The sequence below is a fragment of the Falco biarmicus genome, chromosome 8 (assembly GCF_023638135.1).
Source record: "Falco biarmicus isolate bFalBia1 chromosome 8, bFalBia1.pri, whole genome shotgun sequence".
In the NCBI taxonomy this organism is placed as follows: domain Eukaryota; kingdom Metazoa; phylum Chordata; class Aves; order Falconiformes; family Falconidae; genus Falco; species Falco biarmicus.
Window position 1 is genome coordinate 20,091,307 of NC_079295.1, and position 121,896 is coordinate 20,213,202.

Below are 121,896 nucleotides of genomic sequence, written 5' to 3' on the forward strand. Positions count from 1 at the left end.
CTGAATTTTGCTGCGATGAACTGTTGAACAGGCTGCTATATGCTCATAGCAGCAGTATTTATGACAATCTAATGAAAAAACACCCTCATAACATTGTGTGTATTTGCATACAGGCCAAATTAAATTCAATTACATTTATTGAAGGTGTTTTGACTTTCTGTAAGAGTTAGCTGTACTCCAGTCTCTTTTAAGAAAAAAGTTAATAGTTCACTTCTCAGTCTCCTGTTTTGCTGCAAATTAAGGGAAAATCCTCTTGCTTGGTTTTAGTCTGACGTGGAGAGGCTTGCAGATGTTCAACAAGCTACCTATATATCACCCCTGGATGTGCCCAGTAGAACTTCACTGCACCTCTGGGTAAGGTACACTGTACCCTGAAAAGATTCAGAGTAGAAATGTCACCTTTTACAACACAGCTTGTACAAGCTGAAATTAAAATGAACCGGTGCAAAGTATAATATTCACAAGCAAATATTTTGAAATTATTATTTCATCATAATCAAAGTGCAACAGCTCTGTTCCTGAACGGGAGTTATTTTTTTGTACTGCAATCTGTATTAAGGGTTTATCCAAAAATAACACAGGAAATACTGCGTACAGTTATTAGAGCAAGGCATTTCTGGCAGATTTCCATGGCATGCTCAAAGTCTGTGAACTGGCCTACATTTGTCTTTCATTTAAAAATGTGGAAAAGATTCTTGGTAAGTGCTGGCTACAAAAGCTCAAAGCTCTACCTACTGAGCAGAGGGCTGAAGAGTCACAAGCTACAGTTAAACAAAGGATATTTATAAATTTGCAAGTAAAAGTGTCCTGTGTTAGTGATGTCTTGCTTATACAAGACAATAGATAATAAATTATTAACCGAATGAGGTAATTCCATTTCCTACTGTTTCCTGCTGTCTGTAACAAGTAATTCGAAACCTGGGAATTTCTAATTTCTCAGGAACAAAATGCCATCTAGTGGTAACTGCTGAATATTTTGAGGAAATACTTTTTATATTGACATAAAGTTTTCATATATTTCTTCCTGATAGTCTACATTTTACAGCACATTAAGCTCTTGAGAGAACGAGATAGAGAGGCTGCGGAGAAGTACAGCATCCCCAAGCCTGCGCCTGGGGAACTCCCTCCCTTCCTCTGCTGCCAGTCTTGGTGGTGGAGCTTTCCCCTGCTAAGGGTTCAATAAACTTCCATACATAGTTGGCAGGCTGCGCCTTGGTGTTACTTGATAATAAAATACAAAAATGTTGATTTGATCCAGTGCTGTATGGAAAGAGCTGAAAGCCACCTCTGCTTCACTGACTGTTCATCTCTCCCTCTTCTGGTGGGGGGCTTTTCCCTCTGGGTCATCATTCTCCAAGTTGCTCAGGGGAAGCCAGTCCCTCTGCTCTTCTAATGAGCTACCAGGGAATGGTATAAGCCTCTTCACAGCATAATTTGCCTACTTGACTCCTTAGAGAAAAAAAATATCAAAACTAAAATTTGGCCTTTAGAATAGGCTCCTGAAAAAGTAACTGCCATGACCTGTGTTCTGGAGTTGAATAATAGACTTTGCTTGTACAGCAAGAACAAATAATAAAACGCCCATAATTTTATTTGAATCTATTCATCAGCGTAAACTGGGGATAGGAGTCAGCAGTAACACCCTGCATGTGATTTGGGCCTACTGGTGGAGATACTCCGGCTTTATAAACAGAGCTGACGGAGGAGAGCTCTGCAGCCTCTCATCTTTCAACAGTTTTGCACTTCATTGTGCTGGGCGTGGTGTTGGTGGTGTTTACAGGTCTGCTTTTTCTGTGCACTATTTGCATTTCTCCATCTACCAGTCTGTTACCCTGTTCCATTGCAAGATGCCCGCAGCAGCACTCACCACAGCTGTAATTAGACTGAAGCTGTAATTAGACTGAGGGTCTCTGAGACGTATCCTGCAGGCTGGTGCAGAAATCTAATTTGTCCTGCTGACATTATTATAGAAATCGGTGAAGACGGTTTGATGGGCTGTGAAGGAGTTTGCGGATGGATAAAGAAATCCTTCATTTTGATTCTTGTTCTGTATGCTACTTGGAGTAAACTGCAGCAGACCAAGAGTCTGATTAACAAGGGCACTCACAGCACAGCTCACCAAGAGGGTAATTTGAGAGTTGGTGCTGCTGCAGGCTCGCTGCCCCTGCTGTGATGCCAGCACTGGCACTTGTGCACTCATCTGGCCCTCTGGGATGCTGCTGCTTATCTCCCTAGGCCACGGCATCAGGCAACGGCCAGTGCAGCTGCAAAGAAAGAGGAGAAAGCAGAAACAGGACTAGAGCAGCACGGGTTTAGGTGGGAGTGAATTGTCGTGGAAGCACGTTTAGGTAAGCAGAAGGGGAGGAGTTTGGGGAGCGTTGGCAAATGCAGTCTAAAAAATCTTCAAATCTGTCTTGTTTGTCCTAGCTAAAAATACACGAGGAAAACCCTAGATCTGGGACAACTGCTTAAAGCCAGAATAGTGGCTTCTCTGAGTAACAGCTGCGGTCTTGCAGGTGGTGTGGCTGCATCTGCCCTTCACTCTCAAGTTTTCAGAGCAGCAGGATGCTTTGTAGAGGATACAGTTCTCCACAGGCAGAAAGAAGGTGTTCTGTTGTGCGCACAGGAAATAAAGGAAATCTTCAGAGCAAATGGCCATGCAATCTAATCTTGAAATAAAGGGGAAAGAATAGTGAAAACAATCTAATTAGTAATAATCCATCTGAACTTTGCATCCACGTTTTCTGAAACTATCAAGCTAAATACAAATGTAAGTGAATGGGTATATAGTGCCTACAGAATGTTTTTCATTCCTTCAAAGAACTGGACAGAGCACAGGCAATGTTACTTCTAATGTTTGGGTTGTTTTTTTTTTTTTAATCTGTGTATGGGTAATGATTATATGCTATAGAGGAAATTAATTTTAATGTTGTATAACATGATAATCTGGATGCTTTTGATTTTGACACTCTCAGAGAATAAACCAACTGCATTTCTTTGTCCCATGTTCCCTTAAAGCACATTCTTAAAAATATGTCCATCTGGGAGCAGAAAGGAGAGCAGTTTTCCCTTGGTGGACCAAAGAAGCTGTTTTCTAAGAACAAGCAGCAAATTGTCAGCTGAAACTTTGCTGCAACCCACAGTGAAATGGTGAGGGCCTGGCTCCCCCTGCTCCTGCATACTGTAAGGTGTTTGCCCAAGAGCTTTGCTTAGTTGCATCTTTTCAACACATATTTCCTTGACTTACTGGAGTTTAAGAAAAAAAAAAAAAAAAGGCAAAAAAAAAAAAAGCAGCTCTTTGGAAACTGCTTCCCTTATCGGTGACTTGCTGCTGCAGATAAACTGAATTCTGAAGTCATTGTATTTGCACAGGCTGAAAGCATTGGTATCATATCTCTACTGCATGTAGAAAACCACGAGGAACTGAATTTTGGAAGGATTAAACCAGGAATTAGTTTAATATATATCTATTTGATTGGGGTTTACAATTGAACTTGTGAGGCTGAATTCCAGACCTGAGGTTGGTGCGGTGATGTGCAAGTCAGATTGCAAGATCAGCTGTGTGATCTCTGCTTTTGTTTAAAATAAAGCTGCTGCGTGCACAGCTGGAAAGTCACCCAGTCTTAGTAATTGTCTCTGGCATTGCCAATTTAGGACCTGGATATCTGCTAATTTAGTTTTGCTCTGTTGAGGGGCTTTCCACGTGTCTTGGTTAACAATAAGCAAAATGTGCAGAACCAGGGGATGTAATTGTTTTATTAATAAAGAAAGTTTTATTAATAAAGAAAATAGTTTTTTCTCCTTTCCCCCCCTCCCCTCCTCCCTCAAAAAACCCAGTGACATCAGGTACAGAAAAGAGAATTTTCTCTCTGTGGGACACTTAATAAATTATGCTTTTTGGCACAGATAAAAGGCTCAGAAGGAATCAGGTAATTTTGTCCTTTGATAAGGAATCTTACTGTTGTAAACTTACAGTTCACTAAAATTATTGTGAGGCTGGCAGATCAATTAATGAATAGTGAAAATCTCAAATCCTAATTAAATCTCACTGTCACTTCCAGGATTGGTTTATCTGCTCTCCAGAAATACTTGGTTTGAATAGCTTGGTTAACAGGAAAAGCTATTGATCTCTTCAATAACACTTTAGAATCATTAAGAAGAAAAACTTTAATCTTCTTCAGCTTTCGAAATTGCTTTGGTTAATGTCATCTGTCTGTGACCCTAAAGAGCTAATGCTGGTCTTGAAAGATATTTCCAGTGTTATTCTGTGCTGCTTTTTGCACCCTGCTGCTGTTACCTGCATACTTGCAGAGTTAGCTGTTGTGAAGGAGAAAGGTACCACTAGTGCATGTGCTTCCTTGCTTGATTTGGAGGCGTTCGTATTCCCCTTCAAAAGACTTCCTGGTGGAAGAAAACACACCTCTCTTAGAGATTTATTGAACTACAAGTTAGTTAGCTAATGCTTCGGCTACCTCAACACTTTGAGACTTGGACTTAAAAGCATCTTCAGGTCATTAAAGTTAATTCTACAAAGGTACTTAATAACTGGATTGCATATGTCTGTACAGCAGGAAATTCTCAGAACATTTCCAAAGTTCACTTCTTATTCATACAGTCCATTTTCTAAACTATCACATGAAATGCAGCTTCAAATCTGCTGCAATTTGCCTTACTAGGGCCCATAGTTCCTATGGGCACCCTTGTTCATGTAAAGCACGTTACTGAGCTTTAAAATACCCTTACGCATTTAATGTGCTCTAAAACTTAGACATTCTTTCAAAGAACCCTAGGTATCCTACAGGATGCAACTCTGAGAAGTAAGTTGCATGGGATAAGTAATACCCTCATTAAAAACGTAATTTTTGACTGGCTTCAGTAACACATACATTGGCTTCTCTAAGAATGTAGAAATCGCTGTGAGGGCTCTGGTACTAGAAAGTACTAGAAAGTCAAATAATTGCACTAGGAGCATGCAGGTTCTATATAGCACTTCAGAACTGCAGGTTTGGGTTGCTTATGAGAAGGTTTAATTTCTTTATCTTCAAAGCCATCCAGTGGATCTGGAAGTGGATTCAGTAGATCTAAAGGCTCAAATGATTGCATGAAAACCATTGCCAGTTCTGTGGCATAGCTTATGGCTTCAGGTAGGAGCTCATCTTCTCGGGGTTAAAGACATTTTGAAAGTCAGGGCTAGAAGTATCTTGCAGATATTTTTACTTTTTTTTTTGTTTTGATGGCTAGCTTGTTCTTATTTTTTAGTGTTTATAGATGAAATTTTACTCAGTTTATTTCTAAGACTATTTTGCCAATGGCTTGCCTTCTGCTTTTTAACTTGCAATTATCAATTTTTTTCAAATACATACAAGCACTACTTCAACTAATGCCTTGATATGTATTTCTAAGCATGGTATAAAAAGGAAATATTATGAAAGTTAAATAGAAGCTATAAGCTGCATTTTACAGCCAGTATAAACACACTTGGGTGTTTTATAGCCATTCATATTATCTCCTTTGACACTTGAGGCTTGTCCCTAGGAGACAGAAAGCAGAAACTTCCTGGAATTTCTGTAATTAGCTTGTTCATTTCACTTAATAAAACAAGCAATCAAAACCATACTGTGTTTCATACACAGGGCTCTTAAAAATGTAACTTAGAGTACATAGCTTTTACATCTGCGCAGAAGTGCAAGCAAGTTTGAAATGTCCTAGTATTTTAATAATATTATTAATAACTGATTTGCATTAGAAGTCTATGCTGATGAGATATGCTAGTAAGTATGCACACAAGCAATAAGAAAGCTCATAAAAAGGTGGGTGTTAAGGTATATTCAGACCAGCTGCAAATAAAAACACCTTTTTGCAGTTATAGTTTAGTCACTTGCCTGTTTTGATACTGCTCACTCTAAACATCACCTGGAACTTGTTGCAAGAGGAAAGCTCCAAGTGTCAATGTAAACCCCAACAGGCTGAGGAGCCACAATTCACAGCGAGCGTGAGGGTGACCAGCACCTTCTTCGTGTGCTTGCACTCTCAGGAAGCTCACACCCTAACGGAAGGTAAGTCTCAGTTTGGCCAAACCTAATAATCTATATGACAGTGATTATAAAAGAAATTTGGGTAGCTGTGGGGTTTCCCTTTCCACATAGCACACTTCATTTTCTAATCCTTTCCCAGCCTCCGTCCTCAGACATGCGGGAGACAGGAAGGCCAGTCCTTCCTCCGTACAGCTGTAATGTTGCAAGTCCCTGTAAGTTTGTGTTTGAAAGTATTAGAGTTTGTCAATGTTTATTAAATTAATAATAAGGTAAAGGTGAAAGCTTGGAAGAAAATAGGAATGAGGTGGTTCTTGTCATGAAAGGCAGGGCAGGATACCTGTCAGGGAACCTAAGCCACCTAATTCAGAGGAAAAGAAGGTCTACTTCAGCAGTACCTAGCCCAGCATTTTCCATTCTCCAGCCTGCTTAGGTCAGCAGTGTCAGAGCAGAGATGTTTATGAGGGGGGCAAAGGTGGATGTTCTTGGAAAATGCTGCTGGTTTTATCTGTTGAATGGGGAAAGCTGGCTATGAAGAGCAATTTAGGTGGAGGTTTTCTTTTTAATGGAAATTACATCAAAGATTAAGATCATACAATTTTGCCAAGATACATAGATAGCATCTACTACATCCTACCCATAGTACCTGTTCATGTAATTCTCATCACATTTATGCGCGTCTCAGAAATCCAATTAAGGGGGAATCATAATGTAAAAAAAGTCCTTAAGAAGTATTTTAGAAAGGACTTTGCTCTGCAAACATAGGCGATTGAGGGCTTTTTTCCTTTGATGCAGTTCCATTTAAAAATGGCATAATCTCGTAACATCAGTCTAAGCACAGCAAACTGTTTAGACATAAGCATATAGCTTGAGCTTAGTTTTAAAATTAAGATTGTGCTCCTGTGTTGCTTCCTCGTAGACCTTGTGGCGTTCACTTCTAGAGGACCCAGAAAAAAAATCTAGCTTTTAAGGTTGTCACCTATGTCTGTTAAACACTTTTCATGACCCAGAGAGCCAAAGCAGGCATGTTAAGCCCATTTTTCATTTCACTGATGTACATCACCTACTGTGTACCTAATTGCTCCAAGTGGTTATGGGATATAGTGCAATTCCTATTAATCAGGGTAGGATGCCAAATGTGAGTGTCTAATGTGGTAGCTGTGATTTAAAACAGAAGCTATGGTGGATATCTTACACATATCTCACTTTCTTTGGCAATGATTATAAAATTCAACACACAAGTTCCTCCTAGTAACTGTTACTTTGCCACTCTGTACCCTGTCGATAGAAGGGAAAAAAAATTAATTACACCAAAGCCTACAGACTAGCATAGATCCCAGTAAAACACTGATCATGTCTGGTTTGCAAAGGTTGCTCCTAGCAGCTGTACTTGGTGCAGGGATTCTGTCTCCCTCTATGTTTGTACAGTTTTGGGTAATATTGTGTTTAAATGACATTGCCATTAATAATGAAGATCAACAGCATCCAAAAGATAAGCTCAAATGCCAGTTCTCTCATCAAAGGGAGAAAGATTATCCAAAAGACTGGTAATGTGCAATGACAATTCTGGGCTTGGTGACAGGCTTGATGTCATTTTCAAATAACTGTCATCTATATAAACATTAATTTTAACTAGCAAGCTTTGGTAGCCAGTCTTCAGACTTTTTATTGATGACTTTTAAATTAGCTAGAATAATTGAATTTATCTTACTGAACAAGTGGTAAAAATCCGCCTTGCCGTTTTCCAAGGAGTTTTGTTGCAAATACTGTGAACTCTGAACCTGCCCAGTAAAGCAGCCCTTGGCCGCCTCCCCACCTGACCCACAAACTCCCAGCAGTTACACATTAGAAGCTAAATTAAATTCTGCACGTGACAAGGCTTCCATGGTGCTGTTTTCCTGCTGTCAAGGGGATCTGTCGCAGGAAGACACTAACTGTCATAAGATGCTACCCCTATTCATCAGTAACATCTCACTGCGTCTTCAACTTTACTGTTTCCCATTAGTACAGGACAGCCTTAATTTATGGGGTTTTTTTCTTCACACAACATTTTATTTACTAGCTGGGAAGCTTTCTTTACAGTTGTGTATAAATCTTTAAAAATGTCAGTGATTAATTTTAAAATCTCATTTATCACTATATGATTAGTGAATTAGTTTAGGTTTGAAGAATAAATGTCAGGTAATTAGAAGCAATTTTGTACCAGACCCTCAGACAAGGTGGAAAGGCCACTGTGGAAAACAGGCCACTGAGGAAAATGAGCCACTGCTGCTGCGGTGCTCAGCACCCAGAGTGAGGGGGCAAAAGGAAAGGCCCAAAATAAAAAAATCTCAACCACTGGAAACCAAACCAAATCCCAGTAATGAAATTTTACATGAAGAATGAAGCAGCAGTAACTGACTACAGTATTTAAAGAGCCTTGAGGCTTGGGAGACAAGGCAAGAAACCTACTGAGGGACAATGTGCAGGCCAGAAAATAGCATGTTATGTGTATATTTCTTTTCTGGAGACTTCATTCTTGAGGTACACTGTAAATACACCCCCAAATATTCCTACCAGGTGGCAAGTATAATGGTGCTTTTCCTGTAGAATGTAGTGCTAGCAAACCAATTTTGAAAAGGGCTTTTCAAGGGCTTAAGATCCAGAGGAACAAGACACCAAGCTCATCCTCGCTGACATTTAAATCAAGGTCTTGCAAAACAATGTCCTCTTTTGTGCTCTCTCCTGCAAAAGAGCCAATGTGTGAGCTGGGGTCTCTCTGAATGAACAGCTGCTCTGGCTGAAGAGGGCCAGGCTGGGGCTTTGCTTGGTAAGCTTCAGCTCTCTTCTAATGAAATTCCCAGAGTTGCAGTTAAATCATTGTTATTGCTGGTGCACTGAGATGTTCTGGCTTGATAAGGCATTATGTAGTTTTAAGATAATGTTGTTGTTAAACAGAAATTTCCATGAGGATTTCAGGTCCATTCAATAAGCAGGGTGTGGGGGAAGGGACCTTTGCCTAGTGAACTTCAGGCTAATTTGTTTTCTGATTTGCACCTTTGATTTCTTCCTGCTGTGTTAAGGCTATCAGCCTTTGTAAAAGCCAGAGTCACCATCAGGTAAAATACTACGTAACGTGTACGGCCACTCTCCTTGCTACCCCCAGCACCTTTCTTGTGCCAGCACCCGGGAGGGCTGGTAGAGAGCTCTGGGTGTGAGCCTACTAGCGAGGCCATTCCAAAAGCTGCTGCTGTTCTCTGCAGGCTGCTGGAGCCGAGGCCAAAACAACCTCCCAAACCAAGCAAATCATCTAATCAGAAATAATGATTGAGCAAAATTTGTTTTGAAAACTCAGGTCAGCTGCAGAACTCTTCCTGGCACAGTAAAATATGACTCTAGTAACTAGCTGCAAAATGACGAACATGCTTCCCTAGGTTTTAGCCATAACTGCATTAATAGCAAAGGCACTCTTAGACAATTGGAGTGACTAAACTAATTACTCAGACTGATCTTAACAATTCTAGTATTGATAATGCCTATTATGAAAAACAGCATTAGTCTCTCTAGACAGAAAAACATTTCTAATGTAAATATGCAATTCAGTAGATAGCAATAAAGGTTTTGGAGCAGTGGAAAAGTAAAAGCTGCTGTTTAATTGAAGGAAGTTGGAGTGAAAGCTTGGAATTTAATTCCAGGAAATGTAGGAGGCAAAAAACCCCATCTGTATGAAGATCCAACTTATTACCAAAAAGCAAAGCAAAACACACTGTGCACACAAAGGTCAAATCATGTAGGCAGAATGGCAAATATTTTTTGTGTTGCTTTTTTCAAAACCCTTTTTCATCTGTTTTCAACTCTTTTAGCTGTGCAATTAAAATATTGTTTCTCAGTAGCCAGCCGCTCAATAGACTTTTGCACTTTATACATGCAAAATGAAAATGTTTTGTGAAATCAGGCCCATCATGCTAGCATTCATTTGGGAAGGAACAAAATGAAGGAAACGATCACTCTGGGATAAAATGTTTATTTTTTTCAACTTTGCACACTAAGCAAATATATCAACATAAAACCCCATGTTTTGAAATATTTGACAGTCATAACAAAACCCCATGTTTTTCCTGTTGTATTAAGTAAGATTTAAAGATATTAAAAACTCTCTCACACAATCTCTCCCTTTTGTTCTCTACAAAAACATTAGGCTGAATTCAGAGTATGAAAACCCATGTGCCGCCAACTATATAAACCACCCATTTTTCAGACAGACCTTTATGTTTTAGCTGCCTTGTTAAAAGAAAACATATTTTATGTACTCTGTGACCCTGAGTCGCATTCCCACAACTGGAACCATTAATTGCAGTGGCTGTAGATGCAGCCTCCACACATGCCCTTGCTCTTTCAGACTGTCCTATGGCAAAAACCTTGACGCTTGCCTCCCAGAGCACACCCGCTGTGGGAGCCACCACAGGACCCCAGGCAAGGGCGGGACAGGCTGTATGATGTTCATCAAAGCACCTGCACAATCTGCCTGCCCTGGCTGACATCTCTGAAGCCTCTGCTGAAGTTTGTGGATTTGCGCAGCTGCAATGGATTAAATTTGAGTAAATAATTTGTGTGAAATGTGCTCAGGCTGGATTTGAATTCTCAGCACACACAGCTTGCAACTGAGAGACGAAGTAATACTTGAAAGTAAGAAACTACTGTTTCACTAAATGAGAAAGGTCTGGTTGTCTTGCGCATCCTGGGGAAGGTCTGCCGTGCACTAGTTAGCGTCCGTTTTAAATATCTGGTTTCAGGTTAAAAATGCAAACTATAAAGGCACGATGCTGACTTTTCAATTAAATGCTTTTTGATCTAAATGTACAGTCCTGGACAGCAAAAATGCCGGCAGCCGGGCTGGCTGACATTTCTCGCACCAGAACATCTTGAGAATTCCACAGTTTTGCTCTCTTCACGCTCGCTGGCGTTTTAGCGGAAATTTTCATCTTGCTTTAAAAACGCCGATGTTTCTCACAAGACCGTTGGTTCTTCCCGCGCAGCAGGTAGGCACAGCCCCGCCGAGGCTGAGGAGGCGCAGGCCGGCCCTGCTGGGCCCTCCCCAGGCACAGCCCGCTCGGCGCCGGGGCAGCCCGGTACCCTGGGGCCGCTTTCCCCGCAGGGTCTCCTCAGCGGAGGGCAGTCGTGCGGGACGGCCCCGGCGGGTGACCGAGGGACGAACCGTGTGAGGGAGGGGACCAGGGCCGCGGCCGAGGGGGCGCCGCCGGCCGCCCCGCCTGAGGGGACGGCGCTTCCCTTTGTGCCCCGGCGGGCGGCGGGCCGGCCGCGTTGCCATGGGAACCGTCCCGGCGGCTGCGGCGGGAGGAAGGCGGGTCGTGTGGCGGCGCAAGATGGCTCCCCGAGGCGGCGGGCCGCAGCGTGAGCGCGGGCGGAGGGGGCGGGAGGGGGGAGCTCCCCGCCGCTGCCGCGCGTCCCCGTCCGCCGTCCTCTGTTCCCCCCCCCGCGCCCTGCCCTCCCCTCCCCTCCGCCCCGGGCCGCGGCCGCCCCGCTCCGCCCCGCGGCAGCAAGTGGCAGCGGCCGCCGGTGCCGCGGGGCGCCCTGACAGCCCCGCGCCCAACTTGTGTTGCAGGCGCGCCCCGCCGCTGATGCGAGAGCTGCCGCGCCAATGCCAGCCCCGCGCCGCCCGGCCAGCCCCCGCCGCCCCCCGGGCCCGCCCCGCCGCCGCCGCGATGGCTCTGACCTTGTTCGGTGAGTAACCGCCGCCTCAGCCCGGCGGGCGCGGGGCTGCCGGCCCCCATTGTCTGCGCACGGCAGCGCCTGGGCGTGGGCGCCGGCCCGGAGGGCTGCCGCAGGCCGGGGCCCGCCGCCCCGCGCCCCGGGCGGCTGAGGAGCGCAGGGTGCCCCGCGGGCAGCCCCCGGTGCCGGGCGCGGAGCGGAGCCGGCTGCCGGCCGGCCGCGGCGGGCGGGGGCCGACAAAAGTTGCGGCGCCTCAGCCAGCCCCGCGGTCGCCCGAGGAGCTGCGCGGCCAAGGCGCGGGCGGGCGGACGGGGACCCCGCGCCCCTGGGTGCGCCGGGTGCCGGCTGCGGTGGCCGCGACCGTCTGTCGCGTTCCCGCGGCGGTGTTTAACGGCACGGGCTGGTGGAAGGACGGCTTGGGAGGTCGGGAGCGGGCTGTGCCCGGCCTGAGACAGCGCGGGGAGCCGGTGTGTGGAAACTCGAGTTTTAACTGTTGAACATGCGGGGCCTCTTAAGTGAGGGTAAAGCTTGCTTATGCTTAATATGCTTAATTTTACAGTGGGGGGCGAGGAGGGGGGGAAGCAACAGACTGCTTCTAGTAAAGGTAGGTAAATGCAACAACTCGAAAGAAAGCAGAAATTAGCATGGCTAACATCGGTACAGAATAAACAGGATAGCCGGGGTATTCCTTCTGGTAAGAGGCTTGTGCACCAGAAGTGGTTTCTAGCGAATAGGTTTAAGTGATGATTTGGAGTCTATTCATAGTGTTCAGACTGTGGATTTTACTTCCCATGTAAACAAATTGCTCTCTTTCATTCACCTCGTGATTCTTGGGCTGGTACAATTTATTATAAGAATAAACATGGTTTTACAGCTTTTCTTAAAATTTGACACCTGCTATATTATTATGGCATATTAAGCCCCATCTAAAAACGAGTTTAGCACGTGTTGCAAGATAGTTCTCCGTCGATAACATCTATGCGGTATTTGATTTAGCTACGGTGCTGTCCCTTGAATTTGTATTTCCTGACTGAGTTTTTCAGGATGCGAAAGGTAGTAAATTGTAATTCACATTGCAGTAAACTGTCTCAGTCATTATAGGCCTGATCTTGTTATTGAGTTCATGTAAGCCCCCAGACTTCTGGAGGAGTCGGTGCAGGTAGGGGGGCCCTGCACGTTGACAGTGGCAGGGCTGGCATCCAGTTCTTCACCTTAGACCTGCAAGTCAACATGGGGTGCTCAAATGGCAGATTGTCTTTGTGAAATAGCTTCCTGTGCATATTACATTGTATATCTTTGTAATTTCAGCTTGTTAGGAAAAGGCATAGGTGGTTACCCAGGCGCTCAAGGACCACTTAACCAAAAATCAAAGTTTTAAGCTATTAAAAATACACACTTTTCTCATGGTGAGTAGTTAATGTGTCATTACAATCTTTGGCTCCAAAAATTAAGAATGTTTTAATTTCAGCTTTTAAATAAAGTGGTACTCCAAAGTCAGGAACCTGGGGTTTTTTTAAGCTTATGTGATTCTTTTTTCATTCACATGTATTTTATCTACTTAATGACATTTTCTGTTAATATAAATCTGCATTACGAAGTAAATTGAATTAGGTGGTTTTGTGTGCAATCACACCTGTTGTTAGAGGAAATGACATTGATACATGTAAAAGATAATGAGCAGAGACGATAGAGTGGGGTACCCTGCTGTGCATAGGTTTTTAAACAGTATCTTGCCAAGGGTAAAACCTAAAGATTTCGTCCTTTTAAGAAAGCACAAAGTGACGATAAAACAATGCAACATATAAGGCTAATGTGTGTCAACAAATGAATGTGGTGCCTTTCATAAATATAAAATCTTTACAGTATGTCTTAAACTACGAACGCAAGAGTATAAGTGGGAGTTCTGTAAATGCAGAAAATGTGCAATATGTTTGCAGATAAGATTGTGATTAACGTACGGTTGAGTTAGCACAGCTTACTGTATTGCCATGTGTCCTCTGAGCTGAGGTAGCTTGCCGCACTTTGTCTCTTAGTATATAACAAAGACGGACTACAATATGCTTGCTTTGAACCTGAGGAGTGTTCAGGCTTTATCCTGAATTTTGGCTGCCTTTGGATAGTCGCATATTGAGTTACTGCACCAAAGCTGACCCATAGTAACTCATTAAAAATATAACTCACAAAAGAGCATTTTTAAATTTGTTTCAATGTAAGCCCCTACCAAAGCAACACCAGCAAATCTGGAGAAAGGCAGAATTAGTCTGTCTGAATAAATGTATCTGTTTTGAGGGATTAAGCAGCTATAATTGTACTAATTTAAATTTACACTTATCTTGTACCAGTAAAACTGTTCTGAGCAAACTGATCCTGAGGGAGGTGTTTGCTTTGCTTCTGCTCATTCACATAATTTCTAGGCTGAATATTGCATATTTTTTTTCCTAACCCATAATGGTATATCACAGTGAACCAAATTTCACACATTTTAGGGCTGCTTCTAATAGGATGTGCTACAAAGTGTATAAAACTTGAGATAAATTGCCATTTCAGCTTGAGGGGGGAAATCTGCCAAGTTTGCTGGGTCCTTTTCAATTAATGTGTGTATGGATGTGAGCACAGCAAGAGAGAGGAGAGGGATGGGAAGTGTCATAACATGCTTTCTCCATGCTCTTGATACTGTTTTATGGCTATTTTGGTGCATAGTCCAAAGATTGTACTGAAAGGCGGCGGAGTGACGTGGATTCTGGAATAAAATGGACTTGTAGTTATCAGGTAGTTGAGAGGTCAAGGATGCCTTATTTTTTCTACTTGGCAGAGTGGTTGGGTTTTTCCTGTTCCTGTTGGAGGTTGCGCTTTGCTGCTGTCCTCAGAGCAGCACCATGTAGCTGCTGGAGCACTAAATGCAGTTTGCACCTTTGAGGTGGCACCTTGAGACTCTTTGGAAAGTTGGTTGGGAAAAAAAAAACAACAAACTTCTGGTGTATCAGCATCATTTTGATGCAAAAAAAAAGGCCGTTACCCTTGGACTATATGTGTCTCCTGACTTCTTACTCATTTTCAGTTACATCTTATTGTTCAGATTATGATGCAACATCAAAGCACAAAGGAGGGAAATGTTAACACTCTTCGCTTTCTCAGCCTTAGTTATTTCAAAATTTTTCTCTTCATCTTGTCATATGCTCCTAATCAGGACCTTCCAAAGTGTCCTATGCTGACTGTTGGCTGTATGGAAGGTGACAGGGAGCTGCCCATATTCTCACAACACAGTTGTACATCTGATGAGTCTGTGTGTGGTGTGGGTTATGGGGGAGAGGAGGTGGTCAGCTCCACAGAGATGGAGAGGGGGAGCTGCCCCTGTTGGAAGCAATCAGAGATGGGAAAGCATGGAAGTTTTAGCTGTTACCGATCAACCATGTTGGCTACTTCAGGCAGAAGTGTTGCCCCAACAGGGTTCATAACAAAGTTACGGTGGCAGAAATGGCCTGTTGTGACCATAGGTGGTCACCCACATGTGACACAGATTTTTGTGGTACCAGTAGAAGTAGGGTTTCGGCAGTATGTTGAGTTTGTGTTCTAGTGGCCAAGCACTTCGATCTTGTACTAGGACTGCATCAGCAGAAGGCTGAAAGACAGTTAGTATTGAAAAAGTGATCCGAGAAGTGTGTATGCGGGGGGAAGCCGCCTGATCCTGTTGTTTGTTGCAAATAATAGATGTGATAAATTTTATATTGGTGAATTGCCTACCAAGAGTTGATGGGGATTTTGAAAGCGTCTTTGTTCACAAAACAGTGCCAACTTTCACACCCAGTGTGTGTAAATGTCTGGAACTTGAGCAGACATCCAATTCTAGTGCTGTTTTTTGTCCTATAGCAGATTCACATTCCCTTACAAAAGCTTATGGTGATTACAGATGTAGCCTCCTTTTTCTTTCTAACCATTTCTTCCTGCTTTCTGCAGCAGCTGGAATGGCATATTAACCACTGTCCTCTGCCATTTCAGCACAAAGTCCAGTGGCTTCATACCCAGCCTTTGTGGAACTGGGCTGACACCACTTGCCTTTTAGCAGGGAAGGAGCTGAAGGATACCCACAGGTTCTGCTCCGCTGAATCCCTGTGAGGCGTAGCAGCTTCAGAGAGACAGGAAGAGCAATCAGTAACGTTTCTATGGCTAGACTTCCTAGAACCCATCTGTTAATACCCTAAGCTGTGAGATCTTTCGGTGACATGGCTGAGGTGTGTGCTGTAATTCCACTTGGATGACTCAAGTATGGGAAAGATAACAAACAATGCAGAGGAAAAAGGAAGTGTTAAGTTATCCCATCGCTACTGCTGTTTGCTTGTGTCTTTGAATGTCCTGAGACATGTTTAAAGAAAGTCAGCTTTGTACTTTGAAAGAAAAATAGTTTTATGTTACATTTTAGTGCCTGTGAGTTGTCTTTAAGTTTTATGAATTCCCTTTCTGTTCATTTGTTTGCTTATCAACTCTCTGGTGTGAACAAAGGAAGACTTTTCAAAACGGCCAGGAGAGATCTTCATGGACATATTTGTCATTAGTTATTCATGCTCTTGCTTTCTTGCCTAGAGCCTGCCAATGGATAAGAACTCACCCTCCTGAATATTGGTTAAGAGATGAGAAGTGAAGCAATTCTCTTTTAATCTTTGAAGTGCTTGCACTCTGATGAGTGGGTACAGATGAATGGGATTAGAGACAGAGCTATAGTCAGCATGACAGATAGGGTTATTTAAGGAGATGATGAACAAGGGCAGTTTTAAAAGAAATTTATAGGGAAAATATCAGATGGAAAGAAACAAGCAATACACTGCTACAGGCAGGAAGGGTAGGGACAAAGAAACCAATTATACTTCCATTTCAGGTGTCCATATATTGAAAGTGCATGCAAATATTAATTTGCCCACTTAACAGAATTCATTTCCACAGCTGTGAGCTCTGGTGTCATACTGTACAGAAGTAATTTTCTATGAATCTATTTACTACTATCGGTATGAAGCAAACCTTTTGAAGTAAGTTCTTCCATACTTGAAATGCTAATTAACAAATTACTATTTTAAGTCCTATGCATCTGTGATTACTGTGCTCCATGCAAACTGTACTTACTGTCTCATGGCTGCTTTGAAAGGTAGGATATGCTAATGTTGGTACAAGCACATATTTTCTAATGTGACAGCCTTAGAAAGAAATTAAATTAATTAATTGTTCTCTAAATAAATGTTTTGCTTGCTTAGGGAAGGCTTTTAAATTTTTGAGTGCTTGGTTAGCTTAGTCACAGGTATATAGAAAGTAAATGTTCCTTTAAAAATGGCTTTCAACAGGTAATGCCCGTGGATTCTCTGCAAGATAGGAAATACTTAGAAATTATTCAGCTTATTTCTTGTGTGATGTGCAGAGCCTCCTAAGAAGACAAAGTAAGCAGATCACCTACAATTCAAGTTGTTCTGTGTGTCTTTATATGTGGCCCTGAACTATGCTTAAAACTTGTGGCTAGCTGTGACAGTAAAAGTTTACTGGCAGAGCCCTTGTAACCCTGTAAGAGTCAGTCTGTGCCAGAAGGGTGTTCTTTGAATCTATTCCTTAACTGAAGTAGGTAATGGAAGTGTTCATGGAATTGGAGCATTTATAGTAGGGCTTTTGTTGCTACAGGGAACATAAATGTGGAGTGCTGTAGGAATGGTACCCACCACTGATGCTTCTAGGCCAAAAAAAAAAAAAAAAAAAAGGCGTAAAGAATTTAATTGCTCATCTTACGCTCTTGAAGCTATTTTAATAGTGAATACATACCCCACATTGCACTGCCTATGCTAGATCTTTTTCAACAGTAAAGCAGTGAATTCAGAGTGATCTTTTCCAACCCAGTTGCAGTAGGTATTCTTGAAGTGCTTAGCCCTTCCTTAAAATACTTGGGTTTCATTCAGTACTGAGTGATACAGGCTAATTTTCAAGGAGATTTAAGCATTCAACATCTACCCACAATAGGAACTTCAAATAGTCTAATTACACAAAATAATTTAGGGACATTAGTACAATGTTTGAGGGTTTTTTTAGCAAGATGTAAAAATGAAGGTGATTTCTTAAAAATGGAAGCCATGTGAGAGAGAAACTAGATCTTCCGTCTTCCATTCATGTGTCTGGGAGGCAAAGTGTCCAGGTGCTGAGAATCATAAGATTATTTTCTTCCAGGTGCTATGCTAACCTTACCTAATTTGTAGAACCTAATGAAGCAAATAAAGAGAGCAACTGTGAAAAGGTTTTGCTGGCAGTCCAATCTCAAGAAAAAGAAAGAAAAAAAAAAAAACCAAACAGAAGGAAAACCTGTATAGGATCTGGGAAAAGAAGATGCATCTATTAACTAGTCAATTGCTATTAACTGATCACAACACCAGGGAAGTGATTTGAAAACTTAGAAATGAGGATGAAATAACTTCAGCCATGGCTTCTCAACTTAGCATTTAGAAGTCTGCTTCATGCAGTGGCTGGCACGAAATTGTGTTTTCTATTAATTTTGAATATTGTATAAGAGTCTTAAGAAATCTGAGGTTTGACGATTGTTGCTGAAGATGGAAAGGCCAGGTCCAATTGTTTGTACAAGTAATGAATTAAGATAAGGTTTTGGAATTTTCGCCAAGAAGTTCCTCTCACGAGATCATCAGCTCAGGCACACCATTGAAAAAATGCATCCCTTTCCTCCTTGGCATCGAGTGACCCACTATGAAGTGGAGTCAGTCTGCGTAGTACAGGATCTCATCCAATGGAATGTGAAGTGAAATACACTCTGGATCTGAGGATCCAGGAAGAGTTCTCAAGCTTTGGTGCTGCACGTTTCACATCAGCTAAGGACTGATGTTTCAGGCCTAAATCTGGGTTTTCTTCTATTTGTTTTTGACTCATCTGATCCTTTCTGCCTTGTTGGGTTTGGGGACTTTATTCTGTTACTAGCTCTCCCCAAGAGTTCTTAACTGTTTTTTTTAGATGTACTAGAAGATTTCCATATGATAGAAAGCATGTCTTAGTGTCAAGAATGTGTTTATATACAGTGGCAGCACTGTAGTTATGAGTTAGATACTACTTTAATCAGTAAACTCAAGGCATAAACCTAGTACAAGCCTTTTGGAAGACTGTTATTTTTGCCAAATGAAAGCACGTTAATCGGGATGCTTCAAGAGTGCAGGCAGGCATAGGTGACTTCTCTTGCAGTGTAACAGTCAGCCAGCAACGCATTGTTAGACAAGGCTTCTGCGTTTTCTGAAACTGGGTCTTAGGAGCTGCATCTCAGGCTATTTAGCTGCTCCACCTTGTGGACAGAGATCGTTCGGTTCTGCAGCAACGTGTCTTCAGACAGAATGGAATAAAACAGAGCCAGGACCTGCCTCAGGGGCTCTTTTGTAGTTATTAACAGAAAATGAGATGCTTCCTGCTTCCTTGTGAAAAACATAAAGTGTCCTAGTTGTCATTTCAGTGGGGTGGATTGTATCTGCCTTGTATGTCTTCATAAATGATGGCAGAAAATAAAAAACCCTCTATATTTTGCTTTTTTTTGATTCTGTCTTGAAACAAGGAAAAGTGTAATTTAAAATCACTGAGATATTTGGTCTTCTGAAGCATTTAACAATACAGCTAGGACTTCATAATTTCATGGCATCTGGGCCTCAAGCACCCTCGCTAGCCAGACCCAAGAAGATGCTGAGAAGAGTTCCTGCAGTTCTTCACGGGTTTAGCTGTATGGTGGGTTAGTGGGTCAATGTCCTGGTTCTAGTCAGGGGGAAGGGCATTGATCACACCCAGCTGGGAAGCCAGCAGTATCTACTGCGTGTGCAACAGCCCTGTGAATGTGAGAGAGCTGATTGGCATATGACATTTCCAGCACTCAAAATATTCATCTTCTGTCTGAACGAAAAACGTGATGTTCCTGAAGTGATTTCAGTTACTGGAAAATGTGTTCATAAAATCCTGTTTATTCTTGTGGGAGTCTGATTTCCATGGTATATTTTGATACATTTGTCCCCAGATATTTATTTTTTTTTTGTGACTTTGTTAGCAGTTCTGTGATAAGCATCATAGAGAAACTGTCAGGGGTGGTTGGCTTTTGGTTAAAAATTTTGTTTATTGCTGATAGAATGTGGTCTGTTTTTTCACATGACTAAATCTTAGTCTCCTGGAAGAATGTATTAGGAAAACTGTATCCCCAGGTTGCGGACCACTGTTGTAGTTACAAGCTGGACCTTGCTGCACTTTTGGTCTTGGTCATCTCTGTGAAGAAGCCCAGTCACATCCATTTTTGGTGCAGATGACAGGATCTGACACTGTTGAATACATCACGTGGTTGGGGCTGGATGTTCCTGATGCTGATGGGAAGTGGTAGTTCCCTCTCTGCTGCACTCCTCCTCTCCATCTCCTTCCTGCTTCCTTTGTTGCAAGAGCAGCTGCTTATAGGTAGCCTTGCCATTTAAGAAGCTGAAATAAAAACATTGTTTCTGACCTTGATCAGAAACTGAATGTCCTGGAACAGCTTGCTTGTGGGAAATTCCTACTCCAGAAGTAAAGGTAAAACAATATTTCCTAAATACTGGAATTTTGTTGCCCACTGCATGGTGGTCTGCTACCATGGCTAGCAGAGCCACAACTGCAACCATTTAAATTATATAGCAAGCATGATAGAGCAGCATGTAGTAAAGCCTTTGAGTACTGCTGCAGCAGTAGAGAAGAAGGTATGGAATTATTCCTCATGCAGAATAAATGGGGGACTGTGAAAAATGGAGTAATAGTACAGTTCTGAAAAGCAAACCCAGTGCTTTAGTGTAGTACCTTGCTGCCACATTGGCCGGGTACAAGTCAGTCTCCTCAATACTGAATTAGTATCTGATACATATACAATCCAGAGCAGACTATAAAAGTTGCTGATAATTATTTGGTAGGGCGAGTCTTCCATACTTTTTTATTTGCACTTTATGGTTTCCATATGAATCTGGACACAATGCTTCAGTGCAGTCTTGGATCATTTTTCATTAAAACACAAAACAACAAAAAACCCAAACCAACAGAAACACACACGCCACCCCCCAAAAAAAAACCCAAACCAAAACCAATAACAAACCCCAGAAAAACCCCAAACAGGATATAGTTCTTTCTCACCTCTGCCTTACTGGCTAAACATGCACACACAGGTGTATCGTCCAATAAAGAAAGCATGATTTTGACACAGCAGTTAATTGTACTGATTTCCTTTTCAGGTTTTTTCAAACAGTATATTTATAAGTGGGACTTGACAGTGTTGAAAAAATCTTCACTGGTTTAATAGAAGCAGAGAAGTATTTAAAAATAAAATAGTGATCCTTCTGGTGAGAAAACGTTCAGAAACTTTGGCATATTATTTCAATATCAGAGTTTACATGGTAAAGGTATTACGTCAGGTACTTTTTTATTGAGTTTGTACATAACAAAGTAAATATTTGCAAGTATGTGAAGGAAAATTACCATCCTAAAAACAGAAGAGGAGGAGGTAACATCACAGAGTGTTTCCAACGGTGAGTTCATATGCGTATGGCTGTGCTATTTGCTTTATTGTGGTTTTGGGGGAGCTTCTGGCTGCACTGCATATCTGCCCATTCCACATCATGTCAAAGCAAGCTGTGGTCACAGCATCCCTGTCTGCCCCTCCTCAATGGCAGACCGGCAGGTTCATCAGTAACTGAGTGGAGCATCTCTTACTCCTTAGCTTTTATTGAAAGTGCACTGTGTTAAGAAGATATCCTTGACTCCCAGATGCACCTCCAACCATATCAGACCAAAGCAAGATGATAATTTTGTCCTAACTAGCTCTTCTGCAGGTTCAGAGTTTGCAGGAGGTGAAATGTAGCCCCTGTGTCACTGCTGTCCTGAAGCATGGTGAGCCCTGGGGTGGGACAGATTATGCTGTGCTCCTGGGATGGTAACTCGCAGGGATGCCTCCAAAAAGCCTCTGAGATGAGTGAGTCTAAGGGAGAGCTCACACTGGCTAACTCAGCTGCTAAGCTTGTTGGCATTTTTTTCCACTTAGTAGAAAGGTCTGTGAGAAGCAGGAAGAGCTTTTTTCTGCTTCTTAAATGCTTTGTTGATGGGGTAGCTCTTCTGTTAGTCATGACTCTTAAATATAAAGACTCTGCCTTTTTTGGAAGGCATCTTTCTTCTCCCGTTGCTGTGCAAGAGCAGCCATGGAAGACACAGACAGGGCTTGCTGTGTCTCAAAGCTGTATTAGCATTTGCCCTTATTTCTGTACGTAAATCCTTTGTATTTCTCAATTGTCTCAGACAATTGCTAGCAGCATTCTGGGAGTGTCTGTATTTGTTTTCCCATGCTGCCAATTGCCATGATAGGGTTCTTTTTATAAAGCCAAAGTGGAGCTAAAGACACCAAAAGAGCTGTTACCTAGAGAGGCAATGCTGGCTGGGGGTTTATTGAGTTAGGGAGACTTGGGAATAGAGATACTGATCTTTGAGCTGTAGGGTGATCTCATCTACCTGGACTTCCGCTTCTTTCACCAGCAACTGTTCCTATTTTCTGTTGAGGCATCTTGTTCTTTAGGACAAAGTCTGTTTTTCACTTGTGGACAGTCCCATGGGATCTCAGTTTCAGTAAGGATGCATCAATATTCCAGAAATGCAGCTGATAATTGTTGAAAACCTCCTGTTTAACATGGTGCCACGATAAAGTGAGAGGTAATAAACCCACATTTCCATTATTTGCAGAGCTATTTGTCTTTCTTCTAATTAGTGGAAAAAAGGAGGAAGAACTTCAAAACAGAGACAAGAAAACCATCTGAATTAATTTTCTTGAGGGGGAAAGAAACGTATGGAGTTGCCCAGAAAAGGACTTGGAGGTTATCTCTGAGCATTGATCATATTGAGCTTTCCAGACAGCTCTCCTGTTCCCTCTGGGCGGCGATAAACCTTTGAGCTCAGCTCTCCTTTCAGCAGCCTGTTCCCAGCTCCACTGCTCTGCTTTCATCCACCCAAACGCAGAGGAAACAGGACAAACTGGGGGCCCATGCAGAAAACCTGTGCTTGCAGAGCTGCTAAACCACATTCAAGATGATTGTTTGGCTGCTGTTCCAGCCCCACTTTGCACTGGGTGGTGCAAAAGAGGACCCAGAGCACAACTTCTCCACGGACTGGACCTCACACCTGCTCGTTCTCCTTTTCCTTGTTCCTGCCTAGTGCAGCAGGTGAACTTGCTGAGGAGGAAGAGAGTTATGAAAAAGATGGATTTAATGCTGTAAACTGGGTGAGGCTGATTGGTAAATACCTTTTGCTGTAGTTATCTGACTGCACTTGTAATATTGAGCCATGGAATTGCCAAAAAGGAATGTGAAGTTTTCTGCTTTTCTACCTGGAACATCCTACCTTGGGCCATTGGAGGCCTCTTGGATGTTTTGTAGGAGAACAGGAAGAGGTAAGGAATGACACTTGCAGCTTTCAGACTGGGGAAAAGCTCGCAGCAACTGCAAAATTACTTTTGGTGTAAAATCTTAATTCCAATTCAAGAAAAGGCATCCCACCATGTTGTGTTCATTTCCCTTTCCCTGACACTGCCAATAATGTTTTTAGGAGTTTCCTTCGTGACACTGTACAACGATCATGGTTCCTGGCAAGGGTACTTGGTAGTCTGTCCTCCTTCCAGCCATGAGCGTTGATGTATATTGCATCTGTTCTGGAAATATGGACGTAAATACAAGCCATATTTTTGCATGAGCAATGGTGTGTATTATTGACGACTGTTTAAGAAAATGAAAAATCTGTTTGTAATAAGTATCGTAATAGGTTTGTTATAACTCTGATGGTCTGAGAATTTAAATTGGTCAAGTTTGGGGGAAGGAAAGGCAACAGCTTCTATTAGACCATCTGACACAGAGGGAGATGTGCTTTGGAACATGTGAGTCCATCTTGAGGCCAGTTATAACAGCAGTCAGAAATCAGATCTGCTCTTAATTTTCTCCAGGTGACTCTGTTTTTTGCCTGAGCTGCTCATGGGTGGGTTTGTTTTGTTTTGTTTTTCCTTCAGAAGGCTAATGAGTGCACAGCAGCTATCTTGGTCTAAAATGCAAGGGAGGACAAGTTCTCAGCAGATTTTTACCGATGTGTAAGGAGGAAGGGTAAATGTTGTGCTCTTTCGTGGTTCAGCTTTTGGTAAAACCACAATGCTCTATTTAAAAGTGGATTTTAATGACAGAAAGTGAACATAAGTTCATTATCTCAGTGCTGTGTGTGGAAAAAAAAAATAAAAGCAACCAAGTGAATGGTGATAAAACACGCCTCCCCGTTCAGCAATTTAGGGCATTATGCAATGGACAGAGGGGCTGCATTTCAAACATGCCTGAAAACTCATCCTTTATTTAGGGTCTCTTCTGCTCAACCTTGACTAGACAGACTTCTTATTCAGGGAAAGGGATTAATTTACAGCTAGAAGACACCTTTATGCCATATGATACTGTTCTTTTTTGTTATTAGGGTGACTGCTCAGAACATTTGTGTAATCCAGTTCCAATCAATATTCCCTGTTGGATACATTAGAGGAGTCAAGACAAAAATGTATTTTTGTGAATGCCTTGCGGCTGTGGCTATAACAGTTGTCACTGGCTTAAAGTTACATTAAAACTGATGTGCCCTTGTTGGTATTATTAATTTGGAAGAAGTAAAACAAGTGATGGGAAATGAGCTCAGTCTTTGTGCAGGCAGACTTTTAAAACAGAAGACAAAGAAGGATTTGTGGAAAGAAAAAATAGGAAAGGAAACATCGAGGGGTAAATGTTTTCTCCTATATTATCCCTCGCCATGGTTGAAATGAGAGCAGTGTAAGAGCGATAGCCTTGGCAGGTATTTCTCCTGGCTGCCAAGCAGATTTCACTGACCGTGATCAAAATATTTTCTCCAATAAAAACCGGTCTGCATTTAAATCAGGGAAGTTTGATTACAGTGTTCAGGCTTGTGTTGCCTGATGTTATTCTGAATTCCTCCAAGGCTTTACTGTACTGATATAGAAGATACTTGGACAAATCATCTGTCAAATATAAAAGATGTGATTCATCCAATAAAGGCATATTTCTATCAGTTTTGAACTTGCAAAATTAGTTTGCAGAAGACCTTTCAAATAGCCCTTAGGGGGAGAATACAATACTGCCTAACTCATTGATCTAGCACTTTGGGGCCTCAGCCAGCCAGTCAGTTTTGCCACAGTGAGTTTAAAAAAAAAAATAATTGACAGGCTGGTTTTCTTTGAAATAGATAAATTAAAGAGGCATTTTTGATTTTTGACATTTTCAGTTGGAAGTTGTTTACTGTGTAAACCAGACATTCCAGGATACCTGTAAGTCTGTAGAGCTACCATAACTCCTGTAGCAATGTAAATCAGAGGGCTACAGATAGCTGGTGGCCTGACTCTGTTGTACCTACAGCTAGCCTGCAGAGCCGTGTCAGGCAGCAGTTCCCATCGTGTCTGTCTTTTCTCAAGATGAAGAGATGGTGTCCCTAGAAATGCTGAAAATTGGCTGCAGCCTGTTGTCTGGAGGCTGAGGTACCCTGGCTGGAAATGGGAAGTAGCATTAAATTCTGTCTTTGTTCAATGCCCACAAGGTGGCACTTGTCATCTTTTTACCTCTCTGAGGTTAAATTTTTATGCTTGTAGCAACGGTAAGAAATAATTTTAGAGGTTTTGAAACTTTTCTTGAACAGTGAGCTAACTGTGCTTTCATGGGAGGGGTATTTCCTACCCCTTCATTAAACTACAGGCAAGAGAAAAAGGACAACAGCTGTGTTTTGCTTGTTATCATCGCATATATGAAAATTCCAGCTTAAAATGAAAAAATGCATTTTAATTTTTTTGTAATGGAGGATTTAAAAAATATTTATTTGTCATCACTCATATAGTCATATGCCACTGCTTATCTGGTGAAGAGGAGGAAAAATGAGTACTTGCTTCCCTTGCATTGGTTAAAGGAAAATCTAGAAACAGAACATTTGCAAACTGGTCTAATCACTTACAAGATGAGTTCATTTAAAGGCAGCAGTGCCTGTGATAGGCCAAATATTACTCATTAAGATTTTCCCATCATTCATAAAGAGGCAGTAATAACAGACCTGCTAATAAAAGGCATTGAACTCTAGCTGGTTTCAGTGGGGGTGTCATTCAACCCCATTAGAAGCATTCCCACAGAATTTATTGCTGCCAGGTCAGACATTTATAGAAACCAGGACGGTAGTGTGATCTTTTTTCCCCCCTCAAGATGCAATTATTCAGAGCATGCCCTTCTTTAAACCCCTTCACTTTTGCTGAGAGTGCTTCTGTGTCTCTCACTTGGTCACGTCACAGAAATGGCAGTAGCCCTTGTAGCTTTCTGTAGCATCATTCACACTAGCTTTCTCTTAATCATTTTTACTCCGGTATTAATTAGAAACCTAATTGTACTTGTCTGGAGTGGTAAAGGCAAAATGTGAGGATGAAAGAGCAGAGAAAAATAAGTTTTGTCCCTTTAAAAAGTTCCTGGGGCACGGTGTGTGTGATGTAGTGCCATCTTGCAGCCAAAGGGATGCTTTTGTTATTGATGCCTGTTTTCACTCATTTGTCTCTTTCCCTTAGATTGTATTGTACTCTTGTTCTCCTCCCAGGTGGGAATGACTTTTGAAAATATGAAGAAAGTACACTCAGCTGTTGTCTTGCTTAAATAACGCAAACAGTTTAATTTTAAAAGTCCAAAGCTGACCACGTGCATGGGATTTTATGGGCTTTAAGAGTATAGCTACTTGTGCCAAAGGTCAAGGCAAAGGAATAAAACTTTGCATAAGGAGAGTTGTCACTGGTGACTGTCCCTTCTGCCCATGGGCCTGGGGACATCCCTGTGGATGGATGGCCTCAGTGGTGAAACGACTTCCTCCTGTGCCAGCTTCACCAGGGCTAACCTGAAAACACTTGGGTGTGGTTGAGCAGGGTGCCTGCAAGTTGCCATCCCCTGGCAGGAGGCAACCATGTAAGCTGGTGATAGCTCCTTTCTGAACCTAGAGGCCATTTGTTTCTGTGATCGGACTGGGCTTTAGTTTAACACTTAACAGCTCCCCCACTCCAGATCCCCACCAGGGTGGGTTGTGTTGGTAGCACAGTGGGCTCAGAGCAGGGGATCCTCCGTGGGGAGGGTTAGCTGTCCACACGCAGCCAGGACACGTGCCAAGCTCTTACATCTGCCTGCATGCTAAAGCAGGTGCCTGTCTGGCATCTTTTCTCCACCTGGAGAAGGTGGAGAAAATAGATGGTGGTTTATCTGGAAGCTTTTGCACTGAAGCTCTTTACAGTAATGGTGTCTGCCTGCCTGAGGAAGAGCCTTAACATGTCTAAAAGTTTACTTTTTTTTCTTAATTCAAAGGAAATCACATGCCAAGGATAACATTAAAGTAGCATCAAAGATGGAATAGCAGCCTAGAAATATCAGTCGTTGTTGCTGAGTGTCATACAGTATATTTTATATTCAGGAATTGGGAGAAAATGTGGTGCTCACTGCCTGGAGTGTTCTTAGCCCTGCAGAGATCTTCCCATAAACAAGGGAAGTTTTGTGATGCCCTAGTTGTGAAAACTACACGTTTTCCGTATGGGCCCAGGACATGTGTGCATCAAGTTCTTGTCATTAATTTCTTTGTTTTTAGGGACTAGTAGAGCAACATTACTTTTGGATTATTTATTCAGTCATTTTTAAACCTCAACATTTTCTGCAAATTAATAATAGTTTTTATTTAAGAGAAAGGGACCATAGCAAAAAGTTGCCTAACGTCTCTTAAAAGTGTGCTGTAAGCCCATGTGAGAAATAATTTGTTACCCCTGTGCTATGGAAGGGCGAAGAGAATCGTTTCCATTTTTATGTTCATGTGCAGGACCCAAATACTGAAGAAGTGTTTGTTCCTAAGAAAACATTTCATGCAAGGCAATAAAGGTTGACCGCAGCTTTCCCTCTTGTTTACCGAGCACGTCTGAGATGAACTTCGCTGCAGGCTTTGGCAGCAGTGTCGGTGGTACCCTGCTTGCCAGGGTAGGGATGGGTTGGTTTCCACAGAACCCCATGTGACAGGCAGGTAGCCATGCCCAGCACTTGCTCTTTGCACCAAGACTCTGCCTGCCACCCCATTACAGACCATCGTTGAACTTACCAGGTGCTGATAGCAAAGGTGTAGCAGAGGGATTGAAAGAGGCTTTGTGGGGAAAAAAGGTGGATCCCAAGGTCTCATCTAGGAATGCTAAAGGACCTTTGGTGTGTGCCTTTCCTTCTTGAGTACACACAGAATATACAGGGATATGCTGTCTGTTCTCTGCATTCTCGGCCCTGCTGCTCCCTCTCCAGAAGATGCCTGCTATCGCCTTCCCCTGCTCTTGCTGCCGGCTGTGCACGGGCTTCTGCAAAACGCTTCCAGTGCTGCTGGGTGCTGCCACAGCCGGCGATCAGCTTCTCGTATTTACCTTGAAACCATGGTGTTGTAGCCCATCTGCTTTACTGCTGCTGCCTAGGGCAGTGGCTGCATTCATCCTTTAATTACCTTAATGCTGTTTGAGTTTTATTTTGGTTGGAGTGCATAAAAGCCCTAACTGCTAGGGCCTGCTTGGCTGCTACTTAAGACATTTTGTGCTAGCTTGAGCTTAGTTACTGAAATGCTGATGGCGCTTGTACTCTGAAAAACAGAGATGAAATGTCATTTTCTGTTGTGATGGTTTTGTGGTTTGAGAATCTCACCAGCAAATAAATTATAGCTTTGTTTCTGTAAGTTGAGAGATTTTTTTATATGCATCCTTTGGGCTTAGAGAAGGTGCTAATAAGAAAGATTCTGAGGCTGAGGAGGAATTTTCTGGAGGTTGTTTTTTGGGCACAAAAAGGAGTCTGTTGTATGGGTCAGCAAACGGCCACGTCTGCTTGTCATGTGTCTCTCCATGAGTTAAATTTTGACACATGCTGCTGCCAAACAAAGCAAGATTAGTCTCTTAAACCACATGCTAATGCTTACTGGTTAGTGCCTAGGCCGTGGCTTACAGAAGAATGTTTTATACTTCATTGCATCTTTTCATATTTATGACACACACCATTTTTTGGTCCTAGATCCGTTCAAAACCCATGAAATTAGATTTTCTTCTCCTGGTTATGTTGATGCTTGGTCCACATGGTTAAGAACTGGCCACTTGCACAAGGTTCACTACCTGAGGCCTCACCTGTATTCAATAGGGATATTGCCAAATAAAATCAAAGTCTGGGGCAAGATGTGCTGTGTCCACTCCATTATTTCCTCCCAGACAGTACTAAACTTATCTCCAGCATGATGTTACAGATCATCATGCTGCAGGGAATGACGTACAGTAAAAGAAAAATAAAACTGAATTCTCTACAGGAAACCTCACAGTATGCCCTAATTTGCTCTATGGGGTTACCATACGTAGTTACGCTGCTGCTGCTGTACCATAGAGCTGGCTGATCTTCAGTGGGGAGAAAGAAAGAACCATTCCAAGCAGAGGTAAATATTTCTATTCTTTCTGTAAAAGGAATACGCGGAGCCAAGCAGTCTAAACAGTTTGAGGCAATAGTAACAGTTTAAATCTGCAGTTAAAATGTACGCTCTGAAAGTACTACAGTTGTCCAGATTTATATAAGGGATAAAATGGAAGTGGGTAAGAAAGAAGGAAAATAACCAAGTAAAATGCTACATTGTATTGTCATAATTAGTCACATTTGTGTTTATGGAAAAATCTGAGATGCTGTCCCAGCATTTCTGTCTGTATATGAACTTCTAAATGGCTGTGTGATTGTCTGTTGGCAGAAGCTCTTTTCTGTGCAAGGGTGTATTTCTGACAATCACTCAGTGCTTTTCACTTCTTAATTGCACATGTTTCATGCCCAAGATGCATAGTTTCCTTTCTCTGCCCCCCCCCCCCCCCCCCATTAGTGTGCTTAAAGGAGGGCACACTGAGCCAAGAAAGCAGCGCTCCTGCCCCACTGTGACATTTCTGCCTGTAAAGGGGCTGTTGCCAGAAGCTGCCTGTTGTGCTGTTCTGGGCATTGCTGCCTCTGTTTTCTCTGTGTTTAGGCAGATTTCAAGGAAGCCTTGAGTAGAGATGAGATGGCTTGAGAATAAGAAGCTGAACAGATAGAGTGGGCTGGGTAGGTGGGTCCTAGCAGGACAGCAGTGGGGAGCAAACCAAAGTATTGCTCAAGATGAGGGGGGAGGTCTTGTGTGCAGATGAAGATTGCTAAGGCTGGGGGAAGGCAAAGTCCTGGAAAAGAGAGGAGCAGAGTGTGTTTGGGAGGAAAGAAGATAGTGGCAGGAAAGTGCTGAGAATTCTTTAATAGTTAGGGATCATCCCTGTCCTTGTCCACTGGGGAGAGAGAGGGAGATGGGCTGGCAAACCTGTCACATAGGGTATGTAAAGATACGTAGGTCCATGCCTGAACTAGAGGTGCTAGCTGTTACAGGTCTGTGATAAGAGCTTGCTTCAAAGACAAGTTTGATTTTGCTATGGGTTCAAGAGCAAAAACTGATTCTGTGGGGTAAAGGACTGTAAATGTGTATTTTCATGTGTCCTGCAGCATTGTTTCCCCCATCCCCTAACTTTGCATATAGCTTTGAGTCCCAGTGGGATTTCAAGTGATGTATCACTTTAAGATATTCTTACTCTTTCCACATACGTATTTATACTATGACAGGTCTATTTAGAAGCTTGAAAGTACAGATTTTGGGCAGACAGCCGTTTCTTTTCTGACCTATTCCAGGCTGGAAAATTATTAGATATCAGTATGGATTCAGGGTAGAGAATTTTAAGTCGTCCCGTTATATTATGTAAAAACAAAATCTTATACATATATCCTTCTAATCAGAACAAAAATCTGAAGAATTAAAAAAAATCACCACCTGTCATTACTTGGGATAATGGGAAATGATCAAATGTTTTCACTTTTAAAGGTTAGGAAGACTATTCGGCACCAGTATCTGTCAGCTTGAAACTGGTCTCAGTTTGAAATTGCAATTTATGTATGTGGACAGTGTGTCTGATCTAAAATGTCCTTGCTGATGAATGTGCCCTCATGCTGACAAAAGTCTTACTAGTGCTGGCAGGATCACATCTGGGCAGAGCTGGTAGCATCAGTTTATGCATTCATGTTTTCTGCTGTAGACCTTTGGAGAGGAGCAGCTTTAAGCTGAATTGCATCTCACTTAAGGCAGAAAATACAGTTAAGATAAAACACGATGCACAGCTTGTAGAAAACGATTTTATTTTATCATGGAAACATTTAGCAGAGCTGAGATACTGTGCTGATGGGAGCTATAGAAAAATCTGAGAACTGACAGCGTAGAGTTTATGGCGTTAATTAGAAAGTGGTGCAGCGTTAGTGAGAAAATGTATGCATTTTCTCTGGGTTTTTTTATCATGCCTTAAAGTGCTTTTCGGGTGCTTTGGATGCCTAATTGGAGATGCTGTTCATGAAAGCTTGCACTATCTGAAAATCAAGCCCTTTTCCTAATAACACATTTCAAAAAACTGACGATGTGTTAAATGGGACCACATCAATTAATCTTTAAAAACAGGTAACTAACAGACCGGCCTGATGTCTGTGTTGATTCTGGTTTTTTCCTTTGTTCAGTGGGGTGGTTTAGTAATAGAAACATTCTTGCACAGAAACAAACACTGTAGACCTTCTGCTTCATCGTTACTGTGCTGTACTTGCTGCTACAATATTTTATATCAGATAACTTTTTTTTTTAAATTACAATAGAAATGACCTTTTGTTTTTTCATTACCGCATGTGGGATGGCCGGAGGGTATTCTCACACTGTAAAGGCAATAAAGCTCACCGACAGGTTTTCTAACAAAATCCTTGTGCACAGCTGCATAACATAAATCATTCCTTCCAATTTCTGAATGTTAAATGTTTGTTGTATGAAAGTTACTGCTGTTCTTGCCTGACTTTAACAAGGTTTGGGGTTTTTTGTTTGGCACAAGTATTGTTGCTTTTCAGTTTTATAATCATGCTGCCCTTAGTTGTAACAATTATATGGCTTGAGTGTGAGCAAGTATAGCTTAGACTGCCAAGATACTTGTATTTTCATAACAGTCAGCTCGTATTTTACAAATATAGTGTGTTGTCCTTTACTTAAATTATTTATTTGTAAATTCAACTGGTGGATATATTGCCAACAAACAGACTATAGCAAAAGAAAATTCCGCTAGTGGGCTAAGAGTTGCCTTCTGGGACTAAACCCATTATTTTTACTTGCAAGTTTTGCCCCTTTTCCATGCGACATTGCAGTGCAAAGGGATCATGTTACAATGCTTCTGGAATGAATCGACTTGCACTGCCTTAATTAAATGTATCAAAGTAGGAACAAATAACTATGGCTGCATCTGTTGCTGCTGATTTTCTTTCCCTGCTGTAGTACAGTGCGGGCCACTGAAGGTCTCTGTGTAGGTTCGAGGTGCTCTGGCTGATCCCTAGGATGTGGTAGCACATCTGCAGGACCTTGCAAAGATCGAAATCCATCATATTCTGGGGGATGGCAGTTTGACCAAGTGCCGCCTTAATAATAAAATCATAATAAATTGTATGTATAAACCCCACTGCCACCAAAGTAGTCTGTAAGGACTGCACCCTCTTCCTGTGTAGCACTAAAGTGCAGGGTTAAAAATTGAGCAAAATGATAGCTCAGGCAGGGCAGAGAGTATGCTGGGTGGGTCTGGGGAGGGTCTGGGCCAATTAAACTGGAAAATATCTTACTCCACTAAGCTCTAATTTAGAGATATTTTGACATGACTGTAGGTGGGAGAGATGAACTATAGCAAATATCTGAAGAAAGCAGATTGCTTTTCCTAAGGGGAGGCAAAGCAAAATCCTTTCCCAGCTTCAGGTGCAGTTTTGGAGGCCTTAAGGACTCTCAGGTGGAGATACCACTCAGGCCAAAATTCAAGCAACAAGTTCCCAGGTTGCTTGATCTTTACGTAACCTATAATAAAACCTAGAAATTAAGGGTTTGTTGAACGCAGCAGGTAGTTCCACTGAGCAGACAATTGCAAACGGAGCTCAGAAATGAATGCTGCAGTGAGAAGAGGCTTCAAACAGTAAGGCTGGCTGCCTGGCTGAATGGTTGTCTCAATTTGTGACCCTGTGGTGTAATGAGCACTGAGCAACTCCCACCAGCTCCAAGGCAGATAAGCACAGCATCTTGCAGAAAACCTCAGTAACCTGTAGCACCAATGCTAAAGCTGGTCAGAGTGGTAAAAACAGTGGATCAGAGACGAAGTTTGCAACAGAGCCCTGAGCTCAGGTTGTCAGGTCAGTTGTCAGCAAATCATAAGGGTGACAGAACTTAGAAAACATTGAGCTTTTTTTCTTTTTAGTGTTATTTGAGAATTAAAAGTTGGAATTGGAAGTATGCTGGTACTTTTAATACATACTGACAGCTTCCGAGTAGAGCTTGACTCAGTATGAAAGAAAACCTCCTTTTTTTCAAAATATTTCATAGTACTTACATGCTCTGATTTTATTTTAGGAGTTGTTAATTTCCCTCCAGAAGAGGAAAAAGCTAATGGCAGGAATAAATTGGATAAAAACTGATTTATGGGAATACAAATTGAGATTAAAAAGTATTTCTGGTAGAATTTAAAAGGCTACTTATGGATATATCCATAGTAAATAATATGCACACCCCCACCAGTATTTCAGCTTCTGATCTGCATGTTTGCCATTTTGCAAATGTATTTCTATAGTTTTTATTCTAGCTAGATAAAGACAATACCTTTTCATATTTTCAGTTTAAGTAAAAAGGGGGAACTTTTAACAGGTTCTTCTATATATTCTGTACTCTGAGAGTAAAAAATAATTTTAGAACATAGGTGCAATATTTATCTCAATAAATCTGCAAGTGCTTCTGCAGGGTTATATCTACATGCAATATTTATCTCAATAAGTCTGCAAGTGCTTCTGCAGGGTTATATCTACATTAAAACATTCCTACACAACATTAAGATTTGTCATTTTTCTTTCAGATACTGATGAATACAGACCACCTGTTTGGAAATCTTACTGTAAGTATCTCAATGGATTTGTTTGGGGGTTTTTTCCAAGTCAGAGCTGAAAAAGTTTCAGCTGGGTGCTTTAAGAGACTCGGGGGTTTTTTGATGAAAATGTGAGTTTAAGAAGCATCAAGGGTTTTATTTAGAGATAGGTGCAATTGTTTATCTTCAAGGACAAGTGGATGCTGATTATTTGGAGGAGTACATTTCTGCACCTTACTAACATAAGTGGTCCCGCTTCTGTGTGGGTCTGGCTTATATTGCTTTGCCTGCCTAGACCAGGGCTTATATAAACCCCATTCATACCTTAAAGTTGGTATCCTTACAAACTTTTAGGGCTCCTCTGCTCTAGTACCTTGTATCACTAGAGCTGAGACATGAGATGGTTTGAAAAACTCAAAATAAATAGTTTTTCCCCCAGAATTTGCTGATGTAGTAAAATGAGAACATTTGTTTGGCCTGGCGTGACAAATTTTTGGAGCCCTGACTAGAAGGGCCCAGTTTCCTACCAGCTGCTCGCCTGGGCTCTGCAGCTCTTCCACATGTGTGCCCTAGCTGAGAGGAAGCTGGCCTTGCAGGCTGCCTTAGCCAGGTGCACAGGGCAGTAGGCTGGATGTGTTGCCCACAGATTAGAGTGCCACTCCCTTGGGAACTTTGCAGCTTGCTGGTTTTCATTCCTAATTAACAAAACAAAACAAATCCATGTAAAGGGGTGGCCTGTTGTTTGGTAGTGCTGCTGGAGGTTCAGGGAGATTGAAGAGAACAGAAGGCAAATGGCACTGTAGCAAAGCATTATAGCTCCCACAGTGTTTCACCTCTAAATTCTCGTTCTTTGTAGACAGAAAGGTTAAGGTGCAAGATATTTTGAGACTTGAGGAGGCACAGCAAGAAAGAAGAGTCTTCTCTTAAAAGCAGATTTTGAAAGCAGAATGTTTGTGTGTTTAACACACTTAACAGTTTAGAGACATCAGACTTAATATTTGCATTTTCTTTTGTATATATTCCCAAACTTGGTGTCTTCAGGCTGGCTAAAGGGATTTGCTCAACCAACATATCACATGATGAAAATGTTCTCTAAAGACTGGGGAGATGTAGCACCTGAGAAAATGTAGTTATTTCAAAAAGGTTTAAATCCTGCAGTGGGAGATTCTTTTCAGTCTTTTGGGAGATTTTGGGTTGGTCTTAAAGGCTTAGTGAAAAGCAGGGTTAGAAAGAGAGTAAATTTAAGAAAACAGAACAAAGTATTTTTGTCAGCTAAAATATATGTAGTAGAATTAAACAAGCATTACAAAACCACCTCTTCTGTCACCTGAGCCAGTCTTCTGTTAATGGCTCACAGAGGTCAGTTGTTTCTGTTCTGTCCCTGCCATTGCCAACCTGATGCATTCAAAAATCACAGTTAGGCCTTAAAACTCATAAATCAGCCTTCTTGTTTGGGTTTGGTTTCCAGCTTTTGAGTTGTTAAAGTGATCAGATCTTCTGTCCAAGATGAACATCAGGTGACTTCTGTAAATGAGAACATGTCTCATCAGACATTTCAAACTGCTTAGGCTGAAAGAAAATAGTCAGATGCTGTGAAAATCATAGTAAAAATTACAGGTGTTGGCAAAACTGTGTACGCCTTAACAGTTTAGGAATGTCAGGGTCTCTTAAAATACATTTATGTTAATTAAAGAAAATAGAAAGACAATGTCTAAAAAAAGACTGAAGACTTGTAATCTGTCCAGCTTGAGTGTTTTCATCAGATAGATGACTTTGAACAGTTTTTAATAATTGCCAACATATGCAATTGCTGTCCTGTAACTGAGACAGCTGAGACCTTGGTCTGTTTGTGAACCTGGTGGCAAAGCCTGTCAGCGTCTTTTGAATCATCATTTGTTATACCAGTAGTTTGTCATATGCCAAGTCAGCCGCTTAATATTAGAGAATTTGCACACAGGATGATTTGAACAAGTGTTTTTCTTGCAGCAGAGGGCTGAAAGATAAAACTGAGACAGTTTGCTCCTTGGTGTTAACATCAGTAGTCATCACTGCAATACATTTTTGTTACTGATATCTGTGTATTTTGCTTCCTGTTGTAAGCATTAACAATGAATCACAGCTCTGTACCTTCTGAGAACTTGGGGAACTCTTCCTCTTTGTTTGGTTTATTCCGTGCCATAATTTATAACAGGGAGTTCCACTCCTCTAATACCAAATCTTTTGGCAGCTTGCCAGGAGCTGAAGGCTTGGGCAAGTCTGAATGTGTATGCACTCTCCTATGCCATCATGGTTTGCCATGGTGAACTCTTCCCATGGTTCAGAACTAAGTGCAGAGTCAAGGGGTTTGATTATGTTTCTGTCTCATGATGGATGAAAAGGAATGTCTTGTTTGACTTCCCTGGCAATAATTACAGCATGTAAACTGGTATTGAACAGTTTGAATTGCATACATCAGTTAGAGGAGGAGGAATAGGCATTCTGTTTTATAAATTAACTGGTCTACCTGCTATGTTTCTGACTGGAAGTGGAGAAAGGTACTGCCTTTTGAGAAGAAGAATTTCCTTCCAGAAAATCTTTTCAGCCTGGCTTGAAGTAAGGTGGGAAAGAGTTCTCAGTTTTTAGCTGATTTCTGCGGAGCATACTGACTGTGAGTCTCCACTGCTTTTCTGTGAAATTCAGAGAAATCCGTATTTGCTCTGTGAGTTTTATTTTTTTTCCTTTGAACTTCACTCTACAGTTCCCCGAATTAGGTATGGTCAAGGCCCAGTGCCATCAAGTATGACTTTTACAACAGAAGCTAGGAAACCTGTGTGCTAGAAAAATAAATGGCCATGCTATGCTTGAAACGAAAATTAGTGTTTTATATACTAGTGTGCTGTTCTTCATTACTTGCAAAAGTTGGGGTTTTTACAATACAGGATGGTAAGGACTGATTTTAGTAATGTCATGAAAAAAACATTGGGTTTTTTCATTTGGAACAAAGGGAGTGCATTTTTCCAGTTTATCTTATGATTGCTGTATCATTGGGCATCTTGCCATTTTCTCCATTCGCATGTAACTTCACACATAAGTACAGCATTTGTCAGTGGAAAACACAATCAAATGAGAAGTGTAATGAAGTCAAATCCTATTGGTTAAATCAATGCATGGTCTTATTGCCTAAGAAGGTGACTGACAGCACATGTTATTAGACCTTGGTGTTAGTACTAATGATTGAAACATAATTGAATTTTAAAAGATTACCATTCCAAATGTCTGTTTGATCAGCTCTACAGTACTGTTCAAGTACTAACTTAGCGTTGACAGCCTCATTTTGAAGGTGACTTGCCAAACCAAACTCTTACTGGGATAGAAGTCGAAAGTCACTCCTTTTGGTATTATATTAGAAAGCCTGTGCATTAGTACCATTAAATTTACAACTGGCTCCTAAGATTTATTCTGGCTTGATGAGGCTTATTTTTAAAAAAAGAAAAAAAGGGGGAGGGAAGATACTAGTAAGTGTATATCATTATTTGGGCTTTAACTGTTTTACTCTGCTACTCATCTCCCTGATGTCTTTAGATCTGCAAATGCAAAGGACATTTCGCTCTTTGTTAAGAAGGGTCATCACTGAGCAGTGTCAAAAACAGAGGGTTTGATTCTGCAAAGTTCTGAATGGTTCTTGTAAAGTCTTGGCATATTTCAGGTGACTGAGTGTGGATCCAGCATAATAGGATGGGACTCTATCTGCTTACTGAAGAAAGTGTGACAGCAGCCTGATTTGACATATAATAACATTTAATTTGCATTTATTATGATTCCTTTTCTGATCTGCTTGATAGAAACTTGACTGGTCTCACCTAGTTACTCCATAGTACATGATCAATTAATTGTAAAGACAAAAAATAATCCTAATTTGGGTAGCAACATTCTTTTTTCTGACTTGTAAGTAATTTTTGAGACCTTGATATATGTATACTTGAACTAAATCTTGCAGAAAGTCTTCTTTATTTAAACAGCAATATTAATGTTAAAATGCCTGACTTATACAATGCTTCTGTATTAATCAGAATTTAACTTCTGCCTTCTCCCAGTGTATCAATTGCAACAGGAAGCTCCCCATCCTAGAAGGATAACCTGCACTCGTGAGGTGGGTATTGTAAAGATTCAGTTCTATAGAGTCCAGTAATTCCAAGTCTATACTGTGTGGTGTCCAACCCAAGCATTTCATGCTGTGATTAGAGTAAGTAGCCTTGGGGGCACTGGTATCTGGAAATCTATTTGATCTAAAAATAGAGTTAAAAAGAATTTTGAGTATGGTGTGTATACATGAGAATAGTTTACTGGGGTTTGATTCTTAGATATATGGAAATATGCCTTTTCTCCCCCTTTTAGGGTCAGAAATCCACAGAAGCAAGAGCAGAGCTGAACAGTGGAGCTATGCACCCGTTTGTACATGCATCGCTGCTAAATGTGTGCAATAAATCAAGGGAGGGAAGACTGAAATGTCCCCTGGTGCTATTATTTGAGCTGTAGTACTTTAAGACTCATTAATACTAGTAGCTAAGCTATGCAGAGCCACAGATTTTAAGGATCCAAACAGTATCAATGGGATCCCATTGATATGCAGTGATACAGAAACGCCTGCTGGTGGGGTCAGTAGTTGAGGCAGACCCCAAATTGTTAGTGTGCCCTTAGCTGCCATCCAGCAGAGCAGCACCTCTCTGGAGCTGTGTTGCTGGAGGGTTTAACTGATACCAAACATCCATGCCAGCAAGATTTCACTTACAACTGCATCTCCCTTGCAGCTTCAGTTAGGAACCTGAAAACATTAATTTCAGTTTCAAAAATGCTAAAATGTTAGGCTTGACTTGTTAAGCAGTATTACAAAACACAGCTTTTACTGAATAACCACTGAAAGTTATTACATTGCTGCAATAAAACTTAAGCATTTTTATCATGTGCCAAGAGAAAGAAAATTAATCTTCGAAATGTATTAGTCACTTTGGCGTAGTATTGGATACAGAGGGACATAGCACTGTCAGGAACATTGCTAGCTTACAGCCTAGACCACAAGCAGTATTACTTACAGAATTAAACAGCCGTTTCCCTGTCATCATGTCAAATGCCCAATTGTGATTCTATGAAGTAGTCTCAGTTTTTAAAATAAAAAGTAGAGATTTAACAGAAGTGAAATACTGCATTTAGTGGAAGAACTCTTGTTTTCCTCTGTTAATTTGATAGATTTGTATTTTTATAAAAGGTATAGCTATGGCTGATCGCACTTAAGCAAGACATCATTATAGGAAAGAGCAATACATTAATTTTTCAAGAAGCATTGTAGCAAAAAGTTTTGTTTTAACCAGTGTTTCTACTCTTAATGAGGGTCCAGGCTGGAGTATTCTTGTTAAGGTTGCTGGGCAGATATCTTCTGTACATCAGGTAAGTTAAGGTGGACATTTGGAGGGAAGATCTAAGCTGTGAAAGAATTGGAGGCCATTTTCCAGGTTTTTGTTCCCATTGCAACATTATTAGGAAGGTTCCTTTCTATTTTGTGAATTTTCTATGATAGGGGTTTTCATTATATTAATATACAAAATATCTGAAGTCTTGTAGGAGCTTAGTCTTATAATACAGGTTTGTGATTGTACAGAGTGCTCACCTGGATAGGATGAAGTATTTTACTCCCTGCTTCCAATGGGTTGTGTTTATTGTTGTTAGGTACTGTTGAACAGTTGCTTTTTCCTTACTCTCCTCAAAAATATTTCACTGGCGGAAGAAGTGCTAGTATGTGTGTAAATATATTATACATATACGTACTGTAAAGCGTATGAGGGATATTTGGTAGGCTTCTGACACTGTTCATTGAGGTGCTGACATTATGCCTGTAAAATCATTGTAGGTTTTGTTGGCAGAGTCTTATCTCAGAGCCCTGCTATTGTTTACTCATATAGTGACAGACTTACAGTGTTGCTCATAAAGTTGCATAGCTCTTGTGATCAGTGACAATTCTTCAGTTTCTTTAATTAGATACTTTGAGAGCCTCAGGTGTGAATGTTTTAATTCTTAGAGAATTAGAATCTTCATTTATCTATATGCCTTTTGGCTTCTTTAAAAAAACAAACAGCAACCAACCAACCAAAAAAAAATAATCAGAAATGTAAGTAGTAGGAAAGTAGTAGCAGTTAAGGAAATCTTACAGCAGATAACAATTGTAATTGGTTTTTTTGTGAACTGCACAGTGCACACATACCCTGTAGTCAGGGAGAAACTATAAACTGATAAAGGGGTCTGGTAAATTCAGTAAAATCTGTTGGCATTATATCCCATGCTAGTTTGACAGCAAAGAAGAGCTTTGGGGTCTTTTTGCCCTAGGTGATTAGAAGCCACAAGCAAATTTTATACCAAGTTCTCCTTCATAGTATTTCTTAGAATACTATTAGCCTATCCAGTCAAATAAGCAGAGATATAAATTTAATGTGTATTCAGTATCTGAAAATAAAAATTGTGTTCTGCCTCTGGAGTGCTGGAAATCCTTCAACTATTGATGAGATCCAGATTGCCGCCTTTTCAGAATCAAACAAGAGACATGCTCTTGCCAGACAAATATAAAAGCATCTGTGTAAAGCTTCTTCAAATATGAATTACACTGACCACTGTAATTTTCTCATCCTTGTTATCACTGAATTTTAATTCTGTTAATTATAAATTTTGTTAGTTATTATACAGGTGGCAAATTGAAATGTTGGATTGTTATAGGGAGGAAAAATTGCTGTGGATGCGTGGTGTCCTGCATGAACCTTTCATCCAAGCTCTTTGGAGAGCATCTGAGCTTACTGCATCCCTACATAGAGGTCCTCCTGGTCTAATTCTACAAACAGGTAGTCTGTTAGAGTCAATGGGGGATTGGCAAAAATACCACAAGCAATCAAAACACTCTGCAACTGAAGAAAGAAATGCACTACATTAGTGTCTATAATGTTGTATTTCTATGAATTTATTCCAAAACAGGATTATAATATATGACAAACTTTGAATAAGTGTAAAACTTTCCCTGTGCTAGAGTGAATGGAAAAAAGAAAAGAAGATATATTCTGTGTTTTTAAAATAGTTTCTTGAATTCTGCAGACTAAACCTTTGTCTGCACCATGAACGTTACTGTAGAAACTGAGAAATAAAAGCTGCAAGTTTTAGAAATTAGTGAGAATTGAGCTAAATAAAATAGAGCTACAAAAGAATCAGTCAGTGGCAGGTATTTAGCTGCAGAACAGAGCATATTAAATACTACATGTCTCATTAAAGAATTCATTTATATTAAAACAACCCACCTATTTGAAGCTTTTTTTACCTAAAAAAGGTAAAATTGAAATAGTACATTATCCGTGTGCATTTTCCTACTTCTGCATTAATTTGTTATAATGCAGATAATTGTTTTTTTGTTATAAGTATTGCGCAATTTATGCAGCTGAGCCAGATTTGAAGTGAAAATATATTCAGCAAGCAGTAACATATTTAACCTTTCTCTCTGGTCTCAGCCTCTTCTGCTAGTGTTGAGCTTTGTGATCTGCTCTTTCTCAGCTGGGTTTCTATTAGCAGCCATGCATGAGTCAGTGGGAAGCAGAATCTTCTCCTAAGTGGTTGAATTATTCAGCTGTATAAACAAATTCATAAATATTAGGAAAATAATTTTGGTCCAGAGAACATCAAAGAGGTCAGCGGGAGGGAACAACATGTAATTTGGTAAGGTATTAGCATGTAAATTGCTCCTCTTGCCTTATGGTATTCCACTTGATGACGTAAGCAAGAGTGATGATTAGGGAAAAAGCACTCGTTAAAGAATAATTGGAAATTACACTATAAAAACTGCAACCTTTTATTTAAGGTACAAAAGCACATGTTGTACAAGTGCTGATACTGAGAGGTGTATTCAACAGAATGACCTACTTAAAATGAAATGCTTTTCAAATACGGAGAATTAGAGTTTCTATTCTGTTACATCAGTTTCATATCAGAGCAACACACGGATCAGTGAAGTTACGCTGACGTAAAAAGCATTCATTTGGGATTTTTTATTGTGAAGATGTGGCAGAGCCAAAGCTTTTAACACTGTGTGAGGTTAATTTGTAAAGTTGGTGATTCCTTAACATTCTAAGGATGCTTGACTTCTACATGAGGCTTACATCTGAATTGTAATTTGTCCAATTAATATTGTATTACCTTCATGGAATTTGTATTTGTTGTACATATAATCTTTTATATACACACGTGTGCATGTGCAAGCATATTTAGGGCATCCTTGACTGCTGTATGAATGGACTCCATGATAAATTTTAAATAACTATGTATGAGAAAATATCAAACAGACAAATGATGGAGATAATTAAAATCACTGGCCTTTTCCATCCTATTATGAGACTTCATCCTAATTCAGAGCTAGTAGTTAACAAGCCTGTTGAACAGCATCTCTGTGTAGTCTTGTGAAAATGGCCTCTACGGGCAGTCAAGAAACATAGCATAGATGAGCATATATAATGCACACCCTTGTTAGACCTGTTCTCAAAGATTGCTTTATCTGTATGACACTCAACCAGAATGACTTCCCAGCTTTGACGGTAACTAAGCTCTTTTCCAAAGGACTGGCTACTGTAAGGCACTTGCCAAGTCTGCCCCTTTTATTTGTTCGTAAACTTGGATTCATTTGCTTCATACCTCGGTTTGAAAAAATCAGAATGAAACAGTAGTGGATATCTCATTGACCTTTATGGTTTTTGCAAGTATTATAGTGAGACCTGAATCTTTTCTGTGGCCTCTGCATCAGTGCTATACAAATAAGCACATTGAAATCAACTATCTCACAGTTTGTTGGGTTTTTACCCCCTTAAGTTAGAAGCCTTTTTTTAAAACTGTGCCAGACACAGGCCAAACAAACAGCAGTAGGAAATTTTTCTCATAAATAAAAAGCCCTGAGAAGTCAAAAGGCTTAGCATTCAGTTGATCTTTGCTGGATACAGAGAAAATGAAGTAGCTAAGGCTGCCTTCACTCATGTTCAACGCTACTTTGGTCCAAAAATACTGCCAAATTAGAAAGAAAGCCTGCAGAGGACAACTGCACTGTATTTTCAGCTAACAGCTTTAGTTAAAATGACCATTTTCTTGCTACTGCTTTCATTTTATTTAAAAACGTATTTCCTTTCTTAGGTGGGTTTTAGTTCCAATCTGGATGGATGTTTTGGTTTTGTCTCCGTGATTTAAGGCTGACCAAGCATGAAAGTTAGGCTACTGAGGCTTCTAAGCTGAAGTGTTTTGGCTTTCAGCTCTGAAATGCAGCTGGAAGATATGTGGGTGCCTGCAACTGTAATTTGTAGAAATACAGTCTGGCAGGAACTTTTTGAAGTCCAGGCAGACTCAAAAGACCAAGAAAGCTGCATGTTGCTTCTAGTTCTGGTGCAGTTAGGGATACCTGAAGTAAGAACAAATGTCACACTGCCTCTTATGCCTAAGTTGTTATGAGTAAAGCTGGTGTAACGATACTTGTAGGAAGCATTATAGGAAGCTGGAGAACAGTATTTACTGTCTTAAATGGTAAATTTGGCTTACAAGAAATCTGTGTTTTTGTAAGTTCACGTGGACTGCACTAAGTGTGTGTGTAGCCCAGCTAATTCTGAGTGAATTAGAATGCCCCTGCTGAGTTCTGTTGGAGTTGCCTTAGAGTCTAAATGTATACATTCAATCTAGATGTCAAAAGCCCCAAATATCATAAATTTAAAAAAACAAAACACCAAAAAACAGGCAATAAAACTCAGTGAATTGGTGTTCCAGTTGCACTGAGTCTTACACAAGCAAACAGTGTTACACATCAACATTTATACTGAGTTTGTGAGTTGGTAAAACTGATCAGTAGAGACTCAGTGTTCACAGAGGTGCTTATTTTCCTTTTTAACTCATCATCCACCAAGATGAACTGCAAACCCAGCTACAACTGCCTGAAGTCCAGCAGTTTTTGTCCAGTCATCCACCAGTTTACATTTTCAAATGTTTGCACACAGAGTATAATATTATAATTTGTCTTAGTTTTTGCAAGTACTCTGAAGATGTCCTGTCACTTTACTAATCCATTTCTGAAATGGAATCCTTTTGCCTATATAAGTTTTCCAGTTCTGTCATGTAAATTCACTGTATTCACAGAGATAAATATAAAATCTCAATAGACAGGCAACAAAATCTTACCATAACAGGATTCTTTTTTTAACAACTGCCTGAGACTAATGTCTTATCTTGGGGGTTTTAGTTAACGAATTGTTGCAAGTTTCTGTAATAACAACAATAAAATGTTTGCATTTTTTTGCCATTCATGTTGCTGTCTTCCTATTGAAGAAATAGCCTACATTTAACAAAAACTATGTAAGACTTTTCTTCTTTTCTGAAATGATCCAATCTCTTCAGGCCGAGTTATCACACTGGTCAACTCTTGTTTGCTGTTATGTAGGAAAAGGAAATCTTTTAGAACATTTTACATCTTTCCAGTGATTAAATGATTTTTAAAAGTGATGAACTATCACAATAGCTTTTTATTTGGGGGGAATGTGGAAGAGTTGTTATTAGGCTGTACACCAGGATGTATTTTTTGTTGTTGTTTTGGACATCTGAAATCTTTATTTATACTCCGCTAAGATAACTGGAGAGAAGTGCCAGTTTTAGTAGGCTTTTTCCTGAAAAGATGGAAAAAAAGAAACTAAAGTGTACTGTGAGTATTTTGTGGTTTATTATAGCTGGATCATTTTGTACTCCTGTAGTTCCAGTTGTATAAATGTTGAAGTTTACTCTCCAAAGCGTTTCTTCCTTTAAATGTAGCAAGGAGGGATATTTATTAAGCTGATTTCTGTGAGGTCTGTAGTTCCTCACTTGTCTCTCAACTTCCTGGACAACTGCAGATTAGTTACTTCATCTGAAATACTGGGCAGGCAGATTGTGTTCTGACACCCTTGCGTGTTTTCTGCATTTACACTGTATGCTCTCTAGAGCATGGAAGAGCTAGTGTTACACAGCATAACACGTGCATACCTGTTGTTGAGGTCTTTTAGGTGATACTACTGATTGCACAGTTTAATGAAGTCAAGAAGTGCAAGACTTAGGCACTTGCTTGTTGAATCTACCACTCGCCCTCACTCTGAGGGGATATGGTGGTGGCTTAATTTCTCACAGCAGTGGCACCGACAGCTCTATGATGGATGATAACTTTTAAACTTAAGAGTTTTATAGATGTTACACTGTATTAGTGCATTTAACAATATAGTGCACTTACACCCCTGAAATGAATCTTTTGTTTCCCCTTTTTGGCCGTGTGTACAAGCAATACTTAATGCCATCAGTTTGTACCAGTGGAGCGCTGAGGATGATGTGATCCAAGTGGCTCATTCTTGCTCAGTCAGTTCTAAGCCGTTCAGAGTGCGATGTTTCCCAGAGGTCTACCTTTGGTTTCCCTGTATTCCACTCACAGGGAAGATCCTGGGATAGCAGATGACTTTTGTCTGTACTTTCACTTTATATCCCTTTCTGTTTTTAATACTATATTATGGACAGTATGCTTACTGTATAGGTTCACTTGTTATGAAACATTACAATTTCTGTTGTTTCTTCTAGGTAGAGAACAGACCCAAATATTATGGAAGAGAGTAAGTAACATACATCTCTGAAAGTGGTTTATCTTGACTGTGTTGGTTGATATTATTACAGAAGAGGTTGCAAGTGTTTGTTCTGAGGCCTTTGCTGCTGCTGTGTGTTTTACAGCAGTGTGTCCTGTTCACCATTACATTATTATTGCAGTACCATCACTTTTGTCTGCCTAAAATATACAGCTGCGTTTTCTGATGGATATGGATATCATTGAGTGCTACCTTAAGTCAGAAAAACATGTTTCTGTACTTTCAGAGGGTTGTCTCTTTCTACCCCCACCTCCAGTTGGCTTTTGCAGAAGGTGTTTGTGTGCAGGAAAATAAGAGATTTGGATCACAAATGCAATACAAGTGTACAGTATATGTGTGTCTTCTGTTTCAGACTGCTAAGGCAAAGATGGTTAGATTTTAGTGTGGGGAAACAAAGTAGATCTTACTTGGGGGTTTTTTTGGTAAAAGATGTGTAGTATTGCTGGGATATTACACCAGTAATTACTGAGATTATATGTCATCCCCAAGTTTTTAGCAAATTGCCATTAAGTCCCTGAATGCTGCAAAATGTTGTATTGCATGCCACTGGCACAAAACATGTGAAGCCAGCAGGAGAAAATGGATTTATTTCTACATATTAAATTGATAGATGCAGATTTTAAAAGCAATATACTAATTTCATAGATATTGTTTCATAGAAGCCTTTCTAAACCATTTAAAGTGACTTCAAATGCAGGCAGAAAGGGAGATTAGTTTAAGATGTAGATTCCTAAAAATCAGTCACTTTTATGTTTGTGTCTTTTTTTAATTACTGTGGTTGGTGGTTTTTAAAAGAAGAACAGGTGATTTAAAAGTGAAAACGTGTGTTTCAGAAGGGATTTTTTTCCTTAGATTCCATGGGATGATCTCAAGGGAGGAAGCTGACCAATTATTAAGCGTTGCAGAGGGAAGCTACCTCATTCGTGAAAGCCAACGGCAACCTGGAACCTACACTTTGGCATTAAGGTTCGTAATTAATACTTCATTTTTAAATTTATAAAATATTCAAAAGATTGTACTGTGTTGTTGACCTTAGTGCTTGAACTTCCTTGTGATTTTCTTAATTTTATTTTTTTAAAAATCATGGTGGTACTTTTACTTCAGTTACAGATTTGGTATCTTTAACCTTTCCTAACCCTTTCTGAAGTGCTAACATTCCTTATTACTTGCACCATCAGGATAATAGCAATTATGTTTTTGCTGGTAGTGCTTCATTTTGCCCTTTTCCCACTACGTTACAGATGTGACCCCATTTAGACGTTTGAGAACATTTGTCTCTGTGTATGTTTGTTGCCTGACTTGTCTGTCTTTGACAGTCTATCAGTTGTGATTAGGACAAATTGAAAACTAGCTATGAAGTGCGATTGCATCATAAGATCCCAGTTCTTTGAGACCTAAAAGTCTTGTGGAGGCATTGGGTAGGATCAGCTGCTGTTGAAACTGAGATAGGGTTGTTCCCTGGCTGAGGGGCAGGCACTTCAGACAGCTCAGCACACCTAGATCTGGCAGATGTCTTCTTGTGTTTGTGCCAGCATGCCTGGGAATCCTGAAAAACCCAGTGCATCCAGTCGTGAAGAGCAGTTTAATGAAACAGGATCATAACCCCTTCTGTGGCAAGGTATGCTGTCTCTGCAATGAAATATATCCACTCTTCATTTCTGCAGTGCAAAAACCCAAGCTTCTCATGCTTTGTCCTGGGGACCCAAACCAGGCAACTCCTCAAATCATCATGGAAAAATTTGAATTCTACATTTAATTCCGCCAACTGTTTTAGCTGATGTCTACAATCTTGATGGTATCCTCACACAAGCCAGTGGTGAAGTTGTTTTTAATTTAGTTCCAGTTGTAGTTCCGTGTTGTCTAATGTTTTCCTTTGTGTTACTAAATTAAGTGAAGGCACTGTGTCCTCTGCATCCTCGGAATTCAAAAAGGAAGATATCCTGGTGTTTGTTGTTTGATTGATTTAGTTTATATTACAGTTTGTTTAATCAACTTTAACATCAGTTATCTCCTGTGTTTGTAAAGTTTCTAACCTAGTTAAATTGAAAGTTAGAAAAAACACTAACAAAACTCCTTTGGCCACAAAGCAAGCTAGCTGAGACCTAAGGGTAGAATTAAGAATCCTTATTATGACTGCCTAAATGTATTTCTGAATACATCATCCTCAATGCTGCAGCTCTGATAGAGATTAATGAAACCTAGCTCAACTTTGTTAAGTAAGTATCTTTTTCTAAAATTATTAAAGATCACCTTACAGGGGGCTGTATTATAGGGGAAAAACAATGATATTCTCTTCTGTCTCTATCCTCATCGCTCATTCCATTCTAGACTGTACCTATAGCAGGCTTCTTCCAGAGATGCTTAGATTGTCTTTGCTCTGCACTGAAGATTTCCACTGTTACACAACTTAATCTTTCTAGAAGATAAAGAACAAACTGTTAACACCACAAATCATAACTACTTTGTAGTCAGACAGAATTCACAGTTATAAAAACATGTTTTTGTGAAATCTGGAACAGATTGGCTAATCACACTAAGCTACAGCCTTTAGCTACATCCAAAATGCACAGAATGCAAATGCAGTTGGTGCATGAAGGTTCTTTTATGGACCATTCTACTCCTAACGTGGTTCTTCCGCATCTCACTTCTTCTTAAGTTACTCTAAGGGATGCTTTAAGCCATCATAAAATGGATAGAGTTGGGGAGAGATCTGGGTAATAGTTTGCAAAGAGTTTCTCCTGAGTTATATATCTGTTACGTATTAGCAAGTTCCCTGACTAGGTCAGATCAAAGGACCAGTTCATAGTCCAATCCAGTATCCACTCTTTGCTAGCTATTAATAGCAAACGTTGAAAGACAAGTGTCAGAACAAGATGAACATGTAGTAGTAGTTCTGATGTGCTCTCCCAGCCTCTGAAAATTTGCTGTTCAGGGACTTCTGAGCCAAATTGTTATCTTCGCTATTTCTTCAGGCCTTTGATGGAGAGATTTTTGTCTAGTGGCTTTCTGAGCCCATTTTTTAACCTTGGTAGACTTTGCTGTCTGCAACTGTAGCATGAGTTCCATGCCTTAACTAGGTGTTATGGGAAGCAGCATCCCTTTTTTGAAGATTCCACCTTGCAATTTTATTGGATGCTCCCTAGTTTCTGTATTATGAGAAACAGTGAACAACTGATCTCCATTTACCTTTTCGATGCCACTCACATGCCCCTTATTGTTCTCTTTACAGGTCAAGGAGTCCTAAACTATACATTCAGGTTTTGTAGTGAAGCTGTTCCATACCCCTCATCATCTCTGTCATCTTTCTCTGCGCCTTTCTCTTACTCTGTGATGATCTTTTGGAGGTGAGGGGACCAGGACTGCACATCCTGTTCAAGATGAAGTGGGCCATGGAGTTTTCTTTCTTTGTTCTCTAAATCTTTTTAAATGAGTTTTTGACTGCTGTGGAGCATTAGGCTCTGATGCTTTTATAGAACAAGCTTTAGCAGATCTAAAGATCTTGTTCCTGAGCTGCAATAGCTACAGACATAGCCTAGCACCGATTAAATGACCAAATATAGGACAGGGCAAATAATAGCTTTTTCAGGCTTAACCGAGGCAGTCAAATATTTTTAGTGCAATGCTGTGGAATAGTTAACTGAGTTCAAAGTGAAGATTTTGAGTATTTCTTCTTCTTTAATAAGGTAGAAAAAGTGATTCTTACACAAAATACCTTTTCAGTTATTAAAGTTGCTGGTGAATTACTGTAAAATCTGCTTTCCACTTATATGAGAAGCTGCATTTTGATCACCTTCTGATGAGCTGTTTTTGTCTACCTTCATCCATTATTGTGCAATTAATTTGCATAATTTCTTTTTTTTTTTTAAGAGACTACCTTTTAAATCTAAATTCAAAAAAAGAGGGTTTTTTTTCAGAAAACAAATTTCCCAGAATTTGTAACTGAGGTAGAAGTACGTTCTTAGGGAAAAAGAAAACTATAATTTAAATTTTGGGTTAAGTGTGTGTTTGGCTAAATATTCAGACCTGTCCTGCAAAGAAAACTGATGTTCAGAGCCTAAGAAAGCCTGGGAAATTCTATCAGTTCAGACATCAGATGTAAGAGAATGAAGCATAAACACAAATAAGAGTAGAAAGCAGCACCCTACTATATTTAATGCCTGTACTTAATCATGAATGTGGCTTCTCATAGCTTATTTAAAAAAAAAAAAGAAAAATCATAGCAGAATTCACTGATTCACTAATTAATTAACCAAAGAATGCCACTGAAAATTTTTTGCAACCCTGAGGTTTAAAAAAAATTACTAACATGAGAAAATTATTGTAGGTATATATGTGTGTCCATACATATCAGCAAGTCTCTGTGACAATAAAAAAATATAAAATACATTGTAACATTAATTAGATGTTCCAAACTGATTAAAAGAACTGAAAATTCCTAATTAGTTCCTGGAGGTATTAGATCTGCTTTTAAATTTGGCAAAAGTGTAGTACAGTGCTTAATGCCAGGACCTATAGCAAATGACAGTAACAATAAGACAATGTAGCCTTTTGTGGTTGAGAGCTTGTTTAATAATTAGGATGAGGATAAGGAGGAAATGGGTAGAGATTGTACTAGTGGTAGGCGTTGAAGTGTGATGGTACTGCATGTTCTTTTGAGCAGATATCTGCTGTAGCACGTTCAGTTGGTTACCATGGTTTCCCTTCCTGCAATTCCTATTGTTGTGATACTGAGAATGAATGGAAATAAGGTTTTGCAGCATGATTTTTAAAAAAAAGGTAATGATGTTAGCTGTGATTATGAGTAGTTTGCTTTATGTTTGAGGGTTAGGGCACATTGAAGATTATGTGGCATCAGGAGAGAATTCTTGAGGCAAAATAAATGTCAAGAATTAGTAATCCTTAGTTTAGTCAACCTACTACACGTACTGTGCAAGAAATTGATACACATGTTCTGCCTCCCTAAATTATGAAATTGCATTAAGAAACTAGCCACAGATATTTTAAAAGGCTATTTTAGTAGGCTATTGAAGCATAACACTGCAAATGAACCTTTTTAATTTCAGGACAATTGCTTCGGTAGCCAAATGCTGTTCATTTTCAGCGGGCTCTTTCGGGACACACGTGTAGCGCTCTTCCAGAACATGTGTTGATTGCCATGGGATTACTTACATGTGTAAAATTCAACAACTGCAAGAGGCTTCTTGAATTCAGAGGTTAAAATTGTGCATCTGCATTCTTCTGGAAAGCCTCATTGTACAGACTGAGACATGGAAGGATTGGGGAAAGAAAAATCATTGGAAAAAACTTTCAATGTGTTAATAACTAAATTATGGTCTTTAAAATTATGAATGTATCAAAATTTGGTCATAGTTCATCCTGAATCCACAGCTGATCTATAAGTAATCAGAAGGAGCCCCGCAAAATACTATCTGACTCCATCCCCTCACTTCACCGTGGTAACAGTATTCTGACATTATAGTAGTTGGTAGGAAAAAATTATAAAGACCATTTTAAAGACTATACTTTGCATATCTTTATGTGTTTTTTTTTTTACCTGATTTGTAAATGCAGTGATTGGCAGTAGCAAGGACTGAATTCAGTGTCTAAAAACCTTTCTAAAATATTAATACAATATTCCTTTAGTTACTAGCTGAAATACCTGGGAAACTATATACACATAGGTGTGTACAGATATACATGCACACACCAACTTTAAAGCTTAGCTGGGATAGGTTTGATCGTATTTTGGAGCAATTCTATCTGTGGGATAAATATGTTTCAGCCTGACCCACTTTGACCAGTTTTCTTTATTCTGCATGAAATGGCAAAAGAGTGCTCCTTCCTCTGTGGCCAGCTGAAGCTCTTGGGGAGGGACTGTTCCTTCTCCCCCAGGCTTAGCCTGTCACACTTCCATAGGTGCAGAATTCAGGCGCATTTCAAAAGTTGGCCACTCTGGTATCTGTGGCTTCTTTTAGATGAAAGAGACAGTTCATGTTAAAGCTGTTTTATTAGGCTAACACAACAGGTATGCCAGCTAATATGATGGGCTGCTTCCCCCCCACCCCCCTTGTGAAGAGCCAAATATTTCATGAAAGCTTAAAATTTTGCTGTAACTAAAGCTGTCATTCTGTTGGCTGAGTAAATCATACAAGCTAGTGCTAGCCCCAGAGGAAGGTGTGCTGCTAAATTTTGGAGCTTGCTTTTCTGCTCTGAAGTAAAACAATTGGACCTCTAATTAAATAATCTTCCATGTAAAAGAAGTTTCTATTCCTATATAAAATTTCATACTAAATAATACACTGTTACTTTGTCAGTGGCGTGGAAGGTTCAGCCACCAGTAAACAACAATAGGTGTCCTGAATGTCATCTGCCTTATGTTAGCGCACCTGGGCACTACTGAGGTGGCTTCGCTTAAGTATGTAGAATAATAATAGCTACTAACCTTAATGAGTAATTAACTGGCTACCTAGGTCCTCCCACAGACTAGAATGCTTTTTTCCTTATGGTTCATGTCTTCTTGCTGTGTTCCTGTTCTCCTTCCCTCCTCTTCCCATCTGTTGTTGTTGTCAGCTCTGTTTTCTTTTGGCTAGAGTGTCTAATTTATCTTTGGCAATTCAGTTTGCTGCAGTCTTTCTCCTGCTCGTGTAAGTTCAGCGCTTCTCAGAGGAACATTCTCTGCTTTGGTGCTGTTGTGAAGTTTTTGGTAACTTGTCCAAGAGCTGTCTGCTCAGTGTGTGTAGCTCGTTCATTTTGTGCTGTGTCCTTCACCTCTGCCTGTAGCTCCTGCTGCACCGCAGAGATCTACTGTAAGCTGGTGTGCGGTGGAGGCATTGGGCTTGTGCTGAGGCGCTGTGGCGAGCTCAGAAGACCTGGGCTCACTTTTTGGCTTCACATCTGACTTGGCTTGAGGCTTTTAAGTTTCCCCTGCCTCATTTCTTCATTAGAGAAGATTTTTTCTTTCCCATACTGTCTCACATGCCTTTTCAGTACAGAAGTCTAGGATCTCTTAAAAATGGCCCAGACAAAGTTGTACCCCATCTCCCAGACTGCCCCCAGTCACAGCTCCTCACAGCAGGAATCTGTGCTGTACTGTGCTGTTTTTATGGTGGTTAATATCTGCCTGGTTTTAAGCTTCTAGACACTGTTAGAGTTGAAGCAGTAACAAGTCAAATTATAATGCAATCAGATGATAACTAAATTGTGTGTATGTGTTCTCCTATTCTACCCTGCTCCTTCCCCCGTGAAAAAGATACATAAATTTTCTGTCCTATGCAGTTTCTACTGGAATGCCTTTTTTGCTCTCTTGCTTTTAGAAAATGCCACTTAGAAATACATCTTCGAGTTAGTCCTTTTGGTCGGCCTCTTCTTTTGCATGCTTTTGCAATACATATTTATGAATTTTTGTGTTTGGAGAAACAACTTTTTTCCTGTGCTTCACCAATAAGCAAAAGGTCCTTCAGCTGTAGATACTATGGATGCTTTATAAATATGTTTTTAAAGTAACACACAATAGCCTCGTATCATTGTTTAATCTCATAATTGTTTTCATCAAAACATTTATGAATTATTCAAATGCTAAAACCTCTGACAGCAATAAATGTTACCTGGCCTAGTTTTCCTCTTCCTTTCCTTCTTTTATATTTGAAATCGATCAGCTGAGTTAAGTGTAAGTTCCTCCTCATTTGATGGGTGCTAGGAAGAGAATGAGGTTACTTTTTTTTTCTTTTATAACTTGAGATGAATAAATGAACTCGTAACAGTTTCAGTAATAAATTGATGTCTGCCCCACCTACTGCTGTGCTTGCACTAAGAAAGAAACTGTATTTAGAAAAAACAGAATATAATAATATAAAAGCTATCGATCTTTATTGATGAGCTGTTAGTAGCCCCAAAAATTCTAACAGTGTACATTGTATATGCAGGAACCATTGCATTTTGCATTATTATGCTTTTGTTTATTGTTAAGGAATGCAGCCTTGAGGAAAAACCATTTCAGAGGGCAGGATGATTATGTTGGTCAATCTCACTGTTCACAAAAACGTGATTACTAGAAGATTAGAGGTAGAATACACTGAGAAAACAACTTAAGTAGCAAATTGTGTAATAGCTTTAAGTAAACATGCATTGTAAGGTTGGGATTAATAGTGGCTTAAGGCAAAATTTGAACAGAAATCTTACTGTAGTTATTTTTAATCTAAGGGAAATAGAATATTTTTTTTAATATAAACTTTGAGACCTTGAACAATAGCCTATAGAGTGTATATTAAAAAAAGAAACCAAAACAGGAACAAAACCAATGTTTCTCCACTCTGCTCTCCAAAAACCGTTCGTGCATTTGCAAAGCTATTTTGTAATAATGACATTTTTGGGGGGTTTTCACTTGATGTCTTCTGCTCAGGTTTCCTCGATATACTGAAATAAAATATGCATATTGTCTTAAGGTAAGTTAAGAGCAAGTTGCTTTTAGTGTGAGAAAACCTGTAGAAGCAAAAAAGAAGTGTGACAGTCATGAGGAACTTTTAAAATAAACAGGGTAGATTTAGACTAGATGTAAGGAAGAATTTTTTTACAATGAAGATGGTGAAACACTGGAACAGGTTGCCCAGAGGGGTGGTATATTCCCCATCCCCAGAAACATTGAAGGTCAGGTTGAACAGGGCTCTGAGCAACCTGATCTAGCTGAGGATGTCCCTGCTCATTGCAGGGGGTTTGGACTAGATCACCTTCAAAGATCCTTTCCAACCCAAACTATTCTATGAACTTAAACCCTTGTAGGGAAAGCTGCTGTAGGCGAAACAAAAGTTAACATGTTTGAGCATTATGCTATGGCAGCTGTCTCTCCATACTACGTCTGATTGTAGTGGAGTTGCCATTACAGATCTGATGTTGTTCTACTTCTAAATTGACCAGAAAAACAATGTCATGTATGACCTGAAATGAAAATGTTATACATAGGTAGAGTAAAATTTAAATGCACGTTTTGAGGTTTGCTGAGCAGACACTGGTAAGGGTTGACAGCTTGGAAGAATTAAGACACAGTTCTGCTTTGAGGTAATATGAAAGCTCTCAGTAGCATGAAGTCATACTGTAAAATTAACTCTCAGAGAACAGTTCTTCAGAATTTTTGGTAAAGAAACGTAACTATTTGCTTAATACGAAACTGTGAAAATTACTAGCATTCCTGCTAGTAACATTTCCAGTAAGTGTTTATTCCAGGCATGTTGGCATAGGTTTTGCAAATACTGCTTTCATTTAAAGAGAAGGTATCAGGCTTTTACTACTTTCCCATGTGCATATAGATTTCAAATGTGTCTTAATCACTAACCACAGCGAGTCTTTTCCCAGGAATCATGGAGGTTTCATCAGGTAGAAAAAGCAGTAAAACATTGCCCAAAACATTGGTATTGATTCTGATTCAATCATCAAATCCATTCCAGGGACTTGTATCAAGTTTAAATGGAATAGGGCATGAAAACACAGTACTAAGAAGAGGTAATACATCTGTAAAAGAGCTTCTTTTGAATACCAGACATTATTTTCAAATGATCTAGCACTGATCAAGAACATTAATTTACTACTATAGTACTATTACACTATAAAAAACTACTGCATATTAATAGCATGCATGGTCCTTGATCAGCTGACATTTGTTCAGAGTTTGAGATGGTGAAAATTAGCTGTTAAAAGCTCTTTAAAGTAAAATAAGACATTGAGACAAGAGAAGAGGTTTTTTTATTATTTTGTTAGATTTAGTTGTGAAACACACCATTACAGGCAGGTACCAAGGGTTGATACCACTTTCTGTCTTTATTGTTTTCAGCAGCTGTTACCTACTGCCAATGCCCTAGAGCAGGGGTCCTCAAACTACAGCCCGCGGGCTGGATACGGCCCCCCAGGGTCCTCAATCCGGCCCGTGGTGTTTACAGACACACACCCCCTCCCGCCGGGGGTTGGGGGGGAAACCAAGCAGCCGCAGATGGCTGCCTACCACTGCATCCGCGTGCCGGCCCCCTGTTTAAAAAGTTTGAGGACCCCTACTCTAAAGCAATTGTCTGTCTCTCACTTGTGCTGTCCCTGACAGTGCTCATGAGCCACAGGAAGGTGCGTTGCTCTGGTCCTCACTGCCTGCTGTTTGCAGCATGCTGTTTGCGCAATATTGTTTCCCTTTTGGACAAGGAAGTTTGGGCAGTGATGCAGGTAAACAGTCTTCAGTCTCAGTTGAGGGAGACCGCTGGGAAGCTGTTGTTAGTGATACAGCACCAGCTCTGAATTTTTTTACTTGATCCTGACTAGACAGTGATTGAAGGTTGTATCTACACTGGCATGGGGTAGACACGTTGCAGTTCCAGCTCTGGGATTTGGCTTCTGTTCTGAAGGATGCCCTGTTTTTTTCATGTCAAACTAAACTACCATGCATTCAGCCAGTGCACAGGTCTGATTGGGTTTTAGAGATAACTTTATACCTAATTAACATTCATCAAGCAACAGTCAGCCAGCCAGGCAATTCTGACTTTCCAAATGGCGCAGGAAAACTATCTATAGTAACTGTACTTTGCCACCTTTCCTAGCCATATCAGACAATGGGGATTTTTTGTCTCCACTTGTATAAAATGCACCTTTACTTTCAATCCCTAATGTATTTGATTTCATTTATGCCTATTGTGTTCTTGTAAACTACTGCTAAGGTTTTGGAGATGATACTATTTGTCACGCAAGTTCTACAAGTCCTTGGCCATCCTCAGAAATGTTGCTAATAAATAATTTTTTAAAAAAATCACAAAAATGAGCTGTTCTCAGGAGTTGGAGACCTTTGGGGATAACTGCGTAGAAGAGGTTTTGACTGCATGCAAGACTTGTGTTTCTTTGATAAGGAAATGGGCCAAAAGGGCATATGTGGAATAATCTTGTTTTCTTTCACATGAACACAGCGTGATTAGGAGACATTCCTAATTGCAAGATTTCTTACATTTCTGTGGGTTTTTATGGAGTGTCAAGACTGTAGTCTCAAGTGTCATTTTAGTTTTCAGAAGTTGGAGCTGAAATTCTGGCATCTAATTTTAAATGAGACTTTTCTACCTTCTGGCCGCAAAGCATGTTAAGACACTTTTTCTCCAAGGGAAGATTAAGTCCAAGTGACCTTCAGGCACATATACAGAACTTAAGATTTCCCAGCTCAGTGTATGAAGTTGCTTGAAACTAATGAGGACACGAGTAGCCCCAAGGGGCATTAACTTTGTGGTCTGGTTGCAGCTACACATTTTAAATAATGCCTTTGTTCAGATACTCTTCTCATCATAAAACAGCCTGTGAAAGAGGTGAATAGCTACTGTACAATTCTGTATGTGAACTGTAAAATCCATCTTAGATGGTAAGAAAGTGTGGATGGGCTCTCGGTCCTTCACTTTTTCTTTTTGTTTCATCAGTGAATGCTGCATACAGAGTAGGTGGCTGAGTCTGAAGCCTGTCTCTCTCAAGCTATGATACCTAATTCAACTCTGCAGTCCTTTATTACTAGCCACATTTGCTCTACCATTTAATACATTTTCCCACGTTGTTATCCACTCTGCCCCACTGGCAACCAAAGGGACTAGACAGAGTGATTGCTTTTCAGACAACTTAGAATAAAAAAAGTCTTTTATCTGTAGTCCTGCTGCTTGCAAACAAATGCACAGTGGACACAATGAGACTGTTTGACATTTCAGAGGTCTATTTCTTTTTCTTGGAAAAACATCTAATGTTCCCCTGTTTAAACCAAAAGAGAACATACATTATCTGTGTCCTGCTTTCTATTTCTTAAACAAAAAACAGCTGGTACTAGTGCTTGCCTTTAGGAAGAGATCATCAGGAAGTTGAAATATCAGGTCTTGGCTCTTTTTAGTTGCCACAGCAATGTATAATTAACTAGGCTGCAGTAATGTTATAGAAAGTAAACATAAGGAAATATTTTTGCTAATGGAAAAATGTAAACCATAGTTTTAAGTAAGAAGGAAGGGACTGAAGATTAAATTTTAATGGATCATTTGCAACTGGACATGTATGTTTGTATCAATATTGTATTTTGATCACAATAGTATCATTGTGTTGTCAGAAAGCAATTTAAATGAGTCTGAAAGAAAGAAAACAGGAGACGTTTTTGATGGTACAGTCTTTTTGTAAAAGACTGGTGTTTCATTGATTTTGGGGGGTTTGGTTGGGGTTTTTTTCCTCCTTGTTGCTAATAGGATTCTATTTGAAAAACAATACATTTTCCTATAACATATCCAAAAATAAATGAACAGAAAAATGTTTGATTTGGAACAAATGGGAAATCAGTTAAAGGCAAGCCATTTTCATGTTCACCTTTTGCAGCAATATGCATGCAAGCACCTTTTCCAAATGATTATGACACTGATGCAGAGTAATTTGTTTGTCTAACTACCTTAACTACCTTTCTTGAAGTGGTAATAGTTAAATTATTTCAATTAATTTTAAAACAAGAAAGTTGAATGTACCTTTGGAAGGCCACACGTGCTAAAAGAAATTGGTGTGCAGTTCCCCAGATCCATACAGGAGGAAGTGTTTCAGTCTGTGAGGCTTACAAGAGAGATGAGTTTAGTCACGGGATGCTGTTAAAGAATTAAAACAGTGGAACGTTGTCTATGAGATACTCGTTTGCTGAAATGCAGGTGAGGAGCAGTGGGATAACGTACTTTTGGAAATCCTGTTCCTTGTAGTATCTCTCAGACACGCTTTATGTGCAGCAATCTGAACAGATGTACAGCGCAGGGGCTGCTCAGTAAAGCATGGCTGAGGTAGAACCACGCACCTGCTGACCCTGTCAGGAAGAGGACTAATCCTTTAAGAATGTTCTCTGTATTTGGCCATTTTGTTCTTCAGAACTTTGTTTTAGACTCTGAAGGATGTTAATAAAATCAAGGCACCATGTGAACTTAGTAACAGGCCCCGAGAAGCTTCCCTATGCCTTATCTTCTCTTGATAAGATTAGTGCAATTCTTTTTCTTCTGGAAAGCTAAGAGAAGTAAATGACCTTTGGCTTATTTAAAACTCTGCTATAAGTACTGTCAGAGCATATGTTACTGATCAGAGCAGCAGTTCACCTGCTACATCTCCTAATGAAAAGAATTCTGTTGCATATTGTCATTATTCTTCACCTTCAAACTTACTCCATTCTCCTGTCAAATTTTAACATCACAATGTTTGTATGTGCTCCATGTGCGTTATTCCCACTGACTTGAGCAGAAGACGGTGAAGGTTGTTTGCTTTGGCACGGCAAAGTGCTGAGCACTCTTGGCTCACATTGACTTCTCTGACAGTGGAGGGTATGCAAGGAGTATGTCTCGTCGTCAAAGCTTGCTTGCCACACGCTATGTTGAATAGAAAGATGCTCTGAAGGATAAGCCTGAACATGTTCCTGCCCCTTCTGCTGTAACTTAGGATGTTATCTTTCAACTTTATGAATGACTTGTATTCACTCAGAATTGCATCTTGTGACAAAACTAGCATTGGTTAAAAATGTGTTTCTTTCTGTCATTTTGTGATTTTTTGCTTTTAGTTTGCGTGGCATAAAAACGTGCATAGAAGTACTGATTCATTTCCAGTAAAAAGCCCAGGTAGTTCCTATGCATCTTGGCCTCTTTTCTTACTGAGCAGGATGCAGATTCCAGAGGGCCCCCTCGCCTTTGAGCGTTAGGTAAAAACAGCAGCTCCTGAAGTCACAGTCACTGTCAGATTGTTGATAGGGAGAAGGGAAGGTTTGGCGTTTTGATTCAGAACACAAGAAAAAAATGCATGTCACAGAATAAGTGTTTTTGCCCATATTTGCAAGAGTACAATATTTCACCAGGGGCAAGGTCTAAAATTATGGTTTCCCCTGTTTGGCAAGGCCCCATTGAAAAGGAGCCACTTCAGCAAAGCACCAGTGTTTACTTTGTCCTTTAACATCTCCTATGAAGCATTCTATTGTAAAATGAAAGCAATTCATCCTTTCAAATTTAGTTTTTAATACTTATTTGGCTGATCTGACCTCACAAGGGGGCCCAGTACGGCCACACTTGCTGCTGTCTGACCAAGGAATAACACTGGAGTGAGCTGTGAAAGCAGCTTCTTGCCTTCATCTTCCCTGCAGGAAATGCGTTGCCTGTTGCCAAGTGCAAACACTGGTGTGTTTTCAGACATTTAGATCGCTTTTAGGCAGAACATTGTTGCAGATTCTAAGTACAGTTTCTGAAAATATGTGAATATTCAGGTAAAATTGGCATTCTCATGGTTGCTGAGAGCCTGTATCGAAATCCTATTCCACCCCAACTGCAGAATGGCTAGTGTCAGATAGCTTTCGCGTTATATATCCTGTATATTACAAAGATTTGCTTGAAGCTCAGGACTTAACAAGCATAACACAGAAGGACTTTTGTACAAAGCTCGAAGAGTTAGTCCTTGGCCTTTGGCCAGGAATAAAGAATGCTTGCCCTTGTGCCATTTTGTCCTGTGCCGCTCCAGTTCTGGCAGCGGTTCTGCTTCAGTGTAATTGTTGGCACTGAAGCTCAGCTGAACCCTGAATGGCCTCTTCCTGCAAGCAAGCAGGGGTGCAGAGGTCTGAGACAGCATCAAAACTCCGTATTGATCAACTGTAATAGAGGACTCTATTATGAGAACTCTTCATATCAGAGCCAAGCAAATTGACTACAGCGATGCAGTAGTAAAGTACTTAAAAAAAAAAAAAAAAAAAAAAGGCCAGAAAGAGTGTGAAGTAATTTTCAGTTTTTCCATGGGATAATGGAGGGGCTAAAAGAATAAGAGAACAAACAGCTCCTTCTGGGACCGTCGCTGTTTTGGCTGTCTATTTGCAGTTGTTGTTCATCTCTCTTTCCTATCTGTGCTAAGTAGTAGTTGAGTTTTTCATTCTCTTCTGGACCAGACACAGAGCATAGTCACAGCTTTAAGTGATAAAGTGTTTTTTATTGTTTGCAAAGGCTTGCTTACTCTTCTTTATTCTGCTTACTGTTCTTTAAAAAAAAACTTTCCCATTTCATTGAGGCAGATTTGGAAGTCAAACCAGAAACTTCAGACTCTACTACGATGGAAAGCACTTTGTTGGGGAGAAACGTTTTGAGTCCATCCATGACCTGGTGACAGATGGATTGATTACTCTTTATATTGAAACGAAGGCAGCTGAATACATTGCCAAGATGACAATAAATCCAATTTATGAACACATAGGATATACAACTTTAAACAGAGAGCCAGCACACAAAAAACATATGCCAGCCCTGAGAGATGAACATGATGGCAAAGAGTCTACAGGACAGGATGAGGTAGCAGAAAAGAGGGTAAGCAATTGTTAACCCACACTCATTTTTCTGTTAGACTTTTTGTTGTGTACTTTTAACCCTCCCCCTCTACTATAAAGTGCTAAAGGTATCTGAAGATATTTAGTCCACATTTATTTCCAGTATTGCATTAATAGTAATATTTAAACTGGTTATAGGGGGTTTTAATGGTAATTTTTGCATATTGCAAATTTCTATGATTTGGAGGTTAGTTATTTATCATTATGAGGTTCCTTTCTTCAGGTATTTTCATGCTATAGACGTTCCATTAAGGCACTTCTTTATTTCAAACAGGCTAAGAATATTTAATCTTAACATCGTTTACAGTGTATAAGACAACTGTCCTTTGGTCAAAAACTATATTCTTAATATATTTAGTATTCCCCAAACAAATGCATTCCATAATCTATTCAGCAGTCTGCATACAATGACAGTAAAGTTGTCCACATTATAAATAAGCCTGTTCATTAAGTTGATAAAATGTTAAAACATTTCACTTGGCTAAGTTCAGCCTGTCAGAAGCTGACAAAGCTATTTTTGGCCTCAGCCAGACTTATGAAGAACGATTGCTCTCTTCAGAGAGTTGCAGTATCAGCTGAGAACTGTGTCCTGGATTATAAAAGAAAAAACGAACAACAAAGAAATCTTAGAACCGGTGAACACAGAAATATTAAAGGAGGTTGGGAATGTATCAGGCAGACATTCCTGTCTTGTGACAGAGACTAAGCTTAAAAAGAAAATATAATGTAAGTTTCATCATGTTAAACTAAATACTTTGTTTATTGAAAAGCTGACATATGAAAGTCTTTTTAAAGTGTATTTTTACATATGTGTAGGTGTTAATGCATGTATAATAGTCTGATATGCTCCCTCATTTCACAAACTTCAGAATGATGTTAGGAATACCTAAAATGCTTATAGTGCTTAGAAGAAATGCTAGCCTTACTTAGGATCATCTGTTTGTCTTTCCAATCAGAAATATGTCTGCGATTTCAGTTTTTCTTGAGGTGGAGGAAAGGTCTTACTGACAATTTCCAGCATACATGACTATTACTGCGAAACTAAGCTCCATACAGAGTCCACAGAGAGAGAGGAGGCTCATAGCTTTGGTCCTTCAAATCCTTCTCCAGCAGAGTCTGTCACCCTGCACTGAATCTGCTGAGAGATGAAGCACCCAACTTAGCTTAAAGTATGAATCTTCACTGTTGCCGGATCATTTTGCAAAAGAAATAGTGGTGCAGATATTGAAGCTAGCTGACCACGTTAAATATCCAATTTCTTGCTTGTTAGGTACCAGTAGTAGAAAGGTGAGTTATCAGTTACAGTTCCTGACAGCCACTGACTTGCAGCATGCTGTTTCAAAAGAATTTTTTTGCATGTTATCATAGAGAGTTCATTATAATGCAAAGCCTGTGTAAAAATCTTCTGTAAGAGTTCTACAAGTCACCGCTTTGGGTTTCTGTGGTAAAATTAACTCTTCCTGCATTTAGCAACTTTCAAGTGACAACAGAACTCTATGCTGTCACAACATTTTTAGACTGATGAGAAAGTTTTCATAGTAAAGGAATTTCAATTATTATTATTGAAGAATGTTGTTTTTTCCATAATCACATGGCATTTTGTCAGACTCATCAACAATGTATACATATTGTTTTGAAACATTTTAATGAAATAGCTCAAGAACTATTAAATATTTCTCATGGATTTAAATTTTAGGTGAAAAACCTTTAGACTGGTTAGTCACGTAATTGCAACATCGCACCTGTGTGTCTGGAAGTTATAGGCAACTAAAGTGGCTTCATCTGCAACACAGTTCAACAGCAGTGGTGTTTCCTGGCCTGGAGCCCAGCTTTTGAGCCTTTTCTCTTTACTTGTCTTGGAACCATGTCGTTGTGAACACAAGGAGGCACACAGACATTGCAGTATAGTTAAATGTGGAAATTTCAGTTTAATTTTCAAGTCATTATCCAGTTGGGATTACTACCCGTGGCTGCACAGGGAAGGCACAGTGTGATCCTTTTTACTGTGGAGTGGTGCGTAGGTGACATCTTTGCTGCTTTTATACTTCTCAGGGTCGTTGCTGGAAGATGACACAGTACCAAGTGTCACTTCACCCAGCAAATCTCCAATGAGAATAAGGCATTCAACCCCATGGCCAACACCCGATCCTGGTAGCAACCTCAGCATTTGGAACAAGCCCCAGCATCCAGCTAAGGCTTGCCAAATCCTTTCTCCTTCCTCTGTAAGCCACAGGATGTGGGGAGCATGGGAAGGGGAGGGGTACAGTGGTGGCCTCACCGAATGTCTCATGGGGAGTGGTGGCTATGTGCAGGGTGGGAGTGGTGGGGAGAGGAGGCCTCAGAGGGCTTTCCCAAGTGTCTTCCGTCACTGTCTGGGGGACTTGACTACTTGCATGCCCACTAAAGCTGTCACCTTGACAGCCTGGAAGAACTCAGGTTCCATGGGGTGAATATAACCAACTGGAGGACTGTACAGGCAGGTGACTGAATCACATCTGGTGGTTAATTTTATATTAAAAATTGAAATAATGACATATATACTTGTTTGATAAATAATTTGCATTTAAAGCACGAGTAGTGGATGACAGGAAGTATTTCTCTAGCCTACCTACTGTAAAATGTTAACATGCTAGCAGTGAGGAACGCAGGAGAGATTACATCTCCACTTAAACAAAATACTCAATCTCTGCTAGTTTATAAGCTTTGTTAAAATAATAATAATGACATAAGAAGAATATACATATCCTCTACTAAATTACTCAGAAAGTAATTTTACCCTTTTTGTTCAGGCTTCTGCTTCTTATTGCTATTTACTTGAAAACTTCAATTAAGTATTTCCCTTATTATGACTCATTTAACCATGATGTAAGGAAGCTTTCTTATAGGACATTTATAAATAGGTCAAGTAGTCTTTCTCTTTGGTGGGAGGGATGGCAGAGTGATTCCTGTTGTCCGATATAAAGAGAATATCACTGAATTGATACCGACAATTCTAACAAAGAACACGAAGAAATCTCTTCAAAATCCAATGAGAAAAAACCATTGTCTTATGATGCAAACAGTAAAATCTGTGTGCTACAACGTTAGCCCATAAGCCTCACGGTAAGGATGAAAAATTCTGCAGGGTACAGTATTTGGCAATTAACGAGTCTTTACCTGTTTTATACTGTGGCCACACAGCTTAATCCTACACTGTACGCTTCCTTCTCCATAAAGAGAGGAAGAAACCTGGGTCCTGAGCGTTGGTCATCCTGAGCCAAAACACGTTCCCAGATTTGCAGACTGAGGCTGTTCAGGTAGGAATCTAAACTTTGTGCCTGCAGCTGTTGCCCAGTCCTGTGTGGGTGGTGTATGAAAGACGAACCATTCGAAAGAAGGCAAGGAGCAGCACGCAGGCTTTGATGGGGGGACAGCTGGGGTGAATGTAGTTTTGCTTTCTGCTGTAAAATGAGGTGGAGGAAACTGGGCAGCCAGAGAACACACCCCAAACTTCAGAGTGAAGTATGAAAGAGCACTTCACCTAGCCTTGAATTTGATGTGTGGCAGTAGCGGGGAATGCCACAGATTTGTGTTAAGATGCCTTGCAGCGTGCACTAATAGTACTCTGTTTGTTTCCCGCTCTTTTCAGCTATTATAGTAGAAGAATTCAGCATGTGTTGAGTGACTTGTCAGATGCAATACATTAAAAATGAGCCTTAGTAAAGGAGAAGGATTTAAAGACCATAGAAGAAGAAAAGACAAAAATCATGCAGTCATTAGATGAGGATTGTAGGACACAAATCACAATACTCCTAAGTACTGAGTCCTGCAAGAGACCATATTGTGGTGTGATTTAAGATGCAGTGTCTAATAGGAAAAGCATGAGAATATAATCCACTGCGCAGCATGTGCTTCACTGATTATGAGAAGGAATATGACTGCTTACTGTGTACAAGTATATATTAGAAATTAAAATTTCTGGTTAATGATTTATGGTTTTCATAACCTATGACAGAATTAATAAATAGGGATAACTGGAGGAGTGGAGATTGAAAACAGGAGAGTGCTTGTCGTGCCTGAATGCCCTGAATAGATATTTTAGCTGCCCTACTAGAAAAGGTGAAGCTGGTTCCCAAAACAGTCTGTGGATTGTTCAGAACTCAATTGTGCAGCCGTCATGGTCTGTGTGTTAAGAGAGGACTAAGATTCATTTGAAAGAGGGCTTCCCATGTGGATTCAGTTTGTATGGCCTAGCGTGGAAGTGGAAATAATACCCACTATCACAAGATTTATTATTCCTCCAGTGCCTTGAATACTGATGGATCTCTGAACATTCTCCACTCTCAAAGGTAATTATGGCCTTGGAGCAGATGACTTGATTCTGTTAAATACCTTATAAAAAAGGTAGCTCTCAGATATTAGTAAGTACCTAGATACAGATATTACAGTCCTTCTTGAAAGCCCTGCAAAACATGATTTTTTTTCCATTTTGACATGCTTTTGAGATATTAATGTAAGAAGTTGTACTAGTGATTTATTCAAGATTTAATATTTTTTTACACGAAAACGAATAATTAGTTACGAGTTATCCCATCTTTCACACGAAAATGCTGAGGTTAACATTAGGATAGCAACTGAATTACATTTATTCATGTTTACTTTGGTGATAAGTGCCATTTCATCAAGAAACTTAGTGGCTGCAAATCAGTTAAAGATTTGCTTTCCAGCAAAGCATTTGCTTTCTAGCAAAGATACCTTTCTAGACAGTACTACATTCAGTTCAGTTTTGACAGGTGGAAAGAATTGAGAAAAGGTTTGTGGCAGCAGTCACCCAACAAAAGCACCCTTTTGTTCTGTTTTTAATGACCTTAATGGTCATTTAGTCTTCCACAGTGATGAAGGCTGATTGTCTGCAACCCTGTGCAAGGAGATCTGGAAATGTAAATCTGTGTAATTTTAGTAGGAAATATGCTTTTAAGCCTGCCTCCAAAGATAATCCAGAATGTAAATCTGTGTAATTTTAGCAGGAAACATGCTTTTAAGCCTGCCTCCAAAGATAATCCAGATCACAAAGTTAATTGCAATCTCTGTGTACATTTCTAATGGATTCATAACTGCCCCCACATACAAAATGAAGAATCTTACTTATAGGTGTTTGCAGAGGGACCAGTTTCACTTTCCAACCTTGAATGGAGACTGACATTTTCATTAATGACACTACTACTTGTTTCAGTATATCTCACAGAGAAGGGACCTGAGCTTAATTTAAAACAAAAATTAAAAAAAAAAAAAAAAAAAGTTTTAGTGTAATTAAAAATTTTGAGAATTTGAGAGATCCTAAAAATGCTCACTGTTCTAGTTTTGTTTGTGGAAGCGCTTTTTGGGAAAACAAGGCAAAGGTAAAATGAGAATAAAATATAGCATTCAAAAAAAGCAAAGCAGAAAGCAAAAACTCTTACTTCTGTATTGCTACTGAGGAACCGATTTCATGATGACTCCTACTCCACCCCTGACTTGCAGTTTGGGGTTCAAGTGGCTCACAGTCTGTGATTTAATATTTTTCTTGTAGGAGAAACCAAGGAAAAGCTGAAAGGTGGAAACCAGAAATCTGGTACTGAGAAAAATATTTAAGTGGCATTTCATTACAGTTCGTCTCGATGATCTTAAAGATCTTTTCCAACCGAAATGATTCTTCTGTGATTCTGCTTTTCTACTTTTGCTGTCAGTCAAATCTGTTAGTAAGATCAGCTTAAAAGCTTCCTTCACCAAGTTTTGTCTTCAGTGAAAGGACATCAGAAAACGTAGCCAAGGAAGTTATACTAGGCTGTCATAGAAGCATAAGCCCCCTTAGCAAGGTCTGTGGTGGAGGAGGACAGCTTTGAACAACACTGGTGCCCAGGAATGCCACTGCTGGGACTGGTAGGAACTAAAAAGAAGGTGTGGGCTTAATAATCAGGGAGGAAAGTGGCTTCGAGAGTGAAACAATCTCGCTGCTGGAAGTTGTTTGAAATATTTCCATTTACTTGAATTAACTTAATTTTATGAGAAAAAATGGGGGTGTAACATATAAAACTCTAGACAAGCCATAGCTGTAACAAGGATAGTGACAAAGCAATAATGTTTTTAAAAGTACAACTAATGAATGTTTACCTTAAAGTACATTTAAAGATGCAGGAGACTGAGCACTGAAGAATCCCATGGGTTAACTTGAGAAGATTGTCAACTGTTTTCTCACAAACGTTCCTTTCCCATCCCTGCGCGGGTGTCCATGACAATCACTCTGTAAGTTTAATGTAATTTATAAATAAAACATAACACTGCGGAAGGCAAAAACTTCTATTTATTTCTTCTAGGTTTAGCCCATCTTTCAGCAGAGACTTGAAAGCACATATGATTTTGTCAATACCAAGAAAGTTCTTAGCAGGATAAAGGACAGGACTACTTTTTAGGTAGCTGCTCCAGCATATCGGCAGCATTGTACTTTGCAGAGATTGCCCCAGCATCAGTCTTCCTCATCTTCCCTTTCTGTGCATTAGCATTTATGGCGGTAAGGATCTAGTGCCATATATGCAATTATATATGGCACATACAGTTCAAACTAAAACTGCAAACAGTTATGATGTCTTTTTATAAGCATATATGTTTTTAACTTAACTATATGTTTATTAAGACCTGAGAAAGGAGAGCTAATAGCACACGCTGTCCAGTGTGCAGGTTATCAACACAGACAATTCTTTTCTCTAAACTGCAGGGTGCTTTTTTTACTCGTAATCACCAAGAGTAACCTAAGCCCTTATTTATGTTCAGTGTGACAGTAAAATTGATACACTAAAAAGATTATATAAACTGATCTTGTTTTAAGATTCAGAGCTTCCAAATGAAACATAAGCTTTGCTAATTTAATCCCCAGGTCACAAAATATCTAGTCTTTCTCTTGTCAGTATCTCATGCTTATAAAGCATAAATTAGCAAGCCAGAATTGTTTTTTAAGGCTCTCTAACTGGACCTGTAGCTCAGTTCCAGTGCTAAACATGGTCCTATAGCTCTCCTGTTTTCCCCGGGTCAAATTCTTTCTTCTTTCCTTGCCAGCTCTGGTCAGTGCTCAGCTGTGCTCTAATAGCTCCTGCAGGTTACAAATGGCATCCCAGCTGATTCCAGTTAGCCTCGCAGGACCTTGCCTGCCTGTGCCTCCAAAGCACATTAATGTGTGGGATTAATGTGAAGTGAAAGTTCTGTGCTTGTGTTGGTAGCCTGCTTGTGTGTTGCTGGTCTAGTATTACAAGGTTCAAAACAAATAATGCTCCACAAACCTCAGGCAGTGAAGAAGAGGCTTAGGTCAGGCTGCATTTCAAATGCACAGCATGCCTCCTGTCACGATGCTGCTCCTGCAGGGAGGTTTCCTCTGTTTTGTAGGTAAGCACAGCTGAGGATCAGCATCCCACTTCAGCCTTTTGTCATGGGTACAAGTCACTTGACTGCTTGCTGAGATGACTTTTCACATTACTTTCTGCTTTTTCACATTACTTTCTGCTTTTTCACGTTATTGTGGCCCTTTATGATCTGGCATGTGAGATGTGTGCACAAAGATGAAGTCTTCAGAAAGTCCAGTGGCTGGTTGCACTGAGACAGGCAGCTGCCGTGTGAATACAGGGGGTCTGGCCTCTCAGGCTCACAGACCAGACCCTCAGCAAAAGTTTGGGGAGTACCTGCCCTCAGTGTATGCCCTGAGCCTGATCTAGCCTTTGTAAAATGAGTAGTGTACATAACTGTTAAAAAGGCTGTAAGTCGGTACAGTTGCTGTGCCATTAAATGTGAAGAATACTGGTTGTGTTCTTCCTGATAAAATGAAACCATTAGCAATGAATAAGCTATTATTCTTTTCCTGTGTTTCCAGTGTTGTGAGGTAAGTCAGTGTGAAGCCCTCACCAGCATTTTTTTCCAGGGTGTCTAATGCATGGTGGTTCGGGTCTGGTTACGTTTTTAAGACCCTTCAAAAAGGACCATGTAGCTTTAGCTTCTCTTATGTGTCCTGGTTGAAGTTTTGTTATCCCTTAACTGGGATAGGCTAGCACTAGAAGGATCACAGGGAGGGAGGAAGGAATCTCCCTTAGCTCTCGAAGAGCCAAAGAGGATAACTTTCTTTGGGTGCTCTTCAGGGTGAGAGAGTTTTCCCATCCTGGCCTTAGTAGACAGGACACAGAAATACAGAGGTCCAGCTCAATTCCTGGTGAGCAATGGAGAGCTGTCATGGCTTCAGCCCTAACATGCTGTAGGAGTCTGCTGCTTACCTTCCCTATGGGCCTTATGCTTGAGGTTTCCAAAAAGGCTGCCTAGATGTGTAATGGGGAAGCCTCATAGGCATGTATAAGGAAATTAGAATAATCTTTTTTTAAAAAACAACAATAAACCCCTTGTGGTTTCCCTTGACTTTTTATGCCTTCTCACAACTGAATAATCCATGCAGTGGCTGCAGAAAGGAGAAGGTGAGTCTCTTTCAGAGCAGCCTCTAAAGCAGGCATGTGGTTGTCATTTTTTGCTTATGCAAAGAGCTTCCTGGACGGTGAGGGACTGCCGTGGGCCGCTCGCTGGCAGCTCCCTCGTTTGTTGTTCTCCTTTCTTAGCTATGTGAGTTTTGAGTCGTCTCTTTTTTTTTTTTTTTTAACTCTTCCTCCCATCTGGCATCTCCTAATTATTTTCTATTACTAATCACTTCTACAGGAAACAGACTGGACTGTTGAATTAAGAGCCCTATAAAAGGATAATTTTGTTATTTACAAGGTTCTTACCTCACTTAGACTTTATAACGTGACACTGTATAGCTGGTGATAATCACCTTGGGCTACGATCGTGTCTAATCTCATAAACTAGGCAGGGTCAGGTCTGGTCACTATCTAAACATGAGAGGCCTAAGGAAGAGCCGAGGCTGCGGGAATTTGGGCTGGTAGCACCTTTGGCTGTGAACTAATATCCAGTGTGTCTTGTGTTTTGTACCCTCTGCAATTCCGTGTAGCCTGCGTTGAATCTGTGCTGAGTCTGACTACCAGGCATTTTCTCCACTTACCTTAGATAAGCTCCTTTTTCCCTCTTAGGGTTTGCAGGGGAGTGTGTGTTTTATTTATTTGGAAGGGGAGAAAGCATTTTACATCGGTCACTGTTTACATGCTCACAAGTACAAATACGTGTCACTTGCCTTCTGTACAAAGATGGAAAGGACATGGAGCTGTGGCTGTTGTGTTGCCTCCCATTCAACTAGGGCACATCTGCTCCACCAATAATTGCCCATTCATAAGTGGTTACCAAACCCTTAAGACCTATGAAGAATGAAATGAAGCATTTTAGAAGTGGTAGCAGAAAGAGAAGTAGTTAGAGGTGCTTAAATGAAGTATTAGACTGTGAAATAAAAAAAAGAACAACCATTTACCCTACGGTTAATGCCTCAGAAGCTGATCTGCTCTTGTTTCTTTCCTTTTGATCTTTCACAAGAAAAAAGATGTTTTCAGATAAACTTCTCATGCTTAGTTTTAGTCTCTAGCTCAATGTTTTTCTTTTCAGAATGTGAACAAAGTAAGGAGAGCAGTTTTGTTACTAAGCTCAATAAACTGCTTGCTCTTATTACTTCAAACTTGTCACACTCCTCATCATCAGTGAAGACAGCAACTCTTGCCAGTTTTTCAAAGTCCTCCTTTGTTCATCAACTTTGAGAACGTTAAACTTTTCCATATTTAACCTTTTTTCTGCATGGTATCAGCAGTTAGAAACAGTGTTGCTTCTGGTATTCACTGTTCCTACAGTCCTAATGTTTATGCAAGTTAAAAATCATCACACTGAAAAATCTGATTCTCAGTTGATGAACTGAGAATTAGTTGCTCTAATTCTTATCATCTTAGTACTGATATTCCTTCCTATCCATACAACTTCCAAGATAACCACAGGATTATGTGTTTCTAATAGTGATGTTCATATTATAATGCACTTGGACTATATTGCTTTTTAGTGGGAATTATTATTGCATTTGGTTAGAGCTAAAGCAGTCTGAAATTGTTTGCCTAAGGAGTATTAGAGCTAGTATCACAAAGTATAATGTTCTCTATTAAACCTTAGTCATGTGTGTAAGTATGATTTAGTAAATTTTATATATTAAAATATCTATGATTTAGTAAATTTTATTTCCAATTTGTGAATTAGATTAGTAGCACTTATTGGCAAGCAGCTTTTCCCCTTCCTGAGAGAAGAGTGGAGGAATATTGTGGAAATATGTATGTATTACATTTTGCATGTGATGGTGAAATATTTTAAAAGCTGCATGCTTTATATCATGTTTCAGATAATTTGTTGGAGAAGTCTTGAAGCATTTTCCAGTTAGTATGATAGTGAATTACATTTGCATTCAGGCATTTTGGTGAATTAGCTGATGATGAAAGCAACGATGTGTTTAATATAAATGTACAAAAATTGCAAAAAGTATCATGCGTTGCTATCTTTCACAGATTTGAAGTGGTCCATCTCTTTAAGTGACAGCTTCTCATTCACTCCAGCCTGCAAATCCTTGCTAGCATTTGTTCCAGCGCTGCAGCCTGGTGCCTGAAAAATGCCCATCACCTATGTCACACACTGAAGTTCTCAGGGCAGACTCACTGTTCAGCAAGTTGATAATGCTGAGAGCTTACTGGATTGGGGTTTTTTTTTATGGGCCTTATGGGTTAATTCTCTTGAGCTATTTTTATTGTTGAAAAATCAAACAAAAATCTTATGAGCAGTGCTAGTTGATGGTGGCAGTACAAATAAAAAATTGCCCTGTAAGATGGGATGAAAAACATGACTAAGAAAGCAGTTGTGCTATAAACATTTTGTTCATTGTCAATAATTCTGTTCATTGACAATGAATTTAAGAAATGGAACTATACCCCAGACTAAGTCTTTTACTTTTGATGTGCCCTATACTCAAAATAAGATCTTCTGTCCAGAGATTATGTGCCTCTGAAATCCCAAATGTCAGAACTTTGAGTTGCTGATTGGGACTAGTGGATTTCCACTGAAAATAGGCATCAACTAAACAGCAAGAAACCATTGGGAAACCATGGGGAAAAAAAAAACCAAAAAAAAACCCCAAAAAAACCCACCAAAACCAACCCAAACAAAAAAAAAAAAAAACCAACAAAACCCAACCCAAAATAAAAAAAATCCCAAAGTCCTTCCTACATAACAGAAGTTGTATAACCTGTCCACATGCCGACGCCTGCTTCTCCCCCAAAAGGTAAATAATTTTTGTAGCCCAGTTTTTGATGGGGAGTTGCATTGCCAGCCCTGTTTGGAATCATTCAAACTTACTCTGTTTTCAAGTCAAGACATTATTTAAATTTATTTCGATGATGCTGGGGTTGACCATTTGAGATGATGGTTTCTTGAGTGCTTTCTCAAGTAAGGATTTTTCATAGTTATAGCTTCCTCTAGGGAAATGCAATGCTTCCTGCCCTTATATGAAAATTTTCATGACACAGGCATTTTAAAATGTTAATTAGGAAACTGAGAGGGAATACATAGGAAAGATGAACCATATGTGGAAAAGGAGGAATGAGAAAATTGGAATGCTAGTCAACAATGTAAAATGAGTCTTTTCTAAGAATGTGATCAGGGATTGGAAGATTTTATGGGTGGCAATAAACTGATAATTTGATAATAACTGATAATTTCACTCGGGGAGCAGAGTGTAATTCCACTGCCAATTCCACTCTGGTTTCATTCATTGCAGGTTTCAAATCAGTCTTGATTTAAATAGAGATTTATGCAAGGATAGTGGGAGCCCACATGAGGGACTCATTTGAAGGATGATCAGCCTACCTCATTTTCTGAATCTGCCTAATTGCATTGTATAAAATGAATGTAGACCCTGGCCCACTGCGCTGTTGCAGCTATGCCCATGGACACGCATGCACCTAGAAGACTGGTAATCAGGGTCTGCAAGGAGTGCTGATGGACACTGAGGGTTATCCCGTTTTGTAATTTTTCTGCAGTGAGGTGGTCATTAAGTAGATTTTCACCATTATAAATTTTGCAATAATGTTGTATGTCCATATCACAACTCTAGTATTCCTTCAGGTTAAAAATTGTGTTCACTTTGATTCATGGGGTTGAATCAAGTGATAATTAAGGAAGGATTAGGAGACTTTGCACTCTTAGTCTTATGTATGCTAATTAAGTATGATTATGGACTGAAAGTATGTTGAAGAAAGAAACTGTGACAGCACATGTATCATAGCAACATCGCTTATTCAGGAAGAAGTGGATGGATTCAAAATAGAGGATGTGCCAAAGGAGCAGGTGTAGTCTGAAATACAAATAGTGTTTAGAAATTAATGAGCTGCAGTTCTCAATTATAATATAATTGAATTACTCTAAATTGAATTACTGTGTAGAACAAAAAAGGCTAATATTAGATGCATTAGACTAACAAAAAAAGCTAATGTGAAATGAGTATTATACATCAGGTAAGAAAATATTAATGAGACATAAAAAGCAATTTCCATACCACCTGCCCATGTTATACCAGTAGCCAAAGCTCCTATTCCATGAAGAATAGATGAAAAAAACCCTAATATATGTATTAATAGAAAGACCTTGTGGATTACATGATTATCATTATCCCTGTGTATACATTTTGAGTTACAAAAAAGATAAAGAGGTCTATTGTAAAAACTGCTTTTATCAATATGATTCTTAAATGGATATCTTAAAGGAAGTGTTGTAAATTATTTATTTCATGAAGTTTGGCCACTGTCAACATTTCCTTGCTAGAAGGCAGGTGAGGTTCCTCATCAAAGGGTATGGTTAAGCTTTTTGATGTGCCTTTTCTTTTATGTATTTTATTTTATTTTTATTTGAGGAAATCCTTATAACAGTGTGGGTCAGATGAGAAATAAACCATCATCAGTCTCTTTTGGTTTCAGAAGATTAGTCTAACAGCCTATTTTCTCTTATGATACTTAAATTTAGTATTTAGTAACAAAAAGCATTTGCCAAAAGGGTAGTATTCATGAAGCTGCCACTTCACATTACACTTTGACCATTATCACTCCTAGACAGCATTTAGTCTTGTGGCACTTATCAATTACTTTGAAGGTCTTTTTGGAATACAGTCTGCTTTGACATGTCACAAGTCAAGAGGCTTTTGCTGGAGTGGCCCCTCCCTGCAATGAACGTCAGTCATGCCTTGGTCACAACAGCACAGCTCCCTGCAGGCCAGCAAGGCGACACGCCATGGACAAAGGGAAGGAAAGAAAATGCAATGCTATTACCTGAAACAGAATATGCTGACTAAATGGGAGCGAGATGGAGAAGCTGTTGAGGAGCAGCCTCTGAGGGTTGCTTCCTTAGGCAGAGCTCCTTGCTCCATCAACTCATCCTTCCGTAGGTCTCATAGCTTCACGACAGACCTCTCTAGCCCCAATTTAGCAATGTGTGACAGTGTAACAGTTGACTTAAACTACGTGAGTAGTCCTTGCAGTCTCTCTGCTTCTGCCTTTCCCGGGGAGAGGGGCGCCTGGCACAGGCGGCTGCTTTAACTGGCTGCTTAGCTTACCACCTCCATGGCCCAGGCTCCTGGCAGGAGGAGAGGAAGATAGGGTGGACTGAAACCAAAGCTATGAAGGATGGAAGGGTGGATGGAAAGAACTGAAAGCAGAACTGTAAAGGATAGGCTTTGTCTGAAGGATTTACTGGAGGCAAATTTTGGTGTTTTGTAATGCTTCTCTCCTTGCTCATGAACTGTCCTGCCTGCTTTGCCTGGGGAACAGTGAGGCTGCCAGCCCTCTGAGGTGGGGAGGCATATCTTCTGTGCTCTGCCAGCTCTCAGTCCCCTCCTGTACTTAACAAGTTTGGCTGGAGCTGGCCCCTTTTTAATGCAGCTTGTTTTCCCAAAGAGAGAATGGGGTTGTGGTAACGAGCTGCTGCAAAGCAGCAGAGAGAATTGCTGAGGCTGATACACCAGCTTGAACTCATGGTCATGGGGAACTGCTTTCCTCACCACAGACTCAGGAGTGAAAAGACCTTGTTTCTTAGCTTCCTGGGTAGCTATTTTCATGGTGTTTGATTGGCATATCCTGCCTCAGCATCACACAGCTTGGCAGCAGCTCTGCTTTTGTCAAGCAGTCATATCTTGCCCCTTGTGAGCAAGGTGGTAGACCCTGTCTTTAAGGAAAGGGCTGGAGCAGTGGGTTATTGTAACAGAGGCAGCTGGGCCTGTGGGGATGCTCTTCATGGGTGTCTGTAGGGAAGAGCCCTGGGGTGCTGACTGGCTCAGGAACAGAGGAAGACAAGGCCGGTGCCCTGGGAGCGGTACAGGACTGTGCTGTCTCGCCCAGAACATAACCCTGTGATGAAGCATATTATTATTTACACAGTACAAATGAAGTCATAGCCATTGCTTGTAACACCCAGCTTAGCACCATTGCTGATTGCAACCTCCACATCCCTGCCTCCGTGCATTCACAAGTGCCCACATACACCCCTGTAGTGGCATTTGTACCTATGGAGTGTGCAGGCATCCCCAGAGTGAGCCCCCTTCTTCAGCGGGCACAGCAGGCCAGCTGCTGACCTCGCTAAAAGCTAAGTCACTGGATGTTAGCAAAGTCCTCCAGAACCACACCATAAGCTGAACTTGTTACTGGAGGTACTGTGAAATTTTTATTTTATTTTTGCCATGGCTAGATCCATGGCTATATACCAAAATAGTGCCCTCCAGAAGGAAAGAAATGTGTTGTGTTTGCCACTAGAAAAGTGCCCTGGTTTTGTGCCGCTATCCAAAACAGCAAATGCTGATTGTTTTTGTCTCGTCAGCTATTGAAAGAGAGCAATAGTCACAGTGGATGTTTTTTGCCAGTGTGTGGTTTCAAATTGTCATTTCCAAAGGCCCACGTCGGTAACTGCCGGGAGCAAATCTGCAACCCATCATGCCACTAGGAACAAAATACGCTGGCTGACCTAGATCCAAATCAGCTGCAGTGACGGTAGGTTATATGAGTAAAGCTACAGATAAACAGCTTTTCTGTTGGCTTCCCCTAAGGTGTCTCTGCTTTTTTGTGAGTATGCTCCCTTGGTGTGAAAACCTGGGTACTTCAGGTAAGCACATCAGTGCAAACATGAAATCTTCCCAAATAATGCTAATGGACTCTAATTGTATTGCACAATACAGTACCAAATAAACTCTCTTTTTGTGCAGTAATTTCTAGCAGCAATATTGGGCAATATTTTTTCCATAATATAAACTTTGGTTTAGATTATTATTTTTTAAATTTAACAATCGTACTTGAAACCAAGCCAACACTTTGGCTGAATTTGTTTAATTAAAGTTTTAATTAAAACATTTTAAAAAACCTTCTAAAATTCTAGATATAAAAATGTTCATTACTTGCTGTGGAAATGGCATACACTTTTATCAGAAATAAAAATTTAAAAATTTAAATAGCCATTTCTTTAGATTTTTCCACAAGTATTTCACTGGGGGAGGTGATTTGATTTAATTAGAACTCAGCCCATTTGGAAAGTTTTGTTATAAAACCCAGAACTTTCCTAGCAGTAAGTTTTCATCATTCAACCACGTCTTAAACCCCAACTCCCCTGTAGGAAACTGAGGACTCAAAGCAGAGTTGTGTGTTGTTGGCTGAGGATCCCAGTATACTTTGGGCACTGCTGTCTGTGTGCCCGTTAAGTGTGGCTGTGTTGGAATGGCAGCCAGAGAAGTCTTGCTCTGGTGGCTGAGACTGCATGATAGTCCTTCCCCTCCTCCCCATCCAGCTTCTGAGATGTCAGCTTTCAGGTTGAACTTTTAATAGCATTCCTACCCTCCACTCACACCATGTATCTGTGGGCAGAGGCTATGCCTGGCATTAGCATTTCTGCAAGTGAAGAAAATGAAAACAGCTTTTCACCACTTTTAAATAAAAAGTAAAACTTTGGGCTCCCCTTCCCCCTCTGGAACAATTTTGTGAAAGATACGACTGGGAAAATTATATTTAGCATGGAACAAGCCTCCACCAGGAACAGCGTTGAGGAAATTGGGCTCAGTTTCACAATCTGACTGATTAGCTTTTGAAAATTGTGTACTGAGCCCATAAAATATGCTTATAAAGTGTTCAGGCAAGGAAGGGTTTTCTAAGCATACACATTTGGCTATGTTAGCTATACAGTGAAACAGAACACAACAAAATATACAGCAGCTAACTGCATAACAAACCAAATATCTTGTTTCTTGAGATAGTTAACAGTGGGCCATCATCTTTGATTTTTAGAAAAATGCATGCAATATAACTGTTGGTTAATATTATTATTAAAATACGTTCCTTAGAGGGAAGGGATCGTTTTATATATAAAGTCTGAAACAATAATGGCATATTTAGCCATAACAACATGAAAATACCATATGAGAATGAAAAACCTGCAGTGTACTACACATGCATTCCTGAGACCGAAGAAAACACGATACTGTGTTTGAGAGAGGAGCCAGGTGGTCATGAAACTAAACACTCCGTTGTATTGGAAATGCATGTGGGCTTCAGGAGGTCTGATGAAGTCAAACCTGGGCATTTTAGGACTTGTGAGCTTAACGTGACTTCAATTTTTCTGTTTTTTTCTGGAGTAGTTTTAGTTTATTACTCAACAAATGGGAATTCATTTATCTGCTTTTTTAGAAAGATAATTTGTCCAATGTTGACTGGATGAAACGTACGTAATGTGTCTTCCAGAGAGTGACTAAATTGAATTTACTGCAAGCCATGGATGACTTTAAAATCAGTTCTGTGGAGTCTTCATAATAAGACTTACTGATTGTGAGATTAGTACCAGCAAATACGCATACATTATCCAGCTAATGCTGAGAACAGATAGTTCTTAAGAAAACAGCTGTTTCTCCTGCACCCTGAAGGACTACTCCATGATGGAGTAAGGAAAGCGGAGTCCCAGTAGGACCTAGACTGAGCCACTTTCATGGTTGAGGTTTTAGGACAAAGAAGAACATTTGAAATAGCAGGTTACAGTCTTTATATTCCTTTCCCCTCTCCCTTTAGTCCACATACAATGTAGAATCTCTAAACAGATGTCTTGGTTTAAAGGTTGTTGTGTTGCTGGGTTTGTTTTTTTAGTGTTTAAGTCACTAAAATGTACAGGACTGAGAGAATGCTCTGGTTGCATGCTCTGCTCAGATGTTGCTCAGCTGTTACTTCCAGTTGTTCCATTTTCAGTTCACCTCAATCCTGTGAAATTACATCCTTAAACTAAATTTTAAAAAGACAGCCCTGCAGTTTCCTTCCTTCTAGAGTCTGTGCAGCATATTGCTCCCTGTAAGTGCAATGATTGCAAATGTCTGTCACAAACAATTAATAAAAAAATAAAATCAAGATTATACTTGGAAAAATGGAAGGTCTTCTGACCTTCCTCCCCAGATTTCTACCTCTTTTTCATCCAGTATGTAGCAGACAGTATCTAATAATTGTCCCCGTTAGAGTAAGTTATAAAAACACAGGCAGACTTCAGACAGAGTAAGTTATAAAGATAACTGTTGGAAAATGAAAGGGCTACGGAGAGGAGACTTTGCTGGCCGGTAGGAGCGCCGGAGCCACTGGTGGAAGGCAGGTATTGAATCAAGAGCCAGCCAAGGGTGTAAAAAGACACACAGGACCTGCAGGCTTTCAGGCTGGGAATAGAGAAAGCATAGAGCACCTGGAGCAGGAGAGCCCATCCTCGGGAGAGAACAGCTTCCTGCAGGATTTGAGTTGAACCCCCAGGTCCGTGACTTTGTTTGCTCTCAGGGATGTTGGCTCACCCCTGCCATGACTAGGGCTACCCAAGGACAGCAGCTCGCTCTCTCTTACTTCATTATCTCACGTGCTGGTAAGCTAACAATCTGGACCTGCCCAATGTCCCACACCGTGCTCAGGAAGGTGTGTACAACAGAAATGTCATTCTTCATATTGATTGTCAAATGAAAAGAAACGGGCTGTGTTAAGAGCACTAGCTTGCAACACCAGATTACCAAATAGGCAGTGGCAGGAGAATGAGCATCTATATTGTAGAATGTCATCTGAATGCAGTTGTATGAGGTTTAATTACAACACTACTTTATGTTGGGGCAATATATTAAGAAATAGATACTTGTTATCTATTTTTCATAATTTTTCGGTTGCTAGCCTTATGGCTTGCTTTCACTCTAGGTTTCTGGTGTGCACAAGCATTGTGCATATAGCATGTGTGAAGGGCTGTAAGTGTAGGTGAGCCTGCTGTTTTCCTGTATTTGTAAACAGCAGAAAATGCTTTACACTGAACAATGGGAAGCTGATTTATGTAAAACCAACAAGCGGTCTGAGATTACTGTAACAAAATAACGTTAGAATTAAAATTCATAATCTTATAACTGCTTTACAGATTATAATGCTTTTTCATAATTACAGCGATGAGATAGGACCTTTCCCTGTTGGGTAGTTTGGCTTACCTTTTCATTGGCATTTTTAAGATTTAATTTTCTGGGATCCAGAGATCAGTTTCTACTAATGTGACTCTAAAGTGCCATTGAAAATAAATCAGTTCTTCAGAATTAGGAAAAAGAGAAGCTAACAATTAAGGGATAAGTAAGTCAAAAGCCAAATAGGTGCTCTACCAACGATTGAAAGGAAAAGTCAGAATGCTTTATCTTGCCTCTTAAGTGGAATTATACAAAATTATAAAGGTTGAGTCTGATAGTAAATGTAGTCTTGAAAATCACTGGGTTATTTATTTCCAACAGATTCAATGTTCAAATATTTTATCTTCTAATATGAAGTTTTGGCGATTTATTTTTTCCCTTTAATAAGAAGGATCTTGGTTTCCAAGGAAGCTGTAACAAAACCGTGTTTCCAGATCTCCACAATTTGTTTCCTGAGCCAATTGTCACTCAAAGCTGTTGGGAGAGGGTGACTCCTCTGGGGCAGGTTTAAGTCCACCTTGTTCCATGAGGACTTTTACCTGATGTAGTTCTTGGGAATGAAACTGTGAAGTGGCTTTAGCTAGAAAGAAAGGAGAGAATGAGCTCAAAGGCCTGTCCACTTCCTCCTCCCAAGTCCCTACTTTTTCTCACACTTCACATAGATGAGGTGGTCAGATTTTGCCACTCTTACCCTCACCTCATTTTTCTTCAACTCCTATAGTGGTGCAGTGTTACACTTAGGAGGATGTGCAGAAAAACACAAGGGTCATTTATTCACCTGCAGCAGAAATGAATGGTTAAAAGCAAGACAGGCAGACTGAGGTAGCCGTTGGAAAAGTTATTTCTCAATAGGATGGATCAACCAGCCTCCTGTTTGTATTGAAAGTGGGAACTGAGCCAGCTAAGACCCCTAGATGAGCCACTAAAGCCTGACAGCTTCATCCTCTGTGATCTTTAGCCAGTGTTTCGGTTATTAGCTATTAACTTGCATTTCAGATTAGCGGTTGGTGAGACATATATGTTGATCCTTAATCTCTGCAACCTGACCCTATGCTGAAACTCAGCAGATTTCTAAAACTGGTAAAGAAGATCCTGGTGGCCATGCAAGCAGAGGAGAGGCTCACGGAGAGCATTACCCTCAGCTACATCGGCAGGATTGAGCTAAACTGTAATGCTGGGATCCACTGCAAAACACATACTGATTCCACCCAGAAGGCTGTGTGACAAACTGTGCTTGTCTTTGGTTGTTACTGAGTCATGAGAGATAAAAATACCTTTGCTGCAGAAGGCGAGAGCAGTTGTGGTGTTGCAGCTTGTGGCAAGGGAAGGGGGAGCTGCGCTGTGGCTAGCAGCACAGGCAGGAGGAAGGGTCCTCTTGCACCCTGGGTGTCAGGCTGGGGGTCAGCCCCATGGTGTAAATCACTGCCATAGCTAGTCAGAGCAAAGGTCTGATTTTGCTGTCTCTGACAAAGGCTGTTCACTGATGCCTGGAGAGCACTGCAACAAAAAGGGCAGGAGTTGAGCGGCCGTGGTGGTGTCCCCTCCCGGCTGTCAGTGTGCAGCTGAAGGAGAGCCTCCCAGAGTGGGGCTGCCCCGCTGCACGGCTCCATCCAGGTGGATGTGGCATGGGCTGCCCCGGCAGTTGGGAGCCTGTTGTGGCAGTGGGTTCAAGGCTGTAATGGTTGTGTGACGTAGTGCTTCGCCTGGTTTGGGGGGTGGCTAGTGAGGACCAGATGGCCCTATGTGCACTTTGTCGTCGCTGGCACCCATCCAAACTGGGGCTTTCAGCCCTATTTGAGGCCATGGGTCATTCACCTTCTGTTAACCTTGGTGAGTTCCTAAAGAGAGGCACCGCAGCGATCGGTGTTGAGGTCGGGGTGGTGCAACGAACGGCGGGCGGCATGTGTGTTCGCATCCCTACTGGAAGAGGCTGTTACGTGATGTGAGTTTGACGAGCCCCCTTTTACACGACAGGCATTGAAAAATGTCACCTTCAGGGCAGAGCGATGAGCACCAACTCAGTCGCGTTAACTGCTCCCAGCCTTGCCGTACCCGCCGGTGCCCGACCCGAGCGGCTCCCAGCCGTACCCCCCGGTGCCCGACTCGTGCCAGACGGGGCGGGGGGCCGGGCGCGCCGCTTTCTGCCGCGGCCCCTGAGGCTGCCGCTCGCCGCGCCCACCCGCGGATGCCCCGGCTCGCCCCGCACCCCCGAAGGGCGCCGAGGTGCCATTTCGTGCCGGCGCCTGAGCCGCCCCCGCCCGCAGCCCTCCCGCGGCCGCCTCCCCCGGGCCCAGCCGCGCTGCCCGCCCCGCCGAGGCTGCGCTGGCCGCGGCCGCCCCCGCCCGGCCCCCGCCCGGCCCCCGCCCCGGGGGCGGTGCCGCCTCGCCCCGCGCCGCGCAGCCTCGCCCCCCGAGGCGGGCAGGGGAGGGAAGAGGGCGCCGGTCGCCGCCGCCGGCCGCCGATGGAGGGAGCGGCTGCGGGCTGCCCCCTCCCGCCGCTGGCTGCTGTTCGCGCCCGCCGGCAGGCCCGAGCCCCCGCGCCCCGCACCGAGGGCGGCCCGCCCCGCCGGGCCAGCCGCGCCGAGCGCCAGTGCCCCGCCATGGCCGCGCCGGCCGCCCCGGCCGCTTAGTGCCCGAAATGGTCCTTCTGGGTGTCTGGAAGCGGGTGTGATCTAGGCAGGGCGCGGGTCGGGCCGGGGGGCCGCTGCTCCTCCTCCCCGTCAGCTCCAGCATGCCGTCCAAGGAGTCCTGCGCGGGGCACAGAGCGAGCAGGGCGGCGGTGCGCGGCGCCAAGCGGGAGAGCCGCCAGCAAGATCTGTTGATAGCAGCCTTGGGGATGAAACTGGGTACTCGGAAGTCACCTGTGACGATCTGGCAACCTCTTAAACTCTTTGCTTATTCACAGTTGACATCGCTTGTCAGAAGAGCAACGCTGAAAGAAAATGAACACATTCCAAAATACGAGAAGATTCATAACTTCAAGGTAAGAAATTGTGCTGCTGCCTTTCTCTTGCAGGCACGGGGGCTGGAGGTTTTATTTCAGAATGGTCCAGTAGTGCAAGGAGGGAATATATATGCAGGCTGTGACTTTCTGGGAACTTAAACGCTTGCCTAAATCTCACTGCCAGTTAAAGCAGTTGGACATCTTTAGAACATAGCAGCAGAAGAACAAGGATTTTGTTGGTGGCTGCATGTGTGCATGTGTTTGTTCCAGTAGTATCTGCCGCATCAAGATTCTCTCTTTTATTCAGAGTTGCTTTATAGGAGAGGGATGCTAAAGGTGGGAAAAACTGGCAAAGTTTTCTTTCCATCCAAATGAACGTAGTTCCGTCTTACTTATGATGACATGATGCTGGAAAATCTTTTAGATCTGTGGTTAGAGGATTAAATTGATCTTATCTCAGTTGGTCGCTGATGAATAGCTTTGGAGGTAAGAGGCATGTTCTCCTGCATCTGGATGGAGCAGATGGTCTGCATTTCCTTTCGTTTCTGGCTTTTCTTCTGTGTTAATGAATCGAGTGTGTTGAAAGCAGCATGGCTTATACAGTGGGGCTGTTGGAGCTGCTGGCATTAGCAACTACCTGGTGTTTTAATAAAATTTACTTCTCTATAGCTTCTAATTATTCGTTTCATTATTTAAAATAAACAATGCTGTTTGGTAACAGAGACAGATGTCAGTATAGCATAAGCATGTTTTATGCCTGTATCTGTCCTAAGTGTCCAGTAAGGATTTAGTAATTTAACCTTCTGGCAGTCAAATGCAGTGCATAATAGGCAGTCATCATCTGTAGGACTAAGTGAGTTGACGTGATACTGAACTCCTGTAGATGATGGTACAGACTTCACGTATAGTACCCAAAGCCCAGATTTTATCTTTAATACGTGTTCTTTTCCCCCATATAGATTTTGCTTTTATTTATTTTAGGAGAAGGGGAGATTGTTAATATAACACAGTCATGTGGTGACAAGCATCTGTTAATTGCCTCTTATTTTCAGTTTTGATTTCCATCACATTTGTGTGCATGTGTGATGTGATACACGCATGCAGATATGTATATTCACCTGTCGTCCACTGGATCTTATTTAAACCAACTTCTGGCTTTTGAGTTCAGATAATCACTAAAATTGGGAACTTTCTATTGTCAGGATGTTTTGTTTGACTTGAGTTCTTCAATAAAGCACAAATTTGAAAATCATGTACAAAATGTTACATTAAAAAGTGTTTAATATGAGCGCTTGGCATAAAACAGTCCTACCAGCTATCGGCTAAACAGAGCATTTTTTCACAGGCTCTTGAGGTGTTGTAGAGATCTGAAATATCTTGCAACTTTAATTTGTTCCTTAGGGTTCAAAGAGAATTCTTGCATATGCCAATTTTTTCATGTATTACAGTGTATGTAGGATAATACATATTTAACTTTGTGCACATCTGTATTCCTTAGTTGCTTTCTTTTAACCGCGTGAGACACATCTGTTTTGAAAATAATCTGATAATCTAATTTTCATTTGTTTGGGTTAGTTTATTTGGTTTTGTTCCAGAAACCGTTTCTGGAAAGTTTGGAAGCTGTGAATTTAACGGTCTTTTTTCAAAACCAAACTGTGTGTCTGATCCAAGGTCATAGCTACAGCACAAACTTTCCACACAGATTGTTTTCTTTATAACAGTTGTACTGTAGTTCCTGTATACATGCAGTTACCAGAAGAATCTACCTTGAGAAGTAATGCTTTTCTCAAGTCAGTGAAAGGGAGTCACCTTATACAGATTATTTTTGCTACAAAAAAGAAGGGAACAAACCCCTTACCCCTTACAGGGTGTGCAGCAACCAGCCTACCCGCTGAAGGAATGCTGCTGGCGTTGATGAGCTCTAAATGTGGCCACTGTCCCATTTGTAAAAAAAATAACCATAAGCCTTTTGTAATTATTGTGTATTGGATCTGAAATGATTGGGCATCGTTAGCTTGTGCACTTCTCTCCTTTATCATTCCTTGCATCTGTCAAATTTTTCTTGTCAGATGTATAAACGTCATCATTTAAAATGACTGCAAAAGTCTCCTAGGTTGCCTGCCAAGCAGCAAATGTGCCACCCGTGTGGGAAGGAAGGAAATGTCAGGCCCAGAGTCTTGAACCTAGGCTTTTGAAACAAAACGAGAAAAAACAGCCCAGAAATGAAATAAATTTATATGGTTCAGCCAACCAACAGTGACTGCTGGCCCCAGAGGCTCCACCAGCAAAAAGGACACACACTGCTTTGTACTTCTGCAGCTAATCTTGTCTTCGTTATGCAGGCATGAGGCAACAGACAGGGGCCCTAACCCTTTGATCAGTCACATCGCTAGTCGTAGAAGTGAAGTGGTTTCAGAAATCCTTTTATACTGGAAATGCTGTAACATCCCAGCAGAGGGAGGAGAAGTGGAGAATCATTAATGCACAGCAACTAGCACCGTTGTCTTGGAGAAGGGAAGAGACAACAGCAGCCGCTCCAGAGGCAGGCTGGGGTTAGCAGATGCCTGAGAGGCTTGGCCACAGGTTGGGAGACATCAATTCTCCATCTGGCCCTGCACCTCCTGGCCCTGCGGGATGGGTGGGTGAGGATGCAGATGGAGTTTGAACCCTCTGACTGTTGCCTCCAGCAAAGCTCAGGTAGAGGAACACAGGGCAGAGGAGCAGTGTAGCGGTGGTCCTCACAGGAGCGCAGGTGCCTAGGGATGGGGTGAACACCAACGCTGCTTTTAACTCTGAAATCGTCAAGAGGTTTCCTGAATAAATGTGTTAACCTGTGTTTTGTTCTGAGGGTTATTTGAAAGAAGAGCGTAAAGACAGTTCTGCTAGGAGTGCTGACACGGCTGGGTTTTGAAAGGTTTTAATCTTACTTAAATCTGCTGGAATGTGAGTTGTCTCCTGCCTGACATGAGAAGGCTGGCTAGCTGGGGTGATGGGGAGCTCTGCAGGCAGAGCTGGCCCATAATGTTCTATGGGTCCATAACGGGGGAGGTCTGGTCTCTTGTGAGCACATCTCAAGTGCAAATACAGAGTGGCTGAATTCTCTTAAATTAATCTTCACAAGCAAAGAAAGGGATGATGATTTATAAATGTCGGATCAGACTGAGTTTTTAATGCATGTTCCTCAGGGTGAAAGCTAGGTATTAAAAATACTTTATTTTTTTAAGTGTATTTGGGCTTTTTCTAATTTAGAAAAAGTTTTCAACTAATATTTCTGTGTTGACTATAAATCTATATAAAAGATTAATTTTTTATTAATTCAAACGTATCAGCTAAAAGAGATCTGCATTGTTTGGCACCATTTTATTTGGCTCTAATTGACTAATGGGATTTGAAGATGAGCTAGGAGCGAGAGTGTGACTTGATTGGATCTGTCTATTTGCATATTTGATTTCTTTTCCTTTCCCTCCGTATACTCTGCTTTTCTGAAATCCAGCACACTGAATGACGTCTCTTGTAAAATGAATCATCAGTCCAAATCAGGGTATTCACTTCAGCATCCTCAAAATTTTAGTCCTACCTTTCTTCACAGAAATGCTTTTCCTCTCTTTTAGTTTCTTACCCATTTGGGGGAATAAATCTCCCCATGCTCCCGGGTACACACGTATCTGTAGGGACACATGTGCTTGGTGGATATCAAGTTCATTCTTCCACCCAGTGTAGATGAACAATAGCATCTTCTATTTGGAAGCTGTGAGAGATCTGTGGGGTGCTCTGAAGTGCTGACAAGGAGTGTAGCTGAAGCTATTGGTTTTATTTTTTTACAAAAAGAAGCTTTATCATAGGGGAAAGTTCTGTAACATTTCATAGAAGCAGACAGAGTAGATTTATACATAATCGTTCCCATAAATGTATTCTCCAGGTGGACTCTACCAATAAGAATGCTTTTTTTCTGGCCCTTATAAATATCCCATTTGCTTATCTGGTCCCCAAAATGCAGTAACTGTGACAGGTTATAACTTAAAATATGATGTCCTACCTTGCTGATACCTGATCCATTCAATAATTTTAAGGGGAGGAAGCATCTCCTGGGCAGGCAGGTGAAGGAGGAGCTTCAGGCAACAGCAGGAACCTCACATTTGAGGGGGAGAGTGGCCTGTGTCAAGGTGCCTGTGAATTGAAACGTTCCGGGTTATGGAGAGAAAGACGGGGCAGGGGGAGCTTTGGGTTGGGACGTGTGAGGTGGGCTTTAGGCCAAAGGACTTGCACAGCAGGGGAATCCAAGTTGGGTTTAAGGTTACCCCATCGTCTCTCTCTGGTGAGGCAGTTTTTATTAGGGTACTGAATATACAGGATGCCCCTGGCTCAGTCTTCTGGACTTTCCCTTTCTGCATCTCTTCATCTCTCTGTCTCACCCCTTACATTCCATAGATTGCTCTTAAAAAAAAAAAAAAAAAAAAAAAAAAAAAAGATACACCTAATGAGGTACCTTCTGCCCTGAGTCCATCCCCAGCTGACATGGAACATCATCTGCACCTCCTCCCCACCTGGTGCTGTGCTTTGGGCACTCACTCCTTTGCCTGCTGTTGTGTGGGGATGGAAAAGCCATTAGAACTATGCTTGAAAAATGTTAGTGGCAAGGAGGGCAGTCATGGAAGAGGAGTGTTAGCTGGGAGTTATGGGATGTTATCTTAAAAGGAGGAGGAAAGGGAAAATCTGAGATTAACAGCAAGAAATCTCCTGGGTAGTGAAACGTGTTAGTCAGTGCAATAACCTCCTCATCACTTGGCAAATTTAAAATAAGCCTGGAAAAACACCTCAAAGGTCTTCGCTCCCCTCCAGCTTTTGTGACTCATGGGCCCTGGGGGGAATGTTTAGTTCCCTTGGCTGGTTATAGGTATTCCTTCAGACACCTCTGGCTCCTGATGCCTTGAGCCAGCAGAATGCTCTGCAGGTGTTTTGTAACTGCAATAGTCCGAGGCGTAAAACCACTCTTCTGCCTAGATTAGTGCTGTGGTGCTTCACTGAAGCAAGAAGGTGTCCGTGCCTATCAGAGCTGGACTGAAATCTGTGTTTCTGTGCATCATTTTCCCAAGGATATTGTCTCATTTCTCACTTGCTCTTCACAAAATAGATATGTCTCCAGAAGACTATTTTTGTTTTCACCATCTTGCTGTGTAGTATTTGCTATTGTCGTGCTGTTTCTTAGTCACTATCTTACTAATGCCTGAGACGGCATAGTCAATTAATTGTAATAAGTAACAGTTGCAAGGCTGCTTGGTGAATCTGTGAACATTCAGAACGTAATTCCCTTTCAAGCCAACATTTCTGCCAGAGAGGAGAGATGTTTTTCCATGGTTAAGCAGAGTCAGCAGAGATGCTGATGAGTCTTGTTTGTTGAGATTCCTCATCTCCCTCCTCGACTGAAGCAGCGTCCTGGCTTTCCCTTTGAGGGTGACCCATTTGAAAGGCTGGGTGGGGAGTTCCGGAGCAGGGACAGAAGTAACTGGGGGTAGAATATAGCTTTCAATGTGTGCAAAAAGTGAGGTCTCAAGTGAGGACCAGTCTCTACTGGAAAGGCTTTGCTGTTAGAGACAGACTCAAGCATCACTTTAATGGAGAGACTGCTGATTTTAACAAGGGTTACTCTGCCGGCAAAATCTGTACTGCTGCTTTGAAACAAGTAAGCTAACCTGGCCCTGGCCCAGATTTCACTGGTGTAATTGCATCTGTGCTAGGTGCTTTGCTAGTGTAAAAAGTCATAGCAAATCACTTCCATGCCAAATCTTACTATTCTAACAAGCTGCTCAGCAAAGCCATGCCTAAACACTGAGAAACGGGGAGATGGAAAGTGCAGAAGAAATGCTGCAGAAGAAGAAAAGACCAGAAACCATAACAAACTCTTACTATATTAAGCAGAGCCATTTTACTGTGACTTCTAACATGAACTCATTTCTATTTCTGATCTTCTGAAAACTGGGGCAGAAGCCGATTTAGGGTAAACTGGTCTAGCTCCACTGAGAAGAGGATGCTGATTTTTTTGTATTTTTCTTTTTTGTTAGGTATGGACCTGGCACTGAACATATTTTCAAAACATCTTTAAGTGAGTCACTGCACTCAAATGAATATTCAGAAAGAGCTGGGTACCTCTAGCACAGTCCCTGGAGAGAGTCTCTGCACGTTTTCACAGATAAGAAAACCTCAGGAAATTTGATGTTTCTTCTGGAATCCTAGTACTTGAGGGAAAAAACTGTTCAAAGGCAGGGAGAATAGCTGGAGAACAAAACTGGAGGAAAAACTTAGACAAAACTTCTGAGAAGACCTCATCAGCTCGATGTTGTTGCTTCTGAAACTCATAATGTATTATAAGAAACAGTTATAGCCAGAAACGCTTTTAGGTGTTGATGGATTTTAGTCTCCTAAGGTATTTATTTAATGTAGCTTTTACTTTTTTGGGAAAGCCAGGGCTCTGCCAAAGCAGATTCCAAATAGCACAATATTATTTAACCCTTTCTGGTTTCTTAGTGCTAGTCCCTGCATTCAAGTTTTGCCTCTGTTGAAAACAAAACCAACCAAACAAGCAACTTTTTTTTTTTTTTTTTTTTTTCCTAAATCCTTCATTTATTTAAGCTGTAATTCCTTCCCACCACACTAGTAGTTTTATTAATCCACAGATGTGGATCCTGTGAGTTGTCCATGGGCACAGCCCCAGGAGCAGACCAGTTCATGTCTGTGGTGAAGTGCTCTGCTGGGGAGGACTGGGAGCTTGCCTCAAGAAGCACATAGTGCATGCTCTCTCATCATCAACAACTCTTCCTCCAAATTAGCCTTAGCATCACTGCAAAAACATTTCTTTAGTAATCTCTTAGGGTTTTGTATTCTATTTACATCATTACATATAGTGTATATGGTATGCATATATATACAGTTTTAATTCTAAGGATTTTATTCAAGTTTCACCTCTAGTTCCACAATTTTTTGCATAGACACAGGTATCTAACTTGGGCTTGGAATAAAATGAGCTATGTTCCAGTTTCCAGATACCAATTTAAAGAGAATCTACTATTCCATCCTGAAAGAAGGGTGGCCATTTTCATTGAATTTTCAAGCAGAAAAAGACACCAACATGCTATTTTCCAGTTTTTCGCTTTGGCTCTTATAGAGCATGACCTAACCACAGTTTCCAGTTGTTCCCATCTCTGCTGACATGATCAGTGCAAACCAGAGAATAAACAAGACATGTCAGTGCTTCAGGCTCCAAGTGGGTGAGGACCTGGAGGGAGGTTTGCCCACTCAACGTGCGTGTTGGTGTACCCGCTGGCGATAACGATGCTGTTCATACTCCACACTCTGAATGCTGCAGCGTTCAGCCAGCATCTCTCCTCTCCAGCACTGCTGGGCAGAGTGGCTGCACGATCCCGGGCTGGGTCCCCACAGTTAATACCCCTCTGCTCCAGGCAAAATCAGCTCTGGTTTTGGAGAAGGTATGTTCCAATGGTCTCAGTTACTTTCATTTCTGTTACATCTTTGGATGAAAGCAATTATCGTGCAGATATAGATCTGCTGTGTGGGTTGTCATGGCAGTCTTTTCACTTCTCAGATTACTCAGCAGCAGCAATATTTGCCTCACAGGAGGAGTATCATGTGCTGGCATACTGGGAGCGCTGGAGACCCTTGTTTTAGAGGCGCTGTCTAATCTTCATAATATATGCAAGGATTAAATTGAAGCATTGCCCGAACAAATAGTTGAGTCGATTGACCTTCTCGCTGATATCTCTCTTGTACCTTGCACAGCTAGGCAATCTGTGCCCGGGCCAGGAATGGATGAAAAGGGCATGCCTGTTGGGTGCAAACACGGGTACGTTCAGTGACTGATAAAAATCAGCTGCGACAGGGAAGACAGACATTAATAATACAGGCTGAGTTCATTGTTTTAATTGGGACTTATGATGCCTCCCATATCCAATTGAAAGCTTGGTGGAGTCCCAATAGGCAGAATTCAGTTGATGAAATTGCACATCAGCTAGGACCACTGAGCTGACAGCCTTCATCAGCAGTGTCCCATCGTCCTTGGAAATTGGTCTGAAAGACAGTGTAGCCAGCAGAACTGTACCTTCAGAGCATCGTGTGGGACAAATGCTTGGGTGTTTGCCATTTATTCAGTCCTTGGTCAGCTTGGTCTCCTCTCCGAGTGCCAACACAGCTTTTACTCAGAGTGTAGGACTCTGGGAGCCCGAGAGGGTAGGTCAACAATGTTGTTTTTCATCCTTTTTCAAGTTGATGCATTTCATCCCAACACAGAGAGTAATGCCTGGATTTTCCAAAACCTGTTATTCTCACCGGCAGTTCAGTGGGGAGGGCTGTGGAAGAGGTACTCTGTGTGCAGCAGGGTCCTGATGGAGCGGGCATTCAGAAGGAGCACGGCAGCAGCCTCTCAACAAAGGAAGGGTATTTTATATACTGTCACAAAGACTTCAGTTTTCTGTGTTTGGTGTTGATTTTGCATAACCATAGTTTGTCAGATCCAGCCCTGCTTTCTTCCCAGCAGCAGCTTTGCTAAAGCTCTTCTGATCATCGTGTTCTCTCATACTGCGTTTGCACAGCACTTTGCTGGTATTTCCTCATTCCCTTCCTCCCTGCCTTGACAAGGGATATGTTGTAAGCTCCCAGTTAAGAATACTAATTATCTGCTGTCTCATTCTTGGTTTTCAGATAGCAATCAAGGCTAGCTGAACAACTACCTAGGAAAAAATACCAAAAGTGTAAAAAATAAGTGTGGTTTGAAGGTACATGGGTAACTAACTTCAACAGTGACCTTTATAGAGCCTGAGAAATAATGGTGAGAGATCTGCTTGAAGAATTTCACAGCTTGTGGTATAATCTGTTGTCAGAGCCTCCGGGTTGTTTTTTATTTGCTTCTCCTAAAACTTTGTCTCTTTTTCTAAGAAATAATTTAATTAAATGCAAACCAAAAATAAATTAAATTCTATAACACTTATTAACCTCAGGAGTTAAGCTATTTTGCCCTGTGGATAAGAAAATGCCTTCAAGCCTAAGCAAAAAAACTGTCCTCCTATGTAAGGTCACAGTAATTAAATGTTTATTGTACCTTGCTGATGTTGCAGGAGAGTTCGAAATAGAAATGTCTAGTTGTAAGCTCAACATCAGGCTCTCCTCTTACCTCAGACTTGCAGGACAGCTTAGTAATTTTTAGGATTTTACCTTAGGATAAAATCCTAAGATTTTATCTAGGTTTTGAAGCAGATATTTTCCTTTAAGATCACCTAGATTTTTCTTTTAAATTTATTATTCCCCCTGGAATTTTACAAACTGAGATTAAAGCCAGTTTATCTTGCTCTCCCACTCACCCATTTTCCACATTCTTACAAAATCACTCGCAGTTGAAGCCTTATGGAAAGAGAGAGAAAAAGATGTTTTGGGCGGGAGTGAGAATGGAAGGATTGGGAGATATAAAGCCACAGTTGGCAATCCTGCTCTTTCACATTTTATAAGACAGTAAAATCTGCATATGGCAGATGCTCTTTTTATAAGGGGAAAGAATCCCCTTGTAATTTAAGTCAGGATCTCTGGGACTCTGCTGGGTGTGTTTTTAGAAATTTTTCTGGAAAGCTTGCTGCAGTTCTGAAAACAAGCAGGTCGCTTGGCAGATTTTTAGAATGGGGAATTAAATATAAAAATCAGAATGCTGTATTAAACAATGTCATGTAATAAATGCAGTATTTGCAGGTGTTGGCTCTTGAACTAGCAAAGGGATGCAAACGTGTTTCTTTTTAGCATGCTGCCAGGCCCCACTCTGCAGGATGAAACAGGATTAGAGGCTGTTCCGACCTCAGAAGACCAATTTTCTGCTATTTTCTGGCATCACTTACTGTGTCTGATTTAATTTCCAGAGATGGTGTGTATTCAGACCAGCACAGGGTTAGACGTCCAGTTCCGCTCCGTGGTAGTGGGAAGATTAACGCTCCAGCACCACTGAGCTCTGGGAGAAGACAGCACCGCTTGGAAACCCCACAGGAGGCTTCAGAGCTGATCCTGCAGGGTTGGGTACACCGGGGACGGAAAGACGTTACGGCCTTTGAGCCTCCTAGTTCTGTGGCAATATTAACCTCCCGATGGCATGTCCAATAATGGGCGGAGCAAGGTAGAGCATTATGGAACATAGAAAAACCTCTCCTCGCCTTGTAGTTTGTTTTGAGTTTGCAATCAGAATAACGGGTAAGAAAGAGTAATTTGGATGCAGCAGTGTAAAGCTGAGCAAGCTCTGGATAAATCTTCTAACGGAGCACTTAATTTCTTAGTTGATGATACGGAAAGGCATTTCAGTATTTGGATGAAGCCTGGATGCATGGGATGAGAGAATGATGCTAATGATGCTGAGACAATGATCCTGAAGGGCAAAGTCAGTCTTGGCCTTGTGAAGGGTGACCAATACATGCAGTGTTGGTAGGGAAGAGGAAAATCTATTCTGTCCTTGTCATTTTTAAGTTGATGATGAGTCATGTAAACTTCTCTGATGAGCGAGCTGAGAGCCAGGATAACGTCAGGAGAACTGGCTGTAGTGGAAAGGTTGGGGGTTTTCTTGTGTCTAGATGAATAATAGTTATTGGAAACATAAGAGAAACTGGGGTCGTTAAAAAAAAATCATCATAATAAAATAAAAATAAAAATGAAGGGAGGCAAAAGGTTGGAATGGCAGATAGGGGATGTGGCAGACCCTGCAGAATAGTTCCTAGGGAGAGTCAGGAGGAGGTGGAAACATGCGGAGCAAGATACTAAGCAGGAGGGATGTTCACCGCTGAAACAACAGCCAGTTAGGGATTGAGCAGCTGAGGTTTGGTGAGTATCAGCGCTGGAGGTGCCTCTGGAGAGGGCAGGATAGGACCCCAGCACCCAGGGAAAGAATTAGACATGCTTCAGCAAATGGCATGTTCAGCGAATTTGATGCATTGAAATCAGCAAGCAGAGAGGCACAGGATAGTATTGTTCTTTTTATTTAGCAAGAAATATGAATGTGTCAGAATTTGTTCTTGTTCTGCCTAAAGAAAGAAGTTAAAATGCCAGCATTTCAAGGAACAAGACAAAATTCCTCCCTCCTGTACAATCAGAAATACTAAGAAACAAACAAACCAACCCACCAAAAAAAAAAAACCAACCCAAAAAAACCCCAACCCTCTTAAAAAACTGAAAAGAATTCTGAAAAAAAAAAAAAAGATTATTTATTGCTCAAACTTTTGACCTGTCACTTTTGTTTCAATTTTCCTCAACAGGAATTTTGGGAAATATTTTAAATAAGTGTTGTTTGAGGGGAACGTTCCTTTGACCAAAGGCAAAAGATGGTGACTGAAAGGAAGCTTTTATTTTCCACCTGGAAAAGTTCTGTTAGTCCTGCAGGCATTAAAGCACAGTGTCTTGCTTGAGGATATTAGAATGTGCTTATTCTGGGAAGGGAACACTGCCAAAGACCTGGGAAAAAAACACCAGGCTGTGGAAGAAAGCCAGGAGGATGTGGGTAGTGCAGGTGGGTAACAGAGAAGAAGGTGTGAAAAATCTCTTTGTGGTGAGAGGAAAAAAGAAAATGGAGATCACAGCTGCTGACAGTCGTGTCAGTTTGCTTTGTAGAGAAGTCAGCTGGAGCTGGGGGGAGAAGGGGGCTCGGGAAGCACATCGCACCTTCCAAAGGATGGCAGCTGGTGTGGCGGGCGGGCGGCAGCCTGTGCCGGCACCGGGGAGTGTGGCACTGTGCGCCATTACGCTTCCCTCAGAGGTGCTCAGCAGTGCAGGGCTGGAGGTGATGATAAGCCGAGTTTAGCACGGACACACACATGAATTCCTTGGTGACTTCAGGAGTAACTTTCCCAACCAACACAGCGATCCACCTTACTGCTGCCTCATGGGCAGCAGGTGCCTGGGAGGCCCCAGACCTCCCCGTAGCCAAATGTGGTCTGAACTGCTCAGCGCTGCTCTGGGTTGTCACTTGTCACTGGAATCCAGCTGCCGCTGACACTGGTGGGGCAGGGAGTGCTCGCCGCCTCGGCCAGGCCGCATGGCGTGCTGCTGGTGTTGAGCCGAGCCCTGCGTGGGCGCCGGGCAGCGCGGGCCTGCGGGTGCTGCCCGCTCCGATCACCACCCAGCCGTGCTGGGGGACCAAGACACTTCAGCCTAAAGCACTGCTACTGCATTTCACTGCAAATTTCATTTCTTCATGATCTTCGGTTCCTGGGTTTTTTGTCAGCCTGTCTGTTCTGAGGAGAGGCTGGAAGCCTGCTATGCTGGTTGAGGAGGCAGTGGTTTTCTCTGTAAAGAATCCTGTGGTTTCCTACAGCAGGAACTTTACCAGAATAAAATCAGAAGCAGCCAATGGTGGCTGCAGGATTTGTAACAAGCGTGTGAGACGGGATTGAAAGCAGCATTGGGTTATTTTCTTCTTTAGCTTTGAATTTTTTCCTGGTTCAGTGGATTCTTTTTTCCATTTACTAGAATCGTTTGGATTTTCAATATGAAGCATTAGTTTGAAGAGAATTAATTTCCTTTTAGAGTTATTCTAAACTGGAAAGTCCCTAAGCGAGCGTGGAGTATTTCTGTGAAGCACTGGTATTTTTGCCTGGCAGGACTCCTTCTGCCAAAGGCGAAATCTTGCAGCCCCCCACGCGTTTCACACAGCACCTTATGGAGGGAAGGGCAAAGGAGAAGCTGTTTTAAATTGAGAGGTGAGCTCTTGCACGGCCGCTGCAAAAACTTCACCTCGTAGCTAAAATCCTGCCCAGATGGAGGGATGCCGAGAGGCAGGAGAAGGGCTGCAACCTGCCATTGCTCCTCTGCCCCACAGGGTCTGGGGGCAGACCCCCACAGACCCGGTTCTGCTGCTCTGGTTGGCTTGGAACGGAGAGCTCCTGTTATCCCATAGGTCTGCAAAAATCTTGGCAGTTAAATATTTCTTAGGTTTCCTTCTTCCCTTCCTGTGGTGACAAAGGGACGCTTCCAGTGGCTGCATGTGGTGCCTTCGAAGAAGAAGAATGCTGCCTTGTTTAGACACATTGCTATTGCTGTCTGTGAAACAGTTGGGTCGCTTTCTGTAACTTGCCTTTCTGCTACTGTCTTCCAGGTGCACACGTTCAGGGGCCCGCACTGGTGTGAATACTGCGCCAACTTTATGTGGGGCCTCATTGCTCAGGGAGTAAAATGTGCAGGTAACAGTCGTTCAGTATTCTTTTCCTAAGACAGTCCTAATGTTGCAACTGTTTAATGTGCTGCCTGCTCCACCGTAACGCCGTGTGGCGAGGGTCCCATCTGGCCCCTGTTAAAATCAAAGAAGGAAACATACCCGCTCTGCTGCTCGTGGTTTCAGGTACTTGTTTCAGTAATGTCACTGCAGTGACGCAGAGTACCTCTTGAGCCTTCACGGGGGGGAAACGATAACCATCATTGAGGGGTTTATTTTTTTCCCCCTTTTTGGAATGGAGGAGGAAATAGGTAGGTGCGTTGTTAGCTTTATTTCTTTTATACCACTTGTATGGTTGGTAGGTGCGAGAAACTCACAGAGGTTTTTGATATGCAGGGTGGGCATCAGCAAATTTCACATTGTTGTGGTGGAACAGGCATTCAGGTTAATTTTATGTATAAGCCCGCAGACTCCCAGCGTGCTGTAGACCGAAGTCGTCTCCCCAACTTGCAAACCGATAAGGAAGAAAAGGAATGATGAATAAGGGATGCGTACTGAAATGTTACATAAGCAATCAGGTGCTGGTAGAAATGTATTACGCATGGGTGTCACTGCAGGCATTTCTGGGATAAAGCCTCTGAAGTAAAACAGTTTGACGGTTTTATTGATATGGTTCTTCTGAAAAGAAAGGGCAGTCAGCTTTTTCCAAGGAAAAAAAGAAAAGGATCAAAGTGATCAAAATAGTTTACTGTATTTAAAAGTATTTTATGACATTCTAGCAAGCAACCACGTTTATAAAAATGATGAAAAGAAATGTTGATGTATGAAGACCTGCGTATGTTGCCCTGGAAACTGTATTTTCAAGCTAATTTAAGAAAATCTGCTCTGTCTGAAGCTTTCCGAAGTCTTGTCTCAAGCAAATAAGAGGGCTTTCTATCACAGACCTGTAAAATAATGTAAAACTTAATTTATAGCCAAATAGGATTGAAATATTTTAAAATGCTTCCCCATAATTATTTGAATGCAATATTCTGTTGTTATCAATAGCCTCTGCACTGTCCAGGATGTGTTGGAGAGTACAGCTCTGTTTTAAGAAATGTTTATGTTAAAATGGTGTTTCCTTTCGCAGTATTTTGCCCCTACCAAGTATTTGGGGTTGCAGCCGTGTCCTTCACTTATGAATGAAGATTTTTAGTACTTTTTACTGCTGTTGATTTTCCACAGTGTGTACAGTGCTAGAAGAGAAAGAGGAAGCCTTATTTTCTTCTTGAATCGTTTTCTGATTTAAGTAGTCATTTTTTGATGACACATGAGCCAGTGAGTGTGCCATCTTCCTTCCTCACCTAAGGTAGATTCCTCAGTTTTGGCATCTAGGAGAAATATAAATTACTTTTCAGATTTATGTTAAGTAACTTTAATCCAGAAAATCAATAAAAACAAACAGTGAGTTTGTGAAGCAAGTGGAGGCTTGCAATGCTGCGTGGCACTGTGGAATGAACAAATAATATTGCTTTTGTAATTAAACCTGAAGTGCTTATGACTTTGTACTGCGCCCCGCCCCCTCCTTTTTTTTTAACTGAAGTGGAGCTGATTTTCTGGTTTTGTGCAGATTTTTGTAAATTATGAATTTCTAAAGGCTTCCAAAGTCTGGTTTTCTTTCCTCCTTATGAGGATGGTAGTAAGTACTGTATGTCTCCTTTTTGCTCCTTGCAGTGTAGAGGAACATATGTGTATTAGATGACTTCATAGGTTTAGAAACTATAATTAGAGCTTTCTGTCTTGTGTAAGGTTTCATATCGCTGTTGGTAGCTTCTAGTAATTTCTGTGATCTTACTTCTATATTAAAATATAAAATACATGCACTTGCTTGCTGAAGTGTCAGCAAGGTGTTGGGGCAGGGGGATGCTGAGGTTTTTCAGGCTCGGGGTCATTGGGCACAGCCAAGCAAGCTGCTGATGTGCAGCAGCATCAGCCAGGGTGTGAGGAGGAGCAGGTGAGGAGCTGTGTGGTGGCGAGGCTGCCGAGCGGCGCTTCTGCAGCCTGGTGGATCTGGTTGCTGCAGTGTGTCCTGCGTGGCTTGCTTGGGGTTGAGGAGCAGGAGAGTTCGGCTTTCCCAAGGGGGCACACGTTGCAGCCAACCCACTGCACTTGCCCTGCCCTCACCGCAAGGCTAGCTTTTAGCCATCTCAGCCATAGCTGACAGAGAACTAGGGCCTTCCCAGGTGACTTTGTTCGCATAAATTTCATATACATCAGCAGGTGGGTAGAGGAGAGGGACTCCAGGCAGAGCCGTGTGGACATGGAGACGGCAGGACAGGCTCAGGCGGTCCCCAGTCTGCCTTGCCTACGCCTCACTTTCAGCAGTGGCTGTCTGCTTCTATCACCTGTGGCTGTGCAAGCCCTCAGAGCCAGAGGCTGCACAAATCTGGGCAAGTCAGAGGCGTGCAGACACATAGCGAGGACCTGTGTAAGCAGTGTTAATGTACCAGTGCGGAAGAGCTCAGATTTGAGTGCTGTGAATTTGGCTGAGTTTATGCGGGTCTCAGAGTGGGGGTGTCTTTCCAGGAGGGGAAAAAAAAAAAAAAAGTAATCATTTTGCTTCTGAACTGAGCCATTTTAATATGGAAACAATGAGGCACAGTAAACAAGGAGCCACATGAGGCCATTGCTTTTCAGAGTGGGTTTGTACTTCAAAAAAATTACAGCTTTTAGCAGGAGGCAGCCCACTTGCATTCAAATGGGGTTTGATGCCACTCCAGGGAAGCGCACAAAATCTGTTTGGTGGTCTGTATAATCATTTTATTGAAAATACCTATAAGCGAAACGGCACTGATCATATGCAATTTTATACTTTTTAAAGCATTTGCTTTTTATAGCAAACAGTTGCACATCTCAAGAGGAGTCTGGACTCGTATTTGCTGTACCAAAGTGATAAGTTTAACAGATACAAATGGATTACTGCATGGGCTATTCTCAACCATTTAAAATCCTCTTCTTTGCAGAAGCACAAAAACATCCAAGAAGATAAGTGTGGGACAGTCCAAGACTGGACAACAAAGATAAATGTCACCCATTTCAGAAAGGAGGAGGAGCCGGAGGAAAAAGTGGATGTTTCTAATGGAAATGGAAACATCTAATGGAAAAAGCCATGTTTCTAATGGCTGATAGATTAGTTTGTTACAGAAACTAAGGCAATCCTTTGAAAAATAATAAACCAGAACTAACCATTCATAACAGCACACATGCCATAGCAACCGGCAAGGATGCCTTAGCAACTTGAACTGCCTTGACTCATGCTTTGTTGCAGTCCAGCATGACTGAATGTGTCCCTCTCTGCCAAAATACAGCCTTGAGTGTGTTCAGTATCTTATCAGGTACAGTCCTGTATGATTAACTCCTAGAAGATGATTCTCCCTAGCTTACCCTTGTTCGGGTTTTGGGGCAGGCAAAGAAGGAGGAGTATGTGGCCTTCCGTAAAGATGAGGGGTAAATGTAGGCACCATGTTTGCCACCTGAAGGGTGGTTATTGGTTGAAGTAAGATGCTAGCTGTCATCTTGACTACAAAGGTTTTTGCATTAATGCAAGCTGCCACACATGACAAGACTTTGTCTTTCAGCATTGAGACTTAGGGTGATGTCCAAGATTTAGATCATGTAGGAAATGAATTGGTGGACTTACTTTGTAGTCTGACTTCCGCTGGAGGTATATCCAGCAAAACAGGAATAATTTCTTTTTCCTTAAATGTTATTCTCTCAAATTTGATCTTTATTTCATCAATTTCTTTAAAGACAGATTTGCTCCCTTAGAATCAGTCCTTATAATAGGCATCTGCCCTACTGCCTCAGAGGGTCATGCTTCCAGTTTTTGCATCCTAGCCACAGACCCTTAAAATTTTTGTGAGATGAAGATTATCTGTATGCAAGGAATCTGCCTTTTCTGACAGAGTGCTCCATCTCCAACATGCTTTCCTGCAGGCTTTTGCCATAAGTAGAAATGACTGAAGAAGTGTTTGAAATTATAATGCCACCAGCTTGTGTAAACACTGAAACTGAGCAGAAGCTAATGAAGACATAAGAGTTTACCCCGGCTCAAAATCCAATGCATGAACTTAAAAAAAAAATGTATTCCTAATTACATTCCTCCTGTATAAGGCTCCTCCATGCTCACAGGGCTCATCCCATTGCCCAGAATGTTTTCAGGAGAGAAACTATAACAATATCCAAAGAAAATTTGCAGATATGAACCAGGGAGTTAATTTTATGAATTATGCAAACACGTAATACTCAGTAGCATTAACAGAGAACAGTGTGTGTTCTCAGAGACTAAAGGATGGCATTAATGGTGCTGTTAGTGTACTACCCAAGTAGACTTGTAGACAAGCAGACTATTAAAGCTGCTGTGTATGTCCTGTCCCCTTTCCCAGCCCATCAGAACTGTTCAAGTTACTGTATAATCTCATCCTTCCTCTGTACCCTTTCGCTTATAGTCCTTAAGTGATTTAATCAGAAGATTTTTTTTTTTTTTTGGAACAGTCTGGTTTAAGAGCATCAGTTAGCTTGTCTTAAAGGAAAGGTAATTTTTTGGACTGTATTTCACTGGATGCTTTTGATAGCATTTTGGGCTGCTCCTTTTAACACCAGGCAGCACCGCTGTCTGAGGCTGTACATGAAGCAACATCTCTGCTGCCTTGATTTGCTCTGAACTATCTCAGCCTCCCACCCATGTAGCGGTTATTTTTGCTTTCCTTGGAGTAGATAACTTTGCTCTAAAGAACTGGTAGAAATAAAGTTGCAGCTGAACTATCAGTGTGGAGGCAACCAGCTGCCACTGGCTGAGGCCAAGCTGTATTGCTGCCAGCCCTAACCACAGTAAGCCCCAGGAGTACGTTTTCAGAAAAGTTGAAGTACAGTCTCAAAGCAGGATTGTTTTGTGAATTACCACTGAAGTGTTTAATTTCCCCATTTCATCTGTTTCTTTCTCCAGCAATTGAAAAAACATACAACTGCCCCATTTCGTTTGCTTTTTTGTTTTGCCTTGCTATTGAATCCCTGGCGTTGGACAGCCCTGAGTTGCTCCACTGGTGTGTCAAGGATGAAGGAGAACACAAAGGGGACTGCCCATCCTTAGGCATTAGTTCTGCAGGTACAGGGCTCATGCTTTTAGTGCCTGGAAGAATGGCTGATGGTCTAGTGATGTGGCTCAGCAAAGGGGAAGGCAAGATGTGCTCATTGTATTGTCTGCTCTTGAGGTATCTGGCATGCCTCGGTCGTGATAAGCTCCCATTCTACTCACACTTGTACCTTAAAAATGCATCCAAGTTTCTTCTGAGATGTGCACCCAGGATCTGCTAGTTTCCCCGACTATGCAGGACACGGACAGGCAGCCCAAAAAGGGAACTAGAGCAAAGCAAAGCCACAGAGGTCAGGGCCGTGAGAAGAGGACTGGTTGGAGGACAGTCCCTGCCCACCCCGGGCAGGTGGTGATGCTGCTGGAGGAGAAATGCGTGCTGCCTGACGGGCTGTTCCACCAGCTCAGGATCTGATGGTGTTCCTGCAAGGAATGAGCTCCAAAATTTTGAAATGCTAATCAGGCAACAGAGCCTTGCTTCAGAGCTGTTCCCATGGGGAAGCTATTCTGGAGCTATATGTTCTTGAAACTGTGAGTCCTAAAAGCAGCTTTATCTCCAAGCCCACACAGACCTGGAAGCCTTGAGCAAGCCAGCGGCCCGTCAGGGGAGCTGTTGAGAAGGTAGGCAGGTGTCGTGGCCAGAAGCCAGGGAAGTTTTTGAACAAACTGACTTTGATCTTTCAAGACTTCCATAAAATCAAACCGTCATCATCAAACGTGTCAAGCTTTTGGAGGCCCGGATATATATCTCTATATATATATCCTTTTGATTTGGGATAAGGGGAGATTGGCTTGCTCGATGGGCTTTTTTTTAATTTCATAAGCCCTGATTTTTCTGTAGTATTAGGCAATTTTGTTGCCGAGTAACTAGCTGCCCTCTAAAAATTCTTTCCTAAAGAATAATGTACCCTATAGTGCATGATGTGGTAGTATGGATGAAAGCAGGCTTGGGGGAGCATACATGTGTGTTTGGAAGCAATTTTTTGCCGCAGCGCTGCTTAATAAAGTGGCTTATGGCTCTGGCGGAACCAAGGTTGCTTCCAGATGTGCATTGCACGTTAACAAATGGCATGCACGTAAGGCAGTGTAGCAGCATCAGCATGGCCACCCGGGCTGGAACAGCTCTGCCGAGGAGGGGGAGGGCAGACGTTCACAGCACCCCCCCGCCCTGTGCTTGGAAGCAAAAAGTGCAGCACGCAGGGCCAGCGGGGTTGCTGCGTTCACACGCTTGTTCACACACTGCATCTGAGGGAACAGAAAACATTGCTTCCTCTGCTACAGAAAAAAGCATTAAATTATTAAAGGAAAGCTACTAGCTCGTGATTGATGTATGAGAGCAAATTCCTTTCTAACCTTTTCACCCTTGCAAAAGTAACAATGCCGGTATTTTGTGCCTGCATAGAACCTGTTGTCTTTGCATGTCGGCATGCCGAAGGTAGGGGTGTTATCCCACCTGGCACGTACCACAGCAGACCTGCGCTTCCCACCCTCCCACGCTTACCATAAACCTCTGAAGAGCCTTTCAGAACTCTTTGCAGGTAATGTAAATCTACCTTTTAGCTCCTCAGAGTGACAAAATGCATACCTTTTCTTTGTGATAATTGAAAAATATAATTAGAGTGATGTATGTAGCATACAGTATTGTTCTAATGGTGCGTGATCAGCAGCCATATTAGCCAGTAAATCATAAACGAAAGGAAAGCTAAAACTGGCTAAAGTCAAATCAGCATAACAAAAAGCAACAGCTAAGTATATTTTAGTCTGTGCAAATATTTATAATGTGTGCTCGTGGGGCGGTATTAATGTACATGTATCTTTGGCTCTGCTCAGGCATTAATATGAACATGTTATTTGTTCTTTCAGCCCAGTGGACTAGCATCAGTATTAGCTGTTTCTAAAACGTTACCAAGCATTTTTCGTAGGCATCATAGGAAACTGTTGTCAGGCTGGTTTTAAATTTAATACCTCTCACAGAAGTAATGTCACAGCCTACCTGAACTCTTAGATCAATATGCCATTAGAGTCAGGGCAGCTTATTGCAGACTTTTTTAAACCTGTCATCTACAATTACTTTTTTTTCTAAATTTCCAAACTTCCTATAAAGCCTTGAATTTCACATTTGGTGTATTTGAAAGGTGGCCACAGTTTGATAGCACTGTAAAAAGGAGTAGTAAGCACGACTTACAATTCTAGTCCTGAGCAATCATCCCTGTATAAGGTGAAATTCTGATTAACTGAAGTCAGGAGAAGTTTTCCTATTGAGCTGCAGGGGTTCATGACTGCATCTTTTAAATCTGCCCTGTATTATTATAGGAGTTATCAGCAGATACAGTGCTTTAGGGGGATTTTTCTTCAGCTCCTCACCAGTTTGTATAGCCAGCTAGCAGGTAAGCTCTGATGAACTTCTGTAAGAAATGGATAAGGCTCCTGGTTACTTTAGAACCGAGGTAAAGCTGCTAATGCCAACTTAGCTGTTCTGGATTTATTTTGATATAACCAAAATTAAATAGACCCTAAATCTGAAATCAAGAGAATCCCCTTGGTCTTAACAAACCCAGCGAAATAGTGAAGCTCATGTGCAAACAAGGCAGGCAGTCCTAAGATTTCACCACATGGAGAGATTCAGGACTCAGCTTTCTCATTCCTTCCTAGCTGATTCTAAAATGATGGGGTTTGAAACTTTCATGAAGCATCTGCAGTGAGAACAGAGGGCATTTTTATTTAATGATATGCAATTTGCAGCATAATTCCTGTCTTTTAGTACTAGCAAGTAAGCAGAGTATAGTTAAAGGCTGGCACGTTCCCAGTGCTCTGTGGAGAGGAAGACTGACGTCCTGCCATTGTGCTTTTTACCTTGTTGGAGTTAGCAAGGCATCATCCTTCATCCTAAGTTACCAACTGAACCAGAGACCAGTGACTAAGATGTGGCTGTTCTGCTTCCGTGAAGTATTGTTAGCTGGGGAGAGGGGCCCACCTGGTAGGAAGCAAAGCGTTGGTGAGTTTCAGCTTCTTTATTGGAAAAAATACAGGTTTTCTGTTCCAAATTCACTGAAGTCTCCTAGAAGTGTTTATTGATGCGGAATTGCTAAAGTAAGGTGATTTCCTACGCTTACAAAAGAGGCAAAGAGCCTTGATTGTTAGGAGAACACTGCAAAGCCCAATAATATTGAATGTAGTGCTCATGCATTTCCTGAGCATTAGGTATCTGAAGTATTTCTAGGTTTTAAATGTTTCTCGGGAGTGTTTGTAAGCCCTTAAGCAGTGAACTGGTACATAAAATCTAAACAAATGAGAGAGAAGAAACATTGACTTTTGCATTTGTAATTATTTTTCTGATATTAATCAGGTCAGATCCAAAGCCCATTTGAATCTATGGGATTAGCAATAACAATTATTTTCAGAAGCAAGGTTTTCACATTAAAAACATCTCTGTAAGTTAGATACTTTAATGAAATGAAACTTTCTTGTATATAAATATAGTTAGGATGATCTCAGTGAATGCGATAATTGTTTGAAGTCAAGTGTAAGATACTTGGAAGCACATTTTTCCTTTTTTTTTTTTTTTTAAATATATTTTAGTCTTAATTATCCTTGGATTCCCAGAAACATGACTCTGGGCTATATTGCTGTTTGTGTGAAGCAGCTAATTTGCACTCACAAAATCGCCTATGAGGCCTCATGAGCGAGACACTACTATTCCAGTCTTCTAGGCATCACTTTTGACAGACATACTAGAGCATTTCACACATGTTGGAATAGGTGCTTCATGCAGGAGTTCTAGGAATTCTGTGTATAATAATTATATTTGAATTTGTAAGTACTATTATTGCAAAGTTGACGTTTCAAAATAAATCAAGAATTAAGATTTCCCGTGTAGTGTTAATTTGCTTCCCTTCTGTGTGTTTGTTAAGATATTGCCTCCAATTAATTTGACTATGTATGATTTTTACTCCACAACTTTGTCTTTATTCTGAAAGCAGAGCTTGCTTAATAGCACCTATCCGGTGTTTTGTCTTCTTGTCGTTAAAAGTGCTGGTCTTATTAAAGGTGCAGAATTCAGACCTTACACTGGAGATGTAAGGTTTTTTCCCCCGTGCGTTTCCACAAACATTTAATGACTTGTTTCTGCAAGACCCAGGGGAGGCAAGAACAGCTTCTCCTTCCCGTGTTACAGCTGAAGCATGAGGCACTGAAGGGTTCAGGTCACACGTTTCCAGTGAATTTGGATTCCCTATTTAAAGCACAGAGGGACCTGGTTTTTCAAAGTTCAGGCAAAATGCAGCACTGGGCATAGACATTTGAAGTGTAGGTGGAGAGCTCCCCTGGCCTGCACTGGCTGGCGTGCTCAGAGCTGCTTTGTTCCACACCCACAGGTGTGGCAGATGCTGTGCATCAAAGAGATCACGTAGTCATGCACCTTCTGAGTTGGGGTCTTAAAACCCCTGATTAAATGCGGAGTATAAATCAGTGTTCTGGTGAAAGCAAGTGCTTTGGCTGTTACTAGTTCCTCTCTGTCACAAATGAGGCAACTAAGCGAACACTGGAGGAACCCAAGTGACCAAAGAGAACTTCACGCTTGGAGGGACAGCAGGTGCCTGGGGCTCCAGGACAGCCCACGGTAATGGGCGAGCCCAGAAGAGGGCTGTGGGACAGAGCCAGCCGCTGGGGTGGCCTCGTGGTGCAGCCCGTGGGCAGGGCGCTGGGTGCTGCGTGGCACAGCTCTGCCCCAGGGGGGTTCGCAGCACGAAATCGCAAGCAGGTGGGAAATTGGGCATTCGCAGCTCTCCGTCTTGTGCATTAACTGCTCCTGGCAGGGCAGGGAGTCACTCCTGCACAGAAATAGCTAAAGAGAATTTTAATCAGCCATTTCATCTGGATCAGGGTCTGTGCAAGTTTTGACTGATTGAAGGTGACATGCAGAACTTTAATTGCAATCAGAGATTGGAAGTTTTACAGAGGATCCTAAGTGACAAAGCTGGTTGCTTTACAGGCCTGTTAAGTAAACAAAGTGCTTTTAGCAGCAGGCTGCAGCTGACTTAGTGGAAATTAAACTTGGCGATGAGTTCTGGGGTTTACTGTTTTGGAAAGAGCAAAGTCAAATAATCTATGGGGCATTAATGAAAATGCAAGTATTGGCAAAATCATCAGGAATGAAATACGAAGGGGATAGACAGATACTCAGTACTGCAGTGGGAGAGGAAATTACAAATTTTCGTCAAGGCATTGATCCTTCAAGCTCCTGCATCCCTTAATTCTGCAGAAATCCAGGGGACTCGCAAATGGCAATGCAGTGAGGTACAGAAATGCTTGCAGAACTGGAGTCTCCGTGCGTACTGCATGGCAAACACCCTGGCTGCGAGGTGCTGCCTCTCCTGCCGGTTGCTCTTTCCTCGCAAGCACCTGTGAGTCTGGTGGAAGGCAGAAGTGGCAGTGACAGCAGAATTACTGGGGGCAGTGGCAGAGGCTGCTCCTGACACTGGCCTGCTGCCTGCTCGTGTTGATCACAGTCTTCATCCTATTATTGGTGCTGTTTCCTGAGATTTTTCCATCCAAAACCCTGAGTGTTTTTTAGGCAGAATACTTTTCTATAATCTGATTTTAAGTAAGTTTCACTTAAACTGAACCTCTTTCTCAGTATGTTTACAATAAAGCTGTGGGGTTGTTTATGTTTAAAAAAAAAAAAAAAGGACAGTTTTTTCCTGAGACCTTTTCAAAGTCAATAGCATTGTTTTGCTGCCTGCCAACACTTTGTTTCAGAAACACCCTGTGAAACGGTGTCAGAATTGCTGTCACCACCCACCAGCTTGGTGACCCCGGTGCCTGTTTCTCAGCTTTCCTCAGAGCTGGGGAACAGACCCTGCTATGAGCAGCACCAACATGGGCTGCCACCCCTGGCAGGAGGGTGGGGGTCCCCGAAGTGGTTCGGGTCTGGGGGCTGCCTCGCTAGTGCACGCTGCGGAGGGGCTGCCGCCTCTGAAACCCAGTCCCGACCTTCATCTCCCCCAGGAGGTGTCTGCAGTGCCACAATCCAGGACTACGTTAAAGCTGTGTTAGATCTGCAGCAACTTGGGAGGAAGATTTAGATCATGGTAGCAACATCTGCAATAGTGGTGGGGAACGTAGTTGACTCTGAGACCCTGATTCAAAAAACCATATGGAAAGTCTGTCGCTTTGTGTTAGATCTTCCAGGGACAGAAGAAATGCCTTGGGTAGAAAATCTTAGTTCAGGTCTGTCCCTACCTCACACATTCGATGGGTAAGGGGTCTCAACAGAAGCAGTAGCTGTGAGATCAGGTCAGATCCCGCAGGAGACGTGTACTGCGCAGTACTGACCTTGGGATACGTTTTCACCAAACACCAGCCTAATCATATTTTCATTTTTCTCTCAGATTGTGGTTTAAATGTGCACAAGCAATGTTCCAAGATGGTCCCAAATGACTGCAAGCCAGACCTGAAGCATGTCAAAAAAGTGTACAGCTGTGACCTTACAACGCTAGTAAAAGCACACTTCACTAAGAGACCAATGGTAGTAGATATGTGCATTAGGGAAATTGAATCTAGAGGTAAGGCATAGTTAATGGGCTTTCGTTGCTTTACTGATAATCCGTTTAGATTGATCTGGGTCATCTGGATTTCTGCGGAATGTATGATTGCTCAAAACAGATTTGCACAAGACATTTTATGACTGCCAATTACCCTGCACAGCTAATATTACACTTTGCATTATTTCATGGTTCATACCCATTTATAATTTTTATAGGTTCTGCTAGAAAATGCTTAATGGACAATCACTGCTTTACAGTTATATATTGGCACCTACCTTTCCTTTAATATTTTTATTTTAAAAATAAGTGAACGTGCTAAAACAAAGGCAGTTAGTATTGATGTGTTCCCTCTTGCTAGTTCCCTTAGCCCACACCAAGTATCCTTTTCTAGAATTAGAGTATTTGTTTTCATTCTGAAATAATGACTGAACGTCAAGCATGTTATTTTTAAATTGGTTGTAATAGGTTTAATTTGTTTCTTCAGGTCTGAAATCATTTGCGTAAACAGAATTCGGTGCTGCTAATGCAAGGGTCAGGGTTAAAAGGCCAGGATAAGATTTCATTCTGAAAGAAAAGCCTCATAAGGCTTTTAAAATGTGTCTTCTTTTTCTGCCTTAAATGAAGAACTTGGCAAAGGAAGAACTGGGTGGAAGGAAACTAAAATCAAGATTAATTTTGGTCTTGTTAAAATGTTCATTGCAGGTCTTAATTCTGAAGGACTATACAGAGTATCAGGATTTAGTGATCTTATTGAAGATGTCAAAATGGCATTTGACAGAGGTACGGTCTTTCCTGCATGCTGGAACTTTGTGCTGATGTATTAAATATACACAATTTTTCTACACAGCCTTGGTCTGTCTCATGCTCCACTGCATCAGGGGTCTGAAGGAGTCCGGCGGCTGTGCTAGCAGAAGAGGAGTCTTCCCATCAGAAATGCTTATCAGCTTCACTTTGGCCTTTACGACCAAAATCCACTTTTCTCCTTCTATCAGTGTCTGTGCTTCAGTAATGATGTGCATGGAAAAGGACAAAGCTTTCTGAACTACTGCCCTAGTTTGCAAGTAAAACTACGCTCAGGGGGGTGGGGGAGGGATAGAGGGCAAGTGGTAAAGTACCTTAAGAGGGCTGTGCAACTGAAATCCATCTTTCTGGATGAAAGCTCCAAAATAATAAGATGAATACAATAGTGCAAACAAAGTTTGAATTATTACAGTCTGTAAGAACGTCAGTGAGAACAAACCCTTCTCTCTGAGAAAAGGCAATGGGAAAATTAAAGGCTTTCCAGCTGCAGTCCCCCTGTCGCAGTAGGAATCGAGGCCAAAATCCATGCTGGAAACTCTCCCTCATGTTTCTCTGGAGAACTGGACCTACTCAGACAACATCTGTCTCTTCTGCAGCGTTAGCAGGGTGGGGATGCACTGGAGAAGCCAAGTTCTGGATCTGTGTCCACTGTGGTCAGGAGTAGGTAGTATGCTGGAGCTAAATGGTGAACACATGTTTATCCTGTAAAGTAAGGAGGCTGGGGACTAAGCTGGTTTTCTTTCTTTAAGGTTTTTATCCCAGACTCCCCTGATTTCTCCTTCGTTGCTGACAAATGTGTTGTTTGGCAATGCACTATGTTCAGAAATAGCTAAACTCCCACGCATTAATGCAAGATAGATACTGCTAGATCAGGTAGGCAGGTTTTTCCCCCCAAGAAAACCTGCGGTTTTTTGTAATCATTTTAAATGCAGAAAGGATAGGTTTCCTTGTAAAAATGGTTGAGGTTTTCATCCTGAAAGTATGAACTTCACAAGCCAGTAACTCTCTGTTTTGCTTATAAAGGCCAACATCTGTAGTTGTGTCCTTTTTAATAATGTTTGCTTAAGCGAGTTATTATTTTTCTTGCGAGTGCTGTTTTACATCTGTTTACATTTCCAAGGCTTTAATGTCAGTGCCTTTTCCACACAGATGGGGAAAAAGCTGATATTTCTGTGAATATGTATGAAGATATCAATATTATCACTGGTGCACTTAAACTGTACTTCAGGGATTTGCCAATTCCACTCATCACGTATGATGCCTACCCAAAGTTTATGGAGTCTGCAAGTAAGTGTCACAGGTTTTTTCTCCTGATTCTCATTTTCAACCTTTTCTTCTCCTTTTTGTGCAGTACTTGCCTGTTCATTTAATAGCTGTCCCATCAGCTTTTACCCTGCATGCCCTATTTAGTAGGGATCGCAGGAGTAAATATGTACTGCGTGCACGACATGACTGCAAGGTGCTACGTGATCATGGTTATATTTTTCATTGCCTTTGTCACCAGGAATGCTTCCTCTTCATCACACATTACCAATCACATCACTTTGTATGTCTTGCATGAACCCCTGGTACTTAACAGTGACATTTTAAGTCTGTTGGTTTTGTGATGCCAGAAAGAATGTGATTTATGAAAATGTTTAGAAGTAAGAAGTCCTTTGTTTCTAGAGGCGTCCTTTTTGAGTGTTTTCATAAGCTGATAAGCACACATCCTAAGGCCACCTTCGAGGCTGGCCTTGCAGACACTGAATCTGCCAGCATGGCAATAAGCCCAGCTGGAACATCTCTCACAAGCGTCCTGGCTGCCTGAAGCATCTCTGCAATGTAGCAGTCACATGAGCCACACCTGGAAAGGTGTGATAGCCATGGGTAGAAAACAAGGGCCAGATGCTGGCCTTACTGCTCCTCTGGAGAAGGCTTTTTCCAAGTTGTATGGATACAGCCAAAGATGCTGATGGCAGTGTTCCCAGTACCTTCTGCTGTCCCAGGGTTGCACCTGTAGATTATTTGTGCAAAACTAGTCCAGTCATCAAGGATTGCCAGGGGAACTTTTTTCAGTGGCCTGCAGGGAATCTTTTGGTGGAGTGCAGTTTGCTTTGAGGAGCTTTCTTTGTCCAAAACGAGTCACATCCTGAGAGTGCTCTGAGCACCTCTTTGCACAGGCAAATCCTCCACTGTGAGGTTTTGATAGATTCTGGGAATCAGTAATTCAGCAGAGCTGTGAGACCTGGTCTTCTCTTCAGGCTACCATTGTTGTCTTTCTGTGTGTGAATTCTAGCTGTACATGTGGCGACAGTTGAACATCTGTGTTTCAGAAACCACTGATCCGGATGAACAGCTGGAAATTCTCCATGAGGCGTTGAAACTGCTGCCACCTGCGCACTGTGAAACCTTGCGGTATCTCATGGCACATCTGAAGAGGTAGGTGGACTAGCTGGAAAGAACTCTCAACCCAAACTCATTTTTAGCAAAGTCCAGAAAAGTCTGGGCAAGGCCCACCAAATCGTGGAGATGGACTGTGGCAGGGAATTATAGTCTGCACAGCAGTGAATACACAAACACTGGGGTTTATCCCACTTCAAGCACTTGCAAAGCACTTGAAGGAAATAAGTAAAAAAATGCAGTTTTGAAACATGAAAGTCGAACAACGAAATTGTTCTGCATTTCAGATTGCAGTGAATATTAATGGTAAACAAGCCATTCATACCTCTGGGAGTAATAAAGTCACTCCCTGGGCAAGGAGCTAATACAGCTTAGTGGCTACAGATTGATGTCTTTTTCTGCCAAGACTCGTCTACCCTGCTCGTCTCTGAGACCCTAAAAAAGACAGCAGACACTAGGCTTTAGCTGCTGCCAGTTAGGCACAGTGTTAATTGGCCCTCCAGCTGCAGGTCTGGTGAGGTCTGCCAGCTGTTCCTTGTCAGCGTGGAGCCCCTTGTTCCACCCGCTGCCTTCTCAAAACCATAGGAGCATAAATTCTGTCTGAGGTTTCTCCTGCTCCCCAAGACACAATTGAAATTGGTCAGTAGGCTGAAAAATTGTTAGAGTGAGACTGACAGATGAATATCCAGTACAACAGCACAGGTTCTCTTTCTTTCAGAAAACCAGGGGGGGAAAAATCAGTGTGGTGTGTTAGGGTATCCATTTTAGTTTCTCAAGTAACATGAACTTACTGTCAATATATAAGAATCATTCCCTTTCCTTAGAAAAATACTTCATTTTCAGCTCTCTTCTGTTTTTTTCCTTTTGCAGTTCTTCTAGAAGTAGGAATATGTTGACTCTGCTGAGTGCCTCAGGCAAAATTCAGCCACAGGGTTTCTGCCTGATTTGTCCATTTATTTCAATGTTTCTAATGGATGTTTTAGGACAGACACAGGGATGAGAGACACAGGAGCAAAAAAAACCCACCTTACTGCTTGTGAAGTGTGAAGTTAATTTTTCCTTACCCTGTTCAGGGGTAGCTGTTGCTGCTCTAATTAGCAAGCTGCTTTTGCACGTTGTATAGGTGAATGATAAGGTAGAAGCGTGACAAAATCCACTCATTTTTAAACTTGCTTTTAATACATTTGTTAAAAAGAGACATGGTGCTCGACAGGTTGTTGTCCTGCTGCTGAATTCAGGTAACCAGACAGAGCTCCTTTATTTGGGATAATTACAGACTGAAGGCACAGTAGCCTGGAAAAATCAATCTGACTTGTTTTAAAATAAAAATTAAGGCAGAGGGGGAAAAAAAGGAGAAAAAAAGCCTTGAATTTTTTTTATTATTTTTTTTTAATACCGAAGGATTTGTTCATGAATGCAGGATACCAGAGTGGTGGAAAGAGAAAAAATTTAGCCAGACCCTTTCAGTCCCTGTCCCTGGGTTCTTAGTTGTTTCTGAGAATCCTTATGTGTTCTTGAAGCCATCGTGTGTATGAAAACATTTGCATCATCTAAATCTGTCCCTTGAGCGGGGCAATTCGCCAGGATAAGCCACGGCAGAAGCTCAGGCTCCAGGCATGTTTGTGCCTGCCTGCTGCGGGCAGCCGCGATGGCCGCGGGCAGAGCCAGGGCACCCCAGCAGGCTGTCCCCCTGCCGCCCCCACCGTGCGACCCTCAGCTCCACGCTGAGCACACAGGAGGGCACAAGCTCCCTCTGAGCCCACATTAAGAAATACCACCCGGTGACCCTGGGGACCATCGTGGCAGGGCAGCGGTGACCCTTCTGGCATTTGCTGAGCAGACATGTTTCTGCGGTAGCCCTGGCAGAGGTTGCATCTCCTGTAGGTGTAAGTCTTGGGTAAATTACATTTCTGGAGGTGGCCTGCAAACCTGCCCATGGCAGGGCCTCAGCCTGCAGCTTTGAACAGGTCGGATTCCTGTGGGGCAGCAGAACGCAGCCTCCCCACCTCCTCCTCTCCGGCAGATGGGAGGCAGGCGGGGGAGGCTGCCCTGGGCTGGGGGCTCAGCTGCTGAGGGCCCCGGGAAGGGGAAGGGTGGAAGCGGGTCTGTCGGAGCACACGTGTAATGACCTGCTTATTGGTGCAAATGAGGTTACAGTGAGACCTTGGAGGTTTCAAAGCTGCCCCAAAGTGATGATTCAGGTTTTCTTAATACATGCCACAGGGCATCATTTGTCTCGGAGAGGAACCAGGTGTGCAGCTTAGCACTGTTAGCCCACAGTGCCTAAAGGCAGGGAATCCACACGAGCTGTGCTTCGCCCCCATCACCGTCTAGTCACAAGAGAGGACCGGTGTGTCCACGTGGAGCCATGCCACCAGGGGGACCTGGGCAGAATCCCACCTGGGTGGGCACAGTAGAAAGTCTCTAGTGACCATAAAGCTGCTAACCTAATAACCAGCACAGCCTGCCCCCCGGAGGGACGGCTTCCGTGTGGTGCCACTGTAAAGAGCAAAAGCAAAGTTGTTCTGATTTGTCTGAAATCACCCCCCAGCCCCCTCCCTCGCCCCAGAGTACCGATTCCTCCTGCAAGTAAACATGGTCTGTGTGCGTGGTAGGACAGAGGTATTTGAGTCACTCTAAGCCCACACAGCATTTGCACTCTTAACTTCTGAGCATTTCACCCAGTGCTTCTGTATGTATCCTGCTGGAAATGGCAGCCTCTCTGAGGCTTTGGGAAGAGGCGAGTATTTCCAGTCTCCTTGGTTTTCAAGCATATCCAGGCATGGTTTGGCCTGGAAGGAATGTGAAAAACACTGTCCTTTTTTTACAGAGTAACGCTCCATGAAAAGGAAAATCTGATGAGTGCAGAGAATCTGGGCATAGTTTTCGGACCAACTCTTATGAGAGCACCAGAGCTGGATGCAATGGCTGCGTTGAATGACATCCGTTATCAGAGACTTGTGGTGGAGATGCTTATAAAAAATGAAGACATTTTATTTTGAATATTTTGGGGGTTTTGTAATAAAAAAGGAAGCAACCATGTTCTATGGATGAAGGAATATTTTAAAGTAATTTAATGGTTCTTGTTGCTGAATTCCATATTTGCTAGAGCTTTCGATGTATTCAGGATAAAAATGAAGGAACTCTTTGTCATTTCTGTAGTGCCATTCAGCTGATGTTGAAAAAGGTTAACACATACTTTCCAGTACTAGTAATCCTGGGTGTTTATCATGTTAAAATAAAAGACAAAAAGCCTAAAGCTATTGCATGATTTGCTCCCTGTTCTCCCTGTTCTGGTGAGACTCATTCCATGAAGAAAACAACTGAACTGGTGCAGCATCTTTGTTCTGGATAGTTTGTGATTGTAATTCAGCATGTTTCTCTGTGTAAACCTGTTGTGAATTTGCTTTTATGTTCTATGTAATTGGTTTCTGATACTAAAAAGAAGGCTGACGTGAAATGGAGCCTCTGGCAGTTTACTGACATTTCATATCATTCTCTGCCACTTTTGGGGCCGATTTCTTCTTGGGTTTCTTTCAGTTTTTTCATCATATAGTAATTTGTTTTTAACAGAAACAAAATGTGTACTTTAAACGTTACTTTAAGTAATTCTCCATGATGTTTATGGTGGTTGCAGTGAAATCTGCAATGCTGAACAGTGTTCCTTTATTATTATTGCTATTTTGATTGTAATTTTGTATTTTTATCTGGCATGCATACATTAATTTATTAAATTTTGCTTTTAGAACTCTAACGTTAAGCTATTTATTTTTACTTAACAAACATGTTTCAAAAATCCTGTTTGTTTCATTTTTTTACATTGATGCTTCAACCCTGAACAACCTCTGACTTAAATTGAGTTAGAGCTTTAGCAGTTTCGACGCAGCCATTCTGATCTAAATACTTTGGAACCTGACACTTTACTAAGGTTCCCACAAATTCGTCTTTAGTTTGAAAATGTCTTTCTTCATTAGGTGCTTCTCAAAAATGCTTTAAAGCTCTTAAGCAAAGCAAAGCAAAAAATTATCGTCAAGCCATCTACTTATTTTATAGATATATGTATAGTTATACAATATATATACAAACTGGAATTGCAGTTTACCATTATGCAGTTGTAGCTGCCCAAAGCAGATGGATACACCACTGAATTTCAAATGCAAATACATCACAGAACACTCACTTTGCACTTAAAGCACTCAGCTGTGGCGCAAGCACTTGGGCCTGCCCTGCAAACACCATCCGGAGGAGGAGGAATAATCCCCTGGCAATCAGAGCCAGCTGTGCTCCCTTCCTGTCAGCGTTAAGGTTCCTCCCTGTGCCCACCCCTTCTCTTACGTGCCTGGCCAGGAGAGGGGAGAAGGCAGCTCTGCTACAGCTCCCCTGGAAGGGGGGAGTGAAGGATCCTACGAAGAAAAGGGTGAAACTGGGGATGCACGCTGGTAACTCGGGGAGCACGGCTGGGGGGCTACTGGAGGGGCAGAACTGGGGGAAGGTTTTGAAAGAATCTAAGGTTTTGTTTGGGGTTTTTTTTAATCTTCTGTAGCACTAAAAGTTGGTTGCTGCTATAATTCCTGTATTAATTAGTGCACATTATCACTTCATTTATCCCAATGAACCGACACAGTTGGAAAATTATGTCTCTGACCACAGCCTTGCCCCCCTGCCCCCAGCCCAAGTGCAATGGCCCATATGCTTCCCAGTCACATCTGCCTTGCACTCTCCAGCAGCCACATATGTTCACTGCTGCCTTGTTCCAAGTCCTCTCCTAAACATACCATGCTTCCCCCCGCTGCCTTGACAGCATGCGATGTATTTCTTCACCCCTCAGACCCTTATGGCCCTGTGTATCCCAGTCCTCGCTCGGACCCTAGTGGCCCTGTGTATCCCAGTCCCCAGGCCATCCATCATTCCTGCCTTCCCTTCCAGGGCACCTGGCTCGGGCCCTGTCACTGCAGTCAGTTCTCAGCTCCCTGGCGTGGCAGCACTTCTGTGTCATCGTGTCCATGGTCAGGAGAGAGCGTTTTTTTCTGAACCGTGCTGGCGAGGTTCCACACGCGTGTGTCTGACCCACTCGTGGCGCTCAGCGGCCGGGCAGCAGTCCCTGCCGTCACAAGCACACTTGCTTTCCCCCAATTCTCACGTTCTGATGAGATATGAAGGAAACTGCATGCCAGGTGATGATAAAGCTTCAGAACACGTTTAATGCCAAATAATTGCAATATTCAAACAATTAAGATTGACAGTGTCTGGTCACCGCGCTGCTCACCCTGTGGGGCACAAACTGCCCCCCCGCCCCTCACAGAGCAGGTGTCTCTGGGGTTCCAACACAGGCTGTACGTTGCGTTAGGGACAGGTCGGTGGGATGGGGGCCCCAGCGGTCAGTGAAGTACTCTCTTGACTTTGAATCCCTGGAATCTGTATCCAGTGACTACTCTTTTAAATCTCTTCAATTTAATTGGGATTTTTCATTAAGTGTCTAGGCAAAGTCTCCATTTTAGTCTTGGTTTTGCTACTGTCTTAATGAAACTGATCTTTCCTGAGCGGTAACCATTAAAGCAGGTAGTGTAGAAATAAATGTTGTCTTTGCGGTGAATTTTATACTTCTTTTTGCTGACCAGGAAGATACTTTGCATTTAATTACATGATTTAAGCTTCATTTTTTTAATGACATGCAGAAAACTGGTATTTTTAGTATTTGTATTAGTTAAATTACAATACAATAAATAACCTAGGTCTGTAAGAGGTAAAAGCTATCACTAAGTTGATCTCTGAAGGAGTTGATATCCAGGAAAAATGCATGTTATCCCTAGCTCAGGAGTTGACCTTACCGTCTCCAGTGCCGAGGGGTACGTGGCTGCAGCCTGGGGTTGCAGACACTGGAGCCGCCTCACTGGCAACGTGTTATTGAAAGGCAGTTGGCCACAGTCAAAAAGAGGGGAAGAAAGGATTTAAACTGAGGAAAACTTCTTCCTCGGGCTTCTAAGAAAGAAATGAGAGGCACTAGCAAGAAGTATGAGTTGGTGGCAGTCAAGGAACTTGCACAGATTGTGAGGGAAAGGAGGTCTTCAACAAGGATAAAGGAAGGCAAGATTAGTAAAAATTATGGAGGCAGTGAAAAACTGTCAGATTTTTATGTCTAGCAAAAATTACATATCACAGCTCTTGGGGGGAAAAAAACTATTTAGGACAGTGCTTGGAGGCATAATTAGGAGCTTTAGGATGAAAAGGAAAAAAGGCAAAAAAATCTTGCAGCAATTTCAGGAATGTCCCAGCAGTGAATTAGCCCAGTGGTGTAGCACAGGGTTACCTGACCTCTTATCAGCCAGGCCAAGCCTCTGTAGCTCAGTGCAAAAGATGTCCTGGGTGGAGACAGGCTGGGCAAGGAGCCCCTTGGTCCAGGCCCGCTTGCCGGGAGACCCGCAGTGATGTGCAGCAGCCTGGCATCTGTGTGGTGCGTTGGACTTGCTACGCGTGGCACGTGGGACACCCCTCGGGAGAGCAGCACGTGCTCCCCATGTCCCTCGCCTGGTGGCAGGGCTCCTTCCCTGGATGGGGGCCGCGTCTGCCTCCAGCTCCCTGCCGGAGGGATGTGTCGCTGTTCCCATTTTGGAGCGCAGGGCAGAGGGAAAAGTGCTGCCTGTTGAGGCCATACACAGGTTTTTGGAGAGCTCTGGGGTAAGGGAAGCAAGCTGCATGCTTGTCTCAGAAGGCAAACTTCCGTTTATGCCAGACTAGCTGACAGGATGGAAAACCCTGTTATTTATGATTTTATGCAATACCAAATTTTTCCTGCCCTTTCCCCTCCAATGGCAAAGGAAGAAGTAAAGGCTTCTAAAAGGCATCTATGATATACTCATTCTGTTCCTGACCTAATTTTTGCATGCTGATTAATGTTCTGCAATGTTTTCGTTGTTATAATTACATTGCAATATGGGGAAAAAAACATTTAGTGAACCTAGCAATCACGGATTTCTTTTTTAGTCATGCAAAATTACTGCTTAGCAACTGCACATCAGCCCTGGGAAGCTTATGTAATGCAGGAGAAGGAGGCTTAGGAAATGTGTGGTGGAGTAAAGCGATTGCTGAGCAACCCATGTAAGGCAGGAGTGCCTTTGGTTTTGGTCACATGCTAGCAAGAGTGTCAGTAAATGGCAGCAGAGGAGGACGAGGACGTGTGCCTGAGGGCAGGGCGTGAGAAGCGGAGTGTGGGGCTTGCTCCTGCACCTCCAGCACATCTCCCCAGGTCCCCTCTCTGCAGCACGGGGCTGGTTAGCGCTGTGAGCTCTGCCTGCAACAGAGTCTGAGCACCCTGGGCTGATGTGCCGAGAGGGGGAAGCCTTACATCAAGTGATCCAACTTTTCTTCAGTTCTTCAGCACGCTCTGCCTCTGGTCGTGGGCATTTCAGGTTGTACTGTTCTCCAGAGCCGTTGCATATACTCATCATTTCTTTACACTGGCCTGATTCGCTCTCTGTGTGATCTGGGCCACACCACAGAGGTACTCTTCTTGATGCCACCTTCTGTATCTCAGTTTGGACAGCATGATTCATGAACTTCTCTAAAGTCTGTTGCTGGTTTCATGGTCAGAGTACCATTTTTTCTGATTTGATCTCTCCTGAGAGTGATGTCAATAAGCTGCCCGAGATAATTTTTAAAGGGCTTTTAGTTAGGTATCCTTTCCTATTTCTCATGTAAATATTTCATCTTGAGGACATATGTAGCTCTTTGTATTATTCAGGTCTTTATCGCTGTTTTGCCACAGTGGATTGGAGAAAACAGTTCTTAGGCCTCTGGGAGGCTTTGATTAATGTATTTCCTGAGGCAACTAGGCATTGTTTTGAAAAATACATTTGGCAGCCAACCAGGATTCATTTTCAAGCACTACGTTGCCTGTAATTTTTGTTTCTTGCTATAAAGCCTAGAGTTTGAATGCTAAGATTTTTCTCTTTGCCTCTTTTTTTTTTTCATGCCTTATTACTAACTGTGTCAGTTATACAAATAGGATTGTCTAAAGTGTTAAAAGTACTTATTTTGTAGATTAATATTTATAAGGTGATGTTTTCTAAAGCTTATTTGAAAGATCACTTACTAAACCAAGAAGCACTTGGCACAACACGATGCTGTTGCTCACTGCTCATCTCCAGCACCTACTCTGTTCTCAAAAAGGGGGAGGTGAGAGATTCCTTTAATTGCTTTTTTAATTTTTTAATTGCTTTCATGTGCTCCAGCATCATGATGCTGGACATAGGTTGTTTGCACCATGTAATAACTCTCACATGACATCTTCCAGTAAACTACTGGAATTCAGGTACACTGAGATTGCTGCAAGGTGGGTTAGACACCACCAATGTGATGCAGCACAGGATACCCCACAAAAAAGAGGCTCAAAGCCCATCTGAGCACCTTTACTAAAAGTAGGCAGAGGCCAATAAGCAAGTACATGTGGAGGAGTCGAAGCATCTGTCGCAGGCTGTTCCCTAGGTGAGTTGCACTGCCAAATCACATTCTCACAGAAAACTGAAATTCTGGAAGTAGTTCCCCAACCCACACATTATCTTGCCCTTCAGAGAAAAGGCATCATTTCCAATTGCGTTACAATACAGTGGATACGTTTTGTTTTCAATCTTGTTAAAAAAACCCAAACAGTAGTCCTGTGTGGCAGCCCAGATGCTCACCATTCTTAATCATTTCAAATATGGTGCAATGCTGAGTCTCTACAGCTCCTTCATGCCCTCTCATTAGAGGAAGAGTTGTCGTCTGCCCATGGCTGGCTTTGAAGTTCTCTCTCTGTCATATAAGTCGGGAACGTCTGGTCTGAAGTTACAGCAAAGCAGCGACTTGGCATTGCCTGGTGAGGATATTGGCAGTGCAGGAGACTAAAGAAGGAGTTGGAGGTACTGCCTGGGAAGCGTGGCTTGTTCCATGGTCTGCATCCATCCTTGGGCTGGAAATCTCTCCCAGCGTTAGGAGGGATCTGACATTCTCCTTCTCTTGCGCTGGTGGGAGGAAAACCCCCACTAATGTTTCCTCTTCCACCTGCAGCTCTGGCATCAGGGTTAGCCTCACTCCTAAGCTGTCATGTCAGTTCGCTAATAGTGTCGGATAAGAACAGAAAACTCATCTGCCAGTGCACCTACACCCAGCTCTCCTGTTATGAGTAAGTTAAACGGTGAGCTTTGACCTACCAACATCCCACCCCCGCAACGCTTCTCTGGGCTCCAGTCAGTCTCCTTTCAGTTCCACAGCTGAAGAGGCAAACGTGCTCCCAAAGGTGGAGGGAACCAAACACTTTGCTTCACCCGACAGCGCTGGCTGAGAGCTGCCCAAGTGACCGTCACTGCTGGTAGGTGGGGATCAGAAGCGCCGTGGGTGTACTGGCATCTTCATTGCCTTCTCCCTTAATGGCCTGAAAGAGGCCAGCGTGGTTCAGCGGGGCATCCCACCCTATTGCCCACTTCTTGCAGGCACGTTAAGTTTGTGATGGGATGGAAGGTAGCTAATCTGTCTGCTGGTGGATGTTTGCAGTGCACACGAAAATTGTGTCCTCTGCATCATAAAAAGAATTAAGTGGCCCAGACCTCCTTCTCCATTTCTTTGGTGCTTTTTAGTCTGCTTATATCAGAGATTTTAAGAACCTAGGAGTGCAAATGTTATCATCTTTCAGCTGATCTCCACTGGATGGCATCAATGGTCTGTGTACCAAAAAGTGACATGTTGATTTTTATTTATTTTTTCTTTTTTTTCCTCATTACACTGAATGGGAGTACACCAGAAGCAGTCAGAGAAATGAGGCTCTTGCTGCTGTGATAACTTCCCTGGAGAGTCAACAGTCAGTGTAGCACCACTCCTAACACCCATTCCAGTACCTCACCAGTGACCTGCAAGTGCACAGGGGCACAGAAAAATGAAGGAAAAATATCTTAACGTTTTCAGAATTGATTAGCTAAAGTAGCCAGGAAAACTGACCAAGGAAAATGGTCACATGGAGTATTCTCTTGTTTCTTAATGAAGGCAGTATGGATTGGCTGGATGCTGTACGGAATGACACATGTCATCTGGACACAAAAGGCTGCTAGCACCACAGAGCCACTCGCCATGCTGCGCTTCAGCCCACGGTGAGATTTTACAGGTGAACGCAGACTGTTTGCTTGAAAGCACAATGCAGGCTCAAGGGCTGTGTGACAGGTTAGTGTAGATGGGCCTTTGTGTGCTAGGAGGATGAATTTCAAAATTAGGCTAATCGGAGAACTAGCCTTTCTTAATCATTAAGCTGGAGCTCTGCCTTCTGTTTCAATGCCATTTCTGGTACACGGCTGTTACTGGTATGCTTTTGCTCCTGCACTGCTTGTGTTATGCTTACATTGCTCCCCTTGCTGTGCTGTGTGTTTACCAAGATACTCCCCCAACTGCCTTGAGTCTGGTGTTTTCAACTCCTGTCAAATCCCAGATATTGGTGAGTAGGGAAATCTGGAATTTGGCTTCATGTGCAACCCCGAGTACGAAGCTGGCGTGGGCTGTCGGAGGAGTGGGAAACCCCTCCTGACTTCTGGCCGGCGTGTAGGCCCACCCAAACATGCCTTGCTGCTGCGACCCCCAGCCCTCCTGCGGGAACCCAGAGCCACCACGCACTGAAAAATGTACCCCAAAAGTGGGCGTTAAATACTTCAGTTAGCACTTTGAAGGTGTTTCTTGAGGGCAAGTTTTTGTTTTTCTGTTTTATCGGTTATAAACAGAAGCTTGTAAGTTCCCTGTTGTCCAGAGCAAGAGGAATATGGAAAAATCTTGCAGCCTGCCAAGGAGGCAAAATAAATGTTGTGTGACAGGTGACAGCTACACACCAGGAATGACAGAAGTCAGTATTTTCCACTAATTACCAACAAAATGTTGTGTGTGTGCTGGCAAAGATCCCAATGCAAGCAATAAAAATGTGTATTTTGGCATGAAGTCAGTCCCAGGTAAAGCACACATCAACAAATCCAAGTGTGTCATGTGCAGGAGCAGAAACCCGTCCCTGGGAGCTAATGGACAGCACGGGTAGAGGATGGCGTTTCCTGCTTTAAAACGCTGCGATGGCTCAGATAGCACAGTGGGGTAAATGTTGACTTTTTAAAGGCAACCACTGCAGCGCTAGGTGAGAGGGATATTTTGCAGAGATCTGTTAGGTGTTTCTGGGTTCAGCAAGGGCTTAGGGAGGGGAAGCACTGTGTGCGAAGGGAGAGAGTGCTCTGCCACCCAGCCTACTTGGAGAATTAAAAACAAAATAAACTTGTTCCTGCGTGTTTATCCAGTTAATACCAGCGATGAAAGAATCTGCATCTCAAAGCTAGGCATCCCGGGGCTCTCACAGGGTTATGGAGGTATTCTCAGGATCACAAAAGTTTATCGCAACTGCACTTGCCACAGGTGTGATGTGGGATGCTTTGGCGCACCTGCCTCTCACCGCGATGTGGGTGCTCCAGGGGAAGCAGATGACATCTGTATGGATGCTTGTGCTCTCATCCTGTAGCCGGGACTACATGGGGAATGTGCCGTGATGTTCCAGGAGTTAATTGCTTTTGTATTTGGGAGTGATGACATTGCAAAAAGGTTGTAGTCAATTGTATCCTTATGGGACAGCAATTGGAGAAGAGCCTGTGTCAGTTAAGAGCTAAAATGTGATTTTTATCTTTTTTTCCTCTGC

The 121,896-nt window shown here is 41.8% G+C and overlaps 1 protein-coding gene across 3 annotated transcripts; it reads left to right on the forward strand.

The window, feature by feature from the left end:
* The first annotated feature begins 10,147 nt into the window (after positions 1-10,147).
* CHN1 (chimerin 1) lies at positions 10,148-113,970 on the forward strand. 3 transcript variants are annotated; one of them, XM_056348997.1, is made up of 14 exons: positions 10,997-11,423; positions 11,635-11,753; positions 33,781-33,819; positions 37,863-37,918; positions 45,409-45,440; positions 46,323-46,436; positions 60,508-60,796; positions 82,148-82,225; positions 95,307-95,391; positions 106,881-107,054; positions 107,739-107,816; positions 108,987-109,124; positions 110,150-110,255; positions 113,047-113,970. In XM_056348997.1, the coding sequence occupies exons 2-14, from the start codon at positions 11,651-11,653 to the stop codon at positions 113,216-113,218; spliced, it is 1,464 nt and encodes a 487-aa protein (XP_056204972.1). In that variant the 5' UTR covers positions 10,997-11,423; positions 11,635-11,650; the 3' UTR covers positions 113,219-113,970. The 3 variants fall into 3 exon arrangements, with proteins under 3 accessions (XP_056204970.1, XP_056204972.1, XP_056204971.1); XM_056348995.1 differs by lacking the exon at positions 11,635-11,753 and having other exon boundaries at positions 10,148-11,423; XM_056348996.1 differs by lacking the exon at positions 82,148-82,225 and having other exon boundaries at positions 11,308-11,423.
* The last annotated feature ends 7,926 nt before the right edge of the window (positions 113,971-121,896 follow it).

Excerpts from the sequence above, each read along its gene's own strand:
- CHN1 (XM_056348997.1), top strand. The coding sequence starts at position 11,651 with ATGCGAGAGCTGCCGCGCCAATGCCAGCCCCGCGCCGCCCGGCCAGCC. Across the intron at positions 107,817-108,986 it reads CAAAATGGCATTTGACAGAG|ATGGGGAAAAAGCTGATATT; the intron begins GTACGGTCTTTC and ends TTTTCCACACAG. Across the intron at positions 110,256-113,046 it reads CTCATGGCACATCTGAAGAG|AGTAACGCTCCATGAAAAGG; the intron begins GTAGGTGGACTA and ends CTTTTTTTACAG.